Genomic DNA, 140,967 nt, shown 5'->3' with positions numbered 1-140,967 from the left:
AAAAAGAATTCTGGTAACTTTCTCAGGGTCACACGGTTGCCAAGTGGCAGAACTGAATCCCAGGCAGTCTGACTCCAGAGCCTGTGGACTGGAGCCTTGCACTGTATTAGCTACTATTGATGGAGCACATCATATATGTATGGCAACGTTTTGAGTGCTTCACACAAGCTCTCTAATCTAATTCTCATAGCAAAAATTCTATGCCATTTGTGTTATTATCACCACTGTTACGGATGAAGAAACTGAGGCTCAGAGAAGTTAAGAAGTATCCGGCCCGGCGTGCTGGCTCATGCCTATAATCCCAGCACTTTGGGAGGCTGAGGTGGGAGGATTGGCTGAGCTCAAAAGTTCGAGACCAGCCTAGCCAACATGTTGAAACCCAACTCTACTAAAAATGCAAAAATCAGCCACGCATGGTGGCACACGCCTGTAATCCCAGCTACTCGGGAGGCTGAGGCAAGAGAATTGCTTGAACCTGGGAGGTGAAGTGAAACTCCATCTCAAAAAAAAAAAAAAAAAAAAAAAAATGTACCCAAGGACACAGACCTGTGAGTTGCAATGATGGATGAAACATAGCTACAAGCTCTTTGACATGGTACTCCTCCCATAGAAGGAGAGGTCTTTCTTCCCTCCTCTTGAATCTGGACAGCCCTCTCTCTGCTCTGGCTTATAATAGAGAACAGCAGAAAGGTGCTACGTGAGTTCCCCACCCAGCCTTTAGAAGGCCTGGCAACTTGGTCTCTTGGAGCACCAATGGCCATGTAAGAAGTCTGACTCCTGTGCTAACAGACCATGTAGGGAGGCCCTGAGTCCACATGGAAGGAGATGCATGCCCGACTGAGTTCAGCCCTCCAGCTCACTCACCAACACACCAGATACATGAGTGAAACCATTGTGGGCCCTTCAGTCCAGCTCAATTTCCTGGTATCACTGCTGAATATCAAGTGACCTCAGGGATGCCAGATGGACATACCAGCCCTGTCTGAATTCCCAACCCACAAAATCATGTGCTATAATAAAACGGTTGCCGCCATGTCTCTAGGTAGTTTGTTACAGAGCAACAGATAACTTTAATCATAGTAAGCCTTGGAGACAAACCCAGGCTGCCTGACTCAGAAGCTCATGTGTCAAGCACCAGGCCATTCAGGTGATTTTAGCAGCCATCATCAGGCAAGAGAAAAACCACACATCTTCTATCTGTTTTCACAGAAGCCCCTGAATTTGTTCCATACCATCAGGCAGTGACTTTGTGGCTTCTCTTCAGGGACCTGCCTATAGCTCTTCCATCAGAGATGATAGGGGAAGACCCAGATGAACCCAGGGCTGCAGGATGGAACATATGACACCCATGAAAGTTCAGTGTCAGAGGAGACCAGTATCCACCATAACTGCCCAGAAGAAAAGGGAACCAGGGATCTGAATGATGGGACTCCTAAGCTGAGTTCCAACAAATAACTCCTCCAAAAGAACAGAGCGAAGTAACCCAATAGGAAATGTACAGCAGGCCCCTGAGCATCCAGAGAGACCCAGCAATGACAAGGTAAGAGCACGAGCTGAGGACAGGAGGCCTTGAGTCTAATCCCAGTTCTGCCGATGGTCTGCTGTGCAGCTTGGGAAAGTTACTTAATCTCTCTGACCACCTTCTCCCACTTAACAGTGAGAGATAAACTATAGAGATAAAATCATACAGTCTGTGTGACACACTGTTGGCATAGAGTAGAAACTCAGTCAATATCAGTTTCCCTTGATCCTTACCCAGGAATTCAGAATATCAATTAGCTCTTTTTATTCTTAACATTTCACAGTTTCTGATCATTTAGCAACTGACATATTTAGAAGGGAGCAGGGAAGAGGGAGAGAGAAAAGGGAGAAAAGTGAAATCAGAATCCTGTCCCCCTTTGGCAACTAACCAAGGCAACTTAACGCCCACTGACAGTGAGGAGCTGGGTCTCAGGCCCCAATCTGGCTGCCTGAGCCAAGCCTCTGAGTCTCGCCACCTCTGCCCAGCCACCTCTGGAGAGAGTGGCAAGGTGGGCTGTGTCTGGAGGACTCAGAGCCTACTTGGTGCCCAGGCAGCTCATCTCTCTCTAAGCAGTTTCCCTAGACCTGCTGTTAGCAGGCCACCCAGGTGTGGGCTGTCTTGATGGTGATGTCCACTCTCTGATTGCCTTGTCTGCCTGTTTGTCCTGCCTGTGTGGTGTTATCAAGACTCCTAGGGACAGAGAACAGATTGTGGGACTCCCTCAGTTCAGCTGCCAGGAAGCACTACCCAACAAGGGGTGCAGGCCTGTGCTGCTGCAGCAGATAGGGAACGGCTGCTGTGGATTTCACCATCTGTCGGCTAGCAGGGAGGAGGAGCAGCACCCGGGGAGCTCCTTCATGCTCAGTGGTTTTTTTTTTTTTTTTTTTTTTTTTGAGACAGAGTCTAGCTCTGTCACCCAGGCTGGAGTGCAATGACGTCACGCAACCTCCACCTCCTGGGTTCAAGCAATTCTCCTGCCTCAGCCTCCTGAGTAGCTGGGATTACAGGCACATGCCACCATGACTGGCCAATATTTGTTTTATTTTTAGTAGAGACGGGGTTTCACCATGTTGGCCAGGATGGTCTCGATCTCCTGACCTCATGATCCACCCGCTTTGGCCTCCCAGAGTGCTAGGATTACAGGCATGAGCCACCGCAGCCGGCCTATGCTCAGTCTTTTTGAGGGCAAGAACTTGGGAGTGACTCACCACATCCATCTATGAACTGCTGGTCCGAGTTAAGTCAATAGACACACCTAGCTGCAAATAGGCTAGCAAATGTAAGTTTACTGGTGACCTCATACCCCGTTAAAATGCTGCAATTTTAGAAGGTTGAGGGACAAGTAGTCTCCACCTCCTCACTTTGTCCCTTCAGCTCTTGCCTAAGGTAATAGCATAAACATGTAAAATTTTGCTGGGAAAAATCCCAACAAAGTGATGACTGCAGCGCAGTTCATTAAAAATATAAAGAACAGGCCGGGCGCGGTGACTCAAGCCTGTAATCCCAGCACTTTGGGAGGCCGAGGCGGGTGGATCACGAGGTCAAGAGATCGAGACCATCCTGGTCAACATGGTGAAACCCCGTCTCTACTAAAAATACAAAAAAAAAAAAAAAAAAAAAATTAGCTGGGCATGGTGGCACGTGCCTGTAATCCCAGCTACTCAGGAGGCTGAGGCAGGAGAATTGCCTGAACCCAGGAGGCGGAGCTTGCTGTGAGCTGAGATGGTGCCATTGCACTCCAGCCTGGGTAACAAGAGCGAAACTCAGTCTCACAAAAAAAAAAGTATATATATATATATATATATGTATATATATGTGTATACGTATATATATATGTGTATATATATGTATATGTATATACATATATACATATATATACATGTATACACATATATATACATATACATATATATATATACTAAGACCAGCGACTTGTAGTGTCAGAGAGCAAGAAAGTGCTTAGAAAATGAAGGGGTATCCAGGGGCACAGGAACCAACTTGAAAGAGCTCCCAGTGGTCAACGCTGGGATAGTGCTGAGCAACAAAACAAGCAGCGTTGCACTGGATTACAGCCCAGAGTACGAACTACATCTCAGTCCACACTGCTCCAAACTAATGATTCAGTAAATAGATGGGCACAAGAAACAGATCGTTCTTACAGAAGAATTCCAAATCTTATTAGTAGATAAGCCACCTCAGGAAGTGGAGGTCCATTCTTGCCCCACCTTTAGTGTGGGCTGGATGTATTCACTCACATTCCAAGAATACAGTAATGAAAGGAAAACAATAGTAACTTTATGGTGGAGACGCTCAGCAAATGCTGCCTAAACCAAGCAGTTCAGATTAACTTCAGCAGTGATAAGTGATGCTAATATCATAATCCCCCAATACGCTGTGATGAGGAGGGCCCTTCGCCTCTGTTGTATTCCTCCTAAAAACTCATAGCCTCATTCCAATAGTGAGGAAAACACCAGGAAAATCTGAAATTGAGAGAGTCTTCAAAATATCTCACCAAGACTTTCTCAAAATTGCCAAGGTCATGAAAAACATGGAAAGACAGAAACGATTGCAGCCCAGATGTGGCGGGTAAGAAGACATGCTGACCAAATGCAGAGTGGGACCCTGGATTGGATCCTGGAACTAGAAGCCATAAAAACGACCAAAATCCAAATTAAGGCCAGGCGTGGTGGCTTACACCTGTAATCCCAGCACTTTGGGAGGCTGTGCTGGGTGAATCACCTGAGATCGGGAATTCAAGACCAGCCTGGCCAACATGGTGAAACTGTCTCTACTAAAAATACAAAAATCAACTGGCTGTGGTGGCAGGCACCTGTCATCCCAGCTACTTGGGAGGCTGAGACAGGAGAATCACTCAAACCTGGGAGGCAGAGGTTGCAGTGAGCCGAGATTGTACTACTGTACCCCAGCCTGGGCAAGAAAGCAAGACTCCGTCTCAAAGAAAAAAAGAAGTTAAGTCTAGAGTTCAACTGATAGTCATGGACCAATGCTGCTTTTTTAGTTTGAACAAATGTAGCAGGGCACTGAAACATGTTAGCAGTAGAGAAAACAGGGTTAGGGAAATGGAGAAGCATATATATATATATATATATATATATATATATATATATATACATACATACATATATATATAATGAAGATGATCCAGGTCCAGATTCTGTACTTTGTTTCCTGGGCTTTGGCGCTTTTCTGGCTGGAAAAGACTCTTTCGGCTGTAACCTACTACATGCACACATATTTATCAGCAACAAAACATCCCAGACAATCCTCACTATATCCCTCACGGTGCACTAGGATGTTTTCTTTTCTACTCTATTCTGTTTCATTTACTTGAATGCTGGTCTTACCTGCCGATGAGCCTCTCCCTGGGACCTCATCTCCACCAAGCCCGCACACTGCCAAGATCCAGGGCTTCCGTGCTGGGACCCTCGTTATCCAGAGATGGAATCCTTCCATCCCTTGCTTTATTCATGTCTCTGCCCAGACATCACCCCTTCCCAAAGGGTTCCCCTGGCTAAAGGCACATGCCCCCCACATAACCCCATCATTCTCCATCCCCTTACCTCTTTCTGTGTCTTGGTGGCACTGATCACAGCCTGCTCTTATGTCACATACACTTGCCATGGGTTCTCTTACTGGCTTTTCCCCGTCTAGAAAGTCAACAGCAGGAAACCAGGACTTTTATCCATTTCGCTCCCTGCTGTGTTCTACTGCTGGGTGCACAGCAGCCATGAAATAAATACCACTTTGTCGTGGAATTCCCCAACGTTCTAGATACAAGTCGAGAAAACATGACTTGGCTAAACCTGGGACTTCCTTCTTTTCCCTCCTAAGGATGGACTCAGCTTCGGCCTCCCTGGCTGCTTGCACGTGAGCTGTTGTCTGCTGCCCGCACCATCCCCACACCACCAGTGTGTGTGCAGCTTTTATCAAATATCAGTCTTCTTTGCTTGTGTATGGCTATTCCTGCAGCCTTCTCGGCAACCCTTTTTTTTTTTTTTTTTTACTTCTAGCAAGAATAAGAGGAAAGTGGAGGTGGAGGAAGAGGAAGAGGAGGTGGTTGGGGGTGGGGGTCGGGGAGAAAGATGATACTCTTCCCCAGCACCATTTCTCTTGCCCTGAAAAACTGTTACTCTTGGCCATCAGGTTTCTACAGAGCTCACCCAGTCTATGTCCTCTGACTTTGACATGCTCTGCCAGTGTCTGAATTATTTCTGCTTAAAATGACTTAGGGGTTCTCTTTGACTCCATTCTGTAGCTCAGTGTTTTCTGACTGGATCCAAATTGCGCTCGCCTCTTAAAGGCTGTGCTTTTCTTCCCCTTTGGACCATTCTGGAGGGAGAGTTACTGTTAATCTGTTAATTTCCTAATAATTATGGGCTCTAAAAGGTGGACTCAATTTTTAAGTAGAAAAAAACACAGATTATAGCAGTGTGAGCAACTTACACAGAATGTTAATGTTTGGTAAATGGAGAAGGTGGAGAATATGGATTTAGTTTTTGATTGGAAATACAGAAAATATACAGAAGAAATGATAACATTGTTTCCCTCTGAAGAGTTTCCTTGAGAGCGGAAAAACTTTATAGTTAGCTATTCTAAGCATTTAATCACCCACTAATTGTAAGGAATTTGCCCGTGCAGGTGGACAAGAAGGTAAATTCAAGTTGTGTTGAAGAAAAGAAAGCAGTTTGTCTTTGAGTGCTTTGTCTGCTTACGGAAGGTGAGGACTGTGATATCATCTAGGGTGAAACTGTTGTGAAGCAGATGGAGACAATTGATTTTCGATACTAAGGGCCATTTTAAGAACTTTGTAAGTCCCAGAGACTCTTAGTTTTTGTTTGTTTGTTTTTTGTTTTATTTTGTTTTGAGATGGAATCTCACTCTGTCACTAGGCTGGAGTGTAGTGGCACAGTCTCAGCTCACTGCAACCTCCACCTCCCAGGTTCAAGCAATTCTCCTGCCTCAGCCTCCCAGGTAGCTGGGATTACAGGTGCATGCCACCACGCCCAGCTAATTTTTGTATTTTTAGTAGAGATGGGTTTCACCATGATGGCCAGGATGGTCCCATTCTCTTGATCTCATGATCTGCCCACCTTGGCCTCCCAAAGTGCTGGAATTGCAGATGTGAGACACCACACCCATCTGAGACTCTTAGTTTTATTATATCAAATATATTAAAACGCATTCACATCCTATGTTAAATATCATTTTCCCTGTTTTTTTTGTTTGTTTGTTTGTTTTTTGTTTTTTTAGGCAGGATCTTGCTCTATTACTAGGCTGGATGGAGTACAGTGGCACCATCCTGGCCCACTGCAGCCTCTACCTTCTGGGCTCAAGTGATCCTCCCATTTCAGCCTCTAGAGTAGATGGGACTACAGTTACTCAGGAAGCTGAGTAGAGACAAGGTCCCACCGTGTTGCGCAGGCTGGTCTTGAATTCCTGGGCTCAAGCAATCCACTATGCCTTGGCCTCCCAAAATGTGCTGGGATTACGGGTGTAAGTCACCGTGCCTGGCCCTGCCCTGCAAGTTTGAAAGGAATTTTATAATTTTGCTTTGGAAATTATTTAGTGATGAGTAACATTTAATTTACAATTGGCTACAATTACTCAGGAGTCACCTTTTCTACCCAGGAATTCTTAAGAAGTGAGAAAATTTAAACCAGAAAATTCTTTTCAAATGGAGTAAATATTTATAAATACTAAATGTAACAATTAACGAAGTTGACATAATGTTATGTTTTACTGGTATCCAATTAAATATTTATTAATTTAGTTTTACTCGGGTTTTTTTTTTGTGTGTGTGTTTTTTTTTTGTTTGTTTGTTTGTTTGTTTGGCATTTGGACCCAGTAATTTCTTTTTGGATCCATAAGATAAAATGACCTGTTGATACACATCCCCCACCTGTTCTTCTGGAATGCCTCCCTCAGGGTAAATGGGACTTTATTACCCTCCTCCCTCCCTCCAACCTCCCAGGCTCTCCCCAGCTTTATCCAGTCAACTCTCTTTGGAAGTTCCTCTTGCTCAACTTTCCCTCTTTCGTTCTTTAAAATTCTTCCTTTTCTCATCTTTCTTTGCCGCCCAGAAGCATTTCTGATAACACCTCGGCTCTCTGAGCTCTGAGCTCTATCGATGTGCTAATGCCCTAAATGGTTAATGACTCACAGTCCAGGCAACTTATTCGTGTCTTTTCATAGTTACATTTTAATTGGGCCTTTTAAGAGATACAACACTTGAATTCAAAGGACTCTCTTTAATGATGTGAATTTAGGGCTTAGTTGTGGGAGATATTTCTAGGCAGGTGCAAAATCCTTTGGCAGTAAATTTCAGCAACAACAACAAAAAAATTCTTCTTCACAAATGAGCTGCGGAGGTAACACGTAATGCATAAATAACCAGGACACAAGGCAGACGACATCATTAGGGACTCGTAGAGGAAGGGCTATGGGGGCTTACAGTAGGGAGCTTGCTTCCAGCTGCGGGAGTCAGAGGTTTCCTGGAGGAGGTGACATTTGAATTGGACCCTAAAAGATGAGCGGGGGTTTGGCGCCCTTGGGCTTCTGGCTCACTCCTTCCCTCCTAACCATCTGCTGTTGATGAGTTGCTCCAGCAGAGGGCAGGCTGAGCAAAGACGGGCAGGAGAGTCCGATTCTTCAGCGGAATCTTGCGTGGGGCTCTGCATGCCCAGAACTGTCTAGACGGCTTCCTGGGTTTACTAAGAAGGGCCAGTCCTCTCTTCACGAGTTTTGAAGTTACTTACTCCAAGTTTGGACTCCAGATTTACACCTTTGGTTTTGCCCGGAATTGGTAGTTAATTTGCATTTTCCGTCAGTTTCCCGTGGCTCAGGGCAGTCTGAAACCTGGTGCCTCCTGCCCGGGTGCCAGCTCTCCATGGACACTAAGATGCCCTTTCGAGAGAAGTCAGGCCGGGCAGGTTTGGGCAGTCCAGCCCGTGGAAGAGAGGACTGCTTTTCTGGGTTGCCATGGGAACCAAGTCCCCCCCTCCTCCCTAAGGAACAGGGAGTCAGAGTATGAGTTGCTTTGGTACTTGAAGTATCTCTCTGTCTAAGGTCAGATGAGACAGTGATTCGTGCTCAGGTGGTTTACTAAGGAACTATCCCCAAGAAAATGTTGAGCAGAATAGGAAAAGAGTTAACTCCAGGCAAGTATCTAGGTGAAGTCCAGCCTCAGCCTGACGCCTGAGGGGCGTCCCGGGGGCATGCCTTGCAGCACGGAGTTTGCCCTTCCTCCGCGCAAAGGAACAGGGCTTTGTACTGCTGCATCCATCAGTGGCTGACTACGGCTGCCCAGGGGTATGTAAACTGGAGCCGCTTCCAGTTCTGGGTGATCTGTAGCCCCAGGAGCCCATGCTTTATCGTCTGAAGACACGTGTTGATATGAGCCATCGATGGCGAACACGCACAGCTGGAAAGGGGATCTGCGGATGGCTTTTGCTACTGTCTCCGAGGCCCCTTCTATTTATCCAGGCTCCCCATGACCAAAGACTGTCCAGCAGACAGAGCCATCACTGGGGAAACCAGGGAGATTCCAAGCCCTCTTATTTTTTATAAGAGATCGTTTCTGGTCTCTCAGCACAACCAGTGTTGCTCTGGGGAACCTGTATTTTTATTGCAGAGTCCTCACCTGTCCCCTAATCCCTTCTGCCCTAACTCCTCAAAATGTATCCCTTCAGAGTCTCCGCCCTCAGCTAATTGTCAGGTCAGGTATTGACATTCCCCATGGATGCATTCACAGCAGAGAGATGCTCCGAAAGGCACTGCTTTACCCATCTCGCCCCTAGGGCTGTTTCTCATTCCTTTACCGGGCCTGCCTAACGCAGTAGGTCTCTAAGTGCAGTTCCCTGGACCTCCAGCATCGGGCTCAAGGCAAGTGCTTCTTAACAATCTCAACTTCCCGGCCAGCCCCCGCCCCACCACACACACACAAAAGGGGTCTGGAAATCTGGCTCTTTCACAAACTTCCTAAGTAATTCTAGTGCTCACTAAAGAATGAGAGCCATGGCCCCAGCACTCAAGGGGCAAAATGAGTCCTCCAAAGAACTTTCAGGAACCCCTATAGCCAACTCCCACCTTTGTCAAGTGCATCTCACCTTCTCAAGGAGCCCCAGCCCACCCCAGCGCTCCTGATGCCCTGTACCTATTCTACTACTTTCTACCATAGCATTATCGCCTTATTTATTATGTGTGTTGCTTATAGTCTCTCACCTTCCCCGGCTAGAACACGAGCTCCATGAGGGCAGGGATCTTTGTTTGGCTGACTGCTATGTCCCAGTGCCTGGAATGCAGTATCCACACATGGCTGGTGTTCAGGAAATGTGTTGCATGAATGAATGAAGTAATTCTGTAGAGAGGCATCAGAGCAACAGAAGACAAAGATTATTACAAATTATCCACTTCTAAACTTCTTTGATGACAGACACTGCACTGTCTGTGCCCTGAGACCCCCCTCAGGTTCAATGACTCACTGGCAGGACTCACAGGACTCAGAAAAGCTGATATACTCACAGTGATGGTTCCTTACAGGGAAAAGATACAGATGAACATCAGCAAAGGGAAAAAGTAGGAGGGTGATGTCCAGGAGAAATCAGACTCAACCTTCCAGGTGTCCTTTCCCAGCAGACCTCGTGGAAAAGCATTTAATTCCTCCCAAAACTATGCATGACAACACGTGCAAAATATTGCCAATCAGGGATGAGCCTCCAAGCCTCGTTGTCCAGGGTTTTTATTTGGTGGCAGTAATTGCAAATATATATGACTTATTTTAGCCACTCTGTCTCTAGTTCCCCACCCTGCTGAGAGGTCAAACTGCTGGTGCACAGCTGAGGCAGGGTCTTAGACATACAAACCAGACATTCATCATAAGTTACTTTATTAGCACAAGCTGGTCAGACTGACTGTTGTGGTCTAAGGCATGGGGCATAGAAAAAAAGTCTTAGCCAGGCAGGATCTTCCAAGGGTTCAAAGGTCATCTCCCAGGAACCAGTCAAGGAATGTGCAAGGTTTGAGCAACCCAGACCTGCTGTGTTAACCCTTTACTGCACAGACACCAGTAAGCAGATTCTCAACATGGCCCCAACTGAGACTGTTCTGTAATTAATCTATGTGGTATTGGTCTGACTTCTCCCCAGTTATTATTGTGCCTAATTAGAATATACTTGCAGGCTAACTTGCCTCAGGGGTGGGTCAGATATTCATTTCACAGAGTTGATGAGCATGTACTGTGTGCTAGATGCGGTGCTTTCTGGGGAGTGTAAAAATGGACATGCCAAGCTGGGCGCAGTGGCTCACACCTATAATCCCAGCACTTTGGGAGGCTGAGGTGGGTGGATCACCTGAGGTCAGGAGTTAGAGACCAGCCTGACCAACATTGTGAAACCCCGTCTCTACTAAAAATACAAAAAATTAGCTGGGCATGGTGGCAGGTGCCTGAAATCCCAGCTACTCAGGAGGCTGAGGCAGGAGAATCTCTTGAATCCAGGAGGCGGAGGTTGCATTGAGCTAAGATCACGCCATTGCATGAAAATCAGTCTCAAAAAAAAAATAAATAAATAAAATAAAATGGGCATGCCAGACAAGATCCCTGTCTCAGGAAATTTAGTCTAATTACAGGTCAGTTCTTGGGCTTTGGCATACGAAGGATTCATTGGAGATAACGACCCACTCCAAGGGCAAGCAGGGAGAAGAGATGACTGTGGAGTGGAGATGATAAAGGTGCGGGGGAGAAAGGCTCCTCCCTGTCATCAGCTCTGCCCACTGAACCTTCAGCAAGCAGATCCTGGGAGATTCCTGTGGCTTGTCTGAGGCACTGGAGATTTGCTCAGAGCAAGGCTGCCTTCCGAGATAAAGGGCTGCCAGGAAAAACCTTAGTGCTCTATCCATATTTATTTACCAAATACTTACATGGCACCTACTATGTGCCAGACGCCATTCCCGGCTAATTCTTCAGATATTAGCTCACTGCCTTGCCAAACCCCTGCCTGTAGCTCCTGGCATGTTTCTGATGCTCTGCGGGCTGTGTGTCCTGGGGAGAATGGCAGATGTCACCAGCTCTGCCCTCAGAACCTCTTCTGGCTCTCGTGCTTTCTTACTCTCATATCCCCATCCCATCCTAGGCTCATGCCCTCCTTTGCCTTGTGTCCTCAGGAATGTCCCATCCTTTGTGAGCACATGTTCGTGAGCTTTCCTGCTAACACTTCCGGAGCTTTGCTTTCACAGAAGCCTGACTTTCCCCAGGGTATACTGATGCTCAGCTCAGGTAATCGATGAACTGGTGACAGATCAGTCTGAAGTCTGAGAAGCAGGCGAGGGCAGTAAGGACAGAAACAGGAATTCAAGAGGAAGCACCCAAGGGTGATCAAGAGGTCCCAGAGTCCCTGAGACTCCCTCAGCAGAGCCAGCGCCTCAGATTCTGTTCCTCGTTTCTGTAGCTCAGCTCAGCATCAGCTCTGCCCATACCCAAGACATGCTTGTGGATTCAACACAGAGGCCCAGTCTGTGTGAATGCCACTGGGATATTTATGCACCTTAAAATAAACATTAAACACTCAATACATATACTGCATTGTAGCAAAGTAATTTCAGATATATCATTAAATGACAAGGATAAAATGAAGTGACCTTCACTTCCTGCTTTTTATAAAGAAGGAAACTGATACAAAAAGTATGGAAGTGTCTTACCCAGGATGGGTCCTATAGCTAGTGAGTGGCAGAGCTGAGGCGAAGAGCTGAGATTGTGGTCAGCTGGGAGTGGAGTTTGGACCCAGCAAAAGGCTCACCTGTGGTTGTGTGGCAGGCCTTGCCTTTGCCCCTCACCTGTGTAGCTGAAGCTGAAAGGAAGTCCTCAGCATGCTCAGTACTGAGACAGAAAATCTCCTCTCCATGATGCCTCAAGAGGGAAGGGGTAGGTTGCCCTCAAATAAACCAGTGATGTGTGTGGGTGGGTTTTCCCTGAAAAATATAGCAATTCCCCAGAATCCAGGTGCAGGTTTTCTTTGTTTTTTGTTTTGTTTTGGAGTCAGGGTCATGCTCTGTCACCTAGGCTGGAGTGGCACAATCATAGCTCACTGCAGCCTCAAATTCCTGGGCTCGAGTGATCCTCCCACCTCAGCCTCCTGAGTAGCTGGGACTACAGGTGCATGCCATGATGGTCAGCTAATTTTTAAAATTTTGGGGGCAGAAATGGGATTTTGCTATATTGCCCAGGTTGGTCTTGAACTTCTAGGCTCAAGTGATCCTTCCACTTCAATCTCTCAAAGTGTTGGAATTACAGGCATAAACTGCCATGCCCAGCCAGGTTTTCTAAATTTCAAAATATTTCCTGAAGTTCCTGTTTGTCTTGAAGTGCACTTGTTCTCAAACAGCAAGTAAAAGCCTGATAGTAGGAACCCACTCTTTCTTTGCTCAGTGTTGATGTGCCTGGAGGAGGCCCTAGCCCAGATTGACATCTGTTGCTTTTTCTGGCCTGGGGAAAGGCTGTACTTCTCCGTAAGGATTTTGCTCAAGTCCTGGTGGCTGATGAAGAATCTGAGCTACAACTACCTGGTTTGGGAGCTTGGCGGGGAAATGAGAGGTCTCAGTCTGGCGAAGAGCTGCAGAGCCTGCCCAGGGCTGCTTGATCATCTCTACGCGAGCAAAACCCATGTGGTTTAAACCATCTCCCACTGCAGCAAAACAGCACACCCATTCCCTGCTGGGGGGCGTCCACTGGTTCTGTTGGGGAAAGCAGTTAGTTCGAGAGTAGTATCAAGAGCTTTACAAATTGGCGTATCCTTTAAACAAATCATTATCATTACAGAATCTGTTATAAAGAAATAATGTGACAGAAAAACCTTTACTCACAAAGATGTTTGTCATAATGTTGATGATAGGCAGTAAATTAGAAACAGCACAGATGTCCAACAATAGGGAATTAGTTCAATAAGTCATTGTGTATCCCTCGGTAAGATGCTATCCAGTTGTTAATAATGATGTTTGTAATGACTTTTTGATGACATGAGAGTGGCCAAAAAAATCCAGATTCTTACCACCAAAAAATTTGTAAGATAATTATGTGAGGTGGTAGATATGTTAATTAGCTTGGTGTGGTCATTTCACAATGTATACATATATTAGAACATGTAGCTTTACACTTTATATGATTTTTGTTGATCGCACCTTAATAAAGCTGAAAAAATTGATTCAAGTGGCACATACACGATTTTCATAAATAGAAATATGCTCAGAAAATGACTAGGAAGAAATATATCAAAATGTGGTTTCCTTCAATGGTAGAATCATGGATTTCTCTTGTCTTCTTTTCATACAGTTAAACCTGATTGATAGGCAGCCAGCGCCAGGCCCCTGAGATTCCATCCTTTGGTGCCTACACCTTTGTACACTCCCTCCCTTGGCATGTGGGTGGAACCTGTAAGATGCAGCCAACAGACTGCAGCGAGGCAAGGAGATGCCACTCTGTGATTGTGAGCATTATACAGCAAAGGTGAGGAGCTTTTTCTGGTGTAATTACAGCCCTTAGTCTGTTGAGTCTGTTAATCACAAGGGAGATGGTCTTAGTAGGCCTGAGGCCATCATGCGAGTCCTTGAAGAGAAGTCCAGGAATAAGGGGTACTCTCCAGAAGGGCTTTACCTGCTGTTTTGTTGCTGTTGTTTATTTGTTTTGAGATGGAGTCTTACTCTGTTGCCCAGGCTGGAGTGCAGTGGAGCGATCTCAGATCACTGCAACCTCTGCCTCCCAGGTTCAAGCAATTCTCCTGCCTCAGCTTCCTGAGTACTTGTGATTACAGGTGCTCACCACCATGCCAAGCTAATTTTTGTATTTTTTTTTCTGGAGACTGGGTTTTCCCATGTTGGCCGGATTGGTCTTGAACTCATGGCCTCCAGTGATCCACCTGTCTTGGCCTCCAAGTGCTGGAATTGCAGGCGGGAGCCACTGCGCCTGACCAAAAGTAAGTATCTTTATAGTTGTATTTAACTTTATAATTTTCTGTAACTTCTAAGTATTCACAGTGCTGTCAATTAGAACTACCTGCAATGGTGGAAATGTTGTCACCTGTGCTATTCAATCCACCAGCCAGTAGCTACACGTGGCTATTCAGCACTGGAAATGTGGCTGGTGGGACTCAGACATGCAACTCTTTAAAATTTCATTTTAAATAGCCACATGTAGCCAGTGGATAGCATACTGGACAACAGTTCTGTACTTCGCTCTTATGATGATTTTTTAAAAATCTGGCCTGTTTAACAAATTGCAGGTAAATGTCCACTTGGAAAGGAAATGGTGAGAAAATGATCACACCTCAACAGAAGGCATCGAGGTACAGTGGGGACAGCATTCACTGGCCTTCTGTCCCTGAATGTTCTTATCTCTAGAAAGGAAGTCACAATACCTGCCCTCGGTTTCAAGGGTCAGATAAGATGCTGCATGCAGAAAGCCTTCAATGAAGAAGCCAGGCCTTATCTCCCCTCTGGTTCTGGCCAAACTGAAGGGAAGAGAAGCTGCTTTCTGGGGAACTTGGGTGCTTTCTGACTCAGACAGCTCAGGCTAAGGGGACAGGAAGGATGAGCTCCCGTGCTCCATGCTAGGGCCCCTGGAAGCTCTGCTCTCTTGTGCTGCGACTGTAGTTACAGCTGAAAGCTGCATGTGTGTGCCCCCTATTGAAGGCACTGGCAGACACCTTTCTTTCTGGATGTGCTCTTCTGGTTAAGTGCAGGGGAATCTTGGCTCCTACCCAGCTGGAATCACACTTCAAGGCAGCTCATGGCCCTCAGGAGCTGGGGTGGGGGTGTCAAGAATCTCTTCCTGTGAATGCTCACAGCAGCCTCTCTGGGAGGGGATGACGGTGAAAGAACAGAATCGAGTGGGAAAAGCACAGTTATATTATAAAATAATTGTGGCCGGGTGCAGTGGCTCATGCCTCTAATCCCAGCACTTTGGGAGGCTAAGGCAGGTGGATCACCTGAGGTCAGAAATTTGAGACCAGCTTGGCCAACATGGCGAAATCCCATCTCCACTAAAAATACAAAATTTAGCCGGATGTGGCAGCATACGCCTATAAGCCTAGCTACTCAGGAGACTGAGGCAGGAGAATTGCTTGAACCTGGGAGGCAGAGGTTGCAGTGAGCCGAGATTATGCCACTGGATTCCAACCTGGGTGACAGAGTGAAGCTCTGTCTCAAAAAATAAAATAAAATAATAATTATATATTTGAATGATAAAAAGTTTACCTATTTTCCTAATACAGAAGCTACAGAAATCGAAGCTAAACAAAATCTCAGTTGGTGGGGCAGAAGGCTCTGGGAGATAAATAAATGTGGTAGAGGCCAGGCACAGTGGCTCACGCCTGTAATCCCAGCACTTTGGGAGGCCAAGGCAGGCAGATCACTTGAGGTCAGGAGTTGGAGACCAGCCTGGCCAACACAGTGAAACCCTGTCTCTACTAAAATTAGCTGGGCATGGTGGCAGGTGCCTGTAGTCCCAGCTATTTTGGAGGCTGAGGCAGGAGAATCGCTTGAACCTGGGAGGTGGAGGTTGCAGTGAGCCGAGATTGCGCCACTGCACTCCAGCCTGGGTGACAGAGCAAGACTCTGCCAAATAAATAAGTAAATAAAGTGATGGAAAGAAAAAAGAGCTTTGAAGGAGATCTGCTGCTTAATAGCTGTGTGACCTTCAGAAAGTTGCTTAGCCTCTCTCAGACTCAGTGTCTTCGTCTGTAAAGTAATTATACCTACTGTATAGTGCACCACAAAAGGAATATTTTATTTGAAACTATGTCTAGCCCAACAGCATCCATGTACCTCATCCAATTCTAATCCTCTGGGGAGGACAGGAGCAGTGGGCAGAAGGGAAAAGAAGCTGGCAGACTTGCTGGGCATGCACTGTGGGGATTAATGTGAGCAGGGACTTGGGGAGATCTAGAGCTGGGGCTTGACGAGGAGAATGAAGCCCCAAACATTCCCTGTACATGAGGGGAGAGATGGATGGGAGGAGCCAGTAGTTGAAGATACGGGGAGGGGCTGTGTTGGAGTAGTCAGTGGGAAGAATGGGACCCAGAGGCAGGTGCTTGATTTCTTCTATTGCCTCCTCAAAGCAGGTAATGAGATATTTGTCATGGAGACAATGAAAGGCTGATCGAGAGGCCTAGACAGGCCCCTCTTTCCTCTATGGGTTTTCATTTCCACCTTTCTGGTTGGGACTTTGTCTGTGGGATGAAAACTCTGGTTCCAGGGATTTGATCTGCAAGGTCACAGTGTTGTCTGAGGGTGTGGCTTATCTCTGCGGTAACATAATGCAGATTCTCTCTGGTTAGATTTTTCCAATAACTAAAGGACATGCAAAGCTGTGTCTGTGACCTAGTGATAAGATGAATGGAGCTGTCCCTTTCCCCAGGCAAGGGATTGACAACTATGTGAACCCTTTACTTTGGACCTTCATCAATGGCAATACGCCAGAGCTGGGAGACCACTCAGGGACATGGGTACCAGTCTGCCCTAACAGGGTCCCTGAAGGTCTAGGTCGTGAGGGGCTTCTTCCTCTTGGTGCTGCTGCCTCCAGCTCTCACCTGCTGGAATCCAGACTCCAGCTTGCCTGGAGCCTCCTGAATGTCTCTGGTCCCCTGAGCATGGTTCCCTGGACTCACATCTGTCCAATCTTCCTTCCTTGTCACACCTCTGTAGCTCTGGCTCACCATACCTAAGGCCCAGGGAGGATCCTGCCAAGCAATTCCTGGCCTTATTATAGACTCAGAGGCTATTGGAAGCCATCTATGTGTCCCCTCGTGAGCAAAGACTGGAGTCCAGAGAAGGATGTTGAAGCTAGTAATGAGCAGAGTGAGGACCAGAACCAGAACTGTATTTCTTGACTTCCCCCAGCCAGAGCTCTGTGGCAACCATCAGTCTAGGGGTCCCTTACAAAGGTTTTCTGCACTGTGTGTTAGTGAGATCAGCCTCTTCCTCACTCTAACACACTCATTTTGGTTGCTCCTTTCTGGACTGGAAACTCTGAGTTATTCAGCACTGTGGCCTAGGCATCAGGAACCGGGGCTGGCACAGAGCATGTGCTCCATCATTATTTGTTGATTCAACAGACAAGTCAGTGTAGGTATGGCCAAACCAAATACTTAGCTCTCAAAGTGATCTTTTTGGCCTAGAAAACTATACCAGCTAAACCGGTGTGGTCAGAACAGTGATGTATATTTGAGCACAAATGTGCTTTGGACTCAGAAAGACCTAGGTTGAAATCTTAGCTCTGCCATCTACTGACTGTACATCAAATACTAAACTGTTCTTAACCTTAGTTTCCACACCTGTATAAAAGGAATCACAACGCCTCTTGTGAGAGTTAGATGAATTACGCACTTAAAAGGTCAGTGTTTGGCACATCCTGAGCACTCAAAGCATATTACAGATGACATTCATTGCCAGTCCTACCCACACCTCCATCTAGGAGCAGCCCTCATTCACAGCCTCCGCCATCTGCATGACCCTGCCACCTGCCACCACTGATTGGACCTGGGGGAAGAATTAGCAGTAAGGGTCAACCTGCTCAGTCCTCTTCTTTGTGGGACCTGGGCCTTCCAGGCAATGGCTACCTTGCAGTGAACTCTCCCTCTGGCCCATTGGAGAAACCATGGCAACTTAGCTCTGGAAATCCACTGGGGCAGAGGGTGCCTCAGTGCAAGGCTCTTGACTCCTAGATCAGGGAAAACAGCTTGGCACTGCGGCACTGAGGGCCCCCATGAGCCAATGCCATCAGCACACGGGTTCTGGCCCGGTGCAGGGTGGAGTGACACAACATGTGGGCAATGAGTGGTGGAGCCGGTGGCAGCACAGAGTCTTGCTAAGCAGTGGGAATGACACAGAGAGCTGGAACTGGAGCCTGGAACAGGGAGGTTGCCACTGAGGTCAGACATTCCACCCTAGGGGCTTTTAAGAGGGTCTGGATGTCCTACGATGGCAGCCGGAGGTGGGACAGTCATGAAAAATACTTTCCTGTGTTTTTATGAAACGCGTTTTTTTGTTTTGTTTTGTTTTGTTTTTTTTTTTTTTTTGAGACAGAGTTTTGCTCTTCCTGGGTTGAAGCAGTTCTCCTGCCTTAGCCTCCCAAATAGCTGGGATTACAGGCATGCACCACCATGCCCAGCTAATTTTGTATTTTTAGTAGAGACAGGGTTTCTCCATGTTTGTCAGACTGGTCTTAAACTCACGACCTCAGGTGATCCGCCCACCTCAGCCTCCCAAAATGCTGGGATTGCAGGTGTGAGCCACTGGGCCCAGCCAAAACCCTATGTTTTTAACCTAGGCCCACAAAACCTGGGTGCCACATCACTCAAAGATCCAGCCTCCAAGCAGTGGGGACTCCAAGTGCTGAGGCCCTCATCCACCTGCTGGGCCTCAGCCACAGACAGCCTCATCCCACCCATGCTTTCTTCCCTGCACTCGTCTGCTCCCTCCTCCTAATGCAGACATCTGTTCCCCACCCACTCCTTCATCACCACCCTCCCATCTCTCATCCTGCTCCCAGGCGGTGTCTGTCTGCAGCGCCCTCTGTCCCTGTCTTGAAGTCACAGGCCCTCAAGTCCCACACCTGCAGCTTCCTGGCATCTTCAACCCTGGACATTTGCTGGTCCCAGGGCAGCCAGTTCCATTCCTGGACAGCATTAGCTGTGAGCTCCTCACACTGTGCCCAAATTTGCCTCCCAGAAGGTAAGCTGGTCCTGGTTACATCCTCTGGAGCTCTGTCAAATGAGCTTAATCTTTCTTTCACATGACAGCTCTTCTCTCAGATGCATGACATCGGGGTGCTGTTTTACTCCACCTGCGCTTCCCACGTCCAGTCACTCATGGGCTGCAGGCCTGTTGTTTCTTCATTTGTCTCCTTATCCTCCTCTTCCTCTCCATCACCACTGCTCTGCCCTGGCCTACCTACATCGAGTTTTTCCTTCTTCCAATTCTTCTCCCTTACTGCTACAAGATGAATTTTTCCAAAATAACAGTGAGTACATATCTCCCCTCTGATGGTGCCTGGAGCTTACAGGATAGTCCCCGCCCCATAACCTGGCATTTAAGGTCTTCTTTTCTTGGTCTCCTATTTTAAGTACAATTGCTTCCTTATACAAAACCCTTAACTGCAAGCAAACCAGTCAATTCACAGTGATGCTGCCTGTGGGGCCCAATCTATAACTTCTTTTTTTTCCTCCAACCCTGTCTGCTCTTTGACAGCCTCCCTGGATCTGAAAGAGTCCCCTCCCTGATGCTACAGAACCCACAGACCTCACCACTGTGCTTTGCATATACGGTCTCGTTTCTGATGTGAATCCAACTGTAAATCCCAGAGAACCCATTTCACCTCCATGCCCTTCAAAACTCACGTCCTCAAACATAAACCCAGCTGCCAGCACTCCCTGTGTCTCTTCTCCATTTCCTTCAACAGCTTTTCCTCAGGGCAAGCTTTGGGTTTCTCTGTTTTTCCAGCAGCCTCTGAACAGACCTCAGTGCTCTCTGTGGCGTCTGACCATGGTCAGGTACAGTGAAACCATGGTACCCTTGAACACAAAGTAGGGAAAGGGATGCAATAAATTATGATGTGACAATTGAGCCATCAACATTTATTTATTTAGGTTACCAAAATATTTGATCAGTGCTTGAGTTCTTCACGTCTTAATGAGTCCTATGTTTTTCCTGGGAAAACTTTTCCAGGACTGCTCAGGAGCAGGGACAACTTCCTTTGCTCATTCATTAAAAAAACTGTTGCATATCTACCATATCCTATGAATACTTTCTGGAACAAATTCTAGAATGTGAATTTGTTGTATTGTTCCAGAAGAATTTGAATTCTTACTCACTTTGTCAACTTCTGTTGCTATTTACAAGTGATGTAACTGGTAAATTCTCTAATTTCACATTTCCCTACTGTTTTATTTTTCAGTATGCCCTTTAACTTTTCTGTACATATCAGGTATGTGTTTAAGATTTTGCCCTCATAGTCATGATCTCGTAATCAAAGCCCTTATGGAGTTAGTAGAGAGGGGAAGCCAAGAGCAGATTCCAGACAAACAAACATGGCTTTGCCCTGGGCTCTGCCACTTACCAGCTATGTGAACTTCAGTATCTTACTTACCCTTTTGAACTTCAGTTTTCTCATCTGTAGAAGGAATAGTACCCATTGCATAGATGGTGAGGATTAGATGAGAGAATGTATTTGTGACACGCTCATCACACACACACACACACACACACACAGGTGCTGTCCACTACTGCCAGTGATTCTCCCAGTGAAGTGCTTTGATCCTGCATGGTAGGTTATGAAATGCCCAAAGCAGGCCTTTGACGATGATGACTACGATGGTGAAACTGTTAAAACTGGACATGGAGGCCCTTATGACTCAAAACTAGTGCTAGAATCATACAGCTCAAAGTTACTAGAAAACTGTTTTACTACTGTTTTGCCTGGGTAGTGAAGGCCAAAGCGCTTCCTCCTTGTCCACTGTGCTATAGGGAAATCTGGTGATGATAATGCATTGTGTAATTTCTTTCTTTTTTTTTTTTTTTTTTTTTTGAGATGGAGTTTCGCTCTTGTTACCCAGGCTGGAGTGCAATGGCGCGATCTCAGCTCACCGCAACCTCCGCCTCCTGGGTTCAGGCAATTCTCCTGCCTCAGCCTCCTGAGTAGCTGGGATTACAGGTAGGGGCCATGATGCCCAGCTAATTTTTTGTATTTTAAGTAGAGACAGGGTTTTACCATGTTGACCAGGATGGTCTTGATCTCTTGACCTCATGATCCACCAGCCTCGGCCTCCCAAAGTGCTGGGATTACAGGGTTGAGCCACTGCACCTGGCCGCATTGTGTAATTTTTAAGAGAGTGGAGGGGCTTTGGGGACTATGGTAACAATAATAGACAAATGGTCACTACCCTTTAGGGTATAGCACTATTTCCACTCCCACCCTCCAGTCCCAAAAATCAATGGCCAAATAAAGTACTGACAATCTTACAACTAGGCAAACATTCCCTAGCTCCAAATGAAAGATGTAGGTGGAAGTCGCACTGGAGAACATGACTTAGACTAGGAGGCCCAAGCAAAGACTCTTTTCCCATGAGTTAATATCTATAAACCACATGGACAAAGGTCACAATGACCATGACTCCTTTCTCCTGGACTCCAGGGGTCAACTCCACCACACAACTGCAAATCCAAGCATCAGAAGGGCAAGAAGAGGGAGGACCTTGTGCTACCAGGGGAGGCTCAGAGGGCACATGGAGAGGGGCCTGCCTTGGCATGCTTGGGAATTCACTGACTCTTTCTTATTGACCCTATAAAGTAGGTAGTATTATCACTCCTATTTTGCAGGTGAAAAAACTGAGGCACAGAAGCAGCAAGTGGCCAAGGCCATACAGCTATGGAGGCCGAGCTGGGACTTGAACTCAGGCAGGCTTGTTTCTGATGGGCTTGTTACATATTATACACTGTCTCTTGCTAAAGGCCTCAATGATGCGCTTAGCCTCCCAACAGGGAAGCTCTGTGCTTCCCTCTATCTGTGAGCACTTGACATCACAAACAAGTGCCACCGTGTAAAGTGTGCTCTGTCAAGGGAGCAATGTGGTGACTTGCAGGTTGTTCTTGTATAAGTATGTGCCTGTGTGTCCTTGTAATTAAACGAAAGCAAAAAGTAAAAGGGGTAAGTCTGTAGTGAGGTCTGTTACCGGGAACAGCCTTTGGACATCACTAAGATAATTTAGACACATTGTTACTATGTCTCTCTGGCTCTCCTTTCCTTCTAAGGGAAACTTAAGGAGGAACACCCTTCACCTGCCACATTTTTTATCACCTGACTCTCACTCTTCCCCAGTTGGCCCAAAGGTGGCTTCAGAGCCAAAGGCCCCTCACCCGTAGGCTGGCCAGGGACCTACAGTGTGGCCTGCTGAGAAATGACAAGCAATTGCATTCTCAGTCTTGGAAATCTGACTTTGGAAATACAGAGGCAATGAAGCTGTGAAGAGTGGGGGTTGAAGCTGAAAGAATCTGGAGGTGACTAAGGCTATGATCATCTAGGCAGGAGAAGCTGACACTGTGGCAGAGCTGAGTATTGTAGAGTGGAGAGTTGGAAGTGAAGCAGACACAGAAGAGCCCGGTCAAGGCAGAGAAGCATTATGGCAGCTGATGTTCAACTCTGCCTGCAAAGAGGAATCATCTGGAGAGGGTTTCACAGGTATTAGTGCCTGGCTCCCCTCCAGAGAGTCTCTGTAATTGGTGTAGAGTGGGACTCAGATACTGATGGGTTAGAAATCTCCCCACTGACCTTCAAAGGAATTTCTTGGCCTCCTGGCATGCCTGCTGCTGAGTTTCGTGGCTCTCTACACTCCGGCTCCAGCTCTGCAGAAATCCTGTGGTGCAGGTTCTCCTGGGTGCACTGGCAGTCACTTTAGGACATGTAATCACTTGCAGCCTGATTTTGTACAAGTATTAGAGCAGCAAAATGGTTAAGGAAGATGGGCCCAACCCCACGGGATTGAGTTTAATTGGTCCAAACCAAACATAATTCCATCCTCCTTTTCCCATCTTAGAGATGGGTATGTGATTCAATTCTGACCAATGACATGGGAGGAGACAGAACAGGGGAAGTTGGAAAACCCCCTCAACCTATCTGCATTTGGAAATTATGCTGCAGATGTGATGCTTGAAGCTTCAGGAACCATCTTGTGACTATGACAGAAAAACCAAGACAACTGCAGAGAAGCTGACCAGAGCCCTGATAGGATTATTGCTGAATTAACCAACCCAGGAGTCACCTACCTCCAAATTTTTTATTGCTTACTATGTGCTTGCCATGAGCCAGGTGCTCTTCTAAGCACTTTTCCTGTATCAATCGAATCCTTAACCAGCCTGGGTGTGCAAATGATACATGCCATCTCTCTGCACCTGTACCCCAGCCCCTCCACACCCAAGGCATCAGAACAGGCTCTGTTTCCTGCAGGAGCAGCCTTCCCATACTCTACACAATGCAATCTAAGCATGTCTTTCTGTGAGACAAAGGGTATGATGTGCATACTGTTGGGGGAAAGAATAGCCAAAAGATAGCAAAAGGCCTCAGAACTAATGAGCTCTCTGTCTATAGGCCACAGGCCGTGCTGGCAGTGGCTGTGTAGTACATGTCCACACGGTGCCACGTGTTCAGGACGTTTTCAGGGGATGCCTTCCTTGGCACTCAATAAAGCTGCTTCCTGGCTCCCCCACCTTTTCCTTTCACCCCCTCATTGGCTGCTCTACTCTTACTCCGTTGCTTCTCTCTCCCTCTCCTGTCTAAGTCTCCAACAATGGGATATGAGAGGAAAAGAAACACAACACCCCTCCCCGACCCAAAAAACCAACTCTGGAGTGACCGCAGAGCTTTAAAATCTGGATTTCTAGGCAGCAGAGTCCCTAAATATTAACAAGTTCTCTCATCAGCCTCGTTGTGTCTTCGGAATAAGCTTCCTTTCCAGGCTGTCCTATTCCCCCAACACAAGCTTAGCCATCCCATGAGAGAGGCCCTGACAGCTTCCTCATGCTCTGCAGCAGGGAGCGGAACACAGCCCTCCTAGGGTGCTCTCAGCAGCCACCGCGCCTTTCCTTCCCCATCCTCACACTCTCATTCACAAGCTCTGAAATTGGTCAGCATTGGCTCAGCCCCTTCATTTGGACTCAAAGAACACCACAGGTGCAAACAGTTTATATAGACTTTATTTTTCACCCGTTGAGATGAGCACACAAAACTCTGGGCAGGCAGAGGTCTATGAGATGCAGTGTCACAATTACCTGCCCGGGGTCACAGACACAGACCATGATACTTGGTGGTGAGGGAAAAGGGTCTTGTTCCTACCACAAATTGCTATGGGATTATCACAATGACACATTTATTCCTGGTTCTATTTACATCATGGAGTGTAGAGAGAGTACATTTCTTACACTAGAAATATATACTTTGGAATCTCTAAAACAAAAATATCTCTATCTCTACATGAGACCCACTAGAAAGAAGAACATAGAAAACAAGCGAAATGTACCAGCACCTCGAGTTGTCTCCTTCCGAGGGAAGGTTGCTCTGCTCTCCACCTGATACCATTAGCTTGGAAGAGCAGCTAAATCTAACCAATCAGACAGACAGACACAGATAAACAAGAGGGAGGCTTTATGATCCTGGAGGAGTGAATATAGGAGAAATGAAGGAGGAGGAGGATTTTGGCCTCTTCTGCAAAAGGAGTAATTGCACAATCAGTTTGGTGCTTCTGTTTCCAACATTATTGCACATGTGAAAAGCCTGCATGTTGAAGTCAATTGCAAACCTGCTAAGAGAAGCCCAAGCTCTGCTGATTTCTGCTGGGCTCAGAAAAGTGCCGTGGGTGGGTTCTCTCTCTCAAGAAATATTAATGCCATCAGCTAGAGAAAAAGTTCTGTATTCTCCAATGCTGAAACTGGGTTAGGTTTAAGAAAAGTGCTATTCCTTTTCTCTTCAGAAGGATCAGAAACCATTCCCTTCCCTTTGAGCACAGAATCTCCTAAAAGAATTATGCCTGTGGATGAATCATTCCACTTTCTGAATTTTCCTGTTGAAAAGGTTCACATAACACCCCTTTCCTCTTTTCACACTTCAAGCAGTAACATAGTTCCTTTACATCTCTTTCGGTTATGAAAATTACTCCTTTCTGATGAAAAGATGTTAACTTTTCAACTGCTCATTCTCTACAATTAATATTAAGAGACCAAGGGAGTCAAGAATCATAAAGGATAGACTTAGTAGAAAATCACTTCTATTTGACTTTGAAATGTGCTTTTCTGCTTACATTGAAATATGGATGAAACGGAAGTCTTGGGAATTCTTAGTCCCTCACCCTAAATAAGGGAAATAACTATAAAGTCCCATTTCAAAAAAGCCCCAGGACTGTCCAACCTCCTTACCATTCTCACCACCCCCAGCTGGTGGTGGTTTTAGGACCTCTGGCCAAGAACTTCTTTCCTCCAAAGAGAACTAGACAGACTGAGGAAAAGGCAGAAAAGAGAGGAGAAAGGGGTACTTGAAAAAGCTGAGACAGTAAAGGAAGGAGGAACTTGGATGATATCTCATTTGGCCATTTTGGTTCCGCTCAAAGGACTTCTACCTAATGGGAGGCCCAACACCTATGACCAGAAGAAAGCCAAAAGGACTGAGAGGTTCAAGGCAAGGTTCCTGGATGCCCTGCTAGGATGTGGCTTGGGAACCTGAGAAGTTCAAGGAAAACCCAGTAACAAACTGGCAAAGACAACCATTTAGAGGTCCATGAAGGAGTTGCTGACCCCCTTACAAAATAAATTTAGAGAAGCTGATAAAGTGACAAGAGAGAATATATTGATAGCATTTCTGATGCTCGTCGAAAAGAAAGCCAGGAGCTCTGGGGCCAAGCCTGCTCCTATGCTTCGGGAAAACTCAAAACTCAGAACATGGACATTGAAATCAACAGAGAAGATGCAGGGAAAATCAGGAATTCCTTTACTAAGAGGGAAGTCTAGAGAGTTGAGTGGGTAGAAAATAAAGTAGGACTAGGAACTATCTTTTTTGGACAACCAGAAACTACAGATTCCCCAAGCCAGAGATTTCTTGAAGGTCACAGCTATCATAGCCTGAGATATCAACCAACCCTGGGACTTAGCATATACCAGATTTTTATCAAACATTTATGACTAATTTAAAAGCCAATCACATCCCAGACAAAGAGAAACACTGACTCTTCACATCATCTTTTGGAAATATATGGTTTACTACTCACTACCCCAAATGCAAGTCTCTACACATAAAGAGATAGGGACAGGAGATGTATGTGGTAAAGACCACATCTCTTTGCAATCCTGTCTTCAGAAGTTGGAAGTCACATCTAGATAATAATAGCCAGGCTGTGTTTTCTGCAATCAAACATATTTGGCAATTTAATAGTATATTTCTGCTGGTCTTCACCTTCTCTCCAGACTTACCCTTCCCTAAAAGTTATGGCTAGCAAGTAATCCACCCACTTAGTAAGTCCAGTTCTTTTCATTTAGAGCTAAGATCCTACTCATCATCACTTTCTCAAATCTCTGGCCTCCCTCCCTTCCTTCCTCTCTACACCAGCCTATCAGGGCATTGGCCTGCCAAAACTCAAACTGTTTCTGAAATCTCCCACTGTCATGAAAGAGGTAGACCACTTCCCTGGCCCAAGCAAACGTAGGCATGGAAATCACATAACTAACTACCTGTCTTGCTTTCCGCTCTGAAATTTGTTTCTCCTTCATGCTGAGTTTAAACATCTTTTTCCATAGACTAACCTGTATTTGTCCTCAAACTACTCTTATCAGAGAAGTCTGACATGGGCACCCCCTAGACGGGAGAATGGCCATATTTTTTTAGTGTTGCTCCAGCCAGGTGCACAAAGACTAGAAGTAACAATAAAATCTTATGGCTACACTCTCATTTGTCAACAAATACACATGCAAATGCGCGTGCGCGTGCGCGCGCGCACACACACACACACACACACACACACACACACACACACTGCTGCTGCTTCACCTCTACTCATTTTCAACCCCAAACACTGCCCACCTTGACTCTGGCGCCATTATCACCAGCCACAGACCTAAGCAAGAAAGCAGCCAGGACTCGGGTTGGGTGGTTGGTGGGAGTTGGCAAAGAGGAGGGAGTAAGAATAGAGAATGGTTCCTACCACAGAGGTAAAGCAGAAATGAGGCTGGCTATTGTTTGAGAAAAATTTAATGGCCTAAAAAGGTTGGTATGGCCTTCAAAAGTAGCTAATAGACCCTGCCAAAGGAAACCAAGACATGCCCCCTCAAGATATGGAGCACGCATCAGTCTCCATATCCTTTGAGGAAAGCCTCCTACTCATTCCAGCATGAGTCACATGTGCCATGCCCCCTACAGCAGAGGGCCATATTCCAGCCTTATTAATTCTGTACAGTGATCATGTGCAGCACCGTCATACCATACTAACCATGTGCACAACGACTGTGTGCAGTGTCATACCATCATTATGGCAACAATTTCCTGTTGATGAACATCTAAGCCAACCTGATGGAAAGTCTGTAAGCTGGTTACCAGCAGGATATGGAACAGACATAAAATTCTGACAATCCCTGATGATGCAACTCACAGGCTTGGATTGTATCATGCAGCACTACACATTCTTATTGTTCTTTACAGATATGTTGAGAGATAACTCCTGTGCAAGGTCTTCTAAAAACAGATTTAATGCATTCAAAGCTGCTCCAGAAATCAGTGACACACACATCAATTACCTGCAGCTTGGTGTTTCTGCCTATGTTGCAAAAATGGTGGGATACCTTGGTGTCATAAAACCCTGATTAGAATACTGTCTCAAAAAGTTGGAGGATCTGGACAGCCACTAATGGTTCAGGTTCATCTAGTGGCTCATGAGTCACAGATGACAACACTTGTGGCGATAAATAACTTTCTTAAATATTTCGGGCTGGGCGTGGTGGCTCACACCTGTAATCCCAGCACTTTGGGAGACCGAGGCAGGTGGATCACAAGGTCAGGAGTTTGTGAACAGCCTGGCCAATATGGTGAAATCCCATCTCTACTAAAAACACAAAAATTATCTGGGCGTGGTAGGCACCTGTAGTCCCAGCTACTTGGGAGGCTGAGGCAGGAGAATCACTTGAACCCAGAGGCAGATGTTGCAGTTAACCGAGATTGCACCGCTGCACTCCTGCCTGGGTGACAGAGCAAGACTCTGTCTCAAAAAATAAAAAATAAAAAAGATTTTGACTCTGCACTCATTTTGATTCCAGGGGTAACTGATGAAATCCCCAAATTCAGAGATGCCATCAGTCCCGTGTGGCTTCCCCATGTGAAGGCAATTTGTCATCCGGATGCTATGAAAATCACTACGACAGCCTTGCCTTGCCTCCACAGCACTGTACCATGCCTCAGAAACAAGCTCCACCATGAGAAATTGCTACCAAGGAAAACCAATTCCAGGAGGAATTCCTGAAACTAAGCTCAAGGATGCATCTGCCGAAAGCTCAGACAGGTTAGCTAGTCAACATTTACAGATGAGCAATGGGAAATTCTGCAATCATGTGGAGTGACCCGTGAAATCGTCCAGGCAACTCTTAGAAACAAAGAAAAAGAAGAGAATCACTATCATTTGCAACAGGCAACGGTCCATAGGGACCCATGGATTTAAAAAAAAAATCAAACCTCATAAAGAGATCCAACAATCAGCTAATCAGTCAAAGGCTACAACCAGTTTCCAGTGAAAAGCAATGTCAGACCATGAGGATGACAGGAAATCACCACGTTCAAAAGGACTGGACTACACAAAACCACCCACACCCCCACACCCCTTGAGCACTTGCCGTGAAAGATCCTGGTGCCGTCTCTTTCATTAGCCACACAGGAGGAGGCCTGCACTTCCAAGACAGTTTCAACTGAAGAGTTTACCCTTAAAGTCTCTTGAATGAAAAGAAAGAGAGGGGACAAAGCCAAGTCTGATGTCAGTAGCGAACTGACTGAAACGCTGGGTTGATCAAAGGACTTTAGCATCTTACAGACAGCAAGTTTGATGCAGTGCACTTGGCCTTCGACACATTAACAAGCACAACTGAGAAAAAATTCAATTCAAGATCCTTGATGGACAGGTCAAGAAACTTGAAACTGATATATCACCTGTGCATTCAAGAGCCATGCAAGGGACACCTCCTGTTGGGAAGTTTTGTCCTGCATCACTTGCAGGGATATGAGACCCTCCTCCAGCTGTCTTTGTACCAGCTGTGCAGGCTGCCGAAACACTGTTGGGACCTACAATCCCTAGAGTGACTGGTAACCACCATGCACAAAGGTGACCTGCAACTATACCAAGGCTACCGAGCACCACACCCACGGAGCCAGGATCATGCAAACCATTAGCGCCAACCCCAGCCATCACCTCATGGCAAAACCACCCAATCCCTTCCCATCTTCACTCACAGTCCCCCATCAAGTTTACCTCAACAACATACCAAACCACATTTTTCAAAAAGTAGCTCACATTCTTAAGGTGCAGTGATCTGGGAGGGTCTGGCTCGAGAAGTACCCAAAAGTGCACACATGGTCCTGTACCTACACTACACAGAGTTAATGAAGGCTCCTACCCTCGAGCAGTCAGGCAGCACAAGACATGAGTGTATTAGGAGAGGCATTCTTCTGAGTGATACTGTTACCCAGTTTTGATACACTCCCTACAGCTGTGCTGAGGCTAGGGGAAGAGGTGAAATGGTCATCAACTTCCCCACACAGAGGTGGCAGGAAAAGATAGGAGGGGCAAGATAGAGCAAGAAAGCGGGTATATTCTCAGGGAACAATGAAGATGAAAAAGAGGCAAGTTCAAGGAAGCAGTCAGAGAGGGACAAGGGAAAAGTCTGCAAGAAAGCTTATCCTACTGACAGGCTGCCTTTTAATTTTTCCCAATTAGGTAGGTAAATGAGTACAATTATTACAGTTACCCTAAAGTGATAAAATCTGAAGCTTTGGCTCATGGAGATTTTAATGCCCATATAGTTCAAATAATCATGCCCTATCCTGTCTGCACCATATATATATATATATTTACCAGTCACTCTAGGGATCTTCCTTTCATATATATATATATATATATATATATATATATATATATATGAAAGGAAGCTAAGGCTGTCCCCAAAACATCCTTGTGATAGAAATGAGACAAACCAGGAACAATCCCCACAATTCAAAGGAATATCATTTTAATATCTGAAAGTAGCATAATGTTCAGCCAATAGGCATTGGTACAACCATACATACTGCTTGTTTACAGCAGGCATCCCTTCTGAGTGGTTGGCATCTGTCCTGTACCAGTTGTTAAATATTTTGAAAATCATCTCTGTATTAAAATAATTGTGGCCCTATGAGATAGGGAATATGAAAGAAATGCAGAATTCCCTTAATATCAACGGTATTTAGAGTAAGACTAGAATACATTAGTATATTTTAAGAGTTTAAGGAATGCAAAATTCAATACACTGATATAACCAATCCTTCACCTAATAAAGAAAAACACATTGGGGAACTTCCCACTGTACAAAGATTTTCCAGGATGGGAAATGAACGTGATAGGATTCTCTGGGTGCTAATGGGCTTGCTAGTTACATTCTGTGCACAAAGGAGGGAAAGGTTTATAAGCACTGGATCCCAAATACTTTACATTCATTGTAACATAGAAGAGAAGAGAAAACCATAAATGTAGTTTTAAATTAAATACCAAAACTAATTTCACCACTTACAGTTCATTTCCCAGTGTGATTTTTTTGCATCTCAGAACCAGAATGTTTGCCAACCAAAAGAAATCCATGATGATGAAGAAACCACATGGCTGAAGGTGATTTTGGTCCATTGAACTGATGATCGTTCACTACTAAGGCAGCTAAGGAGACAGTACATAAGCACTTGGATCTCGCCAGGATGGAATTGGAATATATCCTCAAGAGTCAGCAGCAAGAAGTCAAACGGTCCCGCAAAATGGGCAATAAAAACATCACATCCTCCTTTCTATTCACAAACACTATTACCAAATCTTTCCCAGATATCTAGAAAGCAGACACTATGACAAATCTTCAGGCTGGTATCTAAACTAATTCCTTCTGTTGCAATCTAAGCTCAATCTCTCACTCTATCCTCACTGAAAATGAAGAGAAGCTGCTCATCCTCACTTACTATTGACTTTCCCCAGATTCTTTTCCTATCTAAGCGAAACAACTCAAATGTCCCTTCTTGGCCCTTGTATCATCCAAGGTTCTTGCCAGTTATGCAGGCTGCTGCTAGGGAGTGATGGAGATGCACCCAGATTAGAGGCATCTTCCTGGCTGTGGTAGCAGGCACTGCCAATGCCCAGATCATGGATCTTCCTGGTAGCCGACCTCCTGACAACCTCTGGGTCTGACCAGCATCCCCCAAAGGAGGTAATCAAATCAAGGCCCAGGGCTGCCTAGGAGCCTGCAGACACTAGGAACACTGGAGAGCCAGAGAGAGTTTCTTCTCTGCTCCCCTTCTACTCCCCACTCCATCCTTTAGGAAAAGGGACCCCACTGAAGGACTCCTTAGTGGCAGAATGAATCCATATGGCTTGGCAGGCCAGCAGAAAATTTCAGAGAAAATGTCTGGAAAATGGGAAGCTAGGTTTTCAATGGTGGCCATTCTAAAGAGAAAAAGAAGGAAGAAGAGGAGAAGAACCAACAGGAAGTGGTCTTCTGCTTCCACATTCACATCTGGCGACTGGCTGCTGGTATGGGGATAGCTGGATGCCCTCCAGCGCACACGAAGAATAACTGAATGCTTCGGCATGGCTTTGAGATGACCAAGGACAGGGCCAGACTTGGTCTTGCTTCTTCTCTGAGAGACTCACCATTTTCTCTGTAACCCAGAACTTCCCTGAGGCACCACACGGCCCAAATCTTCCATCCCAGCAAAGACTCTTAGTTGAAGAGACTGAATAAAAGTGTTACAATTAGACGAAAAGGGAACATATGATTCATTCCTCCTTTTAACACAATACTTTGAAGATGTCACCACAATTTGGATCTGGCTATATTTTAAGTTCATTTACAAGTAGACTAGTTCTCAACTAAAAATAACCATGTGCGTTATACATTTCGACAGCTGCCTGGATTTTCCTCTGAAGGAAACAAGATTCTATATTTCACTCACATTCAGCAGAGATTTATTTTAACCCATTCGATGAAGACATAAATCACCACTACCACCCACTGGTGGCTATGACTTCTCAGTGCACTTCAATCTCTCCTCAGAACAGCCTCAGGAGTAAGGCAGTTAGTTATCATTATCTCCATTTTCCTGCTGAGTAAACTGAATGCCAGAAACAGTGGTCTGCCAAGTTATACATGGAATTAATAGAAGGACTAGTCTCCTGACTCCTAGCTTTTTTTTTTTTAACTAGAAAAGTTGATTTTAAGAAGGCTTCAGATTTTGTGTTCAGTTATTTACATATACTTAAATGGTATTTTGACTAAATTATTTAAGAAATTTGGGCATATAGCCTACCTAAATGCAGGCAAAAATGCCTCAAGTTCTTACATTGTCTTCATTAACCTGATTAAGGTTGATCTATGCTATTAGCAAATGATATACTGTATTTGGTTTCAAAACAGAAAATCAGTTATGGCTGGGTGTGGTGGCTCATACCTATAATCCCAGCACTTTGGGAGGCCAAAGAGGAAGAATCACTTGAGTCCAGGTGTTCCAGACAAGCCTGGGCAACACAGTAAATCCTCGTCTCTAAAAAAAATACAAAAATTAGCCGGTGGGGGTGACATGCACCTGTACTCCCAGCTACTTGGGAGGCTGAGGCAGAAGAATTGCTTGAGGCCACATGGCAGAGGTTACAGTGAACTGAGATTATGCCATTGCACTCCAGCCTGGGAGACAGAGAGTGATTGTCTCAAACAAAGAAAGAAAGAAAAAAAGAAACATAAAAGTTACAATTTAATATTTCAAATATATTTCTCATATATAACAAGTAGGTTAAAGAATGTATCAGTACTATCAACACTATCTGAATATTTTAGCAATTTTCTTGTTTGTGTGATTGCAGTAACCAGAGACATGCCCTTTAGATTCTGAAATGAGACTAGAAAGAAGATTAAAGGAAATCAACGGGCAAAGCAAATTTATATTCCAAAATAATCCTATCCTGACTTTGGACGTGTGTAAACAGACTGCTTAAAAAAACACCCTGACCAAATATTTAGAAAACATTTTTACGTTTTTAAGGCTTATAGCTGTTTTTGTTGTTGCTGTTTGTTTGTTTGTTTGTTTGTTTTGAGATGGAGTCTCACTCTGTTGCCAGGCTGGAGTGCAGTGGTGCAATCTCAGCTCACTACATCCTCCACCTCCCAGGTTCAAGCGATTCTCCTGCTTCAGCCTCCCAAGTAGCTGGGACTACAGGTGCCTGCCACCATGCCCAGCTAATTTTTGTATTTTTAGTACAGACAGGGTTTCACCATGTTGGCCAGGATGGTCTCGATCTCTTGATCTCATGATCTGCCCGCCTTGGCCTCCCAAAGTGCTGGGATTACAGGTGTGAGCCACCATGCCCGACTGGCTTATAGGTATTCTTATGGGATTAGCAGCAGTTCCTGGAAGTGCTATTTATTAGACAAATTCCATTTTACAACTAAAACACATTTTACCTTCAATATTGCCATTGTCAAAAGCCAGAAATAAATAAGAATCAGATGTTACAGTTCTCTTTACCTCTTTTCCTTTGCATTTCCAGAATTCATACTGAGAGCTTTCCAGACTGTGGTTTTAGGCATTTCATCCGATATATTAATCTCAGACGGGTCACATCTGAAATCAATGATTAGGACAGTGAATGTAAGACATACAAGTAAAATACATAGCACAGTCTATAATGATCACTGCCCCACCAGAAGGGAAAAGATGGGGTTTGAGACCATCCAGCTAACAGCTCTCAGGAACTCTGGGAACAAGATGGAGTCTGATCTTTCTTCTGCAGCCACTGAGGTCGGAATGGGAAGAGGCAAGGTGACCCATGAGGTGGTGCTGAAGGCTGGGCTGGTGTGCCAGGTGGCAGCCAATCCTATCCCCAGTTGTGCACTCCTCCAAAAGACCTCATTGGAGATGCTGATGACAATGCTATGTTATCAACAATGAAGCATCGGGAACTACCACTTACTGAGCACTTGCTGTGTGCCAGGCACTTTTCATTCATTTTCCCATATACACAGCCAAATCTCTTCTATTCGTAGTTCATTAGGACTTTCCTAATATCTTAACTATCACAGCAACAGAGTTTATTAACATCCTCATTTTGAAGGTGCAGAAACGAAAGCTCTTGGAGCTAGTGACTATCCAAGGTCAAACAACAGCAAGTAGAGTATCAAGACCTTGAACCCAGCTCTTGGTTTCCTAGAGACAGAGTAGTCTGACGTTTTCTGCAAGCCAGATTATCTCCTTCTAAAATGACAAAAGAAGAGGCAGCATCCTGTTAAAAAGGAAACATTGTTCCTACTTTGCCACCAGATAATTCAAAGCTTATGGCTCCTTTCAAAACAAACTGTAGAAAGTTTATTAAGAACCAAGACTATTATTAAGAAAAAGAGTGTCCTAATTTCCCCCACAGTATAAGCCACAACCAACTCAATGATTCAGCAGTAAATTTTTCAGGATCTGAATGACCCAGATATCCTGCTCTCTTCCTTCTCTGCCCCTTCTTGACCGCTAGGCTTTTCAACCTATGTATACCTCTTCCAACTCAGAAACAAGACGCCAGGAGTAAAACTACAAATGCACCAATTAAGCTTCCTGTAATTTGTAATGATGAATAGGTTTGATAAAGAAAGTGGCTAAAATCATTGGCAGAAGTAAGGAATTTTCATGATCCCAGTTCAATTCCTCCTTGCTCCCAGGACTATAGATGCTACAAGCCAAGCTAACATTGACTATTTCTGCCTATCCCCAAAAGCTTGCCCAAGCATTGGAATTTCATGCCCACCAGGTTGAGAACTCTCTGGAAATAAAGACCACATCCTTTTCATCTTTGGAAGGTGGCAAAGAAAGGCAAACGAGCACTGGTTTAAGGAACTGAAGAAGGACCAGGGGGTTTGAATCCAAATCTTTCTACTCAGCATCATTGTAACTTTGGATAAAATTACCTAAAACCCTTTAAGACTTAGTTTCTTCACCTGTACAAATGCAGATAGTGATATTCATATCAGTACAAATTAACTGACAATACATAAGTAAACCTTCTAGCACAATCCCAGCACAAAGGAGGCACTCAGTACATTGGTTTTCTTACCTTTCTTCTCCTTGTAATTCCCAGAACTTGATATAGTACCTCGTATATAGCAGGCATTCGATAAACAATGAGATGGAAAAGGTATTTTCACAGGGTGGAACTGGGAGGCTGAATGTTTAGCCCTTTATGCTAGAGCTGCATTTGTGACTTTGCCACCACCACAAAGCCAGAACACTTACAGAATAACCAAAAAAGTAAACTCCTTGGTGTTTGAAAGTTTTACCTGCAACTGTTGTTCTTTCCAGGACTACTTAGTAACTTCCTCCTCTCTAAGGGGAACTTGTCTCCCCCAAGTTCTAACATTTTCTCAGCCTCCTGGAAGAAAAAGAAACATCATTATATCTTGGACCAAGTAAGACCGTAAGTTCACCAGCCCATTCTTCTACCACCACAGTTTCTACCTAATTTCATTTCACATTTATTATAAAGAATATAATTAGTTTCTTTCATAGATTTGAGTTATCACAAAATGAGAGACAACCAGATATTTTATACATGTGAAATAGTATTTAAAAAAAAAGGTCAATCTGATAAACCTCTAGATCTAATGACCAATTTACAACAAATATAGAGGACACAAGAACATTTTAAATGACACCAAGGGAAGGAACATATTTAGCAAAATCTAAATGGTGAGAAGTCCTAGAGGTTTCTTCAATTTAAAAAAAAAAAAAAAAGGAAAGGGAACACCTAAAAAGATTTAAGAAAGATATCAACCAATTGCAATATATGGCTCTTCTTTGGATGCTAATCCAAATAACCAAATTATTAACAATAAGAAGTCTTTCCTTTCTACTTTTGTAGGTTTAAAATAATCCATAAGGTAAAAGATCTCTACAAAGAGAACTACAAAACACTGCTGAAAGAGGTCAGGCTGGCCAGGTGCGGTGGCCCAAACCTGTAATCCCACCACTTTGGGAAGCTGAGGCAGGCGGATCACAAGGTCAGGAGTTCAAGACCAGCCTGGCCAATATGGTGAAACCCCATCTCTACTAAGAATACATAAATTAGCTTGGCATGGTGGTACACATCTGTAGTCCCAGCTACTCAGGAGGCTGAAGCAGGAGAATTGCTTGAACCTGGGAGGCGGAGGCTGCAGTGAGCTAAGATGCTAAGATCATGCTACTGTGCTCCAGCCTGGGTGACACAGTGAGACACTGTCTCAAAAAAAAAAAAAAAAAAAAAAAAGAAGTCTGGCATGGTGGCTCATGCTTAACCCCAGCACTTTGGGAGGCCAAGGCAGGCAGATCAATTACTTCAGGTCAGGAGTTCAAGACCAGCTTAGTCAACATGGCAAAACCTCATCTCTACTAAAAATACAAAAATTAGCCAGGCATGATGGAAGGCACTGTAATCCCAGCTACTCGGGAGACTGAGGCAGGAAGATCGCTCAAACCCAGAAGCAGGAGGTTGCAGTGAACTGAGATCACACCACTGCACTCCAGCCTGGGCAAGAGAGCAAGACTCCATCTCAAAACAAACGAGCAAACAACACACTGCTGAGATAAATCAGAGATGATTTCTTTTTCAGAGAATTATCTCTGATTTCTTTCAGCAATGTTTTATAGTTATCCTTGTAGAGATCTTTCACATTCTTAATTAGGTATATTCCTAGGTATTTCATTTTCTTTGTGGCGATTGTAGTTGGGATTGCGTTCTTTGTTGGACTCAGCCTGGATGTTATTAATACGTAGAAGTGAAAGGGCAAAGGATATGAACAGACACTTCTTAAAAGAAGACATACACATGGCCCACAAACATATGAAAAATGCTCAATATCATTCATCATCAGAGATGCAAATCAAAACCACAAAGAGACTCCATCTCACATCAGTCAGAATGACTATTATTAAAAAGTCAAAACGTAACAGACATTGGCATGGTCATAGAGAAAAAGGAGCACTTCTACACTGTTGGTGGGAATGCAAATTAGTTCAGCCCCTGTGAAACGCCGTTTGGAGATTTCTCAAAGAACTAAAAATAGAACTAGCGTTAGATACAGCAATCCCAGTACTTGGTATATGCCCAAAGGAAAATAAATTGTTCTATCAGAAAGATATCTGCACTCATATATTTATTGCAGCACTATTAACAACAGCAAAGAAATAGAATCAACCCAGGTGCCCATCAATGGTGGATTGGATAAAGAAACTGTAGTACATATACACCATGGAATACTACACAGCCATAAAGAGAACAAAGCCATGTCCTTTGCAGCAACGTGGATGCAGCTGGAAGCCATTACCCTAAGTGAACTGATGTGGGAACAGAAAACCAAATAATGCATGTTCTCATTTGTAAGGGGGAGTTAATATTGGGTACACATGGACACAAAGATGGGAGCAAAAAACAATGGGGATTCCAAAAGTGGGGAGACAGGGGAAGGGTTGTCAGGTACTATGTTCACTACTTGGGTGACAGGATCATTAGAAGCCCAAAGCTCAGCATAACTCAATACACCCATGTAACAAACCTGCACAGGCCCCGAATCTAAAATAACTTTTTAAAAAAATCCATAATAAAATGTTTTCTTAGAAAATAATCCCACTAATTTGAAGAAAATAATTACAGTGAAAAAGCTATCTGTACAAAGATGTTTAAAGGAATATAATTAATAATAAAACCTAAAACTAAAAATTTTAACAAAAATATTGAAATTAAATATGAGATAATACTATATATAGAACATTATACATCCATCTAAAAAACATGATCATGATATAGACAAATAGAAACATGAAAGTGTCTTATGAAATCAGGTTGAGGGGAAAAATCAGAATATATATGTGCTATATATATATAGATATAAACTCACAATTATATAATTATTATAGTTATTTTAAAACTATGTTAAAATCTGAAAATAAAGAAATGAACATAAATGTTGGATATGAGGTGTAGAAATTTGGGGGGACAAGTCTTCATCTTTTTTTCTTTTATTTAGCTCTTAAAATAATTTTATAAAGTAACACAGGTGTTAACAAATATGTGATTACTTCAGGAATTTTGGAAAATAAGGAATGTAATGTCTAACAGCCACCTCGAACTTAACATCCAAAGGAGATCTCTTGATTTTCCTCCTAAACCTGCTACTCTCCTTGGTCTTCCTCATCTTAATAAATAGCACAATCATTAATTCAATTGTTCAGTCCAAAAATCTAAGAGTCATACTTGATTCCTCTTTCACTCATGCTCACCATCATTAGCAAAACTGTCAGCTCTATTTTCAAACAAGTACCCAATTCAGCCACTTTTAGCACCTCTCCTTAGTCTAAGCCACCCTCCCCTTTTGCTTGAGCTGCTGCCAGCCTCCTAGCTAGTCTCCCTGCTACCACTCTGTCCCTTCCAGTCTTACTAGATGTCTTGGTGTTCCTCAAACACACCAAGCTCATTCTTCCCTTCAAGACCTTTGTGTTTTCTGTACTCCTGGCCTGGAATGTTCTTACTCCCAGATATTCTTATGATTTGCCTCTCACTTTATTCAGGTCTCTGCTCAGATGTCTCCTCAGAAGTGTCATCTCTAATCACTGTAAATAAAGTAACTCCCTCACTCCTACCTTCTTAAAACATATCACTACCTAAAGTTTTATACACACACACACACACACACACACACACACACACACACACACATATATACATATATATAGGTAAAAGTATAGCACTATAACCAAGAAAACAAACATATATTTATTTCTTTGTTTATGGTGTCTCCTCCATGAGAATGTAAGCTCCATGGCGTCATCCAGGGACTCTCACTGTCCTGTATACTACTGTGTCTGGAACAGTGACAACAGACTAAGGATTCAATAAATATAGAAGAAAGAAGGAAATTAATCAAAAAATGCATATTCTTACTGCCTAGAAAGAAATAGAGAACAACAATAAACATTTTGCTCTATTTTCTTCCAATCTTTTTCGGGTGTGTGTGTGTGGGGGGGTGCATGCATACATGCGTGTGTGTGTGTGTGTGTGTGTGTATGATATGTGTATATGTTTTAGTAAAAGTGAGATTGACATTCTTACTGTATGCTCCATTTTATATTCTCTATGTTTTTCACATAAAATATCAGAAACATGTCCACGTATCTTTTCTTTCTTTCTTTTTTTTGAGACCAAGTCTTGCTCTGTCACCCAGGCTGGAGTGCAGTGGGGTGATCTTGGCTCACTACAAACACCACCTCCCGTGTTCAAGTGATTCTCCTGTCTCAGCCTCCTGAGTAGCTGGGATTGTAGGTATGCGCCAACATGCCTGGATAATCTTTTTGTATTTTTAGTAGAGACAGGGTTTCACCATGGTGGCCAGGTCTCGAACTCCTGACCTCAGGTGATCTGCCTGCCTTGGCCACACAAAGTGCTGGGATTACAGGTGTAACCCACCATATCCGGCCTCTCTTTTTTGAGACAGGATCTGTCTCTGGTGCCCAGGCTGGAGTGCAGTGGTGTGATCTCAGCTCACTATAATCCCCAGCTCCCAGATTCAAGTGATCCTCCCACCTCAGCCTTCGGAGTAGCTGGGATTACAGCACATATTATTAAGAATTTTTTTAAATTTTATTTTTAAACTGTTGTACAATATTCTATTGTAAAATATTTACTCTAATTTTTCTTCTTTCTTTATGCTACCACAATTAAAATATTTTGTCTACATTGCTAATTATATCCTCAGGATAAATTTAAATGTTAGTTACTGGGCCAAAGGGCATATACATTTTTAAGATTCTATGGTTAAAATGCCCTCTAAAGAGATATATGCAACTTATATTACCATTTTTAGTGTATGAGAAGTCCATTTGAATTACAGTCTTGCCAACACTTGCTTTTATCTTTTAAAAATCTTTGTCAATTTGACAAGTAAAAACGTGTTTTCTCCTTGTTTAAATTTTTATTTCTTTTTTATTTTTTACACTTGATCTTAGCTAAAAGGCCAAGAAGCAACCTCTTTTTTTATTTTTTAATACTGATTTTTCATTTCACAAAATCCAGATGCTGCACAATCATTTATTTGATTATTAGTAAGAATGAAATTTTTAGGAGGCTGAGGCAGGAGAATTGCATGAACCCACAATGCGGAGGTTGCGGTGAGCTGAGATTGCGCCACTGCACTCCAGCCTGGGTAACAAGAGCGAAACTCCGTCTCAAAAAAAAAAAAAGAACGAAATTTTTGTCGTAAGGCAACTGGCTATTTGTACTTCTTCTTTTGTAAATTATATATGTCCATTGCTCATTTCAAATTCATATTATTGTTATTAATTTATAAGAATTATTTGAATAGTAATGATATTAGCACATGTCTCAACTTATCTGTTATTTTAAAATTTTGTTTACAGAGCTTTGGATGCCTGAAAGCATCACATTTTACATGTGTACACATTTTACATGAATTCTATCAATATTCTCTTTAAAGTTTTCTTCCATTGATTTTATATTTTACAATTGTTGAAGCTTATTTAGAAATACAAGGTTTTTAAAGTTCAAGATATTACGGGAAAAAAAAGTCTTTCTTTTTTTCTCAAGATAGGCTCTCACTCAGCCTAGGCTGAAGTGCAGTGGCATGCTCACAGCTCACTGCAGCCTTGACCTCCTGGGCTCAAGGTAACCTTCCACCTCAGCCTTCCAAGTAGCTGACTACAGGTATATGCCACCACATCCAGCTAATTCTTTTGATTTTTTTCTGTAGAGACAGAGTCTCGTTATGTTGCCCAGGCTGGTCTCAAACTCCTGGCCTCAACTCCCAAAGCCCTGGAATTACAGGGATAAGCCACTGTGCCTGGCCTACAAAAAGTCTTTTAAAGGTTTTTTTCAAAGGAAACTATTTTAGGCACTAACTGTATTTGGAAACACTTCCCAACTCACTCATTTCTTGGTCTGGTATTTTCATTTTTCTACATTTTCTTTCTTTGTATATATAGGCTATTTATTGAGGGTCCCTTGTGTAGATGACAAGATGCCAAGTGCTGAGGGAAATGAAAAAAGACAGAAAGTCCTATGCAAGTTATCTTTGCATGGTGCCAACCACAGCACCATTTGCATTTAGATACATTACAAACATTCTAGGAAATAATGGGTTTTATATATTTGTCAAATTAGACCTTTTGAAAGAATGGGAGCCATTGAATCTGCTAATAAGCCATGAATCTGCATATCCTATATTCACATTCTAGGTATGAACCTGATGAGTTGGTTGTAGACAAAGGAAAAAAATAACTGGTTGTCAAACCCAAAAAAGGAAGTACAGACAGGAGCAAGAATCCCTAATCCATTCTTAGCTGAGAACATCTTTGGGGTAATCTTCCCAGCTCCTAAATATAACCCTGGGGATTTCAGACATGCTGGCTTTTCATGTGACCCTTCCTATGGTCTGTAATTTGAGGGCCCCAGGTATACAGTTGGTGCAAGGACTACGACCTCTTCCTCTTTGGCCTTCTTTTTGGCATCATCCAACTTCTTCTTTTTGCTTTCAGGCATGAGATCATCTAACCAGCTCAGCTCTCGCTTAGAGAAACAGAGATCCATGACTTTCCTGACAAAAACCAAGGCCAAAACCTGAAGAAAAATCAAGAAACAAAGTGAATGAAAGGGACTAATTTCCTTCCTTCTTGGGCTTAAAAGCAAAGCCTTATTTTCATGGCAGACTAGGACAGTTCAAGCAAAATCAAACCTATAATAATCATAAGAGTCACCATTTATTGAATGCTTTCTTTGTGCCAGGTACAATATGTTACATACAGTATTTTACCTATCATCATAACAGCCCTACAACTTAGAGAGCAGCGATCTGGATTCCATCATTGAAAAGAGGAGCTCATCATCTGCGGATGGTTAGGGGTCAGCAGCAAGGCTACAGGACAGCAGTGGGATAGAAAGCCTCTTCAGGCGCTGGGCCATGGTGGGACCAGCCACAGCCAGCCCAAGCATGCCTCACAGTGGGATAATGGGTTCTTAGAGGATCATCTTTATTCCCTCTGATCCTTTGCCTATACATTCCCCTACGCAAATCCTTGCTTTGGGCCTGCATCATGTGTCTCTAGGGTTTTTGTTTCTGCTCCCTGGCCTGGCCTGATACTTGCTTTATAAATGAGGAAACTGAGGCCCAGAGAGAGAAAGTGACTTGCCTAAAATCTGACAGCTGATTTCCCCAGTAAGGGCAGGTCCAGGGCATCCCAACTGCTGCTCCACTTTCTCATAAGGGCCATTTTAGCCAAAGGAAAACAAATAATTAACCCTGTCTCAGTGGACTGGTGTTCATCAGCTATACCTAGTGACTGCACAAGGAATGAGGCAATTCAGGCTTACTAAACTCAGATACATTTCTCTCTAATGGTAGTGACTACTTTCCTAATACATCTGGAATTGATAGGATCCCTTCTATGAGTTCCCAGTAATTTGCTATTTTTTAACCCATGAACATAACACACAAATGCAAAGCCTTGTATGTATTCTGACAAAACTGAGAAACCCACCAGGAGGGTGTTGATCTAGAGGATTAGAAAAAAATTAAAGAGAGAATTTCCATATGATCCAGCAATTCCACTCCTGGTATTTACCCCAAAGAATTGTAAACAGACACAAACAGATATTTGTACACCCATATTTGCAGCAGTATTACTCACACCATCCAAAAGGGAGAAGCAACTCAAGTGCACCTCAACAGGTGAATGGATAAACAAAATGTGGTATTTGCATACAGTGGAATACTATTCAATCTTAAAAAGGAAGGAAATTCTGACACATATTACAACATGGATGAAGCTCAAAGACATTAAGCTAAATGAAATCAGCCAGTCACAAAAGGACAAATTCTGTGATTCACTTATATGATGTGCCTAGAATAATCAAATACGCAGAGACGGAAAGTAGAATGGTGGTTGCCAGAGGCTGGGGATAGGGCAGAATGGGGATTTGGTGTTTAATAGGTGCAGAGTTTCAGCTTTGCAAGATGTAAAAAAGTCCCGAGCTAGAGGGTGGTAATGGCTCAACAGCAATGTGAAGGTACTTAATGCCACTCAACTCTACACTTAAAAATGGTACATTTTATAGTTAGAACATTTTACTACAATTTAAAAAATAACAATGATAATAATAATTTATTTTTTAAAAACCACCTTACCATCATTGGGAAAACAATGGCGGCTGGAGAGGCCTTGATGACCCAGAGCAGGACGAGACAGGTCAGCTGAATGAGGGTGAAGAGGTGCACTTTGCGCAGTGGCACATGCCGCAGGTAGATAAAATCTGGCTGGTGCTTTGCGGGCATCCCAAAGAGCTTTAGACGATCAAAGAACTGAAAGGAAGGAACTGGCATTTATTTTCAGGAGGACTCTCTGGGTCAGAAGCCTTGTTAGACCCATTCATGTCTCTTACATCACCTGCTCTGAAAGGCAGGTCACACCATTTCCATTGGACAGAAATGGAATCTGAGACTTTAAAAGACAAGGCAATTTGGCCAAGGTTAGTAAGTGGCAAAGTCAAGATTTGAATCCATCTTTTCTAATTCTAGGTTCAAACTTTTTTCTCCTATCCCACTCTGTGGCTCCTAAGAGAGCTCTTTCTCAGGGACTGTTGAAAACAAAATAAGCCAATTACATCTTTTTGCTTATTATCAAAACCAGATCTCTTACTTGTTCTTTTAGGAGTTTGGAGCTATTCATTGATTATTTATAGTGAAGAGATAAAGTGAAACTTCTTAACATCCTAGATACAGAAAAAATGATCGTCCTTACAAAAAGGAAAAAAGAGAACCAGAGATTAAATAATCTGCCCAAGTTCATATTAGAACTCAGTATATAAAAATGGCCATTGGACATTCCATTCGAACAAAGAATAATCCGCCTAATTTATTATATTGTCTGGAGTACCCAAGTTATCAATGGCAAGCTCCTCATTTTTGTTTGAAAGACAGCGCAAAGAGTTGATAGATGCAAAAATGCAGAGTATAACAGGAAGTGACATCTGCTTATCAGGAGCAACTCCCACTATTCCCCCATCTCTTCTGCCAATGTACCCCCAAAGTTAAACACCCCATTTTTACACTTTAGCCTGGCACTAACCTAGATCTGTCCATGAGTGAGAGCCAGTTTGGTTCTTGATCAGCCTTTCAGATCCAAGCTTACCAGCACCTGGCAAAGCACCTAATATTTAATACATGCCAAAAAATTGTCTGTTAAATAATTAATGAATGACTGGAGCCATGACTTCAAGCCAAGCCACCCTGGAAGGCTCTGTACTCTCCTGCCAACATGACTGTTGTTTTCCCTGTATTCAAATAAGTGTCTAAAATAGCCTAAGTGGCAAGACCAGGAAATAATTTTATCAAGAACTAGTTGTGCTTCTCTTGGGGAGCTGTCCCTCCAGGGACACGATATGTGAACTTGCAGTGAGAAGAAACTACCCTGACTGAACCACACGATACCTGAATTCCCTGTAGTGAAGAAACTCCCATGTAGAGGAAAACTCCATAGAGTACTGGCATTGGAATAAACTGAAGATAAAAAGACAAGAAAGGCCAGAAATTAAATTTGGTGTCATAGTACACTGAAAACTATATAAACTTTTAAACCTCCAAGAATGAAACAAAGTCACAAAATACCTGCAGAAACATTGCATTAGTTTCTGCTGCCTGTGAGTGATTTAGAAGTAGAAGCAAAAGCAAAAGCTGACAATGATAAAAAACCATTTTGTTCTGAAATGAAGTGATTACATGTAAGTTAAATCACACGCCTCCCATCTCAGCTGTCTGGCTCTTCCTCCTCCATGAGGATGGGCACACATACACATACACACAAACACGCACACATACACGCCCCTTTCTTACAGAAATAATGGCCTTTTAAATCTTCTGATCTCACAGTCATCTCCTCAAGGATTTGATGTATTTTAACATGAACCAAAAAAGTTTCCTTTTTTACTGATCAGTGGCTTGAGGGCAAGAGTGGGAGGTATCTTATCAGAGAGGGAAGGTTTGGGGATAAACAGCGACATAAGTATATTGGCACTTGAAGATCCACACAGAATTTGAGTATGACTTTCTGATCACATCATGTCTGTCAACCTAAATAATCTTCAGATTGACTCTGAGGTAGGGAAATTGGGCCTAGAGAATCAAGGTAAGGAAGGTCTAAGAGCTGAAAACTAAATTGGACTTGTTTTTATTCTAGCGCTAAAGAATATTCCCAAACCTAATTCTTAGAATTAGAAAATCCCTCAGCAAACCAACACAGGAACAGAAAATCAAATACCACATGTTCTTACTCATAAGTGGGAGCTGAACAATGAGAACACATGGACACAGGGCGGGGAACATCACAAACTGGGGCTTGTTGGGGGTGGGGGGCAAGGGGAGGGAGAGCATTAGGACAAGTACCTAATGCATGCAGGTCTTAAAACCTAGATGATTGGTTGATGGGTGCAGCAAACCACCATGGCACATATATACCTATGTAACAAACCTGCACATTCTGTACATGTGTCCCAGAACTTAAAGTAAAATTTTAAAAAAAGAAAGAATTAGAAAATCCCAGGTTCCAGCTGTAGAGTGACTAGACATCCCAATTGGGTGCTGTTTGTGGAACTACTGAATAGTTGTCCTAAGAGAATTGTCCTGAAGCAGTCAGAGAAAGGCCGGTGATGGCCACTGCCACGCATTCTAGGTTCTATCATGGAGAAGCAGCAACGTTTGGGCTCTTCCGGATGGTGCCTTGACGAGGTGGGAGTGGGATTTAGGCTGGGGAGACTGGGAATATGAGGGGGAAAGGGGTATGAGGAGAGGTGGGTGGTAAGGTTGAGTGGAAAGTGAGGGGACAGGAACACGGTTCAGAAATCCTTCCCATCCTCTCAGTTCTCACTCTTGAAGGGCATTTGTGGTACAGGCTGGGGTGGGTGAAGGTTTGCCAAAAAGAAGGAAAGAGGAGGCAAGGGAGACAAGGCAGTGCTCCAGAATGGTTGGTGCCTGGTAATACAGCCATAGAGTTTCCTTCTCACCCCTATCTCCCAGATGCAGACCTTCTACCCACAAAACATTTTTTTAATGTTCAAAGCATCCTCTATCTGTACCAAAAAACTAAAATAAAAATAAAAATAAACAACCTCTCTTTTAGCCCCTCTTCTCATACTAGCCACTGCCATTTTTCCATTCTACTTAGCAGAAAAACCTCTTGAAATATTTGCCTGCACTTGTACTCTTTACTTCCTTATCTCCTACTCACTCTTTAGCCACCTATAATTGGATTTCTACCCTATAGTTCCACTGAATTCCTTCTCTGATAAGATACCCCTAACTACTGCCTCAAGTCACTGGACAGCAACATAGTTTCCAGGTTAAAACACACTAAATCCCTAAGGATTTGGAAGATTTTGAGATTATGGAAGATTTAAAAGGCACAATTTCTGTTAAAGAGGGGTGTGTGTGTGTGTCTGTCTGTCTGTCTGCCTGCCTGCCCATTCCCAGGTAGGGGTGGAGGAAGAGCCAGACATGGAGGCCTGTGATTTAACTTACATATAATCATTTCATTTCAGAACAAAATAATTTTTATCACTGTGAGCTTCTGCTTTTGCTTCTACTTCTAAATCACCTACGGGCAGCAGAAACTAATGCAATCCACTGACTCTGTTCTTGTCAAATGACCTGAGGCCTCCAATGTTGCTAAACCCAATGGCCTTGGCTTAGTCTTCATCTTCCTAGACGTGTCTAACTAATCCCTCTTTCTTGAAACACTTTCCTTGCTTACTTGGCTTCCCTGATACCACACCCTCCTAGTTTTCCTCCGACCTCTCTGGCAGCTCCTTCTGAGACTCTGTTGCTATCTCTTCCTCTACCTAACCTCTAACTCTGCTCTTCTCTTATGTCCCACTTCTCTTTTATGTCTACTTTTTTCCAAGTTCTCTCACCTATTCCCTTGGCTTTCAATACCACCTACATGCTGCTGACTCCCAAATTTATATTTTAATCTGGAACCCTCCTCTAGCCTCTTCACTTAGATAACTCCCAGACATCTCATTCCAAATCTGATCACAGTCCCAACCCTCACAAAAATCATACAGTCTTTTCCATATTAATAAATGCCACACCTTTGGGTCTGCCTCCAAGCTATACAGAGGCCATGCCTTTTTATCTGTCCCTGCTACCAGCTTCCTTGTTCAAGCCACCATCATCCGTCACCTGCAACAGCCTCACTGGTCTGTTTGCTTCTGTTCTTCCCTAGACATCAGCCAGAGTGATCTTTTTAAACTAGCTGGAACATGTCCCTCTCCTGTTAAAACCCTTCAAAGGTTACCTTGCCCACTGTTGACAAGGCCCCACATGATCTGTCCCTCCCACTCTTTCCTTCTCATCGCACTGTGCTCTTGCCTTGATTCGATGCCCACGAGCCACATGGCCCTGATATTTCGTAGAATGTATATTACTCTTTCCCACCTCAAGGACTGACTAGACCGCTTTTCTCCCCTCCCTCTGTGCCACCTCCCACCATCCATAGCATGGCTGGCTCCACCTCACCTGAAATAGCATCTCTTCAGAGAGGCCTTCTCTGACCATCCTAACTAAAAGAGACCCCTCTCCATTCTCTTTAGCACCAGAAAGCACTGTGTATTTCCTTTATATATCACTTATCACATTCTGTAGTTATCATGTTTGTTTTCTTAATTAATTTTCTTAACTAAATGTTACCTGTCTTACCCCTCTAGAATAAACTATTTCAGGGCAGAGATTTGTATGTGTATCTGTTTGGCACCACTGTATTTCTATCACCTGGCAGGATTCCTGGCACATATCAGGCCCTTGATATTTGCTGAATGTGTGAAGGGATGATTACCTTTAAGATAGCCGTCATGAAGACTGAGCAGCCCATCAGCACAAAGATCATAAGGCCTGTCACTCTCTGTTCTCGGATGCCTAGGAACTTGGGCTGTTCTCCCGGAGCAGAGCATTCAGATTCTAGCTTGAGGCTGTTCACATGTGTGATGGACAAGACGGTTGCAGCTACAAACCAAGGCAGGCCCATGATGGAGCAGACACCCAGCATGATTGCCACCATCAGTAGGTCCAGGTGGTAACCACAGCCTTTCTGTGGGGAAACAGAGTTTCTGTCACCATTGGTAGACTAGCTGTAGTGGGACACAGAACAGTGAGTTATGGGTCTCAGGCCCAAAGCAGGAACGAATGTATGGATAAGAAGGAAGGGGCTCAGGGATTCAAGAGGAGTCTTGTAGCCCCTCCTGGTTAGGAGGAAAAAAAGAAGAAAAAGGGGAATCTTAGCCTGTCCTATATATGCCAATATTCATTCTTTCTCCAAGTGTCTCCAGCTTACTCTGTCTTACACATTCAAGGATCCATTCTTCTGTGGAAGAGTAACCAAAGATCATGCCATATCTTGAGCATTCTAGATGGTAGAAACTATAGAAATTGGAGATAAATGTCTTTATTGGCTTCCTACCACATACTCCCAGATCCTTGATAGATTTGGATGTTGCTTGCCTGCTCTGCTACCATCCTAGGATCCTAGGGTTTGAGTTTCCATCTAGAAACTATAGTAACAGATATCAATGAAAGAATATCTGCCTCTAGGAAACAGTGGCCCAGGCCCCCACCTGAATGAACCTCAGGAAGACAAGCTATACAGTTGCTTGACCCAAAGCATATAGCTATATAGGGATCACCAGGAACTCTACCAAGTCACCTTCTCCACAGGTGTGAGAGGAGAATAATGAAGTCCACGTTTCTTTTATACCATATCACCATGCTCCACTCTAGTCTCATCTCCAAAGCAATCTTGGTTATTAATGGAGGGAATGGAAACCCCTTATGAATCCCTTCTATGAGTGTTTTTATCCAGATTCTACAGTTTCTGGTCTAGATGACCTTACCGCCCCCCCCCCAAAAAAAAAAAAAAAAAAAAGTAACAGGTTGCCATAACAGTCTTCTAGGTCAGAGCGTCTTTTTACCTTGAGCTTATGTTCCTTTCTGTTAATAATGACGGCTGTGATCTGCTGATCCATGAATATCAAGATAGTGCAGAGAAGAGCTGGGATAATTGCAGCTATCACAGTCCACCAGGGATTGGGGCCAATGGGATTAATAATCCATCCTCGATCATCCCTTGTTGGCTAAGGGAGAAAAGATACTATTTTTGTATTTTAAGTTAACTATAGTCATGAGAGTAAAACATATCAAACTTAATCACAATATCCATATTTCTTTTTATTCTTGAGAGAGGATCGTTAAAAAAAAAAAAAGGCCTGAAATACAGCAACTCCTTAAGAAATCTGTGACCTTGTTCTGAAACCATTCCGCAAAGAGTTAAAGACACCAATGACTAACAGAAATTATTGGTTTTACAGGATGGTGGATGAGAAAAGAAACAAGTTGCTGAAACCCCCTTGGCACATGGGACCAGAGGTAGCATGAAGAGATAAATATGAATGACTGGGGACTTTCCAGACCTCTCCTTTCCTTCTACCAATCATCTACTATCCCAGAATCCACCCCCAAAACCTTTTCTAATTATTTCAGTAAAGCCAGTGCAGGCAGACAGATTTGAGATGAATTCCTATCTCCTTGTTAGTAAACTTGAAATAAAAAGCTTTTCTTTTCTCAAAAACCGGGTATCACAGTACTGGCTTCTAGCACATTAGGCAGCAAGCCCCTTTTGCTCAGTAGTAGTTCCAAATCCCCTTTGAATCAGTCAATCTTCAATTATCAATTTCTTGTGAAATATTCATTAATGCTGCACTTCCTTCTACTTACTTCCCAAACCTCTGGGTAGAGAAAAAACAACTGTATCTCAACATTAACCCAAGTAACATACAATTAACAACTATATGTGTTGTCAAAAAATTGAATGACTTCCAAAGACAAATATAAATAACTTAGACTATTCTCCTACTTCTCTCCAGAGCCATATAATGTGTGTCTACAGCATAAATAAAGGCAAAGTAGAGCCATCTGCATGGAATCTCTTGGGCTTAGATTAGACTGGATTGCTCCAAGGGCCTTTCCTTATCTGTAATGAAACAGGGGTCCAGCTATTAGAGACTTGAAAGGAGTCTAAGACTGCTAAAGTTGGGGGTTTCTGTGACCTAGGATCCTCTCCAATGCCCCTGTAATAAAACTGTCTATAAATCTTATTGCAGTGTTCATGACATAGCTAAACTCACCTAGATCCTTACCCTACCCCGGCACCAGGGATACCAACTGGCCCAGAGTTGACCAAACTCAAGAAACAAAGCATAGACTGTTATATTTGATTTTGTTCCTTATTAGTCATGTTTCTAGGATCCAAAGACTAATAACACTACCAAGTCAAAAATTATGAATGAGTTAGCTTCTAAGTTTACAGAATCTGTGTTTTCTTAGTAACAATGCTCTAAGTGGTAGTTAAGTTCTTGGACCAACACAAAAACTTATTAAATAAACCCTTAATGGCATTATACCCCTAGTAATAGTACTAGCCTTCAGATTGGGTCTTGGGAGTTGAGTGCCATGTGGTACAACAGGGAGGGAAAGGAAGAAGGCAACTTTTTGTCTGCCTCCTGAAAATGGAGCCTGTCATGAGCAGCATTTTCTTTGACATTTTCCCATTTCTTTTTCTCCCTGTCCTACCTCCCAGAGGCCTTCTTCACAGATGTCCCAGAAATTCAGTAAGCCTATCCCTTAGGGAACGTTTCCAAGGACTGTTTAATGTTCCCAAATTACCTATTTTTACACAAAATCCATTCCTCCTGCAGCGCTGACCTCAGCTAGGTATTGGAGAGAAAGCTGATTGTTCTCATTCACACAAAGGGGAGAATGCCATATTCTAAAAGGCATTATACTTACAAGAGGGACTGGTTAGTCCATAAACTTCCAACTGGTGGCATTTCAACAAATTCAACAAAATTAAATTTTTTCAGAAAATATGGAAGCAGTTATTTCAACACGCCTACTTCCCAGGTAGAAAGAAAAAAGAGAAAGCAAAGGGACAACTGCAGGGAGCATTTACAAGTCAGGGTCTGCCTTTATACCTGTTGGCCTTCTCCTCACCAACTTCTCCCATCTTCCTACTTTATCATCCTTCCTAAGTCACTGAGTATGCCGAAGGTTTTCTCTCCTCTCCACTGTGGGGATCTATGGAACTGAGCTCAGCTTTTCTATCTTCTTTGTCGACTTAGTCAGTGCTCTCAAACTGAAATCAATTTGGAGCCCTCATGTATTGATCATTTCTTTTACTTTATGTATAGATTCTTACATAAAATACTGTATATTAGAGAGAAGTATAGTTTGTAATATATATAGTATAAAATACCATAAATTAGAGAGAGTTATACAAACAGCAAAATCAGATTAAGATGACTTCAGTGTCATGATTACTCTGCCAGGGGTCCTAGACTCCTGACTAGGCTCTTCTTAGTTCCATTCTCCTCCTACAAGGAAGGGGCACCATCCTTGAAGGCTCAGGCCAAGTCCTTGACTTTTTTCATCCTTCCCAGTGCCCTTATATAGCCGATGCCCAATGAAAGTGCTGTTGCTTGTTCCAGAAACCCACGTTTCCAGAGTGTCCTGAATATAAATGTGCACATTCCATTGTTTACATATTAACATATTAAGAATAAGTGGTATTAATAATAATAATAATACTTTTCATTCGTTAAACAATCTTGATTTTTCTGTTCTCTGGCTTTTCTGACTTGAACTCAGCCAAGTCTGAAGTTTGCTTTTCTAAATGACAAGGTATGAGGAGTAAGGTTCAGATTTAGAGGACAGCAAAACTCGTGATTAGGATGTGAAAAGGCCTTTGAAATTAACTTGGCATTAGAATGCATGAAATTACATGAGTGTACCAAGCACTCTGAGATCTGTTTACCTTGAACACACTGGGAACTTGAAGCTTTGGTGATGGAACGCCAATCAAAAAATCAATAATCACCATTGTGAAGATAGTGAGGAAAACAGCAAAGTCACTCACCATGGAACGTACCTGGCATGAGAAAGAATTGGAAACGTGTTTTGGCAGGTTGAATAAAGTAGAAAAGAGGTAAGTATTGTAAAAGGCTTAAAAATCCTCAGAAGAATGTTTTCATCTTAGAGTTGAATTAATGCAAGCAAATTTAAACAACAGGAATATGTTAATTGCCCAATTAATGCCCATAAAATATGGATATGATGAGGCAAAATGAACCTTCTCACAAATGCCAGCATAACCCACACCAGCCTCTGAAGAGTTCTGTTTGGGGCATTTAGGGCCAGGATGAGTCTCTAGTTCCGGGAACTTAGATTTTCTGGGACCAGCCAAGGTCCTCAGTGCTAGCCAAAAACCTCAGCAGCAGCAGCAGCAACTCCACTTCTCCCTCATACCTAATATCCAGTCTTTTTACAAGTCCTGTTGGCTCTCCCTTCAGAACATATCCGGAGTCTGATCACTTCTTACCACCTCCACTGCTCCCACCCAGATCCAGGTCATCATCAGCTTCTGTTTGGGTAACGGTAGCATCCTCCTAACTTGCTTCTGCCTTTGCCCTCCGGCCCTGCAGTTTTTTAAATGCAGCCACTGGAGTAATCATTTGAAACACAAGTTAGGTCATGTCACTCTTGTATCAAAACCCTGAAATGGCTTCTGGATCAAAAGGCCTTCTTGGCCTACATGGCTCACACAGTTGGCATCATCACATCTCCCACCCCAGCTCCTATTGCTCTCCTTCTTGACACTCTGCTGCAGACACACAGACCGTCTTGCTGTTTCTTAAACATGCCAGGCTCCTTCCCACCTCAGGGTCTTTGTACTTGCTCATGTGTCTACCTAAAATGCCTTTCCTCCAGGTAACCACTTGGGTAGCTCTCCCATCTCCTTCAGGTTCAACTCAACTATCACCTTCTCCTTGAACTCTTCTCAGATGATCCTACTTAAAATTGGCCACCTCCCTCCACCCCAGCACTCCCTGCACTTCTTTACTACTTTGTTTTCCTCCATAGCACACATCTTTATTTTGTTGGCGATTCCCATCCTATTTAGGATCCATCGTGAAAGGACTGTCTCACTTTATAGTGTGGCTTCAACAAAATGCAGTGCCTGGCAAATACTGGTGCTTGCCTTAATCTGAGCTTTCAAAAGAGAGCGAAATATATCTTAGCTATACGTAATATCACTGGTACCTTAACCTGACTTCACTTTGCTTTGAAGCCTAAGGTTTCCAGCTCCTCCTCCACAGTTATGTTAGTTCTCTGAATGTAATATACATTCTCTGAGTATCCACTACCTCCCCATCCCCAATATGAAACCCACTTGACCATCCTGGGGCCCACTGGTCCTTTTCTCCTCTGAACTCCTATGGCACATGCCCAGGTGGGCATCCAACTATTTACTACTGTTGTATATGGCACCTATTTCATGTGTTTTTCCTTCCTATCTGGTAAGTTACTATCTTTTAAATTTCTGTTGCATCCCCTTAGCACTTAACCCAGGCCTAAGAAGGTAGTCAGTACCAAACAGCCACTTGTTAACTATTTGTCCTGATAGGAAACAAAGACCTAGAACTTATTTAATATGTGCCTCCCATGACTACCATGTAGGCTCACTGAAGTCTAAGAATGTATTCTAGTCATATAAGCATGTACAGTAAATATCTAATTAACTGAGTTCCCCTCCCATTTATGTACCCTGTATTGAAAATGTGTCTGGCTGAAACCTCACTTAAAGGAAAAATTACCATTTCCTTCTGATTTGAGCTCCCTTTCTTTTTTTTTGTGAGAATAGCTTTTAATTTAAAACCCTTGAAGCAATAAATCATCTCTCTTTCCATCACAGGCAAATACTCTTCCCTCAAAATTTGATGTAGTTTAAACAACAACTGTGACTAGTGCAAAAGGAAACAAATATAATCTCTTTCAGGAGGCATCATCAAAACCTACTGGGCTGGTGGGTGCTGAAAACAGGCTCAGCCTCCACCAAGGGTGAGAGAAGCAGCACAATGAGAGCAGCAAGACTTGCATAGTATTTCAGCCAGCTTTGAACAGATTCAACAATACCTGGGTTGGGGGAACCACAAAAGAATGATGCCTAAAATGAAACGAATATGCTCAGCTCCCTTATGTGGCTAATATCCTTGGCACCTGGACGATGGTAGAAAAGTAAGTGCAAAGGTAGCAGATCCCAGGCAAAGCTGAGGGAAGACAGTTCAGGCTCATTTGCTTTTATTTTTTAATTGGGGTCTTATATATACAGCAGTTTTTAAGCAAAAAAATTTTCTGCTTTCTGGGAGGTGTTCTGTGCTACACAGTGCTCCTGATGCCAGCAAAAATATTTGTGTTGTTTCTGTCCATTTGAATGCTTTGTCGAATTATCTTTCCCATCTATGGTATTTCACTGCCTACCCCATACCATGTAAATGTAGAGCAACATGTCCAATAGAAGTACATTAGCCAGGCCAGCCACGGTGGCTCACACCTGTAATCCCAGCACTTTGGGAGGCCGAGGTGGGTGGATCACTTGATGTCAGGAGTTCAAGACCACCCTGGCCTACACAGTGAAACCCAATCACCACTGAAAATACAAAAAGTAGCCCAAGTGTGGTGGTGCACACTTGCAACCCCAGCTACTTGGGAGGCTGAGGCAGGAGAATCACTTGAACTCAGGGAGGTAGAGGTTGGAGTGAGCCAAGATGGTGCCACTGTACTCAGCCTGGGTGACAGAGCAAGACTCTGTCTCACAAAAAAAAAAAAGTAGTACATTAGCCACATGTCTAATTTTAAATTTTTTAGTAGCCACATTAAAAATATAAAAATAAGTTAAAATAATTATAACATTTATCAGATTATTTTACTCAATATATCTAAAATATTGTCATTTCAGTATGTAATCAATATAAAATACTGATGAAATATTTTATATTCTTTTTTGGTACCAATCCTTCAAGACATGGCATATATTTTATGTGTACAGCACAGTCTCAATTTAGCAAGCCAAATTTCAAGTGGTTATTTGTGACATGTAGCTATTGACTACCACATTAAATACTGCAGGTCTAGAGAATCTTATGCAAACTCTTTCAGAGTGATTTACTGAGTAGGAAATCTCTGTGACACTGTGCAGGTCATTTATATACCAACTTAAGAGTACAGAACCTTGGTTTTTGTTTCGTTTTGTTTTTGAGACAGGTGTCACTCTGTTGCCCAGGCTGGAGTGCAATGATGCCGTCACGGCTCCCTGCAGCTTTGATCTCCCTGGCCTCAAGTGATCCTCCCACCTTAGCCTTCCTGAGTAGCTGGGACTATAGGCGCACACCACCACACCTAGCTAATTTTTTTTTTTTTTTGTACTTTTTAGAGATAGGGTTTTGCCATGTTGCCCAGGCTGGTCTTGAATTCCTGGGCTCAAGCGATCTGCCTGCCTCAGCTTCTCAAAGTGCTGGGATTACAAGCATAAGCCACTGTGCTTGACCCAGAATCTTGTTTTAAACCTAGGATTTTTGACCTGAAGGAAAGGATACAAATCACAATTTTATCTAATCCCATCCCCTAGTCCTGCCCCTGCCCCTTGCTGTCTCCCCACCGAAGGCCTATACTGATGTGATTTAGCAACAATGATACCTACAAGGTGAAAAAGACATCCTTTATGTGACAGACAGCTTTGTCAGCACTTGTTTGGGGATCATAACTCTAGCTGAATTAAAATTTTAAAATATTCTATAAATGTTACAGATTTAGCTGAAAGTGATTGGGAGGCTTTTCTAGGACAGTGTTTTAAATATATTTGTTTTTGAGGGGGATGGTAGCAAAGTAACTCATGAACTGCAAAGTTGTGAGTTTCAAGAGTGGAAAAAAATGAGATGATTACAAAGAAAGACAAGTGGAGCAGGAATAGAAATGGGGTGGGGACACTAAAAATGACACAGGTCCTAAACTTAGGTGTATACTCTGTAATAATCCAAAAATATAACATCTAAACCTCTAAATGGTTCCTCATATTTCACATGTCTGACCCTAACGGTAACCACAAGAAAATAAAAATAGAAGAGAATGTTAGGGCAGGAAGGGACTTCTGAGCTCATCTAGTTTAACCCATTCGTTTTAAAGAAAAATGCCCAGAGAGGTAAAGTGACTTGGTCCTATCTATCACACTTAAGGTGGAGTCAGGGTACAAACCCAGTTGTTCTCACTATGAACTGCAGGGAAGGCAGTTCAGGTAAAGGGAATAAATTATAAAGCAAGCAAAAGGCTCAAGCTATTCCTGTTGTACTTCCTGCAAGCCCAAAGAGGTCACGGAGAAGTAGCAGGCACATTCTATTGTAGGTAGGAGAAAACCGCCTAGTCAACTCCAAAATACTGAAGCAACATTGATGTAAAAGGTCATTTGAACATGATTCTTCCAATAGTCTTTTCTGTACTCTTTTTTCCTTTAAAAGAAAATTCCCAATCTGAGACAAACTGGATTTCTGATAAGTTACATAGGCATTTAGAACAGCAAACAAAATACAAACTTTGACACACTGTTTTCCAAACATACGTTCATTGGGATTCCATACATATGGAAATCAAAGATATTTACAGAAAGAAAGTACTATCTTTCACATGAACATCTGCATACAGTGAGAACTTCACAATATACCACTATGTCTCACACAGAGGACTCCTAACAGGCTGATAACCAGTTGACCCAATCCACATATTATTCCACTTTCCACTCACGGATAATATTGTCTACACATATGCGTAAAATTAAGCAGTACATTCTAGACTTTTATTCCACGGAAATCTACCTTATATATATTAAGACACACATATAAGTCCATTTTTAAGCAAGAAAGAAACTCATTATTTGCTCCAGTTTTTCCCAGCTCTCAAACTGAAATAAAGTGTAGCACTTGGCCAGATGCGGTGGCTCATGCCTGTAATCCCAGCACTTCGGGAAGCTGAGGTGGGCAAATCACGATGTCAAGAGATTGAGACCATCCTGGCCAACATGGTGAAACCCCATCTCTACTAAAAATACAAAAATCAGCTGGGCGTAGTGGCATACACCTGTAGTTCCCCCTACTCTGGAGAAGCAGGAGAAATGCTTGAACCCGAGGCAGAGGTTGCAGTGAGCCGAGATCACGCCACTGCACTCCAGTCTGGCCACAGAGCAAGACTCTGTCTTAAAACAAACCAACAAACAAAAGAGTAGAACTTATACAAAACTTTGCCTTGTAGAAACAGCCCTCTGTTTTGTGAGGCAGAAAAAAGGGCAGCCATAATATACTTTATTACAGTATGTTTAGGCATAAGAAGGGCTGAATTTCTTTTTCTACTTAATGAAATTAGGTAATGTATAGCATATAATCTTAATACTGATTTTATACCATTGATTTTACAAAGTTTATTTATAAAATTTTATTATAAAATGTGTATTTTGCTCAGAATATATATGCTATCTTCGTTCACATTTTTTGTTTTGAGACTGAGTCTCACTCTGTCACCCAGGTTGGAGTGTAGTGGCATGATCTTGGCTCACTGCAACCTCCTGGGCTCAGGCAATTCTCGTGCCTCAACCTCCTTAGTTGCTGGGATTACAGGTACACACCACCACCACACCCAGCTAATATTTGTATTTTTAAGTAGAGATGCGGTTTCACCATGTTGGCCAGGCTGGTCTTGAACTCCTGGTTTCAAGTGATCCACCCACCTTGACCTCCCAAAGTGCTGGGATTATAGCCATAAGCCACCGCACCCAGGTCCTTTGTCCACATTTCAATCCACCCAATCATCTTCCATAGCCCAAAAAGGCTTTGTAACATAATAGAGGACAACTCATTTTTGATGCCTGTGTGGAGTCATTATTCTATGGGGACTGGATTTTGTAAGGCTGCTTAGTAGGGGGATTTCCACAGGAGTCAGCAACTTCAGTAACAAAGTGGGGCTGCTTTAGAAAATCCAACTCAACATTAAAAGGTAACACCAGTAGGCACACTTTAGTAGAGAATTCTACACTATGAGCTCCCCTCCTTCTGCTATTCCCATTTGTCCCCAAATTGAAGAAGATGTCAGAGAAGAGAAGGCAGGGAGCATGCTCAACTAGGACCCACTATGGCACACCACCTTCTACTCTTGGTTCATCATATCAAACCTCACTGTATCCTTGAAGCAAGACTGGAAAGAGACGGCAGGTGTCATCACATCATTGTGCAGATGAGGAGAATGTGGCACAGGGAGGAAGAGGGACTTGCCCAAGGTCCACAGCCAGCATCCAGGTCTCCAGGCCATGGGCCTTGGACGTTGTGTCCCTGGCTCACATGGCATTAAGCTCCTATGAGACAGGGATCCCAGTCATAACCAGAATCCTGATTGTTCACAACTCACCACACCCTAATCCAGTGTTTGTGCTTTATTTCACCCAGTTGGTTCTGCTTCGTTTTCCTACAGTTTCTGAAAAAAATCCTTTCAACCAAACAAATATATGTTAAGCAGACAGCAATAAATCCTTTTACATTTGACTGAATAATTTGAAATAGAAACTCCAGAGACTCTAGAATTTGGTGCAGAGCAGTAGGAAAATTATAGAACATTATCATTCTACTTTTCATCATATTTGAAACTCTAATTTAATGCCAGGTTGCAACTAAAATACTGCAAGAACCAAAATGGAAAGGATAGTCTTTCATAATATTATATAAAGTTTCTTTGCCTATGAAATTATTATTATTATTATTATTATTATGATGATGGAGTCTTGCTCTGTTGCCCAGGCTGGAGTACAGTGGAGTGATCTCAGCTCACTACAACCTCCGACTCCTGGGTTCAAGCAATTCTCCTGCCTCAGCCTCCTGAGTAGCTGGGACTACAAGCTACCACCACACCCAGCTAATTTTTGTATTTTTAGTAGAGACAGGGTTTCAACATGTTACCCACCACCATACCCAGCTAATTTTTGTATTTTTAGTAGAGACAGGGTTTCAACATATTACCCAAGCTGGTCTTGAACTCCTGACCTCAGGTGATCCACCTGCCTTGACCTCCCTTAAAGTGCTTATATAAAAGGATTATAGACATGAGCCACCATACCCAGCCACATCTGAAATTCTTAAAGTGTCCAAAATAACACTGCGGATCATAGCAGATAAGCAGTGAAGTAAAATCAGGAGGTGATACATGAAAAAAGGTCAGAGATGAACCTCTGGCCCCAGAAAAATGTAGAAATGGAGACAGGCAAAGAGCTCAGAGCTGAGAAAATACAAATTTGGGGCACTTCACATGATACCAAGAAGTTATCATGTGGTATGGTAAAACAAGATTAACTATTTTAACTAAAAATAAACATTATACTTTTTGGGGAAATGGCTACTGAGAAATAGAGAATTCATCTGTCTACTTTTAGCAAAGTACAATATTACGCTGCTGTGGGCATCTGGCATTGTACCACCAAACGTCACAAAGCCAAGTGAATTCTTGACACTTGATAACTCAGCCCTTTTTACTCCTTGAAATCTAAGCGGGAAACAAATATTTTAAACTGAGTTATAGTTTTGTTAAAATATTTACTTGCTTAATACCAACTGCTTAGCCTTTAAAAACCAAACCATCACAGATTTTCTAGTGAACTGTAAAGGTCTCACACACTTTCACACACATTCACAATATCATCATATTATGAATTTTGGTATGATTTATGTTAAAAATATCTTTTCTTGAAAATGCTGTATTATACATCTATAGGTCAGAAATTATTGCATACAATTTTTTAAAAAGCTACAAATAAAGCCCCACCTAATAGCTGATTTTCTCTATGAAACACCAAGAAGGTTTTTCATTTACTGCAGGTCAGGCCACATCACTGGCCACATTAATAGGTTTCTCTGAAGGCCACTACCACCCATACCCCAGTAGACTGGGAGCGCATCCCCATTTCTGATGTACTGATGGTAGATTTCTTGCCAGCAAATGAATACCCTTTTTTATATTATCTTCTCCTTAAACATTTATAAAAACTACCTACAATAGTGTATCTTCTCCTTAAACATTTATAAAAACTATCTACAATAGTGTATCACCACTAATACAAATTTCTTCTCAGTTCTATTTCAGAAGGCATCAAATGAGTATGCTCTCTTTTTTTTAATTTTTTTTTTTATTTTTGAGACAGAGTCTCACTCTGTCGCCCAGGCTGGAGTGTAGTGGCGCAATCTCAGCTCACTACAGCCTCCACTTCCTGGGTTTCAGTGATTCTCATGCCTCAGCTTCCCAAGTAGCTGGGATTATAGGCCTGTGCTACCACTCCCAGCTAACTTTTGTTTTTTTAGTAAAGATGGGGTTTCAGCACGTTGACTAGGCTGGTCTAAACTCCTGACCTCAGGTGATCCACCTGCCTTGGCCTCCCAAAGTGCTGGGATTATAGGTGTAAGCCACCACGACTGGCCTGATTGCATTTGTTAAATAAACTACAAATACCCAATATATTTCTTCATATATGGCTATTCTACCTTTTTGGCAAATTAAAACGGTATATAGGCCAGGTGGGGTGGTTCATGCCTGTAATCCCAGCACTTTGGGAGGCTGAAGTGGGCAGATCACAATGTCAGGAGATCAAGACCATCCTGGCTAACAAACGGTGAAACCCCGTCTCTACTAAAAATACAAAAAAAAAAATTCGCTGGGCATGGTGGTGAACACCTGTAGTCCCAGCTACTCAGGAGACTGAGGTAGAAGAATCACTTGAACCTGGGAGGTGGAGGTTGCAGTGAGCCAAGATCGTGTCACTGCACTCCAGCCTGGGCAACAGAGCAAGACTTTGTCTCAAAAAAAAAAAGGTATGTGGCTTCTTCTCACTGATTCGTATGTTTGAGGTTTAGCTTGGTATACTGTGGTAAAGGTACGTGTAACCCAAGTCTTCAGGGGGCCTTTCTGTGGCACAAATTTTGTGGTCACTGTACATCACCCATCTTCCTGTTATAGTTTTGATATGACAAATATAATGGTCATTTATTACAGATGTTTCCATGTGACTGAAGAATATAAATAATTCATGCACTTATTCTTTTCAGTATTAACTTTCTGTGATGAGGTTCCAGTAGCCACTCTCCACTGTCTCAAGCTCCCTTTCAAAGAAATGGCCCATGTCGATACTCCACACTCAGCCTCTAATCTTGCCCTGGCAAAACTGGCAAAAGCCTTGGTCATAATACAAACAATGCTATCTACATCATGGAAAGGTTGCAGAGGCTTCAAACAGTCATACACACTAAGTTAGGAGCATACTGGTTGCTGTAGTCAGTGTCACCAGTGATTTCATAAGCTATTACAAACACCATCCCTGGGAGAAGATTTTTGGGTCCCCCAAAGTATCCAAGGTGACAACCACAATTTACTGTATTCAGGAGCCAGCTGTAGCTATTGTGTGCTAAGTGTCTCGGCATTCTGGAAATGAAATGTAACAGCATTCTGGAAATAAGACTTAATAACTCTTAAAAAGCATCACTACCACCTTAAACTTAACTGCAAAAAGGTTTTAAGTATTAACCCTTCATTCCTAACCACAGATCAATGAAAGAGGCTGCCAGACACTAGGGGAGAATGCCAGTGTGGCTCATCAGTACATCTGAAGCTCTCCACCTGGCCAATCAACCCCATAAGAAGGACAGAGGCTGAGAAAAGGTTCTGTTATATGTGATTCTAACATAAAAGAAATGCATGAACATGCTACCTACTCTGGTTGGGAAATAACGGCTCGTCTTAAATGTCTTTAAGGTGCTTGACAGAATGAAGGTGGTGAAGAATAGAATACAGGACCAAAAGAGGACATCAGGAGTGTAGGGTCCATGATGGCCGCACGCAGATCCCATGAACTCTCCATGCATCTCCTGGCATTCCTGGAGGAATAAACATTCTGGGTGATGAAAGGCAGACACAACCAAATAAACAGCTGTTTCCTCTGAGTCCACCATTCACTGTCATCCCATGCTTGTTGGGAGCAGAGGCTGCAAGCAGCATCCCCTTGACCTTCATGCAGTTGCAGAGTCCTCTCTTGCACAGGCCACTTTCAGGTAGGGTGGCTACTTATGGTCCTAAGACATAGAACCAGAACTGTTCTGAACAAACACTACTTTCAAGGCTCCAGAAGGACCCCGGCAACTTGTATTGTTCTCACAGAGGACCTCCAAACTTGAATATTCTTCAACCCCACATGTCTGGATCTGCCCCTGTCCTGCATGGTTTCATCCCCACCTATACTTAGCACACGGTCACTGGGTAGGATGTGGGGGGAGAAAAGAGAAGGGTAATCTTCTCCCCCTATGTACAAGAAAAGGATAAAAGAAAGTGAGTAAGAATTGTTTTTTTAAAAAGCTTTATTTTGGTAAATGCTAGAGTTTGCCAAAAGGCTACTCCTCCCTTTCACGTAGAAGTCCCTCCTAAACCTGTGATCACAATGCTGGGACATCGGGCAGCTCCCAGACTTACACTGACAGTCAGGTTAGCCCAGTGGACTTCTGCTGTCACGATGTTGTGGTCCTTCCAGTACTGCAGGGTGTGATTGTTTGGATTCTCTGGGAGAGTACACCTGCAGCTGAGGGGAAAAATTAAAAAGATTCCTGAGGAAAACAGCCAAATACTCAGTTAAATGTTTTTAGACACAACTGGTTTAAAGGCTGCCAGGAGCTGCCTTGCTTCTCCTTTGCATACTTCAGACCTGAGGAGTTGAGGCCCCTCTTTAGGCCCAAACATATTCTAATTTTTCAGTTGCTCATTACTAAAGTTGGACTCAAATCATCCCATGGATCTTGGATTAAACTGTGCTGACAACAATGTTTGGTATATGATGTGCCCAGAATGAGTCCTGATTTTCTTTTTGCCCAATTTCCATCTCTTAGGCTCTTCCTATGAAATTTAATCTACATCACAAGGAGGTCTCGATATCCCACTTACTTTTCAACAACTTCCTCCAAGCCTGAATATCTTATTCCCTATACCCTTCATTACGCTCTTGTTCTAAAAGTCAGAGTCTCCTGGAGTCGTGATGTAAGCACTTCCTGACACTGTGTTACCTTTGCTAATATCCCACTACCTTAGCCATTCCCTGGCTACTCCTGGTACAGCCAGACCTAGAAGTTCCCTTAGCTTCCCCAGGCCTCCTGTTCCAGCCAAACCAGACCAGACCAGACCACAACTGTGCCATTGGCCACCATGTTGCCTCCCAGTCCCAGCATGCTTCATGCCTGACATGGGTCCCAATATGGTCAACTGACACAGCCATCCTCACTAACTTTGTATGGTCTATAAATTTAATAGGCATGCCTTCTAAGATACGGCATGATGGAATTAAAATTCAAAATCTCAACAGGTTAGAATAATAGGAAGAAACTGACAAAATGAAAAGTAATAGGGAAAGCTATAAAGCCCTATACTTAAGTTTTAAAAAATCAATTCCAAATAAATAAACCATGGTACATCCAGACAATGGAATATTAGTCAGCACTAAGAAGAAATGAACCACCAAGCCGTGAAAAAACATAAAGGACCTTAAATGCATATTACAAAGTAAAAGAAGCCAAACTGAAAATGCTACATACTATATAATTGCAACTATTACATTCTGGAAAATTCAAAACTATAAAGACACAAAAAGATCAGTGGTTATTAGGAGTTGGGAGGAAGTTATTAGGAGTTGGGAGCAACAGGTGAAGCCCAGAAGATTTTTAGGGAAGTGAAACTATTCTGTATGATATTATAATGGAGGATACATGTCATTATACATTTATCAAAATCTATAGAATGTACAAAACCAAGAGCCAACCCTAATGTAAACTATGGACTTTGGGTAGCAATAATGTGTCAGTGTAGGTTCACTGATTATAACAAACTTACCACTCTGGTATGGGATATCGATATTGGGGGAGACTATGTGTGTGCTGGGGTAGGGGAATATGTGAACTCTCTGTACTTGCTGTTCAACTTTGCTGTGAATCTAAAACTGCAAAATAAAGTCTATTTTTAAAAAATCAATTCCATATATATTAACATAAAACCATTTAAAGAATTGAGGAGTTCTAGCTTCACATCAGCACCATGTGAACTAACAGTAGAATGAGACTAAAAATACATATATCTTGAGCTTTATTAACAAATTTCTTTCTGGAACCAAAGTCTACTCAATCCAGGGTAGGTCACTTTGCCTGTCTTCTCCCATTAGGATATAAGCCTCATAAAGGTTTCCAAGGCCTAAAACAGTGCTTGGTACATAATAGGTGTTCAATCAATATTTGTTAAACAAAGAAATTAATGATAAAAAGAAGTCAAAGAATGAACCTTACAGAAATAAGAACTCCAATGCCAATAGGAGCCAATTCACTAGGCACTGAAGATTATACTCCCTAATGATTTACTTTCTAGTAGAATAAAGTTCTAATAAATTTTTTATTAATTCTGATTTTTAAAAGGTTAATGAGTGAATAACTAGAATAGATGAAAGTGTATCTGTTGCTGGTTGGCAGATGCATCCAGGCAGTGTACTCTCTCTTCTGAGGCAGTTTTGAACTGAAATTGTTCATTTCGTAACCAGATCCTCCACATCAGAACTGTACAGCCAGAACTTGATGTACAGAGCTAAGGGAAGAGGATCTTTAGTCATAATTTGGAGAATGCTATTCAAGAGAAGAAATGTTTATAGGACCAGAGTGTCCTAGATGGTTGAAAACAGCCAGATACTGTGTTTCTTTTCTAGACAATCCAAACCATATTCAACACATAAAGAAATCATAATCTCCAGAGTTGAAATCTAGGAAGTAAGTAGGTTTCTAGATCTTTATGATACTGTGTGAGACGCCTCAGGATCTTGAATGAATTATTAATATAGCTTCACCTAATAATTCCTAAGAGTTGCCTGTAAATACTTTCAGAAAAAGAGAATCCTTCATTTCAACAAAGGGGCTAACAACAAAAAAAAAAAAGAAAAGAAAAAAAAGAGAGAGAGTCCATTCTCCCACTTGATAACATAGTCCAGGGGCTCACAAATCCTTGCAAAAAGAAGTTCCTGCCCATAATGAATTCAAATTCTCCCTGCTACATTTGTCACCTATTTTTATTTCACCTACCTAGTTCAGTGCCTAGAACTGAAAGACCTGGTCTGGAAAGCACTTCTTGAGTACCCTCTGTGTTTCACTTTCAATCTTCTCTGTCAACACTTTTGATTGTTCTCTTCTGGCAGTCCTCCAATTCTCCTCATCTATATCTGAGCTCCATTTCCCAAAGGGCAAGACACTTCTTTACTAGAAGCTGTAAGCACTGCCTAGCACTCTATATCAGCAATTAAACTCAGGCCCTTTGCTCAATTTTCTAAAATTAAGCAGAAAGCACACTTACTAATAGAGGCTAAGGTGGTCCAGCTGGCTGTGCATGTGGATGGGATAGGTCTCTGCCAGATGAATCAGTTTTTCTATTGCTTCGTAGATGAAAATAATGCAAATTAAGGAGGCAAATGCTTCTTCAGTGAAACGGGTAATGTAGCAGACAAGGGAACTGGCATCAGTTGCCACAAGGACAATACACAGGAAAGCGGTCCACAGTCCAATACAAGCTCGCAGGGAGAGGTATGAAAGAGCATAGTCTCTGAAACAAGACCAAAGTTCATCAGAAAGCATGAATGGATGGCATTAAGAGACAAGGAGTCAGAAATGTGGTTAATTCAACTCATCTAAACCAGCACTGGAACCCAATTTATCCTAATTCTGACTGCATGCATTTTACTCCTAAATAATGTTCTGGCACAGTTTTGATACAGATTTGCTTCACAGGATATAGGCAAGGATAGGAAAACTGAAAAGAGAAATTTTCTCTTATACATTCCTGCCATTACTACCTAATGTAATTACGATCTTATTCTTGTAGTAAGAGAAAAAGGGGCTGGCCCTAGTCCCATGCGCTGCTACTTGAAATATAAAAGGAAAAAAGAAAAGGCTGTACAGGAAAAGTAGGGAAACCAGAGCACTCTTGTGCCCCACTATCACTTAGCAATATATATGTATGTATACACACATATATACATACACATATACATATGAAGGGGGATATTAGGCCAAATTACAAATTGACTTGCAATGGAAACGATGAGGTTTGAAGTAGCTAGGAAAAGTCTTTTTAAAGATAAAAAGTCAGCACTTCAATAATGGTTGAGGGATATTAACCAAGCTCTTTAAGAATAAGAGATCTGCTGTTTTGGGTATGGTGCTACCTAGGGGCAGGACAACAGACCAAATGTTCTCTTTTCAGGTTTCTTACAATCCAGAATCATACTGCCTGTCTGTACTCAAACAGAACCCTGACATTTAACCCTGGCAGCATAATCACTAAATCTGTTAGAGTTTTCAGAAAAACAAATGTCTTACTTGCAGAATTTGAACAAAATCTTTTCAAACACAAGCACTGGCCCAGTACTTCCCAGGATGGTGAGAGCCTGTCCCGCAAACAAGGAATAAGCAATCCCAGTCATGGAGGCTCCAAACAAGGATTCAATTGCACTCTAAGAGGAAAAAAAGTCATCACTTAGCTCTCCTGTGTGCCCTGATGGCCATTTGCTTGTATTTCATCTTAGCAAGAGTGATATGTACACACCATCTAATACTCCTGTAAACAGATACTACTTTAATAATTCAGGTGCCCCGATCCATTGACACATCATTCCTTAGCTAACTCCTATTCTTTAGTGACTCAATTCAGTATTTGAAAATATAAAGCACAGTGATACCATTCATACTACAAGCTCACATACAGAGTCACTTTAAATCTTATTTTAAAATGGCATCAATATATCCATTTTCCATCACTGAGGCAATAGAAAACTCAACTGAGCAACCAGCTACTGAAGCTGATGTTCAAGCAGAAGAGTCTGTTCTAAAGAGAGAATTGTGTTGTTCTTTGGTATGATGTCAGAACACCACGGTAATTCAGAGGAAAAATCCAATCACTTCAGTCCTAGACCGGGTAATTCCCCCTTGCCCCCAGTGGACTTGGCTGCTGCCACAATATTTTAGGTCTTGTTTGGGACCATTTGAAGTGGTTAAGGACTCTTACTATGCGTCCCTCAGTGGCTTCTCCGAGCAATCCCCCAAAGGTGATGACAGGTGACATGCAGGCACAGTACAGGAACAGAAAGGAGGCCAAACACTGTAAGCTGAGTGCATCCCGGTAGTCGCTCCAGTACCAGGGGGCCTTCCGCTTGATGTCCAACACCAAGCCCCCAAATAGCCTGTGGAAACACAGTAGACAGGCCTCTAACGCAGTCCTTCTTCCCTAAAAGCATGTGAACAGCACACATTTGAAAGCATTTCAAATGCACTCTGTTTAGAGGTAAGACTTTGGCTTCAGTTTGACCCCAGTACAGATATCTCTCTCAGGTCAGCAGAGTCCCTTTGCAACCAACGGTATAACTTATGGTAAATTTGAATGAATATCCTAAACATACGAAGAATTAATTTAGATATGCATATTATCCATTTAATGAAAAAAATTCAAAAAAATTCACAAGAAAGCAAGTATTACCTTCAAACTTTAGATTCTGAGCTGTTAGGAGGAAATGTGCAAAACCAACTTAAGGTATTAAAATTATTAGTTTTATTAAGTGTTTTCTAGATAAAAAAAAAGACCCTACCGCATGCACTTTCTTACTCTGAACAACTACCCACCTTATTTGTGAGAAATTAGCATTCATTCATGCAATTGACAAGTAGGAGCAGATACTTGGTGCTCGGCACTGTGTCAGGTACTAGAGATGCAGCAATGAGCAAGACGTGAACAGCCCTGCTCTCCAGGACCAAGTCTAGTGCAGGAGACAGGCAATGTTGTGAGGGTGCCATGGAGGCACAGAGCAGGGAGGGGCATTTCAGCCATGACTTCAGGGGGGGACTGGGAGTTAGCCAGATGAGGCAGAGGGGCCAGCATGGGTGACACTTAGAGGTGAGAGTGCATGGTAAGTCCAGGTGCTGAAAGATATGAGTGGTGAATACAGTATGAAGAGTAAATGCCAATAGACAAGACTGGAGAAGCTAAGTCAAAAGGGCCTTGTAAATGATTTTAAGAAATTAAAACCTCATCCTAATAGCATGTCAAGTTACTGAAGAACTGTAAACAGAGGGGTGACATCATCGAACACACATTCTGGAAGGACCACTCTTGTGGTAGTATGATGAATGGAGCATAGATTAGGATGAGAAGTGGATGGATTCGAGAGCTAATCAGGAGGTAGAATCAACAGGACTTGGTGGCAGGATTTCAGGGCTTCTCTCCTCTTCTCAAAGATGAGACAGACCAAGACCAAGATCTCCCACACTAAGGAGGAGATGTGCTCCCAGTTCAGTCACTTTTTCTAAAAGTGGAATCACTGCACCAGGATGAGGGCTGTCAGGTGAATAACAGAAAGAGCCACTCAGTATTTTATAGCACAAATCCCCTGGCTTCTACCAATCAATGGCACAGAAAACAAGGAAGAAGGACTATTACAGAATGAGAACATAATGACCAAATACAAACTTTGATTCACTCCTATGTCAAACAAATGAACTCTAAAAAGATGTTGCTAACACAATCATAAAAAGTTTAATATGAACTGAGCATTAGACAGTTTAAAGAATAATGGTTAACTTTGTTAGATTTGATAATGGCATGATATCCTAATCAAAGAGATACATACTGAAGTATTTACGGGTAAAATGTCGGTGATTTGGTTTAAAATAATCTAGAAAATATAAAAATAAAATTAAGTGGGAAGAAATAGACAAAACAAGGTTGGCGAAATGTTGGTAATAATTGATGTGTACATGGGGGTTCATTAAACTATTCTCTCTTTTTTTAATATGTTTAAAATTTTCTATAATAAAAAGCTATTTTTTAAAACCCACAAGCTATTCTCTCATGGAAGGAGGCTTGGTCAGCTTTCTTTCCTTCTCTTACCTAGGAGCCTGGAGGAATATGAGAAGGCCTGGAATCTGTATGCAAGGGGAGAAGGTCTAGCCAGCAGTTTCTCCTCGAACACTCTCTCTTATCTAGCTAGTACAATGGGTGTGCAGGTGGAGACAGGACAGACACTTACGCACCTGCTCTTTTCTGGTGGGTGTGGCTGGGATTCACCTTTCCTCAACTTACGGCAGTAACATCATAAGAGTTCTGCCTCCGGGTTTGGGACCAATGCTTCAGTTAGTAGTAAAGCATCAATTTGTCTTTCTCCTCTAGGAAAACAGCCTGTCAATAACCTTATAGGCCCCAGTAATTTGTCTGGGGCAAGATTCAAGTATTTTTGGGTTCTTAGCTAACATAGCATCTTATTACCATATGATTATCCTTTTGTTACCAGTCACCTTCCTCTGGAGAGCACAATTCTGTGAGAAGAATCTCCTTGTATAATAGTGACTACACTCTCTCTCTCTCTCTCTCTCTCTCTCTCTCTCTCTCTCTCTCTCTCTTTCTCTGAGGCTACCTGAGATGCTGCCATGATTACTCAACCCCTAGACACAGGAGGACAGGAGTGTCTGTGAACAACAGACAAAAGATTTATGTGAAATGGATTTCTGAGAAGCCACAGAAAAGGAAGACATCTATGTGTCTAGCAGTGATTAAAAGCCAGGGAAAGATCTGAGGCTCATATGGATGGTATAAATATAAATTAATAAAATAATTTCTGAACACTTTATGGAGTCAGACTCATATATCATTCATGCATAAAATCATACTATGATTGCGTATCTACAACAGATATTCATCAGGCATGGATGCTTCTATATGCACTTGGGATTTCCTTTCCCTTTCAACACTGTCCTTCACATTCAAGTTTTCTGGGGCAGGAGGCACACAGGGATATGAGTTTAATTTAAGCTTGATGCAAGAAAGTACTTACCTGCGCAGAGGGTCACTAGGCTCTGGAGCATTGACTTAAGGAGCCCTTCCCTGGAGGGCTTTAGAAACAGGCCAGTCATCCAATTGTCTGGTATGCTTTGGAAGAAACCTGTTTGAAGTGTGGGGGGATCATCGAGATAGCAGCTCCTGATTCTTTTTCCATCAGCCCTTCCCAAAAGTGGCATCCCCAATAAGGGACATAAATCTACCCTGAAAAACCCCTTTCCAGAGCACCCTCCTTGCTGTGGAGCTTCTAGCCTAGGAACACTCTCGTCATACTTTCTTCGTTACTTATGGCATCCCTGCCTTAGTCAATATCAGGGAGGTTCAAGATCTGTCTTAACCCTGGCTTGGAGGGTCAGATCATACAGAACTCAGAGCACCATTTCAATTTTGTCTCCTTTCCCACCTTTTTTTTTTTTTTAAACAGTGAAGAATGTTACTTGTGCAAGTCAGAATCTGATACCAATTAAATGGTGACAGCTTTGCCAATAAACAAGAATATGCTCTTCCATGGCTAGGAAGGGAGACTGCCACAGATGACAGGTCCCAAAGATACATGGAGTCCTTTCCCACCTTCTTAGATTCTACTTCACCCTGCCTTCAAATACGTCTCCATCCAACAAGGATAACATTCTTTAAGATGTTATCTAAGTTTTGCTCCAATGTTGTTAAGCATGGCAAGCAAAAAACAGTTTTACACCTCAAAGAAACACAACTAATAGTCCAAAGAATTATAAAACCCAGGCTAATGTGGTTTTAGTTTGTGCAGTCCAGGAAAGTACAGAAACGTATAGCATGTCCATATGCAAAAAAGGCTCACGTTTACCTCCCACATAATTTGAGACTGAGAAAAAGGCCAGAGCTGGCCTGGAACTGTGATCCTTGATGCAGGCATTATGTCACCTTGCATTATGGGGTACAATGGGAGGAAGGTCATATGGCTTGAGGCCCTTTACTAAGGGCTCTAAGGAAAATGACAGGAGCTCAGAAAGAGGAAGCATCTCCCATATCAAGCAGAACTAAGCTCTGAGCCTAGAGCTTCCTTTTAGCTTTGTCAATTTCAGAAGTTCCTGATTTGACATTAGGACATAACTCTTTCAAACTCCATTTGAATTTGCGAGTTAAGATACTTAGGGTTTGTGAATAAGCATATGATGATCCTGGCAATATGGGATTTTCTTGGGGACATCAGACGCCATTTCCAAGATCTTATAACTGTTGAGATCCAATCTAACGGTCTCCCAAACCCCCATGCGGAATTGATTATAAGTGACCCCCTCTAATCTATTCATTTTCTTTGGCACCAATAGCAACCTAAAATCTCACCTCTGCACAGATACTGGTTTGAGGGAAACCTTGTTGCCCAAAATTCTACTACTTTCAAACTCTAAGTTACTAAGCTGTGGACACCCTTTATGTCCAAAAGATAAATTGTAATTTTGAAATATCAAATCCATACTCAAAACCTTTTCCTGAAAAAATTACCACCTCCTTTAGGACAGAGTCAATCCTGGAACCCCTTCTAAGGACACATGCTTCCCTTGAACTGCCTCTCGATACCAGGCCTCCCCACCCAATTCAGACCTCTCCCAACTTTAAAGAAAATGTTTTGTTTTTTTTTTTAAGGGGAGGCTGCTCCCTCTTTTCAGTGGCCCTTCCATTGCAAGAATACCTTCTTTCCACCCATGCTCCCTTGCAGAGCACAGCCATCTTCCCCTACACTCCAATACATTCTTCCTATCAGAAAACATGCTCCTCTACAGGAAAACTGCTAGTCAAGTGCCATTCTCTCCTGTTTCTCTGTCTCCTTTCCTGGATTTTCCCTGAATTTCTAAGATTGGAAAAATAAAATGCTTTCCACAATTCTAAAACAACCCTGAGTTTCCACTGGGTAGAGTGCTGAGCATAGAAGAGTAAGCAAAGTAACTTCAAGCAAGGAGGCAGAAAAGAAGAAAGCAAGAGGTTAGAGGAAAGCTGCTTTCCATGATCTGAGTCCTGCCCTGAGAATCTCTACCCAGGAGAACCTTCTTAACAGCACAGCTTAACAGAGACACAGCCATAGTCTCAACCTTCTCTCATAATCTGGGGACACCTCTGAATGTCACACCAACCCAAAATATCATTCTCTTTTATCACTTTCTGACCTAGGGAATAAAACTTCCTAGTCTAGGGACCTGCTTCCCTCACCTGCCTTCTCCTCAGACATCTGTCCTTAAAACGTTGGCTTAGAGGCCGGGCATGGTGGTTCACACCTATAATCCCAGCACTTTGGGAGGCAAAGGCGAGTGGATCACTTGAGGTCAGGAGTCCGAGACCAGCCTGGCCAACATGTTGAAACCCCAACCCTACTAAAAAGACAAAAAATTAGCCAGCCATGGTGGTATGTGCCTGTAATCCCAGCTACTCGGGAGGCTGAAGCAAGAGAATCTCTTGAACCTGGGAGGCAGAGGTTGCAGTGAGCTGAGATCATGCCATTGCATTCCAGCCTGGGTGACAGGGTGAAACTCTATCCCCTCCCCGCCAAAAAAGTTGGCCTAGAAGAGCAGATTGCCTATTCTGAGGCACACACACCTAAAATAGTACCTATCTTCCTGCCCTAAGGGAGTTTCTTAACCAAAAATGATCACTCAAAATTTATCATACCTAGTCCATTCCATGCTACAGAACAGACATCATTCTAAAAGTATTCATTCATTTAGCAGATAGTGAGAGTCTACTCTGTTCAGGGCACTGTGCTGGGTCCTAGTAATATAATGGAACTCCTTCTCTTTTGGAACAAACAGTCTAGCAGAAAAGACAATAAATCAATTAATAATAATAAAGTATGATAAAGGCTGTAGTGTGGGGAAGGAAGATCAGAGCTCAATATTGTGATATTACATAGCAGGTACACCTGACTTCATCCAGAGAGAGTCCTGGAAGGCTTTCCAAAGGAAGTGACACAAGAACTGAGACTAAGGATATATAGGAGTTAGCCAGGAGATGAGGAAGGGGAAGAGTGTTCAAATCAGAGGGAACCATGGTAGGAAGGACTGGAGGTGAGACAAAACATGGTGGGTGATTTGAAAAACTTGAATGAATGAATATGATATTTGATATATTCATAATATTTCTAGTCAGTGTTTCCATTTGAAAAGTCATTCTTCAGCCAATACATTCCCACTACAGAGAAGAAGGTTGGAAGAAAGAGGATGCCTCATTTTTTCAGATAACTTCTACCTAATAAGCAGCATTGCTACAAAACATCCCAGGACTTACCGCCCAGTGCGCTGAAGTTCTGGCCCACTGTGACCCCCATGTGGTTCCTGTTCTATGTGGCAAATATTTCCATTTGGAACTCCAGGCATTTTCCTTTTCTCCTTTTAACAGAAGACCACAAAATTAGTAAAGTTAACATCTATTTCTCCCTCCTGCTATCAGAGGGGAGTGGCAATGGGATAACTCAAAAGCAACCAAAAATGCCCAAGTGTAGCTTTCAAATTCAGTAACTGACTTGATGCAGTTTATCGACTTTACTGAAACACACACACACACACACACACACACACACACACACACAAACCCCGCATAATGTCGCCTCCTGTTCCATAGTACCTGACTCCTAACTATGCCTTGCCAGCAAACAGAAAAATGAGGGCTTTGGCATCAGATGTGACCTAAGTTCCAGTTTCAGATCTGCCTCTGTGCAATCTTACTCTACCTTAAAATCCTGCCCTAGAAAATAGTTTTATTCCTCATTTGTAAAACTAGAAATAACAGTACCTTTTGAGGGATGTTCCTGGGAAGGCTGAATTTACATATATAAAGCACCTGGCTGGTGTCTAGTACACAATAGGAGCTCCTTTCCCATCTTTAATATGTCAGAAAAATATCAGACACTCTATTTGCTCTCTCTATACAACTTGCTCTTTTCATTTGATGACTTGTATAGAATATAGTCCCAGTAAATGTTCTCTCTTCTTCTCTTCTCTGCCATTTCACATCAGCCCTTCAAAATTTGGCTTAAAATCCATCCCCAGGTAATACCAACTGATGCCATCACACCTGAGCCCTGAGCCAATTTATGTTATCCAGATTCTTTTTTTTTTTTAAGATGGAGTCTCACTCTGCCACCCAAGCTGGAGTGCAGTTGCACCATCTCAGCTCACTGCAACCTCAGCCTCCTCAGTTCAAGTGATTCTCCTGCCTCAGGCTCCTGAGTAGCTGGGATTATAGGCACCACTATGCCCAGATAATTTTTGTATTTTTAGTAGAGACAGGGTTTCACTATGTTGGCCAGGCTGGTCTTGAACTCCTGACATCAGGTAATCCAGCTGCCTCGGTGTCCCAAAGTGCTGGGATTACAGGCGTGAGCCACCGCACCAAGCCCAGAGGCATTTTTATTACTGTTTTGACATTCTAGGTGCACCAAAACAGGGCTGCATCTTGATATACTTAGCATATATCCACATGGTCTTTGCTTTGTCCATGGTGGGCAGTCAGTAAGTGACAATAGTCACACTGGGTGATGTGCATACATTACCTGGGAAGGGACGTTTTTGGGTGGCTCAATTCTAATGGAGGGATCCCACTCTCCTGGAGGGAGCACCGTCACCTGGTCAAGGAACTCGTCAATCCCCGCCAGGAGATCATCTCGCTCTTTTGCCTTATATGCTACGTCATGAAAAATCTACAAAGAATAAAAAACCCTCAGGAAACTTAAGAGAAACTTTACATTAAACAATTATCAATGGATATGGTAAAAAATGGATAAAGCCTCTTGATTTTTATCTCCATTATGGGGATGCAGAAACTTTAGCACTTAGGGAAGTATAAGAATAAAATAATTTAAAAAACAAGTGTAGAAATGAGATGCATCAAAAAGAACTAAATATATGTCTCCTAGTATAAGAAGAGATAAGACATGACTCTAAAGGTGTATAAATATGTTATCGCCACAAAGGATGGAAGGAAAAGCAAGATGTGTGAAAAAAATATTTTTTTAATCAGCTTTCCCAGGTTGAGAGGAAAATTTTCTTGATCATAAAGGTTGGAAACACTGGCTAGAAATACTAGTGAAGGTCCTCCACGAATTAAGCCTCTCAATCAAAGAAAGCTGATTAAAAAAAAACAGGCCACACCTCCTTCTTCCCCCTAAGGCATATGCCTTGAAAGTCCTACTTTGCAGCTTTACAGAGTGGTGCAGTTCTTTCCAGAGTATGCACTGTGGGTTCAATACAATGTCAAAATATCTGGTTGTTTTGGTACAGACTAGTCAAGACATTCATACTACACTTACTGAGGTCATACCAATGAGCTTATACAAACTGATCTCATTTAGTGGAACAGGAATGAGGTTTCTTTACATAAATAGATTGAATGTATTTCATTAACCATCTTCTCTTGAAAGTTAAGCCAACCTTAATATATTTCTTTATATATCCTACTTGACAGTAATAGTTTCCCCAGAAAAAGATTTCTCTGCATCCTTGATTACTCAAAAAATGAGAGTTAACATAGGAAGAAAAATCCTCTAGAGCTTGGTCCTTCTACACTAGGCTCTCAGTTGAACTACTTCCCAGCAGACATTGCAATGGAAAGTATTTTATCCCCAACAACTAGCACAGTGCCCGGCACAGAGTAAACGTTCAGTAAATATTTATGAGATGGAAGAATGAAGCAGAAGTTACACATACCTCATCTGTCATGATGGTGGCCATGGATCTGCCAATCTCATGGTACTGCTGACCTTTCCCTACTGGACCCAGTAAGATAAACAAAAATCTGGCAAAACATACCGAGGAGGAAATGATGTAAATAAATATAAAGGAGTGCCATCTTAGTCCTGTCTAAATAGCATAAGATTTCTCTCTCCTGTCATACAGAAATCATCACTGTACCTTCAAAAAAAAGGAGACAGTAATGAAGGAGCCCTTTGAGTTGCCTTGACCTTAATAATAATAGCTCCACTATGGGCATTCCATGCTATTGTGTGGCATCATTCAATAATGTAGTTATATCTCTTAGGGTTTCTATAGACACAATTCTCAGCTGTAGAAAAGATGTTTTTTTCAAAACATGGCATTGTGGTGCAAATTCAAGGTTATCTGAATTCCATTTATTTTTCTAGTAAGAAAATGATGGGGAGAGGAGAGGGATAAGAAGGTTGAAATGATCAAGCCTTACAGAGGAGTCTAAACTGTGTTCTGGACATCTGAATACTCCCTGTAAGTAGCAGGGCTCTGAATCACCAGCATCACCACCTTCAGAGCATATGAATAACCTTTTGAACAAATGTGTGCACATCTGCAAACCATATAAACCCTGCCAGAATTGTGTAAAGAGAAACAAATACCTTTATTAAGAGACGTTTCCCTGCGATATGGCTTTATAGAACTGAGAAGATAATACTTGGCTTCCTATTTTAACAAGTTATTGGCCCTTGCTATGTCTTTTGAATGCTCTTTAATTCTCTATTTCCAGGGCTATCAGTGCTGTGCAGTCACAGCCTCAGAAATCTCAGAATTCCTCTTCATGGTAGTTAATCAAATATACCTCAATTTTCTGATATTACTACTTTTTTTTTTTTTTAAGACAGGGTTTGACTCTGTTGCCCACACTGGGGTGCCATGGTGCAATCCTAGGATTCTAACTCACTGCAGGCTCAAACTCCTGGGCTTAAGTAATCCCCTTGCCTCAGCCTCTCAAGTAGTTGGGACTAGAGGCACACACCAGCACATCTGCTTTTTCTGCTGAATTGTAAACACCATTCCTAAAATTAATTAATCCTAAATTTCAATATTAACTGGTTTCTTCTACCAGCACTGCATAAATTTGAACTTTGGATAGAATGCATGAGTTTTATCTTTGCCTTTACCTTGTTGGGATTGGCACTTCTGTTAGGCCTGAGAGAAGAACAGCTGGAGACAGCCTCACAAAGGCAACAATGGGACGGTCCAAAATATCCACCTCTCCAACCAGGACATTGGAGGCCTCAGCCCCAGTAGGAATTTTTTTCATGAAATGAAGGTCTACCTGAAAGTCCAAAAGAATCCTCTGACAACTTGGGAACCACCACCTTAAATATCATTTTTAAATTTTTTATTTACTTTTTTTTGAGACAGGGTCTCACTCCATCACCCATGCTGGAGTGCAGTGGCACAATCTCAGCTCACTGCAACCTCCACCTCCCAGGTTCAAGCAAATCTTGTGCTTTAGGCTCCCTAATAGCTAGAATTATAGACATGCACCACCATGTCCAGGTAATTTTTCTGTATTTTTAGTAGAGATGGAGTTCTGCCATGTTGGCCAGACTAATCTCAAACTCTAGCCTCATGTGATCCACCTGCCTCGGCCTCCCAAAGTGCTGAGATTACAGGTGTGAGCCACTGCACCTGGCCCTATCACCTTAAATATCAATCACCCTCCTCATACCTTACACTCATATGCCATTTTATGGTTAGCAAATGTTTTCTCACACTATTTGATTTGATCCTTATGAAAACCCCAGAAGGAGGATGTGACAGACTGTATTCGTCACACTTGAAAAAAATGAAGCATCTGAAACCCAGAGAGGTGAAGTTGACTTGCCCAGGACCACAGAGCTTTTAAGGTATAGATTCAGATTTTAAAACTAGCTATTCTGATTTCAATCCCATTCCTCCAAGAGAAGTGCTTCTGAAGCTCGGGGTCACATTCTTTCCCTTTTTAAATACTCAAATGTTTTGTCAGAGGTTTCAGGTTTTCGAAATAAAACAAAGAGCCTTAAGAGCAGAGAAAGTGATATGACACTATCTGTGTTTTAGAAACACAGGGTTAAAGACAGACCAGAGCAAGGAAACGCTGGAAGCAGGGAGACCAAGGCTTGGACCAGAAGCTGCAGTGAGGCACTGCTACTGCAGAAGGCCTCAAATACCAAAGTCACAGTCCTCAAGGAGAGCTTCAACCAAGAGTTAGTCCTAGGAGACATCTGTCTCTAAATAGATATCCAAAATATTGTTTTGGCAAAACCCTTGGGGGTGAGAAGAACTGCTGGAGAACAGGTACCAAAAAAATAATTGGCCGGGCGCGGTGGCTCAAGCCTGTAATCCCAGCACTTTGGGAGGCCGAGGCGGGTGGATCACGAGGTCAAGAGATCGAGACCATCCGGTCAACATAGTGAAACCCTGTCTCTACTAAAAATACAAAAAATTAGCTGGGCATGGTGGCACATGCCTGTAATCCCAGCTACTCGGGAGGCTGAGACAGGAGAATTGCCTGAACCCAGGAGGCGGAGGTTGCGGTGAGCCAAGATCGCGCCATTGCACTCCAGCCTGGGTAACAAGAGCGAAACTCTGTCTCAAAAAAAATAAAAAATAAAAAATAAAAAATAAATTGAAAAATCCAGAGATCTGTGTTAGGGAAGATTCTCAGTAGCTAGTCTCAGTTTTCAGCATATTAAATCTGGAGGAAGAAACTGCTGAGTCAGCTTCATCCAGGCTGAAGTAGAAAGGAAAAAACATGCCCAGATGGGCCTCCTTTTATGCAGAAAGGGCTCTAGTCTTGGGAAAAGTGTCTTGAAACTCTAAACCTTACCCAGATTCCAGAAATTGAATTCTGGATTCCACTAAAAAGAACCTTAGGCCTAGAAGCCAGTTTCCCATGATTCTGCTCACCTTGCTTAAATCCACAGGACTATGTTCACAATTCACTCCATTTTTTACTTCAAGACTTGTAGTTGGAACAGACTGAGGGGACACAGTTTGACCTATTTGGAGAAAATCAATCAAAATCCTGAGTCCCTGCCCTTTTCCCCTCTGACACACCCCATCCATCCATCAACTGGCTCTGCCTTCTCCTGCAAAGCCTACATAGAGAAGAGGTTAAGATGACTATGAAGTCAAGACCCACATACACCTTTTTCCTTACCTACTAGTTAGTGGTAAGGGGAGGACAGAGCTCTTACTACTTCTGCACCATCTTTCTGAACACATTTGTGACCCTCTTTTATTTCTCTACTAAGGCAGTGATCCTTAACCAGACATGCTTATAAAAGACCTCTATGGAAAACTTTTCAAAAATATAGATTCCCAGGCATATCCCCTGCTCATGGTGCTTCAGTATGGGTAATATTCAGGAAATGAATGTAGATGAGGCCCTGCCTGGCCACATCTTTCAGGAAAAAAAACCAATCAGCAGCCGAAATTCTGAGTGTTTATCATCCACCATGCATCTGGTTAAGGACCTTACATAGATTAACTTGTTGAAGTTCACAATAAATTTATGGAGTAGGTCCTATCAGTACTGTTATTTTATAGGTAAGAAAGTGAGACTTAAAGAGGCTTAGTAGATTGCCCAAAGTCATACACTTTGTGAGTGGTAAAGCCAGAATCACAAGCCTACAAGTCTGACTCAAGAGCCTCCACTACTGTATTTTGCCTCCCTAATCTAAGACATTTGTCTATTCCTAAAAAGCTCCAATTTACCTTCTCTGGTCTCAAATTATCCCCATTATGTATATCTATCAAAAGCTACATCTGTTCTGAGGCCACCCTAGGGCATAAGTCCCTCACCTTAGGTCCGCTGAGAACTATCAGAGGAATGCATCCCTAGTGCTCTGAGAGAGAGATGGGCAGCAGCCCCAGCCACCCACCTTACCAGTCTCCAAAAAGTACTAAGTGCCTAAGTGGACATGGAAACATATTAGACAAATACAGCCCCGACCCCTGGTAAGTCAGCATCTCCAACTAGTTCCCAAATTTCTTATTAATAAAGAGAGAAAAATCACCTAATAATCTTACCATGTTTATCCATTGAATGTGGATCGGACTGCTTCTTGCCAACTTCAGCAAAGGAGCGAACAATGGGAATGAGGTTGTTTCTCTTCTTTTCATTCTGATGATGATGCTTTTTGAGAAGGGCTTCCCGCACTTTAACCCTCATGCTATCATTCAGGTCACTGGACAGTTCTTGCTGATCCAGGATCAGGTCTGTAAAGTAGGCACTCACATGAACACTCAGACTGAAGGTTAATGAACCCAAGGAGGCCAACATCAGGTGGAATGGAGTAAAGGCATAGAGTAGGGGGAAGCAGCTCCACTACAGCTATTGAGGTGCAATTTCAGCTTCATGTCTGAAAGTGCTATTTGATGATAGTGACTGTGAAAAGTTATACTTTATTCATGCAATAAATTATTATGATTGGGCATAGAAACTATTGAGTACTAGTACAACAATTTTCACAAAAGAGGAAACTGAGGCCCAGCTGCTAGAAAATTCTCCAAGGTCTTACATCTAGTAGTTTGCAGAGCTGGGATTCAAATTGAGGACTATATAATTTGAAAGCTCACATTATTACCTACTTTGTTCTGTCATCTGCTAAATTTTCCCTACATTCCCTTCCTCCAAGATTTTGACATTGCTGTGATTGTCAAGAAGAATTATAACTATTGAACTCCAAAGGGCTATTTAGAAGAGGAATCTATAAGAAAAATTAAGTTAACTAACCACTCACCCCAGACAATTACCAATAAGCATCACCTCGAAACCTATCAAGGCCAATGGAGTTGAGGGGAAAAAAAATTTCAATACCTAGCGATAAATGTCAGTAAACATAGCAGTTATCAGTAGGGGTTCTGGAGTTAATGGCCTACATTGCTTCCTTCTTCTGCCACTTTCTAGCTGTGTGATCTTGGGGAAGATACATATTCTCTCTATACCTCAGTTCTTCATCTGTAACATGGAACTCATATTACCTAAGTTAGAAGGGTGTTACAGAAAATTAAAATAGATGATATAGAGAGAGTGCTGATTCTCCTGATATACTTTACTGATCCTTATCACTAAAATATCATGACTATATTAGGTACCTGATGTGAAGAATCATAGCACTTTTACTTCAGTCCTACATAATACTTCAAAAGCCTCCCAAAACTCTCAACCTATCCTCAATTTCTAATTCCAATCATGACTATCCAAGTACTAGACGCAATAAATGAGGCTAATCTATTCCATAATCAAGCTGAAGAGCCATATTTCTGTATGTTTAACCTTTATATTCATTGGTTCCTTCCCCACCCCACCCCAATATTCTAATCATGCTTCAGGACCCTTCATCTTGGGGGAAAAAGAAAGAACATCCACCTCATGTCTCCCTCTATCTACTGCCTCCTGTCTCTCTTATCACTTAAAGTTCTCAGAAGAAAAATTAGCCATCCCTTACTATCACTGCCCACAGTGCAGGTGACATCTCACCTGAACTACTGCAATAGCTTCATGCATTTCTCCCTTCAATTGACCCTCCATATTGCTGTCATAATTATCTTTATAATATGAAAAATCTTATTGATCATTACCCTGTCCAAAACTCTCCAGTGGCTGCTATTGTTTACAAAGAGTTTCAAACAGCTTCAATAACTCCCAGGGATTCTTCTCTCTAACAAACAACCTTTTAAGGGACATTCATGGAATTTCAGACAAATAGTCAAAAGTTAGCAAAATGTGACTCCAATGGTGGACATGAGAATTCCATTTTTCCCAGGCAATCAGAGTGATACTTCTGGGGCACCTCCTTGAAAAAGAAGGGGACCCAATATCCCATCAGTGCTTACCCCTCCCCTGGGTCCTCCTATGATCCCAGAGAGACGGAATTACTTGAATGCTTGAAATAGAGAAAGGTTTGGAGAAATATTTCTTTAACCTGTCCAGCCAAACAGAACCAATTCAAGGGGAAAGTCCCTTGTGCACACAGGTGTTTCTCCATCCAGGCCCCAAACATACTAACTTAACACTCAATTACATCAGGAAGCACAATCGGACATCTCCCCTTCACATCTTACTGAAGAAGTAAGGGCACTTTGGCTCAAGTTCCTGCATATCTGCCCTAGATGCTTAATTTAAAGTCTTTAATTCTGTTTACTTTTTTCTACACACAACTTCCAGGTGCTCCTTTCTCTAATTACTATCAAGCATATCTCTGTTGTTGCACTTATTTTAATTGTCATTTCCATGGCTATTTCCCCATTTGAAGGTGAGCTCCTTGAAGGTAGGAACCATTTCTTTCTCTTTTTTTTCTTTTTTAAGAGACAGGGTCTCACTCTATCACCCAGGCTGGAGTGCAGTGGCACAGTCTCAGCTCACTGCAGCCTTGACCATCAGGACTCAAGCGATCTTCGTGCCTCAGCTTCTTGAATAACTAGGACTACAGGTATAAGCCATCACTCCCAGCTAATTTTTCTATTTTTTGTAGAAACAAGGTTTCACCATGTTGACCGGGCTGGTCTGGAACTCCTGAACTCAAGTTATCCACCCACTTCAGTCCCACAAAGTGCTGGAATTACAGGCATGAGCCACTGCACCCAAGGGGACTTTATTCCCCCTTGCCTAGCACGTCATCAAGTATATAGCAGATACAAAATAAAATATTTGCTGAATGAACAGACAAATCAAAATTTAACACCATGTCATTTGAATCCCATAATACACCTGTGAAGTAGGTAGAGTCATGTATTCACCTGAAACCCTTCCCACAGCCAAGGACACTGAGGCCAGGAAGGTTGTGGTTTGCCCAAGGACATACAAGCCACTGTATTCTTTCTGCCACACCACACTCTTTTTTCCCCCACACTTCTTAAATTTATAAGAAAGTCTGTCTGTTTTCCCTTCCCCAACCTTACCTGAAATTTCTTCTATGCTATTTGCACGCATATCCAGAAGGACTGTTCCATTAATAAGGCAGCTTCTTAGCTCAAACAGACTGTGCAATGAAAGGGTTGCCACGTAAGGCTTGCTCCAGCGTTCTCCTCCATCTTCAACATCTTCTTCAAACTTCAGCCACCTGAAAGCATTACAAATAGCTAGGTGCCAAAGATAGAAAATGAGGAATTTTTAAGAGGGAATCTTCAATGTAAGCCATAGAGGAAGCTATCTGAATAGTCATACTGAGCACTGTAAAATCTAATCTATATGTTCAGGATACATTGGTAAGTTAAAAAAGCAGGTAATAGAACACTGCAAGATTGAGTATAGTTTAATTCCATTCTTATTTAAAGAAAATTTTAAAAGTCAAACACATACATGTGTAAGACACCAAATATTATACTCCTCATTAACCCTGCAGTTATGGGATTACAGATAATTTTTTTCTTCTTTTTGCTTATCTTTATTCTTAAATGTTCTCTAATAAGCATGCATTACCTGTACAATTAAAAATAGATTTAATCTCTATCACTTGGACACATTGACAAATCACATTAATAAAATGATATTTTTCTTTTTATCTCTGTCCTGTGTGACCTTTAGTGTTCAGTGTTCTGTGTGACCTTTAGAAGTATGCCAAGATGGAATAAGAAAACTAATTTCCTTTTCACTTGATACCAGGTCAATTGGCTCATTTAAATCTCTCAGCCCATAACATTCACAACACAGCAGGCATTCAGCAATGGCTGTTTCAGTGGGAGCTGGAGCCATGCTTTGCTAATTATCCACCTCCCTCCTTCCCTGAGTCTCAAGCATCATCTGTAAGGTTCACTGGTCAGTTACTAGAAGAGCCTAGACATGCCCCCTGAGGGCTCTTCTGGGATTTGAGTCTCAGACAAGCAGTTATTCTACGATCACCCCAGGAAGCTAACAGTCAGGCTGGTTATAATCCCAAGGGTCTCTATGAGGTTGAATTGTCCCAGAGGAAGTTAAAGTCTCAAAAACTCTGACTGCCAGTGAATCTGAACCCTGTGGTTCACCTGCAGAAGAAGTCTGGACCTATGCTATGTCTGCTTAACTAGGTCCCCATCAAGGTGGCCCTGTCCACATCTTCTAAGTCAGATCTACAGTAATACCAAGATAGCTCGTAAACTTACTCTGAGCCCCAAATAAATGAGAGGAGACCCCTTGAATATCCTATGTTTTATTTCACCAATCCCATGCTCCAGGTTAACTGGCATAGGTATCACCAAAGGCATCACAAAGAGGCCAACATCAAAGATTTCCACCAGAGACCCTAGAATGTCAGTCCCCATGTCAGTCACAGATTCTCCCAAGAAGAAACAAAGCAGGCAGACCTGTCACTTGCTGAAAGGTACACATTTTCCTACCCAAGCAGATCTTGATGCAGGCCATTTTAGGGCCTCACCTGGCTGTTTCCTTCCACTCAGCATCTTCTCCCTCTTTCATACAGATCTCATCCAGCTCTGTAAACAGCTCATGAGGCACATGCTCTTCATCTTCCTCGGTGCCAAGAATGAACTGAACACGCTGAGATGGTGTGTCTAGGAAATCAACCAAAGAGAAAGGTCTGCTCTAGCCTCACACTTAAAACAGAAATATCATTTTGCCTTACCTAACAACTTTAGGAATATATACAGACAGCCACAAACGCAGATGAAAAGTATTTCTTTATTCTCAGAGAAAAGGCTACTCTGTATAAGCAGTTTCATGGGAGAAAAAATTTATGAATGAAGACCACTTGAAGAAAACCCACAAGAAACTGGAAAACTGATGAATTTGATCAAAATGATTGGCTAATTCTCTAGCAAAGGATTTTACCTATTATGATACTGATTTTAGGGGGTCAGAACTGTGAAGTTTTCATGAAAATATTTTTGACTCTTAAGAGGCATTTCTTCTTGGAAGCACCTCTGAAAATCCTACAAAGGGCCGGAGAATCAAGACCAGCTGCGAATGTCAGCCACATGTCCCCTCAGACTCCCCATGCCTCTGGGCCATGGAAACCCCCGCCCTTCATCTCCCAGTCTCCCAAGGCTGTTACCGTGGGCCAGGGCTTCCAGGCCTTCCTCCCCCTGGCTGGCTCCTTTGCCCCGCCCTCGCCTCCGGTGCTTCTGGCCATGAGTGCGGTGGTGCCGATGACTCTGCCGGCCCAGTGGCATCCGAACTCCCACGTACAGAGTTCTGTGACCTGAAAAGAAGTAGAAGGTCTGTGGAGAGAACTCCTTTAGTAGAAAAAAAAAATCCTAGCATAGTTAAGAAAAAATATCACAGTTCTTTGGCCTGGTCACAACTCTGAAATAACAAAACTTCAAAGACTTCCAGGAGTAAAGATATAGAGATTTTGGAGTTGAGGGTCTCTTCCTTTATGCTGCACATGCCTGTAAACTTCACAGAGATCTTGTGAAAACTGAAAGAAATAATGTGCTTTGCAAATTGTAAAGGCTGATTCAGATGTTAGTTATTGTTATGACAATGACAATTTGAGTGATTTTCTTTTTTTTCCAGACGAAGTCTTAATCTATTGCCCAAGCTGGAATGCAGTGGTGTGATCTCATCTCACTGCAACCTCCACCTCCCAGGTTCAAGTGATTCTCCTGCCTCGGCCTCCCAAGTACGTGGGACTATAAGTATGCACCACCATGCATACTTGTATATGTTTATATTTTTAGCAGAAACGGGGTTTTACCATGTTGGCCAGGCTGGTCTTGAACTCCTGACCTGATGATCTGCCTGTCAGCCTCCCATAGTGCTGGGATTGAGTGATTTTTTTAAAAGGCGACACAGTTGCTCTATAACAAGTGTGGCAGGTATTGGCAGGGAGGCAGAAAAGTGGTTAAGAGCACAGGTAAGGCTCAAATCAGCCCACCTGTGTCCAAAATTCAATTCCATCATTCCCTAGCCATGTGACCTTGAACAATTTAATCTCTCTGATTCATTTTTAAGAAGAAATATTTAAAACTTGTTATTTAATTGGAGTTTTCATAAGTAGTAAATAAGGTTTTGCATGCAAAATGCTTAACACAATCCCTAGAATAAGCTGTAACAGCCTCAGATGTATTCATCCTAGGATCACCTTCCATTATTTTATTTTCTGCATTGTAGAATATACAATCTAGAATAATACTAAAAGAGACTAGTTATAAGTCATGAGAAGGGTAAGGTTAGGGTTAAAAAAAAAAACTGAATATCGTACAAAGAGAGGGGAACATGAGAAAATAAGTGACCCAATAGTGTTCCCTCCCTAGTTCCTCCACTCCTATTCCTTCTTTTTATTCTTGAGACAGTATCTTACTCTGTCGCCCAGGATAGAGGGCAGGAGTATGCTCATATCTCACTGCAACATCGAACTCCTGGGTTCAAGCATCCTCCCATCTCAGTCTCCCAAGTAGCTAGGAATACGGGTGTGTACCACCACACCCAGCTAATTTTTTAAATTTTTTGTAGAGACGAGGTCTTGCCACATAGCCCAAGCCGATCTCAAACTTCTTGCCCCAAGCAACCCTACTGTTTCCACCTCCCAAAGCGCTGGGTTCACAGGCATGAGCTACCACATCCAGCCTCATTCCTTCTGTAAGACTGCTTTGGTTTTGATCCTGATTTCCAAGCCTCTATCACCTCTACCTGGCTTCCTCTTGCCTTCCTGCCAAATCTGGAGCCCAGAATCAGTAGCTTTGGGGCTGCTGATGCTCCCATGCCCAGTGCGCCATGCCTTAGTCTTCTCCCATTTCTGTCTGGTTACTGCTGCTCAGCACTCTAGATCTCAGACCCAGTCCCCACATATTCCACGAAAGGAGCTGTTCTAATCCTTACCCACTGTCTTCAAATCCACAACCTTATCTACATTCCTTTCTCCTGAGAACAGGTGACATTCCATCAGTTTTTAAATTTTCTTTTTTTTTTTTTTTTCCTTTTTCTTTTTTAGACAGAGTCTCGCTCTGTCACCCAGGCTGGAGTGCAGTGGTGTGATCGCCACTCATTGTAGCCTCAAACTCTCAGGTTCAAGTGATCTTCCTGTATAGCTGAGACCTCAAGCGTGCACCACCACACCCTGGAAATTTGTTTGATTTTTAGTAGAGACAAGTTCCTGACATGTTGCCCTGGTTTGTTTCAAACTCCCAAGCGCAAGCAATCCTCTGGTCTCGGCCTCCCAAAGTACTGGGATTACAGGTATGAACCACTGTACCCAGCCCTCACTTCAGGTTTTACTGAGAAGAGATGGAAGAAGTTCTTCTCTTCCTCAGTCTGGCTTGCTCTCCTCTGCCAAGCTGAGTATGTTAATAAGTATGACTCTATCCCATTGCCTCTCACCCTCCTGGGGTCCTGTTGCTTCTGTTATCCTCAGTCTCTCCTTTCCATCCATCCCTGCCACAGGTTTTTCCTGACTTCTTAAAAATAAACCTTCCCAAGCAGTGCTACTCTCCCATGTCCTCTTTCCTTCTCTATCAAACCATTTCCAAAAACAGTCACACCCTAACTCCCTTTCCTTACCACTTCCTTGTTCCACAGCCTCTGCATATGGCTTCTGACCCCGGTCTCTGCTGAAGCTTCCCTCAGTAGGGACACCACATCACTCATTCACCAAATCTCTATCACCTTACACCTCTCTCAGCTTAGTTCAAAAGACCTTCTTGAGAGCCCACCATGTTGCAGGTAGTATCCAAACCACTTGGATGCTCTGGGCTCCCTGAGCTGCGGTGCCACTGCCCTCCCCTGGTTCACTTTCACTACTCTGACTGTGCTGCTCCATCCCCCAACAAGCCACCAAAGGAAGGCTCCTCAGATTTCTGTCCTTGGCCCTTTTCTTTTCTCTTTTTAGTGCTAAACATGCTTCTATTTTCAAAGTTCACTTTTACAAATGACCTTCAAATCTCTATCTACAGTGATTGAACATGTCACAAAGCAAAGTCACCATCCTCCATCTCAAATCAGTCTTATACTCATTCCGTGTTTCTATTCGCGGCCTTGCCATTCTCTCAACTTCCTAGGCTTGAAACCTGAGTGTTACCTTAGATTTTCAACTCCACTTTCTTTCTCCATCAATGTACATTCTGTAGATTAAGGCCATTAAAACACCCACTTGGACAAAGCAGGGGTTCCTTCCTGTCTCTCACACTAAATTAACCCTGTAAACAAATCCTCCTAGTTACAGCTCTGATCATGGCTCACCCATATGAATTCAGGACCTTCAAGCTCAGTACTCAACCTCATTTGTAGTCTTTTCTTCTTTTAGTACAAATTATATATTCAGTGGGAAAATAAAATGAAAGACCTCTCAATAACTAAGTAATAAGCTCAAGAGAAATAAAAAGTGGAAATCCTACATGCTCACAGAAAATCAACATTTTGTGGGGGGGAAATCTAGAGATGTGTACCTGTCATGTACCCCAGCAACCGAATGGCCTGGTTTTGACTCCATCTCCTCTTCATGGCCATGGCTGCCGTACCCACCATCACCTCATACTCTTCTCTCTATCAGAACCAAACCGCTATTCCACACATGTACCAATGCTTTCTGGACACTGACTTGGCTCACTTATTCAAGATGCACTGCAAATGCATCTTTCTTCTTGGTATTATTTCTGATCTCCCCCATCAGATGTGCTGCCTCATTCCTTTAAATTCCCAGTGCCAGTCCAGGCACAGTGGCTCAAGCCTATAATCCTAACACTTTGGGAGGCTAAGGCAAGCAGACTCTTTAAGGCCATGAGTTTGAGACCAGCCTGGGGAACTTAGTAAGACCTCATCTCCACAAAAGGTGTAAAAAAAAAAATTAGCCAGGTGTGGTGACATGCACCTATAGTCCTAGCTATTTGGAAGGCTGAGGTAGTAAGATCACTTGAGTTCAGGAGTTCAAAGCTGTAGTGAGCTATGATCACATCACTACACTCCAATCTGGGCAACAGAATGAGACCCTATCTCCAGATAGACGGATGGATGGATAGATAGACAGACAGATAGATAGATAGACAGATAGATAGATTGATTGATTGATTGATTGATTCCCAGCACCCTTGGTTAGCACTTTTCTCATGTACTTATTTCTGCTTTGCATTAAAGTTCAGCAGCTATCTCTCTTATTCTCCACTCTTTACTTGCAAGCTCCTCAGTTAGACCTTTCTCTCAGAATGGCTACATAATGAAGCACAATGTTTCACACGGTCATTGTTCCACAAATGTTCAGCAAATAGAATATCTCTTAAGTATCTCCCTATGGAGCATAAGCCCTTAGGACCTCCTCAGGAGTACATAATCTGACCTACGAGGGCCTCTGACTGTGACCTGAAAGAGGCCACAAAAGGAACACGTAACCAAAGTGAATGTGTTTAGGGTAAATAAAATACTCACCACGGGATGGGAAGATTGATAAAGTCCTAACTGATCTGAGAATGGAGAGCTTCATCAGGAAGACTTCCCTGAGAAGGAGACTTTACGGGAAGAGTTGCCAACTCTTTATCTTCTTCTTTTCCAAGTAATGGGCTTTCCTAAGGCTGCACTCAACTTCCTTGACAGTGCTCTCCACTTCCGAATCAGGTTAAAGTGCCTTGGGTACCACTCTAACACCTCTTTCTCTATTTGTCTCTCCTTTTATTTGCTCTCCCTATTTTCCAAATTCCAAAGTGATAAAGCAAAATAAAAAAGAAACAGTGAGGATTAGAGGAGAAGATGATCAGAGATCTGCTAGAATCTCTAGCAGATGAGAGGCAGGAGGATAAAATGTTTAGTATCTGGTGGAATCGCACTTCTTACCCTCCTGTCTCAGGAGAGTCCTCTGTTGCCTCATGTATATCTCAGGTCATTTTTAACAGGCAGATCCCTGAACATAATGTAGTCATCTGTAGGGAGGAGATTTCATAAGCACCAAGGCTGGAGCAAAAGGCCTCAGCCTATTTCCATATAAATAATGAAGAAAGTAACTAGAAATATAACTGTAGTAGTTATTAGCTATTCATATGTGATCTTGGTTATTCATAGGTGATCTTAATTGTTTTACTAATGTCTCTCAGGTCAGAAGTGTGAACCTGGGGTGATATTGTGAAATTAATGACACTAAGGCAAGATGCTCTAAGCCCTCTGTCATGCCTGCATAAGGGCTGCTGGAGGGTGCCTCAGATGTGCAGCAGTGCCAGCCGCTGTGAAAGCGCCCACTGTTTAGCCAGCTAGGGAAGGAGATGTCCAAAATGGCTGAGACATCTCCTTCCTGGGGAAGTTCAGAGAAAACTTCACTTCTCCAAGCTCTTGTGGTAAGGCCTGACAACTGTCAGGTAGATCCACAGACATCCGGGGGCTTAACTGTCTCTAGGTGATGCTGTGCTTCAGTGGTCATGTTTCATGTCTACTCTTATGTTCTACTTCTGTACCTGGTTCCTTTTGTCTTAGAAAAGATAATCAGCAATAGTAATATAAATCTTAAATGTTTTAGTTCTTTCTTGATAAGTATGGAAAAGGTGCTGATGCGTTATGTTCCTTACCTCACTTCGGGTGCCAGAAATTCCTGAGTCCCTACCTGAATGACACGTGATGTACTTGACCCTATCACTGCCACGCCCTATCTATGTTGCCCCCAGTCACCGACCACCAAGGCCATGCCCTACCTACCCTGCCCCTAGATTTGCAAATCAATAAAAGTGAGAGCGTCCAGGCAGTGGGGGCCACTGCTGGTCTCCACGATTTGGGTAGCAATAGACCCCTGGGCCCAAACTCTCTTTTCTCTATCTCTGTGTCTTGTGTCTTGTATTTCTAAAATTTCTCGTCTCTGCACCAGAAGGGAGGGGCTCACAGAACCCTGTAGGGCTGGACCCTACAGTCATCTTAGAAACAAAAACATAGAGCCGGAGGAGGTTCTACTAAGATGTGGGATTCCAGACCCTGACATTATCAGTATAAACTCTAAAGAGCATAAAGCGTGAAAAGGCTAAATTGAATACCATCTTAATAAAATACTATTTGTTAACTCATTACGTTCCATTACAGTATGTTAACGAAATTCCTGTAACACTGAAACCAACCCAGGTGGCATTAAGGAACAGACTAGAGTCACCTAACTGTGCCAGATCCTGTCCCAAGGGCTGGGCATACAATAGTGAACAGCACAAAGTCTTCAGGACACATATTCTTATTGGGGAGGACAAACATGAAAACAAAAAAAATCATTTAAATATTATTATTACTATGAGCCAAATAAGGTAAAATGCTAAAAGTGTCTAGGGCAAGAGGTAGGATGGAGAAGGGAGACTTTAAGATGATTAGAGGGGACATCTAAGTGATAAGGAGAGAACATAAGAAGACCTGGGAGAAGAGTATTCCAAGAAGGGGGAAGATCAAGTGCACAGGTCGTAAGGTAGGAATTTGCAGAGTTGGTTCTGAGGCAAAAGAATAGCTAGCAGGGCCAGAGCAAGGCAGAAAAGGGAAGGAAAGGAGATGGACAAGGACAGAAAATCAGGCAGGGGCAGGTCATGAAGAATCTATGGACTGTGAAAAGCATAATTTCATCCTGAACAACCACTTCTGGCTAGGCACAGTGACCCACACCTATAATCTCAACACTCTGGGAGGCTAAGGAAGGAAGATCACTTGCATTCAGTAGTTCGAGGCCAGCCTGAGTAACATAGCAAGACTCCAACTCTACAAAAAATAAAAAATTAGCCAGGCATGGTAGTGCATGCCTGTAGTTTCAGCTACTCAGGAGGCTGAGGTGGGAGGATCACTTGGGCCCAGGAGGTTGAGGCTGCAGTGAGCCTTGATCTTACCACTGCACTCAGTCTGGGTGACAGAGTGAGACCCTGTCTCAAAACAAAATTGAAAACTAAACAACCACTTTGATTGGCCTCTAAAATGATGACGTAGGTGTTGTAAAATCTAGTACATCTAGATAGAGCTGGATTTGGGTTAAGAACAGCCTCAGTGAGAAGTGACTTTCAGTTCAATAGAACCATCCCAACCATGGGTTTCTTCTCCCCTAAAAACCCCACAAAGGATTATTGACCAGGCTAGAACCTCTACTTCTCCTTGCTCCTTGAGCCCATTCCAAATACTTCCACTGGGCCACTGCTGGTATACTGCTAGTATTATTTAATTTTAAAGGAGAAATTAAGGAGGCAGTGACTGGATATTAGAAACTGCATTATTAGATTTCATCTTATTGGTTTAAATTACTCACTGTCACTGTTAAAGTAAAACAAGGAGAACGGATCAAATGGCTTCTTGAGCTTGTCCAGATGATGGCTAGTCCAGGTTCTAATGTTCGAGTCCTATGAAAGTTTCAGGCTAAGTCACTCTTCAGAAGACATGATGATTCAATTGTTCTCTCTCACTGCCCTGACTTATTACTGCACAAAGGGACCCCAGAAGATGCTTAGTAAATGTTTGCTGAGTGAATAATAGATGGTTTTGCTTGATATCTAAATTCCTACTAGGTAGATTTGAGGCATAATGGGGAAGACATCCATCCTATAGATGCCTTTGATGGTTCTGTAGGAAGTAAGGTAAAGCTTACTTTAGTACAATCAATTCTCACAAACATTAGCCAATCACAATGCCTGCCTTTTGAAAATATCAGAGATAGGCAGAAACGACATCAAGTTCAGCAGGAGGTCAGAGCTAAGAAGGAACAAGTGGCTGTCAGAAAATCAGGCATCAGTTTCTAGTCCTGGGATTCTGAAGCAAGGATTTGAATTTTCTGAGTAAAAACTGACAGAAAAGGTGACAAACAGACACTAGGAAATGAAGATAGCACCAATAAAATCCAGTCCAACTAACTGGATTCTGGCCATCCAATGACTTCATTAAACTAATTCTGTGGTCACGTTCTTGGCCATTAAACCACTCTTTGCCTGCCTCTTGTACCTACCAACTCACCCAAATCCCATTTCTTCTCATCTAATTCCCCATTCTTTTTTCAAAAAAAGGTCAAACTTAACGTCTTTCGGAACTATCTGTGTGCAAATAAGGTATTCTAATTTAGTAAAAATTGTGGGAAAGATGTAATTTTAGTGTATATTTTTAAAAATACGTATATATTCATATGCAGAGAGCAATCTTTAGTGAACTGGCTATGAATCATGTGAAGCAGGACAGGAACCCTAGGTGTTACCTACCCTGCTGATGGAGATTGGGCTACCGAGGTACAATGCAGTACATGCACATTGTTTACCCAGCACCCACACAGGGCTCATTAGCACATACAACAGGGTGCTCTGCTCCTCTGGGCTTACAGGTTAACTCAAAGTCAATAACTGCGGGGGTGAATCTCACATGTAGTGCAGATGTAAGCCTTTTTAAAAGTTGTAAATATGACTAAATGGCTCTTACCTCTGTTAAAAACGTATTAGAAGGTCTTAAACTTACTCCACAGTTCATTAATCCACAGTTCATTAATCCTTGAGTTTATCCAAAGATAAACTCAAGAAGAGCAATAAAGTTCTAAACTCAAGTTCTAATGTTTGCTTTTGACTCTTCCCACATATCAAAAAAAAGCAACGTAATAACTTAATGTAGGAAGAAAGTTGCCCAGGTGCCACGGCAAGAGACTGAAGGCACAATCTGTCGCAGTATAATAAATAACTGATTACTTAGTTATAGCAATGACACTAATTAGACTTAGATTCAATCACATAATCAATTATATAATTAATATTACATCATTATTATCTATTAATCTTTGCTTTAGTGTAGGAACATTTCAGTCTTACAGTATAGACATAATCCAGTGAAATATAATTCGGAACTGAAGGGACATTGTAAGAAGTAATCAGGAGGTGAGAGTAAATGCCTTGCATTAATGCTGGCACCTGGGAAGGTGTGTGTTCCTTAGCAGGCAGGCCTTGCGGTAACGCCAGCGCCAGCGTCTAGGGAGGTGCCTGTTACTTAGCAGGCCGTAAAGGGGAGTTTCCCTTTCACTGGGGAGTTTCAGAGAAAGCTCTGCTCTGCCGGCTCTTGAGGAAGGTCTGACACTAGCCAGGCCGGCCCACAGACATCCAGGGGTTTTAACACCTCTCCGCGGTGCTATGCTCCGATGGTCACCATCCTTGTCCACTTTCATGTTCCATTTTCCCATCCGATGCTCCCTTGTAAATTCTTAGAGGCTGTGAGAATTAAGAACAGAGGAATCCTAAAAGCCTTTGATCTCTCTGATAAGTACATAGAAAGGTACTGACATATATGCCTCCCCTCCTTGCAGCAGCTACCTGAGAGAGAGGGGCCCTCTGTACTGTACCCATGTGATCCACTGTACTATACCCATGTGATCCACTGTACTATACCCACATGATCCCTAAACTGTACCCACGTGGCCCCCCATATTGTAAGAATGTGATTTGCTGGACCCCTAAGGATCGTGTCAGATGAGTTACTCTCCTGGCTCTGCCCTCCGCCTGTATACAATAAATACCAGTGCGTCCAGGCATTCGAGGCCACTGTTGGACTCCGCCCCTTCATAACAGTGGCCCCGAGTCCAGCTGAATTCTCTTATCTCTGTGTTCTTGCGTCTTTCTTTTCTAAGATCTATCATCTCTGCACACAAAAGAACACCCGCTAGACCCTGTGGGGCTGGAACCTGTAGCTTAATGCACCATCTCTTACTGATAGAATTAATTTATCCAAAAAGACCCACATTTACAAAATTTCTAACGATGTGCACAGACTAAGTCTCAGAAATAGTTCTTAAAATGGGGTAAGGATAGCCAGGTATGGTGGCACGTGGCTGTAGCCCCAGCTACTTGGGAGGCTAAGGTGGGAGGATCACTTGAGCCTGGGAGGTGGAGGCTACAAGTGAGCCAAGATTGGGTCACTGTAACACCAGCCTGTGCAACAGAGTAGGACAGTCTCAAAAAAACAAACAAAAAACTCATATTCTTGGACTAGAGGTTGTTGTTTAATATAAATAAATAAATAAATAAATAAATAAATAAAATGGGGTAAGGCAATGAGTTATAGTTATGTCATCTGGGCAGAAGGTATGGAATATGGGAAGGAAAATCTGGACTTTTTTTGGCAGCCACAGAACCTTCTATTATGGCATGCATATTGAATCTGAACACAGTTTACTTCTGTGTTCCATCAAAATGGGACTCACTTTATTCTATGCCTTCAAAAGATTAACACTACCCTGAGTCCAGCCTCACTGAGTCTTAGGATGGCCCTTCAGAGTGAGTCTGGTGGAACCCACAGCACAGCCAACCCTACAGCAAATCCCAACTCTCTTCTCTTCTCCAGAGTTACTCTAGAACTACATCAGGCCTGAGGTCTGGTTCTAGTTCATCCACCATTTGAATTTAATGCCTTTTGTAAAAGTGTTAACATAAATAAGATTCTAGTTTTCCAAAAAAGTCTATGTACAAAGGACCATTTTCCAACACACTATGCGCTAGTAAGGCTGTCATCATAGGCGGCTTTCTTTTTTAGCAAAGTAGAGCATGCATAAAGAAGAGATGATGTCATCTGGAGAAGATACTCCTGCTGCCAATTACTCAGCTGATCTCCATGGATGGAACCAGATATCAAGATTCAAGAGAGCTTGCCCAGATTTCTTATTCTACTCCCAAGTAGACAAGAGTGTTCATAAATGGTTACCTCCTTGCTGAGGGCAAAGGTCCAGTGGTGCTTGCTACAGGACAACTAAACTGACAGCAGCGTGCCCCCAAGATGCAATAAGAGGGTAGCGAGACCACAGGATTATCATAACAGAAGAAGAGGCAAGAGCTACATACAAAAATTTTATATGATGGAGTAAGACATTGAGGTTGGGTGGTTAATGCTAGTTGCTGTCCTCCCTTGCAGGCTGTGTGGCAGAATGAAAAGAGCAGGATTCTCTCCCCAGCCTCACCTGCTATTACGCTCAATGACCTTGAGCAGTTTCCTCATTCGTAAAATAGGGATAATGATACCCACCTGCCTGGAGTGCTATGAAGATGAAAAAGACAACTTGTATAAGGTGCCTAATCTAATGCCTAACACAAAAGGGGCATTCAACAAATGTTAGCCTCCCATTCCATACCCTTTCCTTCTCCCACTCTCTCCCAACTGCTGAAACTCACATTTTCTCTTCTTCCGTCTGGTCAAAATAACTTGGAAAACTTCACCTTGGTATACCCAAACACCACTGACCTCCACAGAGCCACCCACATCAGTTCTCATGGTAACAGACCCAGAGGCTGAGTCAGCCTCTACAGCTTCCGCTCTCCCCGTCAAAAGGACAAGTTTTCTCTGGAGGTTGTACAACTTTGATGAAAAAAACTGTCATGGGAACAGGCAGTACAGAGAGAACATTTCACATGCTGTCTCAGGCATCAGAAAGTTGCTGTATCATAGCCTTCAACATTGCAGGGGATGCTGCAGAGATTTCACAAAGGCTTTTGAGCCAAATGTGGCTTCTCATTAAAGCTATACTGGACACGAGCCTTCCTCTAATGAAACTGAGCATCAACACTAATCAGGAAACCATGGCCAGGTGTGGGTCCAACTCCTAACACACCAGCTAGTCCCCAGGGGAAGAAAGAAAGCAGGACACCACACAATGGTCATATAAGGAGCTTCGGGTGAGGTGCAGAGAAAGGAAGAGCTGAAACAAGGCAAACTCAGCAGAGTGGGTCATCCAAAATGCCTCTTCCTTCCTTTCCACTTCAGCTGGGCTTTTATATAACTTTGGTGTTATGAACTCAAAAGTATGTCACAGGTGTGTTCCTGTTTTCCCTCTTGTTTAGATGAAAACACCAGGCAGAAATGGGTATAGTTAGAATAGAAACAGTAAATATTGGAAATGGGGTAAAAATAGGGTTTTATAGCCAAACTGAGTTTTTAAAACTATTTGTATTTTATTTTCTTTTTAAGTTTTGTATATATTGATATTTCCAGGCAGTTGTCAAGAATCAGTGCACTGAACTGAGTGCATCACATTCTCAAAGAACAGGTTATTTGTTAATATTTATACTGGACTTCACAGCGTCCAAAGCACTATCTCCCATGTTGGCAATTAGATCCTAATGGTATCCCTATAAAGTAAGACAGGTATTAGTATCCCTACTTTTATTTACCAGATGAGAAAAGTGAGGCTAAAGAAAATGAAGTGATTTTCCCCAAGGTCTGACAGCTAGTGAGAAAGAGTTAGGACACAGAGCCAGGTCTTCCCACACCAGGCTGCCTCTCCCCAATTTCCCTGATCACATAGCATGGCAGTTCTTACCTTCCAGTTCTTCTTTTTCATAGTGAATGTTGAGAATTGTACTGGTCCCACCCTGATCCACCACAGCTTCTTCATCTGGTCTCTGTTTAAACACAAATGAATAGTCACAGTAATACACATACATCATTCGAATATACAAACCTTGTGTATGCCAGATCTTTTTGAGATACTTAGGGGGCAAACACAATGGTTTACATGTATTTTTACATTTGAACTTCACAAAACCTTTTAGAAGTGAATATCGCAGCCATTCTCTTCCTCATTCTGTAAATGAGCAGACTGAGACTCACAGACATTAAGTAATGATCCCAGGGTCACAAATGTCATAAAATAAAGAGCTAAGACTGAGCCTAAGTCTTCTTTTTTTTTTTTTTTTTTTTTTTTTTTTTTCACTTTTTAGAGAATGGGTCACCCAGGCTATATTGCAGTGATACAATCATAGCTCATTGCAGCCTTGAACTCCTGGGTTTAAGCAATTCTCCTGCCTCAGCCTCCAGAGCAGCCGGGACTACAAAGAGATGTCATGAGCCCAGGGCTTGTGGCTGTAAATCTCATGACTTTTCCACCTCCCCACTCCATCTACACCTCTGTAGAACATGTTGGCATTTTGCAAGTGCTGTGAAGGTTGTCCCATTTTGTATAGATTAGTCTGTCCGGCCTCTTTGCAGCATTTGAGCCTGTTTGCCACACTGTCCTTGAAATTCTCCATCCTGCTCCTCTTATCAGGTCTCCTCTGACTCATCCTTAGGCCTTTTCTTCCTCTGGTAATTTCAAAGAAAGAGCTCTCTACCCTTTGTTTTCCTCACTTGAGACTTAACAGTTTCAACTGTAGTCTGAAACTGTGGTTCAGTCATTGATAAGCCACTAGGATGCCACACCTCAAGATCCATGTGTTTAAAACCAAACTAACTTGCCTTCCAAAACTAACACCCTGTGCTCATTTATTTATTCCTACCAATGGCATCATCATTTCTTAGCCCACGGGTGAAATTTCAAAGTTACTTATTCATCCATTCCACATGTATGAGTGCCTACCATATGCCTTCAGGTAGCTAGTTCCCTTTTCTTACCGAGTCTTCCCTTGCAATTTCTCTAAAATATTAATTTTCATCTCTCATCCACTCTTCCTTACACTCTCCAACCCTTTAAATCATATTCGGCATTTTTTTTTAGTTCTGGAACCACACCCATCTTCTTTACTTAGTGTTGCTCTCTCTTCCTGGAACTACCATTCTCTCCCTGCCACTCCCACCCACACCAGCAGAAGCTAATACTTATTCATCATCTCTGATCTCAGCCTCAACACACTTACTTGAAAGCCTTTTCTGATTACCCACCCCCACTTCCAAACTAGGCTAGGTCCTCCATTTACATATCTTCAGGGCACACTGCAATTCTGGTGGTAATAAAATGTCTTGGCCGCTGAGCATGGTGGCTCATGCCTGTAATCCCAACACTTTGGGAGGTCAAGGCGGGTGGATCACCTGAGGTCAGGAGTTCAAGATTGGCCTGACCAACGTGGTGAAACCCTGCCTCTACTAAAAATACGAAAATTAGCTAGACACGGTGGTGTGTGCCTGTAGTTCCCCCTGCTCAGGAGGCTGAGGCAGGAGAATCGCTTGAACCTGGGAGGAGAAGGTTGCAGTGAGCTGAGATTGCACCACTGTACTCCAGCATGGGCAACAGAGCAAGACTCCATCTCAGAAAAAAAAAAAAAAAAAAAAAAGTCTCCTTTGCTCCTTGAGGGACTACATCTGTCTTCCTCACCACAGTATCCCAGCACCAAGCACAGACTTTTCACATAATAGGTGCTCAATCAATCTTTGTTAAAAGAATGAATACATAATTCTCAAAAGATAAACAGTCAACAAATATATGAAAAAATGCTCAATGTCACTAATCATTAGGGAAATGCAAAGCAAAACCACAATGAGGCATCATTTAACTCCGGTTAGGATGGCTATTATCAAAAAGACAAAATATAACAAGTGCTGGCAAGGATGTGAAGAAGAACGAACGCTTATACACTGTTGGTGGGAATATAAGCTAGTATAGCCACTGTGGAGAACAGTGGAGGTTCCTCAAAATAGAACTACTATATGATCCAGTAATCCCACTATTGGGCATTTATCCAAAGGAAAGGAAATCATTATATTAAACAGACATCTGCATCCCCATATTTATCACAGCACTATTCATAAGAGCCAAGATATGGAATTATCCTAGATGTCCAACAACAGATGAATGGATAAAGAAAATGTGGGCCAGGCGCGGTGGCTCAAGTCTGTAATCCCAGCACTTTGGGAGGCCAAGGCAGGCAGATCACGAGATCAGGATATCAAGACCACCCTGGCCAACATTGGTAAAACCCCATCTCTACTAAAAATTTTAAAAATTAGCCAGGCGCGGTGGCTCACGCCTGTAATCCCAGCACTTTGGGAGGCCGAGGCGGGTGGATCACAAGGTCAAGAGATCGAGACCATCCTGGTCAACATGGTGAAACCCCGTCTCTACTAAAAATACAAAAAATTAGTTGGGCGTGGTGGCGCGTGCCTGTAATCCCAGCTACTCGGGAGGCTGAGGCAGGAGAACTGCCTGAACCCAGGAGGCGGAGGTTGCGGTGAGCCGAGATCGCGCCATTGCACTCCAGCCTGGGTAACAAGAGCGAAACTCCATCTCAAAAAAAAAAAAAAAAAAAAAAAAAAAAAAATTAGCTGGGCTAATCCCAGCTACTCGGAAGGCTGAGGCAGGAGAATTGCTTGAACTCGGGAGGCAGAGGTTGCAGTGAGCCGAGACAGTGCCACTGCACTTCAGCCTGGCAATAGAGCAAGACTCTATCTCAAAAAAAAAAAAAAAGAAAAGAGAATATGGCATAAATACACAATGGAATACTATTTAGCCATAAAAAGGATGAAATCCTGTCATTTGTGGCAACATGGATGGAACTGAAGGACGTTATGTTAAGTGAAATAAGCCAGGAACAGAAAGTTAAACATTGCATGTTCTCACTCATATGTGGAAACTAAAAAAAGTTTATCTCATAGAAGTAAGAAGTATAAGGGAGAATCCCAGAGGCTGGGAAGGCAAGGGGAAAGAGTATAGGGAGAGATTTGCTAAAGAATAAAAAATTACAACTATATAGGAAGAATAAGTTTTAGTGTTCTATACTACTGTAGGATGACTATAATATAGAGTTTCAAACAGCCAGGGGGAAGATATTGAGTATTCTCAACACAAAGAAATAATAAATGTTTTAAATGATAGATGTGCTAATTACTCTGATCACAACACATTACCTGTATTGAAACATCACTATGCACCCCAATGAATATGTACAATATTACTTAAATATTGTCAATTGCAGGATAAAATTAAAACCTTTTAAAAGAATGAATATAAAGCTACCTATCTTATTAATACGCTGAATCACAAGACTCTGAATTAATTCCAAAACATTCTTGGCTGATTCCCTTGCCAATCTATTTCCCTTCTCAAACCTGCAACTCCAACCAAGCTGACTGATCCTGAGAGCACTGTGCACATTCCTGCCTTCTTGTCTTTGCTCATATTGTCAGGTCATCTAGTCACCTAACATGCCATTTTCCCAAACTCTCCAGCATACTATATCCTCACCTTCTGTATTAGTCTGTTTGCGTTGCTATAACAGAATACCTGAGACTCGGTAATTTTTCAAGAAAATAGGTTTATCTTGGCTCACAGTTCTGCAGGCTGTACAAGTGTGATGCTAGCATCTGCTTCGGGTAAGAGTCAGGAAAATCACAATCATGGCAGAAGGCAAAAGGGAAGCAGTGTATAACATGGCAAGAGAGGGGGAAAGATAGAGGGGAGGGCCCAGACTCTTTTAAACAACCAGATCTTGTGTGAATTCATAGAGCAAGAACTCATTCATTACTGTGAAGATGGCACCAAGATATTCACAAGGCATCTGCCCCATGACCCAAACATCTCCCAACAGGCCCCATCTCCTACACTGGAGATTACATTTCAACACATTTGGTGGGGATGAATAGCCAAACCATATTACCTTCCTTCTAGATCCCACTCAGATTTCCAGCTTACTGTTCCAAAGTTACTATTTTGTAGTTTTCATCTATGCTCCCAAATAAGGCAACTCTGAACGTAAGGCAATCTATTTTCCCAATGAGAAGATTCAAATAAAGTTTTTGAGGCCAACTTGAATGAACAAACTTTTAGGGAAGTAAATAAAATAGTCTAATGTCTACTTAGAATATTTTATTAAATTTTATTTATTAATATATAATTTTAAACATATAAATATAATTTTAATATATATAAATATATATATAAATATTATATAAATATTTAAAATTATATATTATTACTAAAATTATATATTGCTACCACCATGGAAAAATCTCCAAGATATAATATTAAAAAGCAAGGTGGGGAAAACTGTTTAATTTGCTACCTTTTATCAAAGAAAGGGTGCTGGAACATAAGCGTTTGCTTACATTTTAAAACAAATAGGTCAGGCTCAGTGGCTCACACCTATAATCCCAGAACCGTGGGAGGCCAAGGCAGGCTGATCACCTGAGGTCAGAAGTTCAAGATCAGCCTGGTCAACATGGTGAAACTCCCATCTCTACTAAAAACACAAAAATTAGCCAGGTATGGTGGTACAGGCCTATAATGCCAGCTACTTGGGAGGCTGAGGCAGGAGAATCACTTGAACCTGGAAGGAAGAGGTTGCAGTGAGCTGAGATTGCTCCACTGCACTCCAGCCTGGATGACAGAGCAAGACTCCATCTCAAAAAAATAAATAAATAAATAAATATAAAACAAATAAAAGAAGAATAAATCACAAAAGATTTTTTTTAAATAGTTACCTATAGAAGAGGGAGGGAATAAGATAGAAGACAAAAGATAAAAGCTAGACTTTTTAAAATATACCTTATTGTGTAAATAATGTACATAATGTGGAATTTAAAAATTTAAAGCAATTCCCCAAAATCAAAAACAAAATGAAAACAAAGGTCAATTTGATGGTATCAATTCCAAGAGAAATTATTCCAAGTAACATTAAAACATAATAAATTGACTGAACATCCTTAATGGTATATACTCTAAGGACAAAGAAGAATTTTAAATGATCTTAAACTGCTTTTTGGTTATCCTACTGTTGCTTGTAGCGTTGGTGTTGGTATTCTGAGGCTGTTGTATGTTGTGAGATAAAACAAATGAGCAGCTATGTGAACTGATTCTGTCACTCCCAATATGGCTGAGGACTGGGATTTTCGGCAAAGGAGAAAGGAGATAGTTTTTTGTGTTTTTTTTTTCTTTTTTTTGAGACGGAGTTTCGCTCTTGTTACCCAGGCTGGAGTGCAATGGCACAATCTTGGCTCACCGCAACCTCCGCCTCCTGGGTTCAGGCAATTCTCCTGCCTCAGCCTCCTGAGTAGCTGGGATTACAGGCATGTGCCACCATGCTCAGCTAATTTTTCGTATTTTTAGTAGAGACGAGGTTTCATCATGTTGACCAGGATGGTCTCGATCTCTTGACCTCGTGATCCACCCACCTCGGCCTCCCAAAGTGCTGGGATTACAGGCTTGAGCCACCCCGCCCAGCCCAGGAGATACAGTTTTAAGACAAAAGGTAAATAAGAGCCATGTAGTCCTAAATTTGAATTGGAAGTATCAACAATAATGTATAATGTGTTTTTATTTTTAATGTTTTTAAATTTACAAATTTATATTTTCTAGCTCTGCCCATTCAAATACTTAGAAAAAAATGATTAATCAGTAGCATTGAGTCTAATTAGCATCTAGATTATAGTCTCTTAAAATACCATTTTGTACTAAAAGGAATCAGAGCCCCTTGGAGAAACGGCTAATCACAGGTCTCACTCAGGAAATGTACAAGGTAACTCTAAAATATCTTGTTATGTTAGATAGTAAGGAAGCACTCAAAGAGAATTAGGGTTGTGTCCAAAGGACTCAGAAGCCAATTTAAAGGGGTCTCTTGCTAAAAAAAAAAGGCAATTTGAGTATCAATAGGGTAATACCTACAACAGATTGACCATGTCAATATGTTAAGATTGATTGAGTTCACTTGAAAAGGTCATTTTTATTGATTTATTCATTTATTTATTTTTAAAACAGAGGTGTGGGGAGGGGGTCATCTCACTATGTTGCCCAGGCTGGTCTCAAACTCCTGAGCTCAAGCGATTCTCCTACCTCAGCCTCCCAAAGTGCTAGAATTACAGGCGTGAGCCACCACACCTGGCCTCACAAGGTCACTTTTAAAATTAACTAATGGTCACATTTGGAGGATAACACTAATAAACCAACTTTCATTACTTTGAAAACTGGCAAATAATTTATCTGGGCTTTCCTAGATAAATTGTACCATAGAGTGGTACCACAGAGAAGATGAGAAAAGGTTCTCATTATGGAAGAGAATAAATGAAAAGGGTATGATGGAACAAAACCATTTTGAAATCCCTAATGGATTACACTGACTTTCAGCAGCCACTAACATGGCAAAGGATAGACAATCAGACATTGTATGCCTCCTAATGGAAGACGATGTCACCACCCTAGAGGTAATCTTACCAAATAAATTGTCCCTGAATCTGATCAAGCCTCTAAATCCAAATACCAAGTAACTGAAAGTACAATAAAACAGCGTTCCTTGAAAAACAACACCATGTGAATACAATCAGCAAAATGCAGACTCTGTCCCCTCAAAAGTTCTAGGAGGATGAGTATTGTGTCTTATATTCATCAATACGTACCCAGCACCCCGTACAATGTCCAGCACATGGTAAGTATCCAATACATTTCAATGAATGTTTATTAGTTTTTACAAACTCTTTGATATTTGAGCAGATGTTTTCTCAGAAAACTATATATATAAATAATTATATATATGAATAATTATTCATGTTGGTTCCCCTACTGGTTTTTAATATTCAGAGGATAGGAATCAATTAATTATAATACTTGGTACTGTCTTCAGACACCTGACATGGCAGAGAACACAGTGGGAATCTAGAGTAACAGAGGGAGGGACAGAATGAGAGACGATTGATTTCTTGACTCTAAAATTGTAACTGCAAAATATGAAGACCAAGGTCAATCATCTGAAAAATTCAGGTTGAAAAACTGACTTGCTGTTTGTTAGTTTCCTTAATTTTGATTGGTTAACCACAGCCTAAATTCACTGAATAATTGTTCATCCACTTTCTTTGTCTTGCCAAAGAAAACAGAGCCACTGTCAATAACCATTAGCGAAAGCATTTGAAAGGTCAGGCTTGAATGTGAATGTGTGGACTTTGTTTGAATCCTGGTTCAAATAAAGCAAGTATTTTTTAAAAAAACTATAAGGTACTCACATAAATTTAAACAACTGAATGAACATTTGATTATATTCGGAAACTACTGTTTTTTTTAAGTATAATAATAATCTTGTATGTTTTGGCAGTTATGTTGTTTAAAATCTTTAGGGCTGCACATTGAAATTTTTACTGATGAAATAATATGTCTGAGATTTGAAGCACTGATGAAGACAGATGAAACAAGATTGTGTGGCCAGGCTCTGTGACTGATGCCTATAACCCCAGAGCTTTGGAAGGCTGAGGTGGGAGGATTGCTTGAGGTTAGGAGTTCAAGATCAGCCTGGGCAACATAGGGAAACCTTGTCCCTACAAACAATTTCAAAGATTAGCTGGGTGTGGTAGTATGTGCCTGTAGTCCCACCGACTCTGGGGAAACTCAGGTAGAAGAATCGCTTCAGCCCAGGAGTTGGAGGCTACAATAAGCAGTGTTTGCACCACTGAACTGGCCAACAGATCGAGACCCTGTCTCAAAAAAAAAAAAAAAAAAAAAACACCAGATGGTGTGTTCATTGTTGAAGCCATCATATCATGAGTCCATGATGATTCACTAAGTAAAATCTCTCTACTTTGCTATATGCTTGAAATGTTTCATAAATTTCAAGCAAATACAAAGTTTATTTGAAATCATTAAAAATGAAAAGAAAGGAACATCAAGTCTCTTTGGTCTGTGCTTGCTGCAGATTCCTCACCAATTGGCTATTATTTCCTCTGATACTATCATTTATTTATGGCAAAAAGGATCTCTCAATTGGGGTCCATGGATTTCTAGGGTGCCTGTAAATGGACTTCAGAGGATCTGTGGGAATATGTGTGAATGTGCACTTTTCTTGGGAGAGGGTCCATAACTTTCATCAGACTGCCACAGGGGCTTGTGACTCAGAAAAGCCTAGAATCATGAGAAACACAATATATAAGCTTAGGAGAAAAAGGAAAAGAAGGAGGGAAAAAAGGGAGGAGTGAACTAGAGAAAAAGCCCTATTTCTGGGTATCCTCTTTTCTGAACTTCCTCTTAGTTCACTGATAATGACCCACTACGTAAATGTGAATTGACTTGAGTGCCTACCTCAAGGACTAGATAGATAAAAAGAACTAAGAGGGTAAAATACACATTAAAATGCTGAAATTGCAAGGCAAGCCTTGAGAGAGAAAGCATTGTTATGAGCCTTGAAAAATGAATGAATTATAACTGAGTAGCAGACCAGATTCTCACTTACAGTAAATGGACAAATTAAAAGGCAGGGGCAGAGCTGAGACTTACATAATGGCCCCAGCTCCTGGAAGCAGCCACAGAGGCTACAGGGAACAGAGAAGGTGGGGCACAGAGCCTACCTCAAGCTCTGTCTCTAACATACTTCCCCTGATGTTCCTCTCTGGACCTGTGTAGTGGTGGACCTGCCCAAATGAATCCCACCTCCTTTCCTGCAGTATGTCTCAGGCGTTTTACCTCAAAGAGCCCTGTCATCTTTTTCAGTATTTTCAGAGAGTATATACAATACCATTCTACTTCACTCCCACTGCTATCCCTCCCTGCTGACACCCCCGCAAAAAAAGTGTTTATTAAGTTCCAATACATTCAACCATTTAAAAATCAACAAATATAGAAATGATTTCCAGGGAAGGGGGGGATTGTGGTTTGTTTGTTTTGAGATGGAGTCTTATTGCCAGGCTAGAGTGCCATGGTACGCTCTTGGCTCACTGCAACCTCTGCCTCTTGGGTTCAAGCAATTCTCCTGCCTCAGCCTCCCGAGTAGCCGGGACTACGGGCATGCACCACCACACCCAGCTAATTTTTGTATTTTTAGTAGAGACGGGGTTTCACTGTGTTTACCAGGATGGTCTCAATCTCCCGACCTCGTGATCCACCCACCTTGGCCTCCCAATGTCCTGGGATTACAGGCGTGAGCCACTGTGCCTGGCCATTTCCAGGGTTTCTAATCAGAAAACCAAGGTGATACATTTATATACCTAGCATTGTGTTTTACATATATTGCCTCACTTAATCCTCAAAACAGTTCTAAATAAAGGCTAAGATATCACAATAGCTAAGCGGGATAAGAACTCTGATCAAGTCTGTGTTCCTTACCAATATTAATAAGTCAGTATGCTAAGATTGCCAAAAGCAAAGAACCTGGTCATTTAGTCAGATGGACGAATCATGGAATAATGCCCACAGCAAAAATAAGAATAGCTTAAGATCCACATTATTACCTTCTTAAATCCTTAGTCCTCCAGAATCCTGCCCCCCAAAATGCCCTTTACTGACCAGACCTCCAACAGTTCTTCATCTCCTTATTCATTTCTATCTTCCTCTTCATTCAGCAGAGCCTCTGAATGCTGGCCCTTTGGAGAGCCCATCACTGAATCTGACCCATGGGTCCCCAACTCTGCAATGTTCTCAGTTACTTTCTCACTGAATGAAAATACTCTATAGCCAAAAAAAAAAAAAAAAGTTCCATGAGGACTCATGAAGCTGTTCCAGACTTCCTCTTCTCAGTGGCCATGAGCTCCTGAATACCCATTAGCTTCCCATTCTGACCCTTCAGCAGTCTGCTAGGGGCCTAAAATTCAAAAATGGCTCTGGTTTCTCAGTGACTCTTTTGTTGAACCCCACTTGGGAGTCACTGCTATTCAGTATAGATTACTAGGTAGCACACTGTAATAGAGAGATTTGTAATCTTCTAAAGGGATGCACGTCCTAATCCCTAGAGTTTGTGACTATGTTCCCTTATAATGGCAAAGAGGAATTAAAGTTGCAGATGGAAGTAAGGTTGCTAATCAGCTGATCTTACAATAAAGAGACCATCCTAAACTATGAAAACCATAATGTAATCTCAGTGTAATAACAAAGATCCTTAACGTGGAAGAGGGAGACAGAAGACTAAAGACAGAGAAAGATGTGATGACTAAAGCAGGTTCTGAGAGATGCCACGTTTCTGGCTTTGGAGATGGAGGACAGGAACTATGAGCCAAGGAATGCAGGCAGTCTCTAGAAGACAGAAAAGGTGAGGAAACAGATATCTCCTAGAACCTCCGGAAAGAAACAGTCCCGCCAACATTTTGATTTTAGTCCAGTGAGACCTTTATCAGATTTCTGAACTATAAAACTGTAAGATGATAAATTTGCGTTTTTTAAGCTACTAAATATGTGGTAATTTGTTATGCAGAAATCAAAAACAAATACATATTACTTCCTGACTACCAAGACCAGGACCAGTATACTTGTTACTACCTATGGGAAACAACCAGCTTCTCTATTATCTAATATCTGTTGCTGTTACCTGGCAGCAGATTTAGAATAGACACGATTGCTTTTCTGTGTCCTGATTACTACCATGACCCTGTCTACCCTGCCAAGGCAAACCATAAGCTAAGATGATTATCTACAGATTTTGAAGGAAGTGAATCTGCCATCTGAATTGTCCCCAGTTCTCTGCTCAAGTCTCTGCTTGGCAAGTCAGCCCACATCTCTCCTGCTGAAGCTCCCCAGTAGATCTGGGAAAACCGGATAAAAAAGATGCCCACAGGTTCCCCAATTCTCACATACGGAGAGAATACCTAGAATGTGTGAGGAGAGGGTGGAGGGGTATGTGCAATGTGGTAAGAAGGGAAACTGCTATCTACAGTTGATATTTTTGTGCAGTAACATTGAGCAAATATTTACTGACTGCTTACCATAAACTGGCCCTCAGAAAAGTTGACCCACTGCCTACAGAGCCATTCATTCCTTGGCTCAGCAAATATTTACTGAGCTCCAACATGTGCCACAGTCACTGGGCACTAGAACCCAGGTCTTCTTCAGAACTCTTTTTAGAGCTTTTTCAGGTCCATCATAAGACACAAGGTGTAACTCTATTCCCATCAGCCATATTTCTCAATTATCACCCACTTGCCAGGGGTTATTATTCTGAAGATTTCTGCAAAATTTTTCACTCTGAGTGGACCCGATCCACATAAAAGCCTTGGTAATTGCCCAAATTTACTTGCTTCCTCATCTACCACTTTCACCCTCCCTGAACTTTCCTTCAGTTCCCAGCACCACTTGGCTCAAATGCTGAGGGTTCCAACTTCACCAGTTTTCTCTTTCAGCACTTTCTTCTGCTTGGTTCTGAAAGTGCTATCAGGAGAACCATGAAGCTACCAGGTGTCCCCAGTTCCAGTCCAAAGTAGGGGCTTTCCTTAAACCTTTCTGACTTCTTTCCTCTATTACTTACCCCCCCCCCAATAAAAGCTCACTGACTCTTAAAATTTCAATAACCAGCTGAGCATGGTGGTCATGCCTATAATCCCAGCACTTCAGGAGGCCGAGGCGGGAAGATCACTTGAGACCAGGGATTCAAGACCAGCCTGGGCAACATAGTGAGATTCTGTCTCTATAAAAAATTTTTTTAAAATAGCTGGGCATAGAGGTTCATGTCTGTAGTCCCAGCTACTAGGGTGAGGTGAAAGGATCACTTGAGCCCAGGAGGTCAAGGCTGCAGTGAGCCAAGATCACACCACTGCACTCCAGGCTGGTGAACAGAGTGAGACCCTGTCTCAAAAATAAATAAAAATTCCGTAACCATCCTCAGAGATCTCATCAAAATGATCAATAATGCAGGTCTTCATGAACTCTTCCTGAATTACACCACTGGCCTCCCTCATTCCAGTCTCTTCCCATCCTGTCTTCCCAAACACTTAGTAAGAGCTTATTCAAAGCCAGGTACTGATATAGGCATCAAAGACTCAGCCCCACTAATGCACAGTGATTAAGGGCACATCCTTTGGAGAGACACAGCCCTGGGTCTGGCAGGGCCACGAGAAACTCTGGCATTTAGAATTACTTAACCTCTTTATTATCTTTCTTTCCTCATTTGGAAAACAATAACAAAGTTGCATAATTCTCAGCATTATATAGAGCATTAAGTGAGGCAATGCACAGAAAACACTTAACATGGTGCCTGGCACATGGCAAGCACTCAATAAAGTTAACAGTAACAACAAAAGGAGCTGTCAGCTGAAAAGCAGAGATGAACATGTATATTCCATAAGTAAGAGTTGGGGAAAGATAGCACTTGGTAGGTGTTGTAAGCAAAGGAGAGCAAGTACGAATATAATAGAATGATATGGGGCCAGACCTTGAAGGTTAAAATGGAATTTTCTAGGCGGAGAGGAGGGGAAAGGTTTTCCAGCTTGAACGCCTGAGCAAAGGCACAGCAGCGTAGAGGGACGAGACGTTGTGTAATGAAGGGATGGCCGTCTGTCGCCCTGTGCCAATCCTGACTAGACCATGAGCTCCTCAAGGGGAGGCACCTGGCTTTGGATACGGGAGCACTGTTCATTCACTCACGCAATTGAGTACCAATTTTATACCAGGCACTATGCTAGATGGTAAGATTTTTCTGCCTGTCTCCTGCCCTCAAGAAGCTTCTAACTGAGATGAAAATAGACAAGAAACCAAAAGAACATTTCAGATAAGTCATATGTTATAAGAAAACAGGATCATCTTAAAGAGAGTACCTGGGTTGAAGGTCAGAGAAAGCCACTCTGAGGAAATGACATTCCAGTTGAATCATGGAAAGTCCTTGGTAAAACAGCATTCTAAGCAGAGGGGATGACAAGAACAAAGCTCCTGAGGTATGCAGGGCTTGCTATATTGAAGAAACAGAAAGCCAGAGGAGGTGCAAGAAAGAGAGCGGAAGAGAGGCAGTCCTGGGAAGGTGGCCCTGATTGGATTCAGGCTTGGTAGGCCATGATAAAAGAGTTTGGATTTTATTCTAAAATGCACCAGGAAGCCACTGAATGGTTTTAAGATAAGACATGGCATGATCTGATTTGTGTTTTTAAATGCTCCCTGCAGCTGCCATGTAGAGAGCAGACTTACAGAAAGGCAAGCAAGAAGGCAGAGGGAACTGTTAGAAGGCAAGGGCAGTAGCTCACATCTTACAAAATAGCACAGCCTTACGATATTTAGATGTGATGCCTGGAACCTCTCTGTTTACATCAAGTTACACAATCTACTCACTTTACAAGGCCTATCTCCACACAGCCTAGTTGGCACGCAGAAGGCTTAGTTGGTCATTGCCAATCAGTTGACTGTCACTCCCCTGAGTCATCCCTATTTCCCTTCCTCCTTCTACCATCATTCTCTTTTCCTCCCTATCTCTCAAGTTCCCATTTGCCCATTACCCGACTCCAGCCTTCATGAGGTCCTACTGTTCCCAATGTATTCCTTTTCTTCTCACCCTACCACCCATGTAAGTTTCACAAACTAGATATAAAGGAGATACTTTCTATCCTACTCCAGAAGTACTCAAGAATTATTAATGTCACACAACACTAACAGAAACCTAAGGGTCATCAAGCCCTCAGTGATACAACCTGTATACATTCTGCATGTTAAGGACACTGTGTCCTCACTTCTGTTCCAACCTATTCTCCCCACCACAGTCAGAGAAATCTTTCAACAGGAAAATCTGTTCATGATCTCAGTTGCTCTTTCAAGCCCTCTCTCTTTCTCCTGGTTAGGAGAGGTCCCTCTCTTCTGGACTTAACCCCCTCCAGTGGCTTCCCCTTGTTCCTCAGATAAATGTCAACTTCCTTGGCATAGGCTCCAAATGGCCCTGTGTGTTATGATCCCAGAACACAGCTCAGTGGGCTGCCACTCACTGTCACACAATAAACACTACTTCACAAAGCCCTTTCACAAGTAGCACTTCGTTTGATCCTCAGAACAACCCTGTGAAGCAAGCAAAGCAGACATTACTGTTCCCATTTTAATCGTTGGGGAAACTGAGATTCAAAGAGGCAAGTGACTTACTCAAGGTCACCAAGTCTGTGTGAGGCAGAGGTAGGATTTCAACCGACAGACTCTAACACTTAGTCCAATGCTTTTCCTTACATTAGCCGCCCCAACAGTTCTAACATCAGTTACTTCACCCCGCTTTTCTTATCACCTGTTCCTGACCCCGCCACACATCCTCAGCCCAGTTTGCAGTCCCTACCCAGAAGTTTTCAGGTGCCTGTGCAATGGGGAAGCGCGAGTCACAAACCGGGTCACCCTATCAGGGATTGGTCCCAGCCTCCACAGTCTTTTCGGAAACCTCCAGAAATAAAAACACAAAGAGAAGACGTGCCCCACCAGAGCAAGGTCCCTGGCTATCCCTTCTGCCCACGTTCGGGCAGGACCACGCGAGGCCAGACGCCGGCCCCTTCCACAGAAAGACGCGAGGAGAACAAGAGGTCGCCGCCCGCCGGCTGTCAGGGCTCCTGGGCAGGCGGCGCCGGGGATGCGGCAGAGATGGGCCAGCTCCCAGGTTCGGCCCAAGGTCACCCTCTCGCAGCCCCGGCCCGGTCCCCAACCGCCCGGAGCGCCCCCTGGTGTCCCGGGCTGGCCTCCCCTCGCCCTCAGGGAACGGCCTGGGAAGCTGGGCTCGGGGCAGAAGGGAGGAGGGTGGGCAGAGGATGAGAAGGCTGCGCCCCGGGGAGGGGCGGGAGGCGCGGGAGGCGGGGCCCTACCTGATAGCTGAGGACGCCGTCCGGCTCGTTACTCCCGGCGGCCGGCATGGTGGAGCCGAACTAGGTCTCCCCCGCGGGCTCCAGGCCGAGCGTCGGCAGCCCGCGCCCTCTGGTCGGGTCTGAGCAGATCACTCGAACGGCGACCCCTACCCCGGAGCCAACGGTCAACCATCAACCGCCGCCGCCTCCATAGCCACCGGCCCGCGAGGCATCTGCCGCAGCCAATCAGCGAGCGGCCTGCGCAGCCAATCAGGGCGCGGATCACAGGAGGACGCTGTCCGGCGGTACCCTGGGCTACCGCGGGGGAGGGGGAGGAGCCGGGGAGCCAACCGCTCCTGGGCCCGGTTGCCGAGGAAACCGCCTCCCTCCCTTCGGGGGCCTCTGGGCGTGAAGGTCCTTCAACTGCATGCTAGAAAATCTCTGCTTCTATTTGCAGCTGCACCTGACCCTTGAAAACTGAGAAAGTGTCGGTTTTCCTATTCTGATTTCATTCCTTGGGAGGTGATGTTTAAATTCCAGGGAAACATCCTTCGCGATTGCAGGAGGAAGTAATTGCGGATGAGGGGAGAGGGCCTTCTAAAATTAATTGTTTTTCCCTGAGCTAATGGCCAGATTAAAGAGCACTAAAGTGAAGAAGGCAGGTAGTGGCAGGCCCCCTCACAGACTTACTATGACTTAGGTCTTCTTCTTGAGTCCCAAGTCAGAAGCAAAAAGCACAGACAGGGTTGAGCCAAGGATGATTGTCGAAGCGATTCCACAAAAAGACTTCCAACTTTTCCAGGAAATGATCTAAGGCAAATTATTATTTAACAATAGAACTACTGACCTAACGAAAGGTTAGACTATCATGAATAATGCATTCAATTTAATTTGGATTTATAATAGAGGCTGGCTAAAATTGAAGCAACCCTCTCTCCTCAAGAAAAAGAAATGGGCCTTTTGTTTCATATGCACTATCATACCAGACTTCAGGTAGGTCCAAATTTGTCGGGGTGAAGGGTGGGAGAGGAATTGTTGCAAATAATTATCAGCCTCCAAAGAAGCTACAGTTGGGGAACATAGTCCAATACATGTTAAAAGTTTCCATCCCTGTTTACCATCCCTTGCACTGGTCCTGAAATTGGAAACAAGGTTGGGCTTCAGTATCCCTGAAGCAGAATTGTACTTCTGATGTCTTATATAAGCCTCATGTCTAGTCTCTGAGTTTTAGTGTTCATTGCCACATACTCCATCCATCTCTTTACTAATCCTGTCATCTTGAATCTGGAATTCACATTCTACCTTCATCCCCATTTTTGCCCATCAAAATGTTAACCATCCTTCAAAGTTAATCTCAAAGGCCACCTCTTCCAAGAAGCCTTTCTTTATTCTGCTGTCCCTGACACCCCTAACAGATGTTATCTCACCCTCCCCAGATTCTCAAAGCACTTCATACCTTTTTTAAAGCAGTTGCCATGCTGTGGATATTTAAGTACTTAATATGTTGACTTCAGTTTACTAGAATATTGCAAGTTCTTTGAAAACAATGATTATTTTGTATGCCCTTCTGTGTACTCAACAGAACCTCAAAGACTGCCAGGCACATAGAAGGTACTTAGTAAATAAGTATGCTTTTAATTCAATCTAATAAAAAATGTATTGAACACCTACTAATGAACAGGCCCAAGTAACACTGCAGAGGCAGAGAAATCTAAACTATATATCTCCAAGGGAGCTTAACAGGCTAATCAGGGAAAAAGGATATATGTTAATGAGTAATATATATAAACCACAAAGATTCAGAAGAGAAAATGATCTTCATGAAGATTTCACAGAGGACATGGATTTGAGGCTAAGTCTGAAAACATGGGTAAGATTTAGTTGACCCAAGGTAAGAAGAGCAAGCATCTCAAATCTTAGGCAAAGACTTAAGAATAGTAATGCACAATGACCCATTCAGGGTAGCCACAATTTGGGCCAAAGCAGAAAGTTAATAAGAAGAGCAATGGGAAGTAAAAGTTGTGATAGAGAAAGGCTGTGGGCTGGGCACTGTGGCTCATGCCTGTAATCCCAGCACTTTGGGAGGCCAAGACATGTGGATCCCTTGAACCTAGCAGTTCAAGACCAACCTGGGCAACATGTAGAAACTCCATCGCTATTTTTAAAATACAAAAAAAAATTAGCCAAGCATGGTGGCATGCACCTGTAGTCCCAGCCCTTCAGGAAGCTGAGGTGGGAGGATCACCTGAGCCCAGGAGAGGCTTCAGCACCACTCCATTCCAGCCTGGGTGACAGAGGGAGACCTGTTTCGGGGAAAAAAAAAAAGGAAAGGCTATGATCAAATTGTGGAGATCTAGCTAACTCATTCAGACTTTATTTTTCTTATATGATAAAAAGTAGGACACTGAAAGCTTTAGGGAAAATTTCCACGCACCAGAACATGGGTTTAGTGGTATAAAGGCATTGTATCATTTAATAGTCATAATGTCTCTACTCTTTTTCTATTTCACAGGTAAGAAAACTGAGGCTCATTGAAGTTAAGCAACTTTCTCAAGGTCAGGCAGTCATAAAGCTGGGATTCCGTCATTCATCTATTAATTCAAAACACTTGCTGAGAACCTATGTATCATGCCCTGTGTTAGGTGTTGGGAAAACAGCAATGAAGACAAACAGTGTCCTTGGCCTCATGAGCCTTACAATAGAGGGGGAGAAAGTAAACAAGTCATCAAACAAGATAATCGCTAGTTATAATCACTACTATTAAGTAAATAAAGGGTTATGTGATAAAGAGTAACTGGCATGGGATAGGGAGAGCTTCTCTGAGGAAGTGGGGAAAGATTCACCTGAGGAGATGAGTTAGGGCAAGCCCTCTGATTCTAGAATTCTTGACCACTATGTTGTATTGGCCTGTAAAAATGGTACCATCTACCACGCACGGTGGCTCATGCCTGTAATCTCAACACTTTGGGAGGCTGAGGCAGGCTGATCACCTGAGTGATCAGGTCAGGAGTTCAAGACCATCCTGGCCAACATGATGAAACCCCGCCTCTACTCAAAATACAAAAAAATTAGCTGGGCGTGGTGACACATGTCTGTATTGCCAGCTATTTTGGAGGCTGAGGCAGGAGAATCGCTTGAACCTGGCAGGCGGAGGCTGCAGTGAGCCGAGATCATGCCATTGCACTCTGGTCTGAGCAACAAGAGTGAGACTCAGCCTCAAAAAAAAAGGAAAAAAGGTACCATTTCCAAATCTGCCATTAGGGGACAATGGATTAGAGGGAGAAACCTGAGGCAGGGGGTGAGAAAGACTGACTCTGGCAACGTGGTCATTCAGGGGGAGCCAAGGACAGTGGCCAAAGGAAAGATGTGCCCACATCCCCCACTTGACTGGAAGGCAGGTCCCAGTCATGGCAGAAGCGGAGTAGGTAGGGTAGGGAAAGGAATTGAGTGGAGGTGATTCTTGGGAGCTCTGGTGAATCTGACTTCTCTCTAGTTCAAATATGGAAAAAGGCAGAGCCGCTGGCCCTTGACTCCAGGGTCAAGAGCCCCATCTTCTGGCCTATTGTGCAAATTACAAAAGGAAGTAGACCACAAAGGCAGCAGCTGAGGCTGCTGCTATCTGGGGCACTGCAGAAGACAGGCTCTACCCTCCCAGGGATGATTTGGTCTCTTCTTCCCCTCATCCCCCCAAAAAAAGCTGGTTCACTTGGCTCTAGGCACAAGGCTCCTAAACTCTACTGTTCCCTGTCCTGGTTAGAAAAGCGCAAATATGTGATTCTCAGCCTGGCCACCAGACAAGTTCTGGAGGAGCTGGAGGTATTCAGCCAAGGACACCACCTCACACGGATGATTTTTCTAAAGAAAGCAGAAAAATTTTTTTAAAAACAAACAGCAGAACAGAACTCAGAGCCTTCTGGAGCCTTCAGTCATCCTAGAAAGAGGCATAAAGTGGACAAGAAAATGGAAAATACAGTAGAGGCAGCAACCACACACGCGCACACACACACACACACACACACACACACACACACCCCATACCAACAGGGAGGCAGGGAGGCATGCTGCATGGATGGCCTCACTTCTTCCTTGCAACAACTCTGAGGTAGGCACTATCATCCCACTGAATAGATTAGAAAACTGAGGCTTAGAGATGTAACTTCCCCAGGTCACACATCCAACACAATTAATAGATGGAGACTCTAAATCGTGAGCTCAGAGGAAATGATTTACAGAGTGCATGAGCTTCACCACCCTACTATCTCCCATGGGGATGTTTGGGAATTTCATCATTCTCCAACATTTATAGGCTCCATTCTCTCTTTGTGGCTTCCTGATGTGGCCAACCTTCTAGATTTTGTTTTAGACCCATTTTCTCTCTCGCTCTTTTTTTTTTTTTTTTTTTTTTTTTTTGAGACGGAGTTTCGCTCTTGTTACCCAGGCAGGAGTGCAATGGCACAATCTCGGCTCACTGCAACCTCCACCTCCTGGGTTCAAGCAGTTCTCCTGCCTCAGCCTCCTGAGTAGCTGGGATTACAGGCACACGCCACCATGCCCAGCTAATTTTTTGTATTTTTAGTAGAGACAGGGTTTCACCATGTTGACCAGGATGGTCTCAATCTCTTGACCTCGTGATCCACCCACCTCAGCCTCCCAAAGTGTTGGGATTACAGGCGTGAGCCACCGCGCCCGGCCTTTTTTGGGGGGGGATGGAGTCTTGTTCTGTTTCCCAGGCAAGAGTGCAGTGGCACAATCTCAGCTCATTGCAATCTCCTGTCCCAGCCTCCCAAGTATGTGCCACCACGCCTAGCTAATTTTTGTATTTTTAGTAGAGACGGGTTTCACCATGCTGGCCAGGCTGGTCTGGAACTCCTGACCTCAGGTGACCCACCAGCCTTGGCCTCCCAAAGTGCTGGTATTACAGGCGTAAGCTACCATGCCCGGCTTCTTTCTCTTCCATAGTATCAGTAGTTCTTAAACTCTGGGGAAAGAAATAGGTCTTGAACTCCCTGGAAACATTACAAAATCTATGGATTCTCTTTTCAGATAGCTACACAAAGCCCAAAATTTTGCATATAATTGTGAGGATGTGTTCATAGACTTCTCAAGGAAGCATGAGGCACCTTATGTATATGATCCTTAAATATCCTGAAAGACACTGAAATTCTATTCAGAGACAGACACAAAAATAAGAAACTCAAAAAGTCTGAGAAAATTATCTTAAATAATTTGCAACCAATTTTTTTTTTTATCAAAAGCATCTAAACTCCATCAGTTTACCATGTCTCTTATTCTGTGTGAACTGTCCACAGGACCACCAGGGCCAAGGTCTTAGGCTTTACTTGCCATGAGATAGCTCCCCATTTCCATCTGCATCTTATATCTGATTTTATTTCTCCACTTTCCTCTCACATACACATCTAAACCCAAGATGTGGTTGGAGGAAAAGACGTCAGGATCCGAGGAAAGACTTAATTAGGGCTTGTTCACGCTGTTGTCTGGGAGCATTTCCTGTGGAAGGGAGGGGCAAGAGGGGGAGTGAGAGTCTTTGTCAAGCTGAAAAGGTTATGCAGGTGCATGATCAGCTTTCAGCCCTTGCCAAGTCACGGCATATTGAAAGAGACTACAGAGTACAATTTTCATTGTTCACAGCATGCTGCCAGCCTGGAACACTACACATCTCAGGGAAGTCTGAGGCGCCACAAAAGCCGAGAGCCAAGCTCCTGGCTGTGAAAATCACTCCCCACCATTCGTCATCATCAACATCAGCCACAGAGCTTCCTTACACCACACTCAGTTACGCTTTGCTTCAGACTGAGTGAGGCTCTGGGGCGGAATATGAGTGAAATGGCAAAACCCAGCTTCTGCCTTCTTTGAAATCACTATTAAGATATTTGGACAGAGGCAGAGGTAGGGGAAGGGACCTCCAGAGGGAGCAGAACAAAACAGAAAAGCAGGCTATAAAAAACTGCTGTCATCTGCAAGTCAAGAATAGGCCTTGGAGGAAAAAAGCTGTAGGACTTCCAGATCCAGATGGGAAGCCATTCAGAAATTTGAAAGCAGCAGGTGTTAACCAAGGACCACTTGCCAAGTCCTTGATACCAGAGCTGAACACATTCATAGTCAATACATTTATCTTATCCACATCTAACCAAACTTAACCCTGCTTAGAAATCAGGTCTATTTAAAGTGATTTCACGCCACATCTTATCTACTTGGGGATAAGACCTCCTGAGCTTGTTATACTAAATATTATACTAAGTAGGGAAGTTCTTACTTCACTCTGAGCCCATAGATCTGGAATAGCTTTAAGGTGACAGCAGATTCAATACCTGACATTTGTAATCACTGATATCTCATTTATCTTCGATGGATCTGGAAATGTACACAGAACATTTAAAGTCTAGGAAGTGGAAATGTAGCTAGGTATAGGGACTTGCCCAGACCAGTAAATAGCAGAGCTGGTTCAAAAACTACTAACGCTTTCCACTTAATTCTGTGGCTTCCTGGAAATATAATTGCATTCAGCCATTTCCTGCATAAAATTGAATTGCCTTCAATGAAACAGTAAAAATGTGAATCTCCTTTAGAACTGAAGTTAACCCCTCCCCCACAAGCAAAAGCCCAGGGTTTCTCCTCTGTTACCCTTTCCCATAAGATGACAGTTTTCATGTAATTTCCACTGTGGAAAGCTTGTTGGTGACACCCGTTCATTAGTTTACTGAACAAACTCCCATGGAGTTCTGAAAATAACTGTTACTGAAGCATATTATCTGGCATACATATAAATTCAACCCAAGCTACTGTTACTTCCAGTGATACTTCCCCTGAGGCCTTTTATTTTGCAGTTAATAAAAAAGAAAAGATACCCATTCATACATTGGGACTGGGGCAAAAAGAAATAGAGATAGAATGTGAATTTATTTCATTTATCTTTTTTCTATCTCTAACATTTCACCAAATTGAAAAGGCCAGCCTCCTCCCCAAAGAAGGCAGAATTATTTGGTCCTTTCTGCAAATCAACAGAAAATATAAGAGAGTATTTGCTAGATTTACCAAAAACCAGAGCTATGAGATGACTAGCCAACAAATAGCAGAGGAAAAAAATGCAATTTTAAAACACATCTAAGGATAATCAGCTTTGTTTTGAGGTAGGTAAAATGAACTGGAGCCATTATAATTCGATTATAACCTGTATATTGTTTCGGGTCTCTCTGGAACCTGTCCCTGCCCCCTAATAATTCTTGGAAGAAACTTAAAAGTCCTATAGACCAGTTCCTATCCAACACAATTCCCCTCCACTGCATCCCAGATAAGGAGCCATATGATTTTCCTTGGATATTTCTAGTGACAGAGTAGTCACCATTGAATGAGGCTGGCAGCCCCATTCCATGTTCAATTTGCCTCCTTGAAATTTCCACTCTTCATTCCAAATGCTCTCTTCTGTAGCTCCAAAGGCAAGTCTGCTCACTCTTCTACATGACAGCTCTTCAAATTCTCGTAGCCCATTATGATATCTTCCCTCTTTCTCATCTTCCTGAGACAGGGCATGATCAGGATAAGATTACTGTCTCCAGCAAGCCACTTGCATCCCTATAATTCCAGACTACCAGGAGAACTTTTAGCAATGAAATGCACAATTTAAAAAAACTTCCAGCCAGGCACGGTGACTCATGCCTGTAATCCCAACCCTTTGGGTGGCCAAGACGGATGATCGTTTGAGCCTAGAAGTTAGAGACCAGCTTGGGCAACATAGGGAGACACTATCTGTACAAAAAAAAAGAAACAAAAAAAACTAGCCAGCTGTGGTGTTGCACACCTGTAGTCTCAGCTACTCAGAGGACTGAGGTGGGAGGATCACCTGAGCAAGGGAGATCGAGGCTGCAGTGAGCTGTGATCGTGCCACTGCACTGGGCGACAGAGTAAGATCCTGTCTCAAATATAAAGAAATAAAAGCAGGGCACAGTGGCTCATGCCTATAATCCCAGCACTTTGGGGAGGCTGAGGTGGGTGGATCACAAGGTCAAGAGATTGAGACCATCCTGGTCAACATGGTGAAACCCCATCTCTACTAAAAATACAAAAATTAGCTGGGCATGCTGGCATGTGCCTGTAGTCCCAGCTACTTGGGAAGCTGAGGCAGGAGAATTGCTTGAACCCGGAGGCGGAGGTTGCAGTGAGCCGAGATCGCGCCATTGCACTCCTGCCTGGGCGACAAGAGTGAAACTCCATCTCAAAAAAAAGAAAAAGAAAAAGAAAAAGATTTCCACCATGATTAATTTTCATATGTGATGATGGTAATATGGTTATGTAGGAGACAATTCTTTCTCTTTTTTTTTTTTGAGAAAGGCAGTCTCACTCTGTCGCCCAATCTGGTAAGATCTTGCTTCAAACTCCCAGGTTCAAGTGATCCTCTCACCTCAGCCTCCTGGGTAGCTGACTCTACAGGCACACTCACAGTCAGCTAATTTTTGTATTTTTTGTAGTGACAATGTTTCACCACGTTACCCAGGCTGGTTTTGAACCCCTGAGTTCAAGCAATCCACCTACCTTGGCCTCCCAACATGCTGGGATTACAGGTATGAGCTACTGCGCCTGTCAGGAGACAATTCTTACTCTTAGGAGATGCATGCTGCAGTGTTAAGGTAGAGTATCATGATGTCTACAACTTACTTTTGAATGATACAGCAATACACATATAGAAACAGATAGATATGCCTAAATAGATATATAAAAAGAAATAAAGCAAACATGACAAAATGTTAACAATGTGGAATCTAGTGGAAGCTTTATGGATATTCATTGTCCTTATTTTGTTTTGTTTTGTTTTGTTTTGACACAGAGTCTCACTCTATTGCTCAGGCTGGAGTGCAGTGTCACGATTTTGGTTCACTGCAACCTCTGCCTTCTGGGTTCAAGTGATTCTCGTGCCTCAACCTCCCAAGTAGCTGAAATTACAAGTGTGCACCACCACACCCTACTAATTTTTGTATTATTAGTGGAGACGGGGTTTCACCCTGTTGACTGCGCTGGTTTCAAACACCTGGCTTCAAGAGACCCGTGTGTCTCAGCCTTCCAAAGTGCTGGGATTATAGGCAAGAGCCACTACACCCAGCCTATTGTCCTTGTGTTTTTGCATCTCTTTGTTTCAAAATTTTTACAATTAAAATTTGGAAAATAAAGGGCCAGAAAAGGCGGGAGAGAATGAAAGTGAAATAGAGACATTTTCAAAAACACAAATTCTCAAAGAAAAAAAAAAAAAGACCTCCATGAAACAGGCAAATTCCAAATTCCCTGGGCCAGTAGGTACTACTCAGGACATCTCCAGTCCTAAACTGGCAAAATGCAAAAAGTACAGATTATTCCCAGAATCTGAGTCATGGCTAAAACAAGGTAACTCAGAAAGTCTGAAAGATAAAAGAATGAGCAAAGGTATACCAAGTAAATGTTTAAAAAGAGAGTAGAAGTCATGCTCTTACCTTTTGGTAATATTGATTTCAAGGCAAAAATGATTAAACTAGACAAATATAGGCACCTTATTTTTATATTTAATTGTATTTTAGATTTGGGCATCATTTGCATATTGTTTATATGGGTATATTGTGTAATGGTGGGGACTGGGCTTCTAGTATGTCCATTCCTCAACTGGTGAACACTGTACCTGATTGGTAAATTTCAGTGCTCACCTCCCTCCCAGTCTCCCCTTTTGGCATCCCTGGTGTCTGTTATTTCCATATTTATGTCCAAGAAAGGCACTTTATAACAGTGAAGGTTTTCATTACAATGATGATATAACAAATGTATGAGTCAACAAATAACATAGCAGCAAAGATATAAAACAAAATTTACTGTACATACAAGGAAGAATCAGCACACATTATTCTGAGAAGGACTTATTTTACCTCTGTTAGCCTGTGACACAGCAAGAGAAAAAAATAAGTAAAGCTCACAAATTGGAAAACCCGGAGGAAATGGATAAATTCCTGAACACCTACAACCTACCAAGATTGAACCAGGAAGAAATAGAACACCAGAACAGAGCAGTACCAATTACCGAGACTGAATCAGTAATAAAAACATCCCCCAACAAAGAGAAGCCCAGAACTGGGTGGCTTTACTGCTGAATTCTATAAAACACTTAAGAAGAACTAACATCAGGCCGGGCGCGGTGGCTCAAGCCTGTAATCCCAGCACTTTGGGAGGCCGAGGCGGGTGGATCACGAGGTCAAGAGATCAAGACCATCCTGGTCAACATGGTGAAACCCCGTCTCTACTAAAAATACAAAAAACTAGCTGGGCGTGGTGGCGCGTGCCTGTAATCCCAGCTACTCAGGAGGCTGAGGCAGGAGAATTGCCTGAACCTGGGAGGCGGAGGTTGCGGTGAGCCGAGATCGCGCCATTGCACTCCAGCCTGGGTAACAAGAGCGAAACTCCGTCTCAAAAAAAAAAAAAAAAAAAAAAAAAGAAGAAGAGCTAACATCAATTCTTCTCAAACTATTCCAAAAAAATAGAAGAATAGGGAATTCTCTCTAACTCATTCTATGAGGCCAGCATTACTGTGATACCAGAATTAGGTTGGTGTAAACATAATTGCGGTTTTTGTCCTTTTTCCCCCCAGTGACAAAAACCACAATTACTTTTGCATCAACCTAATAGATGAGGACATAACAGCAACAACAAAGAAAACTAAAAGCCAGTATTCCTGATGAACATACATGCAAAAACCCTCAACAAAATCAAACCAAATCCAGCAACACATTAAAAAGATAATGCATCATGATCAAATGGGATTTATCCCAGGAATGCAAGAACGGCTGAACATATGCAAATCAATATACATCACATTAACAGAATGAAGGACAAAAAATCATGATTATTTCCATAGATGCTAAAACAGCATTTGGTAAAAGTCCAACATCCTTTCATGATAAAAACTCTCAACATACTAGGCATAAAAGGAACAAACCTCCATATAATAAAGGCCACATATAATAAATTACCTCGATATAATAAAGGCCACATATAATAAATCCACAGCTAATATACTGAATGAGGAAAAGCTGAAAGCCTTTTCTCTAAGAACTAGAATAAGACAAGGATATTCACTTTCAACACTATTTTTTTTTTTTTTTTTTTTTTTTTTGAGGTAGGATCTCACTCTGTCACCCAAGTGAGAGTACAGTGGTGCAATCACAACTCATTGCAACCTCAACCTCTCAGACTCAAGCGATCTTCCTACCTTGTTTTATGATTTTTTGTAGAGATGAGAGCTCACTACGTTGCCCAGGCTGTCTCAAACTCCTGGGTTCAAGCGATCCTCCTCCTTGGGCTTCCCAAAATGCCAGGATTACATGTGTAAGTCACTACATCCGTCCCACTCTTATCAACATAATACTGTAAGTCCTAGCCAGAGCAATCAGGCAAAAGAAACAAATAAAAGGCATTCAGATTAAAGAGGAAGTCAAACTTTTCCTCTTTGCAGATGACATGATCTTAAATAGAGAAAAACCTAAAGACTCCACCAGAAAACTCTTAGAACTGATCAACAAAGTCAGTGAAATTGCAGTATACAAGGTAAACATATAAAAAATCAGTAGCATTTCTATATACCAATAATGAACTAGCTGAAAATAGGTGAAGAAAGCAATCCCATTTACAATAGCTACAAAAAAAAAAGGAATAAATCTAGCAAAGGAGGTGAGAGATTTCTGCAAGAAAACTACAAAACGCTGATGAAAGAAATTGAAGCAAGCACAAACAGAACGACGTCCTGTTCTCATAGATGGGAAGAATTAATATTGTTAAAATAACCATACTACCCAAAACAATCTACAGATTCAATGCAGTCCCTATAAAAATACCAATGACATTTTTCACAGAAACAGTAAAAATAATCCTAAAATTTGTCTGGAACCAAAAAAGATCCCAAATAGCCAAAGCAATCCTGAGCAGAAAGAACATAGTTAGAGGCATCACACTGCCTGACTTCAAAATACACCACAGAGCTAGAGTAAGCAAAACCAGCATGGTATTGGTATAAAAACAGGCGCACAGACCAATGAAACAGAATAGAGAACCCAGGAATAAATCCACATATTTACAGCCAACTGATTTTCAACAAAGGCATGAAGAACATGCACTGGGGAAAGAACAACTCTCTTCAATAAATGGTGCTGGGAAAACTGGCTGTGCATATGCAGAAGAATGAAACTGTACCCTATCTTTCACCATATACAAAAATTAATTCAAGATGAGTTAAAGACTGAAATGTAAGACCAGGAACTATAAATACTACGAGAAGAAAACATACAGGAAATGGTTCAGGACATGGATCTAGGCAAAAGATTTCATGGCTAAGACTTCAAAAGCATAGGCAACAAAAACAAAAACAGACAAATGGGACTATATTAAAGTAAAAAGCTCTTCACAGCAAGGGAAACTATTAACAGAGTGAAGAGACAACTTGTAGAATGGGAGAAATTATTTTCAAACTCTTCATCGAACAAAGAACTAATATCCAGAATGTATAAAGAACACAACAGCAAGATATAAAACAAATAATCCTCCCCCCAAAAAAAAGAAAAAAAGAAAATGCTGGGCACGGTGGCTCACGCCTGTAATCCCAACACTTTGGGAGGCCGAGGTGGGTGGATCACAGGGTCAAGAGATCAAGACCATCCTGGCCAACATGGTGAAACCCCATCTCGAAAAATAAAATAAAATAGAATAGAATAAAATAAAATAAATAAAGAAGTCAGTATTGTCTGATTGGTATTGTCTGATTATCAGCATATATTGATACATTATTCCAATAAAGATGCTTGCTTTAAAAATAATAAACAAACAAATAATCCCCAAAAAAATGGACAAAAGATTTGAGTAGACATTTCTCAAAAGAAGACATACAAATAGCCAACAGGTATATGAAAAAATGTTCAGTATCACTAACTGTTAGAGAAATGCAAATAAAAACCACAATAATATATCATTTCACCCCAGCCAGGATGGCTATTAACAAAAAGACCAAAACACACACACACACACACACACACACACACACACACACACACATACACACAAATGTCAGTGAAGATGCAGAGAAAAGGGAACTCTTATAAACGGCTAGTAATAATGTATATTAGTGCAGATATTATGGGAAACAGTATGGAGGTTTCTTAAAAAAAAAAAAAAAAAAAAAAAATAGAGCTACCATGTGATCCAGCAATCTGATTACTGGGTATTTATCCAAAGGAAAAGAAATCAGTATTTCAAAGGAATACTTGCATCTCCATGCAGTATTCACAATAGCAAGATATGGAATCAACTTAAGTGTCCATCAATGCATGAATGAATAAGGAAAATGTGGTATTTATACACAATGGAATGCTATTAAGCATTAAAAGGAATGAATTTCTATTGTTCTCAGCAACACGGATGGCACTGGATGTCGTTTGCTAAGTGAAATAAGGCAGGCACAGAAAGACAAATATCGTATATTCTCACTCATGTGGGAGCTACAAAAAGTTTATCTTATGGAAGCAGAGAGCCAAATAATTACCAGAGGCTAGGAAGAGCAGGGACAGGTGGAGAATGAACAGAGATTGGTTAATGGCTGAAAACCTAGATTTAGATAGAAATAAGTTCTAGTGTCCAATAGCACAGTAGCGTGACTACAGTTAACAACAATTTATTGTATATTTCAAAATAGCTAGAAGAGAAGATTCGAAATATTCCCAAGACAAAGAAATAATAAATATTCAAGGTAATGAATATCCTAAATACCCTGATTTGATCAATACATATTGTATGCATGTATCAAAATATCACATGTATCCTATAAATGTATGCAATTATTATGCATCAACTAAAACATTTTTAAAAATAAAGGTATACATCCAAATAACATAATTGATATTATCTAATTGATATATATTAAATTCTATATTTTGGAAACAAAGAATACATCTTTTCAATGGTTCATGGACTATTCATCAAAATTGGTTATTAGGCAAAAAAAAAAAAACTCAGTAATTTTGATAGCATTAAAGACATCCTGTTGTCATAAGTTAGTAAGTCTTGAAATCAGTAACAATTTTTTCTTTTTAACAGGATCTCACTGTCACCCAGGCTGGAGTACAGTGGTGCCATCACAGCACACTGCAGCCTGGAAGTCCTGGGCTTAAACAATCCTCCAACCTCAGCCTCCCAAGTAGCTGGGGCCACAGGCACGTGACACCATGCCTGGCTAATTTTTGTATTTTTTGTAGAGAAGAGTGTCTCAAACTCCTGGGCTCAAGCGATCCTCTGGTTTTGGCTTCCTAAAGTGCTGAGATTACAGGAATAAACCACCATGCCCAGACAACAAAATTTTTTTTAAACTCTACTAAAGAGAACTTCTTAAATGCTTAAGCAACTCTTTCAACCAAAACTGCAGAAGACTAGAACCAAACATATTTTATAGTTTTAAATAATTACATACATAAATATGAAAATGAAAATAAATGAATTAGGCATCCAACTCAAAAAGAAAAAAAGCCACAAAAAAAAAACTTTTTTTTTTTTTTGAGACGGAGTTTCGCTCTTGTTACCCAGGCTGGAGTGCAACCTCCGCCTCCTGGATTCAGGCAATTCTCCTACCTCAGCCTCCTGAGTAGCTGGGATTACAGGCACGTGCCACCATGCCCAGCTAATTTTTTTGTATTTTTAGTAGAGACGGGGTTTCACCATGTTGACCAGGATGGTCTCGATCTGTTGACCTCGTGATCCACCCGCCTCAGCCTCCCAAAGTGCTGGGATTACAGGCTTGAGCTACCGTACCCGGCCGGCCAAAAAAAACTTTTAAAAGGATTTTGTTGTTGTTGAGGTGAGGTCTTGCTCTTGTCATCCAGGCTGGAGTACAAGGGCACAATCACGGGTCACTGTAGCCTCAACTTCCTGGGCTAAGGTGATCCTCCTACTTCAGCCTCCAGAATAGCTGGGATTATAGGTACACACCGCCACACCCAGCTAACTTTTTGTATTTTTAGTAGAGACAGGGTTTTGCTATGTTGCCCAGGCTGGTCTTGAATTCCTGGGCTCAAGTAATCCACCCACCTCAGCCTCCCAAAGTGCTGGGATTACAGGTGTGAGCCACTGCACCCAGCCTAAAGAAAGACTTTTTAAAGATAAATGTAGAAATTGTTAAATTAGAAACTCGAAAAGCAATAGAGCATCAGGAAAGATAAAAACATCAGCTTACCAAATCATTGCATAGGGGAGGGACAGGGAAGGAGAAAACGCATAAAAGCAAATAATAAGAAATGAGAGCCTGGGCGTGGTGTGTCACGCCTGTAATCCTAGCACTTTGGGAGGCCAAGATGGGTGGATCACAAGGTCAGGAGATTAAGACCAGTATGGCCAAGATGGTGAAACCCCGTCTCTACCAAAAATACAAAAATCAGCTGGGCATGGTGGCATGTGCCTGTAATCCCAGCTACTTGGGAGGCTGAGGCAGAGAACTGCTTAAACCCAGGAGGCAGTGGTTGCAGTGAGCTGAGATTGAGCCACTGCACTCCAGCCTGGGCGACAGAGCGAGATTCCATCTAGAAAAAAAAAAAAAAAAATAGAAGAGAATAAACTACCTCCACTGATCAAAAAAAAAAAAAAAAAAAAAAAAAATTGCTCAACTCTGTATAAAGAACTGAAAAACTCAAACAGATAATTCTCTATTGAAAAAAAAAAAATAGAATGTTTTATGTTTGACTGGGAGCAGTGGCTCATGCTTATATTCCCAGCACTTTGGGAGGCTGAGATGGGAAGATGGTTTGAGCCCAGGAGTTCGAGGTTACAGCGAGTTATGATGCTGCCACAGCATTACAGCCTGGGCAACAAAGCGAGAGCCTGTTTCACAAAAAAAGAAAAACTATAAAAGAAGAAGAAAACTAAACCATGGGGTGTGGAAAGGGGGACAAGAAAGTTTTGAAGAAATTCCCTCTATTTAAAAAATGATGGGCCAGGTGTGGGGGCTCATGCCTGAAATTCCAGCACTTTGGGAGGCGGAGGTGGGTGGATCACCTGAGGTCAGGAGTTTGAGAGCAGCCTGGCCAACATGGTAAAACGCTTTCTCTACACAAATACAAAACAACTAGCTGGGCATGGTAGTACACACCCGTAATCCAAGCTACTCAGGAGGCTGAGGCAGGAGAATTGCTTGAACCCGGGAGGCAGAGATTGCAGTGAGCAGAGATCGCGCCACTGCACTCCAGCCTGGCCCACAAGAATAAAAACCCCGTCTCAAAAAAAAAAAAAAAAAAATTTAATTAAAGACCAGATGCATTCAGGATGACTCTAACCAGAACAATCAAAGCCAGGATCATAGTTAATGGGAAAATAGAGATATATTCCCAGTAAAGTAAAAAAGTAGCTAAGGATGACCAAAAATACTACTATTACCCGTTAGGTGGGGAGGGTGTCAATGTGTAACCGAGTATCTTAGCTTCAAGATGCATTTTAAAACCCTTTTTCTCTAAACTCAAAATATAGCCTTGAAATGTACTTTAAAACTCTTTGTTTTCCTCCTTTTCCTGCCAGGCACTCCCAGGCACTGTGCTTACTTATCTAATTATATGCTTGCTTAGAAATTCCAGGGACCAATTCTGAAATAAGCCAGGCATAGAGACCCAGCTGCAAAATCCTCCTGCTTGGGGAAAGTTACAAATGATTACTCCATCACCATCAGGCCAAAGTCAAATTGACGCCAACCAGGACTCTGGAGGGGCGATTACTCAAGATAGCCATTGGAACGAGACAAGCAGACTCCACACCCAACATTCCCGTATGTTTCCCATCCCACATTTTCCTTTTTAAATCCCCTTAGCCCAAAAAGTTGAAATGGTTTTTTGGAAGCATGAGCCTGGCCATTTCCTCAGCTGCTGGCGCTTCACCATACCTTGCCTAATGAGTATTTGGCTTGTCAGGCAGCGAGCAGCCTTACATTCGGTTACAAATGGAACTCGATAACAGAAAAAAATAAAACGTATAAAAATCAGGGGTGCAGTGGTGCATACCTATAGTCCCAGATACTGAGGAGGCTGAGGCAGGAGGATCCCTTGAGTCCAGGAGTTCAAGGCTGCAGTGCACTATTGATTGCACCTGTGAATAGCCACTGTGCTCCTGCCTGGGCAACACAGCAAGATCCCATCTCTTTAAAAATATCAAAAAGGAAGAGATTAAATTATATTATTGTAAAGCTAGAAAAACCTAAGAGAATCAACTGAAAACTATTGCAGATAGTAAGAAAGTTCAGAGAAGAGAGCGACTGGGCAAAAGAATATTATGCAAAAATCAATAGCTTTCCTAGAACACAAAGCACAACTGATTAGAAAACAAGATGAGAGAAAAGATTCCTGTTATATTAGCAAACAAAGAGAGAAAAGATCTAGCAATCAACAAATAGTGTGCAAGAACCATAAGAAAAAAAAATCATTAAAACACTACTGAGTGGCACAAAACAAGTCTTGAACAGATTGAAGACTGTGTATCTGGTAGGAAAAACTCGATTTTATTAAAGATGTTGACCAGGTGTAGCGGTGTGCACCTGTAGTCCCAGCTACTTGGTAGGCTAAGGCAGGAGGATTGCTTGAGCCTGGGATGGCAAAGCTGCAGTTAGTCATGATTGTGCCACTGCACTCGGCCTGGGCAACAGAGTGAGACCCTGCCTAAAAAAAAAAAAAAAAAAAAAAAATATATATATATATATATATATATATATATATATATATATATATGTTACTTCTCCTTTCACTCATCTATCAATTTCAGGACATCACAATAAAATTATGAACAGGGTTTTTTTTTTTAATTAATGGGCCAGCAAAATACCCAAAATAACTCTGAAAGACAAAAACAAGACTGGATAGCTAGTCAGATGCATTCCTTACTCCTTCTCTGTTCTGAAAGGAAGATGCTCTGGAGTGAGCATCACACTGGCAGTTTCCCTTTCTTGAGGAACAGCTGGGAGGGGGCCCAGCAAGGGCTCCCTTGACAGGTGTTCCACTCCACCCTTTCCTCCAGGTGCAATATCACTGTTCTGTGGCTCAGGCAGAGCCTCAACTCCCTTCAGCCACACTCCTGGGCAGCCTCAGGTCATCAAGCAGAGAGAGGTGAACACCATGCTCCTGAGCCGTCGCCCCTGAGAAGCACCTCCAAATACTGAGAGACTGGTCTTTGCCATCTCAAAGCTCCACCATCACATCTCTCAGAAAACCCTTTATAGGCTGGGCACAGTGATTCACGCCTATAATCCCAGCATTTTGGGATGCCAAGGTGGGCAGATCACCTGAGATCTGGAGTTTGAGACCAGCCTGGCCAACATGGTGAAACCCCATCTCTACTAAAAAAAAAAAAAAAAAAAAAAAAATGTACAAAAAGTTAGCTGGGTGTGGTGGCACACACTTACAATCCTAACTACTTGGGAGGCTGAGGCAAGAGAATCGCTTGGACCTGAGGGACAGAGGTTGCAGTGAGCCAAGATCGTGCCACTGCACTCCAGTCTGGGTGACAGAGTGAGACTCTGTCTCAAAAGCAAACAAACAGCTGGGCGCAATGGTGCATGCCTGTAGTCCCAGCTACTCGGGAGGCTGAGGTGGGAGGATCGCTTGAGCCCCGGAGTTCTGGGCTATAGTGAGCTATGCTGATTGGGAGTCCAGACTAAGTTCAGCATCAATATGGTGACCTCCCGGGAGCAGGGGACCACCAGGTTGCCTAACGAGGGGTGAACTGGCCCAGGTTGGAAACAGAGCAGGTCAAAACTCCTGTGCTGATCTGTAGTGGGATTGCACCCAGCCACGGCACTCCAGCCTGGGCAACATAGCGAGACTCAATCTCTTTAAAAAAAAAAAAGTAAAAAACAAACAAGCACCCATTATAGGTTGAATTGTGTCCCCCAGAAAAAGATATGAAGTCCTAATCCCTAAGCCCCAATACCTGGAAATGTAACCTTATTTGGAAATAGGGCCCTTGTAGGTGTAATTAGTTAAGATGAGGTCATACTGGAGTAGGTAGGCTCCTAATCCAATATGACTGGTGTCCTTATAGGGACCCGGCCATGTGAAGACAGAGTGACAGAGAGGACACCATATGAGGATGGAGAATCAGAGTGCTGCCTGCACAGGCCAAGGAACACAAAAAATTGCCAGCCAGCCACCAGGCACTAGGAAGAGGGAAGGGAGGATTACCGTACAAGCTTCAGAGGGAACATGAACTTGCAGATTTCTTCAGCACTATGAGGCAGTGAACATGTTTGGAGCCACCCAGTTTGTGGTAATTATAGCAGCCCTAGGGAACTAATACAGATGCCTGTGGTCAGAATCTGTGCACCTCCCATACCAGCTGAGCACCCAGCGGAAGTGGTCTGGTGGAAAAACCAAGAGTGTACACAGACAATTCTGAGCCATTCTGTGAGGGGGCATACTTCCTGAAGAGCAAGGAGCCTATGCTTTAGTGACACACCACGCTATGGTTTGAATGTTTGTGTCTCTCCAAAATTATGTTGAAATCTATGTTGAAGCTGGGCATGGTGGCTCATCCCTGTAATTCCAGCTCTTTGGGAGGCTAAGGTGGGCAGATCACTTGAGCCCAGGAACTCGAGTTCTATGTTGCCCAGCCTGGGCTACATAGAGATGTCCCATTTCTACCAAAAAAAAAAAAAAAAGTTGTTTTTAATTAGACAAGTATGGTGATGCATGTCTGTAGTCCCAGCTACTTGGGAGGCTGAGGCAGGAGGATTGCTTGAGCCTAAGAGTTCCAGGTTACTACAGTGAGCTATGATTGTGCCACTGAACTCTAGCCTGGGCAACACAGCAAAACCTTATCTCTAAAAAATGAAAAAGAAAGAAAGCAATTTATATTGAAATTTAATCTCCAATGCAACAGTATTTTGGTAGGCCTTTAGATGAAATACCTAATGTAGCTGATGGCGTGATGGATGCAGCAAACCACCATGGCAAGCGTATACTTATGTAATAAACCTGCACATTTACCCCAGAACCTAAAGTGTAATGATTTTAAAAAGAAGCTATAAAAATACCCAACAAAAGAGAGAAGAAGCTGATTAGGCCATGAGGGCTCCTCCCATCAGTCAGGTTCCCCTTCCGCCTCCCTCCACGCGGGGACACAGCAACAAGGCACCATCTTGGAAGAGCAGAGCATCCCTTACCAGACACCAAACGTGCTGCACCCTGATCTTGGACTTAGCCTCCAGACTGAGAAATAGATTTCTGTTGTTTATCAGTAACCCCATCTCACATATTTTGTTTTAGCAGCAAATGGAGTAAGACACAACCCCAGGACAAGATACCACTCCAGTATCCACTTCCTTTCACAGGCCTCAAACATTGCCCGGCTTCTGCAGGGAAGACTGCCTGGCCTAGGCTGGCTCCTCATTAGCTGCGGTCCCCTGCTGCAATGAGCCCTGCCAGCCAGAGCAAAGCTCCCCTCAACACTAGTAACCCCAATGATCTAGGGAAGAGGGTGAAGCCTCAGAGGGCCGCAGACCCGTTATCACTCCATGTGGGGCCTGGAGCACTAAATTATGAGAACTAACAGGGGCATGTAATTTGCTCGACAAATTGTGGGGGTCACCAATGTCACACAAGTGCCCTTCACTCTATATTTGCTCTCTCCCAGTTACCTACCTGGCAAACTTCTAATCATTCATCACAAACCAGGTGCTATCACCTCTTCTAAATCCTTCCAAAGCAGCAGAGGAAGTTAACTACCCACCTCTTTGTGCCACCACTGGGCCTCCTACATACACCCCTCTGTTACACAGTCATAGCACATTCTAGAGTAACTGTCCCACAGACTAGATAGGGACCAGGTCTTTCTTGTCTGACTCCCTAGCACCTAACACTCTACCCCACACCAATAATGCTTTATGGCTTCCACAGTGCTTTCAAATGCATTAACCTTTCCAACTGTGAAGAGACTTAGAATGTTATTTATACCAAGCCAAAATCTCTCCCTTGGGATAATTTTATTTGCAGTCGGCGATCTCTCTCATTAGACAAAGAGTTCCTGAGAGTGAAAGACTAGCTCTTTGCCCTCCTCTGGTCCTAACCCCATTTACACAGAAGTAAATATAACAATAGCTGCTGCTATAGCTGCCTCTGCCACTGTGGTTACTGCCAGGCTTCCTACTGTTGGGATACTCTCAAGGAAATGCCCCGATAACTCCATTACATCATCTCTCTGGTGTGCTTGTCCTATATATCTCCAGGGAACTAGACAGTCCAATTTGTTTAATGCCACATGATCTGCTGCACTCACACCCTATTTTATGGCCTTAATTTAATTTATTGTAGGCACCATGACATGGCTCTGTTTTTCTGAAAAACAAGTCACCTCTTATGTGTGGTATTTGATGATCATCACTCTCCTAGTTGACAGGGGCTGGAACTTTTTACATCTCTTTTCTAGTAATAGATAATATTTCTTCCTGGAAGGAATTGAAAACCTTAATAATGTTCATAACCTTTGACCTGGTAAATTTCATTCTAGAAGTGTATCCTAAGAAAATGGCCGTGGGGCCCTGTAGGCATGGTGCCTCATGCTTGTAATCCCAGCACTTTGGAAGGCCCAGGTGGGAGGATTGCTTGAGGCCAGCGGTTTGGGACCAGCCTGGGAAACACAGCAAGACCCTATCTCTACAAAGAAAAGAAAAAGAAAGAAAATGGTTATAAATGAACACAAAGGGGGTTTACAGCAGCATTATTCATATACAGTGGGGGAGACCCCCACTGGGGAATTTGGGTGCAACGTCTTCAAAGCAAACATGAGAGACATGGTTAGGCACAGAACATCAACAGGCTGGAGCCTAATGCTGTAATGAAGCAGAGAAATGGTGACCTCCCCAGTGCTCAGAGGGAATGAGGTGCAGCATGTCCTGAAGTGCTTGCAATAGGCCAGACACTAACCGGCCTCTTGCCTCTCCATTCTTGGGATCACCTTCTCTCCCAAAGGGAAGACTTCTGGTTTCCTGGGCTTCGATGACCTACCTGGAAACTGCATGTTTCAAGGCCATCTCACAGGATGAGATGGGTGGTCCATCCCTTCCAATCCAATGTGTTCCCACCTCCCCACTCTGAGTCACCACCCAACTCCCTTTCTCTGCTCCCTGGAAAGTCAGAAGCATCAATTCCTAAGCTTTCCTTGAAAGTTTCTCTCTGCTTCTTCCCTGCCAGACCTAGGTTTTCATGAACATAGACAGCCCTTTGACCTTAAACCCTTTTAGCCCCTTATAGCAATAATTTAATCTAGTGCATTATATATTTATTGATCAGATTCTTTTAGCTAAAAGTGACAAAAACACACCCAAACAAATTTCAACCAAAACAAGAAAAAAATAAGGAAAGGAAAAAAGAGAGAAAAGAGAAGAGAAGGAAAGAAAGGAGGGAAGGAGGAAGAAAGCCAAGAAAGTGGAAGAAGGGAGAAGTCTAGGAATAAATGACTTCAGGTACAGCAGGATCCAGGAGTCCGAAAGATATCACTGGAGTCCTCTCACTCTTTATCTTTCTCTACTTTCTCAGCGTTGAATTCACAGACAAGTTGACTCTCCTGCCTCATGTAATAGCAAAGATGATCTTTAGCTACCCTAAACATACATACGTTCCCATCTAATGATTCCATCAGTGGTCGTGTGGGGATAGAGGAGAAAAGATGAGAGGAGTTCATTTTTTTGCTTGCTCTAGGATATGTCTCAGAGAAGGCTCTGAGTGGCCCGGTTTGGGTAACATGCCTAACCCTAAACCAATCACTGTGGCTGCAAGATCACAGATCCACCCTGCTGGTGCTGCGGAGTGAGGAGGGCCTCATCTGAATTTCATGCACTAGGAGTCAAAGGAAGGTAGGTCCCTAAAAGATGCTAAAGGAAAAGGCAGGTTCTTTGTACTCGACTGCCCTGTCCCAATATCTGCCAGTCCTCGTACACAGTCAAGCTCCCCAGCCTCTCTCGCATTTAGTCAGGAGTCAATTTCCAGACTGACAATTTTATGCTCACCAGGCAGCCCAAGGTTTCAAAGCCATCCAACCCCTTCATGTAGCTCCCGATGTCCTGTAGGCGTCTGCTCTTGTGTTGCAGTGAGCAGCAACAGTGGCCGCACAGTAAGAGTCCTGTGATTTGCTCACAAGTCTGACTTCCCCCTGAGTGAAGCCTACTTCCCTTGCCTACCCTAAGGCAGAGATCACCATGGCCAAGCCCTAAACAGAAATGGGAACTCCAAGGCCCTGAAGCCACTGCCACCACCTGTGGCTGTGCAGCTTGTGTGCCCTGTACACACTTAGCTTGTCAAGCAAGCATCCTAATGTATAGCTCTGCATGCCCAACAGAAAGGATGCCTTTTAACAATGCACACAAGGCTCGCTGTGGGCTAGCAACCACCCTGCTTACAGCAAGGGTACAGATAAGGGGTGACTGCCCCAAGGCTGACACCGGAAGAATATCAAGGCTTAGACTTTAGACCTGGGTGACATGGCTTCATTCACAGAATTATTGCCGGGTGTTAAATTAAACAGGTGTTTTTATTCCTTCTGGATGCCACGTGGCTGGGGTGGGAAGGCAGTCAATCTGCAGTTCTGTGCTCCTCCAGTCTGGCAAACATCTTGCTCCCCCCGCTGAATGGTAACATCACCAGAATCTGAAAGGTGCTTCTCTGTGAATTGACAAAAGAGGCCATGGGAAGCAGCAGCCACCCACCTAGATGCGCCCTTGTTTCATTTCTATCCTGTGCATTGCTTTCAGCTGCTTTGGGAGTAAACTTAAAATGAAAGAGCTTTGCCAGGCGCGGTGGCTCAAACCTGTAATCCCAGCACTTTGGGAGGTCGGGGCAGGTGGATCACGAGGTCAAGAGATCGAGACCATCCTGGTCAACATGGTGAAACCCCATCTCTACTAAAAATACAAAAAATTAGCTGGGCATGGTGGCACGTGCCTGTAACCCCAGCTACTCAGGAGGCTGAGGCAGGAGAATTGCCTAAACCCAGGAGGCGGAGGTTGAGGTGAGCCGAGATCGCTCCATTGCACTCCAGCCTGGGTAACAAGAGCAAAACTCCGTCTCAAAAAAAAAAAAAAAAAAAAAAAAAAGAAAGAGCTTTGAGCAGGATCCAAGTGGCCATTCTTCCCCACCCTCAAGCCCAGGCCAAATTTCATGATTCAGCCAAGTTCATCAACAGGCTGTCATGGCTCCTGCCCAAACCCTGGAAATGAGTGAGCAATGCTTTCTGGTGGAGTAACAGGCGCATATCAAGAAACTCACAAGTTGGCTCCACTGATCCTTCTGTTCAGGCTTGAGTGGCCCCAGCTCAGTTAGTAGAGTTCAGGTTCCCTGGATCGCCCCAGAGGTAGCAAGGAGCGCCTGTGTCATTGTTGCTATTGTGCTTGTTGAACACAGAGCACTTAATATGTTCCGAGCACTGTTCTGAGCAGTTTACATCTATTACCTAATCTAAACTTCACAACAGACTCTATATAATTATCCTTTAAAAAAAAAAAAAAAAAATGAGGGCCGGGTGTGGTGGCTCATGCCTGAAATTCCAGCACTTTGGGAGGCCGCAGCAGGCAAATCACCTGAGGTTGGGAGTTCGAGACCAGCCTGACCAACATGGAGAAAGCCCGTCTTTATTAAAAATACAAAATTAGCCGGGTGTGGTAGCGCATGTCTGTAATCCAGCTACCTGGGAGGCAGAGGTTGCAATAAGCCAAGATCATGCAATTGCATTCCAGCCTGGGCAACAAGAGCAAAACTCCATCTCAAAAAAAAAAAAAGAGGGCCGGGCGTGGTGGCTCAAGCCTGTAATCCCAGCACTTTGGGAGGCCGAGGCGGGTGGATCACGAGGTCGAGAGATCGAGACCATCCTGGTCAACATGGTGAAACCCCGTCTCTACTAAAAATACAAAAAATTAGCTGGGCATGGTGGCACTTGCCTGTAATCCCAGCTACTCGGGAGGCTGAGGCAGGAGAATTGCCTGAACCCAGGAGGCGGAGGTTGCGGTGAGCCGAGATCGCGCCATTGCACTCCAGCCTGGGTAACAAGAGCGAAACTCCGTCTCAAAAAAAAAAAAAAAAAAAAAAAAAAAAAAAAGAAAGAAAGAAAGAAAGAAAAGAAAACAGGTTAAATAACTTACCCATGACTACAGAACTGCCAGCTAACTGGGGGACTTCATGCAGTCATTCTCAGAGTGTCTCCTTTCACTGGGGGGGATTCTATCAGGGACCCCCAGTCCCATACTGAGATATGCCTCTTCCATAGCATCTGGCCATGGGATAATGCTGTGAAGAAAAGGATAAGTGACCAGCGCTAGAATGCTCCCTGGTCTCCAACTCTCTGGTTCCAAAGGAAAGAAGTCCACAAACTCTGGCTTCAGGACTTCACTCCCCTGTAGGTCTCAGAGCAGCTCTCACATGGGCAGCAGGCTAAGCCTGCCATTCAGACATGGCTTTCTTGCCCATTGGAGTTAAAAGATTAGTTCATATTGGCTCCAAGTCTCCCCAGGTAGAACTATTTCCACTGTTGTATTCCCAGTTCTGCAGAAAATTCTAGTTTTTGCAGACCCATAGCAAAACCTTCATGGGAGGAGTCTAAGTCTTCTAGGGCTAGTGCACCCTATTTTCTCATTGGTCCCTCTGTTGGCTCCAGAACAGCCCACTGAGTTATCTCACATAGCAGACACCAGGGTGGGATGGACTCCATGACCAGTATAAGCTCCAACTCAACAGGGTCAATAGGGCCCAGGTTGTCTTCCCCTCGCTCCACTCTGCTCAGTGTATGAGCTCTGTCCTCAGCTGGGGCTTCTGAGGGACTGGCTTATTCTTATATCTGTTCCTTTTAAAGGAAAGCTTTGCCAGGGAACCCCAGACCCCTCTTTGCCTATCACTGGCAAGGAGAGTGGGATCACCATGTCGCACTTAGGCTAATTGCAAAGGGACCAATAAATAAATGCCTAGAAGTCAGCTACCCTGACCACTTTAGCCTTCGTTTTTTATTGTTTGAGACAAGAGTTTCACTCTTGGGCCGGGCGCGGTGGCTCAAGCCTATAAACCCAGCACTTTGGGAGGCCGAGGCGGGTGGATCACGAGGTCAAGAGATCGAGACCATCCTGGTCAACATGGTGAAACCCCGTCTCTACTAAAAAAAAAAATACAGATCGCGCCATTGCACTCCAGCCTGGGTAACAAGAGCGAAACTCCGTCTCAAAAAAAAAAGAAAAAGAAAAAAAAAAAAAAAAAAAATTAGCTGGGCATGGTGGTGCGTGCCTGTAATCCCAGCTACTCAGGAGGCTGAGGCACGAGAATTGCCTGAACCCAGGAGGCGGAGGTTGCGGTGAGCCAAGATCATGCCATTGCACTCCAGCCTGGGTAACAAGAGTGAAACTCTGTCTCAAAAAAAAAAAAAAAAAAAGAATTTCACTCTTGTCACCTAGGCTAGAGTGCAATGGCATGGTCTCAGCTCATGGCAACCTCCACCTCCCAGGTTCAAGTGATTCTAATGCCTCAAGTAGCTGGGATTACAGGCACACACCACCAAGCACGGCTAATTTTTGTATTTTTAGTAGAGATGGGGTTTCACCATATTGGCCAAGCTAGTCTCGAACTCCTCACTCAGGTGATCCAGCCATCTCGGGCTCCCAAAGTGTTGGGATTACACGTGTAAGCCACTGTGCCTGGCCTCATTTTAGCCTTTAAATTTAGCACCTGTGAGTTCATCAGGCTAGCAAATGCCAGAACAAGATAACATATTACAGAGCCCATCAGGGTTCTAAAAGTCGAGTCTCAAGCTCAGCACAGTAGGACTTCTTCTCCCTCTAATCTTGAGGCATCCTTGCTTTGCACCCTTTAAGCCTGGAATGGTTTCCATTCAACCTCTCACAATAGCTGAATCCCAGGATATTCCATGATAGCTGAATTCCAGGATATTTGATGATAGCTGAATTCCTGGATATCCCAAGTCTTGATGATTAATAAGTGAAGCCAATATCTTTTCAAAGTCTCACCCCCTGTTGTAACAGTATATGCCTGTCACATCTTACTCTAGTCTTGCAGAACACACATATATCAAGGCATCACTTCAGGTCTGTTTCTCCTGCTGGTTAAGATATGAAGGGGCCAGGGGCCGTGGCTCATGCCTGTAATCCCAGCACCATTTTGGGAGGCTGAGGGAGGAGAATCACTTCAGATCAAAAGTTTGAGACCAGCCTGGGCAACATACGGAGATCCAATCTTTATAAAAAAAAAAAAAAAAAAATTCTCTGGGTGTTGTTACACATGCCTGTAGTCCCAGCTACTCACGGGGCTGAGGTGGGAGGATTGCTTGAGCCTGGGGAGGCTGAGGCTGCAGGGAGCAGTTGATATGCGAGGAGGGGGCAGGGAAGTGCTGGGAAGGGAAGGGCAGGTCCCTGGGTAGGGCTCCACCTCCAGGCCTGTGCCTATGGACCCAGGTGAGCATAGGCATTTCTGTTTTCCTGCCCACATGTTGCATTTCCCAAGACCACCCTGGCCCACCACACCCCCATCCTGTGCCTAAGAAAACCCGGAGACCCTAGCAGGCAGAGACACAAGCCGCTGGACATCAAGAGGAACGTATCAGCAGAGGAACACCCAAGCAGCTGAACATCAGGAGGAATACATCAGCAGAGGAAAGCACCAGCAGCTGGACATCGAGAGGAATCCACCAGTGGAAGAGCATTCCTACAGGCACCGGCAGACACACGCAGGCCATCTGCCCACGGAACCACACAGAGTTTGCCTGGGGCAGTGGGAGGAGAGCCCAGCTGCTGAGCGGCCCAACTCAGAGGAAAACCACCTTTACACTCCATCTCCCTTCTGGCTCCCCATCTGCTGAGAGCTACTTCCACTCAATGAAAACCTTGCACTCATTCTCCAAGCCCAGGTGTCCTCCGATTCTTCCGGTACACCAAAGCAAGAACGCGGGACACAGAAAGCCCTCTGTCCTTGCGATAAGGCAGAGGGTCTAATTGAGCTGGTTCACACAAGCCGCCTACGGACGGACGGCAAAACTAAGAGAGCACATGGCAGCGCACGCCCACTGCTGTTCAGGAGCTGTAAACACTCCCGCCAGACGCTGCCATGGGGTCAGAGCCCCACAACCTGCTGTCTGTGTGCTCCCCAGAGGTTTCAGCAGCGGCACTGGAGAAGCCAGCCACTCCCCCTGTTGCCCTCCCTGTGAGGAGGACAAGGGAACCTTTCCCATTTCACGGTGTCCGTGCCACTGCACTCCAGGCTGGGCAATAAAGTGAACCCTGTCTAAAAAAAAAAAAAAAAAAATAAGAAGTTCATTCACACTCCTCTCAAGTACTGCTGGAAAAAAGTTGTGTGTCATATAAACAAACTAGACAAGCTATATCCCTAGTCACTTTTTCCACTGAGTGGTTAAGGGAGCACAGATTCCTGAGATGGTCTAGTGTAGGGTCCAGCCCTACAGGGTCCTGTGAGTCCCTCTCTACAGGTGCGGAGCCAAGACACTGTGGAAATAAGACCCAAGACACTGAGAAAGAGAGAACAGTTGGGCCCAGGGGTCCACTGCCAATCAAAGCGTGGAGTCCGGCAGCGGCCCCGAGTGCCTGGAGGCTCTGACTTGTATTGTAGGAAGCAGGGTAGGTAGGGCCGGGCACTGGTGGTCAGCGACAGGGTCAAGTCAATCACGTGTCTTGGAGATAGGGGGCCAGGACTTCCAAGTAGCCGAGGGGAGGAGAAAACGTAATGCGTCAGCACTTTTCTCATAGGTCAAGAAAGAACAAATACATTAAGATTTCTGCTACCATTACTGATTCTTATCTTTTAAGAAAAAGAGGAACCAGGTGCAGAAGCGGAACGTGAAAGTAGACGTGGAACGTGACCACTGAAGCACAGCGCTGCAGAGAGACAAGCCCCCGGATGTCTGCGTGTCTCCCTGGCAGCCGCCAGGCCACCACAAGAGCTCGGAGGAGCAGAGTTTTCTCATCAAGGAGATGTCTTGGCCATCTTGGACGTCTCCTTCACTAG

General features: G+C 42.9%; 1 protein-coding gene and 1 non-coding gene across 3 annotated transcripts; both read right to left on the bottom strand.

The window, feature by feature from the left end:
- Positions 1–24,253: 24,253 nt before the first annotated feature.
- Positions 24,254–112,163, bottom strand: SLC4A8 (solute carrier family 4 member 8). 2 transcript variants are annotated; one of them, XM_003939170.4, is made up of 25 exons: positions 111,959–112,163; positions 97,086–97,167; positions 84,951–85,097; positions 84,315–84,450; positions 82,864–83,024; positions 79,990–80,178; positions 78,865–78,956; positions 77,088–77,245; positions 75,907–75,994; positions 74,754–74,900; positions 73,490–73,590; positions 67,415–67,589; positions 66,730–66,863; positions 65,708–65,953; positions 62,810–62,915; positions 62,059–62,220; positions 52,251–52,364; positions 49,354–49,515; positions 48,225–48,476; positions 44,828–44,896; positions 43,526–43,699; positions 41,824–41,961; positions 35,639–35,730; positions 33,846–33,941; positions 24,254–32,060 (listed from the first exon to the last, which is right to left on the bottom strand). In XM_003939170.4, exons 1-25 carry the CDS (start codon positions 112,004–112,006, stop codon positions 32,048–32,050), a joined length of 3,282 nt encoding a protein of 1,093 aa, XP_003939219.1. In that variant the 5' UTR covers positions 112,007–112,163; the 3' UTR covers positions 24,254–32,047. The 2 variants fall into 2 exon arrangements, with proteins under 2 accessions (XP_003939219.1, XP_074258748.1); XM_074402647.1 differs by lacking the exons at positions 24,254–32,060; positions 33,846–33,941; positions 35,639–35,730; ... (4 more) ...; positions 49,354–49,515; positions 52,251–52,364 and adding an exon at positions 57,397–58,664.
- Positions 70,663–70,793, bottom strand: LOC120365190 (small nucleolar RNA SNORA24). The gene has a single exon (XR_005580198.1). It is a non-coding gene; the product is annotated as a small nucleolar RNA SNORA24 (small nucleolar RNA).
- Positions 112,164–140,967: the final 28,804 nt, after the last annotated feature.

This window comes from Saimiri boliviensis, chromosome 7 (assembly GCF_048565385.1).
Source record: "Saimiri boliviensis isolate mSaiBol1 chromosome 7, mSaiBol1.pri, whole genome shotgun sequence".
NCBI lineage: Eukaryota > Metazoa > Chordata > Mammalia > Primates > Cebidae > Saimiri > Saimiri boliviensis.
This window is presented reverse-complemented; position numbering and strand designations above follow the sequence as displayed.

What these genes read in the sequence shown, in the direction of transcription:
- SLC4A8 (XM_003939170.4), bottom strand. Translation starts at nt 112,006, where the DNA reads ATGCCGGCCGCCGGGAGTAACGAGCCGGACGGCGTCCTCAGCTATCAG. An exon ending in TAGCATAGAAGAAATTTCAG is followed by an intron (nt 80,179 to 82,863) that starts GTAAGGTTGGGG and finishes CCTACTTTACAG; the next exon opens with ACCTGATCCTGGATCAGCAA. An exon ending in GGGCTAACCTGACTGTCAGT is followed by an intron (nt 62,221 to 62,809) that starts GTAAGTCTGGGA and finishes TTATTCCTCCAG; the next exon opens with GAATGCCAGGAGATGCATGG.